Here is a 138606-nt window from a genome sequence, read left to right on the forward strand (position 1 = left end):
GAAGGTGGATGGGCCACACTGTGGTGTCTCAGTGTCCACTGAAGGTCCCTGAGATAAAAGGAGTCTTGGGGTGTCTGGATTCCTGTGTCTGTTTAGCCCCAACAGAAGTGAGAAGCAGACTCTACTAGGGAATGAGTCTGTCCATGGGATGTATGAGTTTCCTGGCACTTCCTTTCCCTCAAGTTCAGAAGTGTAAAAGCTCTTCTGGCTTCTGCCATTCATCTCTTTGGAAGAAGGATGCTCAAATGCTGTCTAACCCTTGATCTAACCAGGGACAGAGTGGATTCCTCTTCTGCCTTTAGAGGAAAATTCATACTTTGCCCTCTTTCAGGATCATCAGAAGCAGAGATACTTTGAGGAAACAGCTCTAAGGACTTTCCAGATCTTGGCTGTGGTTAATTCCCTTTCCTCTACAGTTTATTTCTCATTTCCTTTGAGCTGATGTCACACATTTCCTCTTCCCTAGTGACACTGCAGTCATGCTGCACTTGTTCTCATTCTGGTGTCTTGTTCTTCAGAGCTGCCTGTGTGGAGACCTACCAGTCCCAGGTCAGAGAAAATAACACTTGGAAGACAGGTGGAGCATCCTCAGTAAAACACCCATGACTGCTCTAGTGAAGCTGAAGATGGACACATCGTGCTGACTCCTTTTGACTGTGGTAAGCAGAAAAATTTTTATTTTATTGGTTTAGTTATTTTATTAGTTTATTGGTACTGGTCCTCTCGGGATGTACTTTTGCTGATGGCTTAGTTTTTGTTAGCATGGTCTGTGCACCCTGCAGCCATGAGACAGTAAATCATTGTTGGGAGAGCACGGCTGCGCATCTGGGCACGTCCACCTCTAGTTCTGCATAGAACAGAGTTAATAGTATAAACCCTTTGGGGTGATTGCCTGGGGTGCTGGTGGACAAGGCAGGGGCTTGGGCTGGAGCTGCCAGGATTTTGGCAATGCAGCACAGACTGTTGCAGCAGAGAACTGGACTCACCTGCCAACCACACCCTGGGCACTGCTCCTCTTCTCCTTTCCGCTGGCATGGAGAACAGGGACATGTTTTATACAAAGGGGAAGTGCTCCAACAGTGACTGAGTGAGATCCTCCAAAGCCTGGGACTTGGAGCACTCCACAAGTATCCCAGAGGCATGAGCTTGAGCTCCTCAGGCTGAAGAGGGAAGTGAGTATTGAGTACATTTAGTGGGCATTGGTGCCACGCTCTCTTCCAGCTGTGTTTTGTAGAGTATCTGGCTTGACAAGCAAGAAGGGAAAAGCAACTCTCTTGTGATTCCCTGGAGGTCCTTGACATGGGCACTGCTCAGCCTCCTACTGTAAGGACAGATAAGCTCTACCAAGCTGTTGGGGCCAGGAGATGTCATTGCCACCTCCTTCAGCCCAGCTTTGCCAGTGATTTCTAGCAAGCTTAACAAGGTAGAGCATGTCCTTGCATTCATCGCTCCAAGTCAGAGCACAGCCCCTTTGCTCAAACCCATCTTCTGGTCAGGGCTTTGCAGTGGAGAGGAACATGCAGGTTCACCCTCCCTTCCACCCCATCTGCTAAATCTGGCAGCTGGTGGGAACCCACCAGTAAAATTCACCAGAGCTCTTGGGCAAAGTTTGGAGGCTGCTGTGCCCATGCACAGCACTAGAAACAGAGAGGGAGGTGGACAAAGCCCCACGGCACAGCCTCAAGGGACTTTGTGAGTAACAGTTGCACCTCAGTGTTGGATGTGGACACTTCTCACTAAATCTGCTAGTGGGATGAACCAACTTTACCCCCCCAACTCTTGGTATATTCAGGCCTGGTGCTACTGTAATAGAGTAGCTTTCCTTGCAAAGATTCCAGCTCCAAGCACAGAACTATTTGCTGAAGTTGGCAGATGGTCAGAACAGTGGGTTTATGATGCAGATTTGGAAAAAACTGTAATGATCTTAGGTAATTAGGACTCTTTTTTTTTGTTTGTTTGGTTGGTTTTTTTCCCCTAGTCTAACATCAGAATAATGTCTGAAACACAAAGTTCCCCATCGGTTTCTCTTGCCCTTGCACAGCCTCACTGCTTCCCTCAATGTCTGCAGCTGGTAGGTGCCCTCCTGAGCTGAGAGCTGCAAACCCTTCCAACTGGTGTATGTTCCCACCAGAGGTGGTCCCCCCATGGGTCAGACAGCCAGGCTTAGACACAGGCATTTAAGGCCACATTGTGACAATTACTAGTTTTCCTCTGTAGATGAAGGTGTGGAAACAGATCCATGAGATGACCAGTAGGACTTGCTTTGGGTCCTGCATGAGTCAAAGGTAGAGCAGGGAACAGAGTGTGGGCCCCTGCCTGCTCTGGGACCTCTCTGCAGGGCAGCAGGGGGTGACATGTTACTCCTCGGGGATGTAACCAGATCCCGAGGTGTCACAGCCCATCCCCACCTCCTGGCTATCACCACCTGAACCAGCTCCTACCCCTGAGAGATCAGTGGGATCTCAGCAGGGTGGCAGAGGTCAAGGTGAAAGAGGACAGATACATGTGTCACCTGGCCAGCTACTAGTACTGTCACAGCTACTTGTTAGTTCACATGGAACATGGTTTAAAAACACTCAGCCTGCAGTGCTGCCCAGCATGCAGCAGCCTGTGAAGGTCCAAGGACAAGCTGTGGATATCTGTATTGTCATGTTCTTAGGGGACCTGTGAGGGGTGAGGAGGGACAGGCTCGAGAACATGGCTGTTGCCTTCCTCTCCAAACAACTGGAAAGAAGCACCAAGGGGTATGCAGAGTTTTCTGAAGAAAAGGAGTGTTTTCTTAACCTAGAGCTGAGTTCCCTATTTGCAGGGGAAAATCTCAAATGTGCAATTGTGTAAATGAGGAACCAGCACATGGGTACAAGGAGAAACTGAAGCCAGAGAGGGTGGGATGAGGGTTCATGCCACTGTCTGCTGTTGAGGAAGATCTGCCTTCTCAGGAGGCTGCAGGCTTTGAGGGAAAAGGCCTGTTGTGGGGGCTGGCAGAGCTGTGCAAGCACTTCACAGTGTGCAGCACCCAGTGTTCCCCTTGTAGCTCACACAAGAAGCTCAGGCTTCCACCATTCCCTGGTGGTACACTCTACTCGCTCTCAAGGGAAACCACCATGTTGTCTGCAAATTAGGTTAAAAAAGCAGCAAGTTTCCATCAGTGAGAAGCCCTGGTGTTCATGCTGGTGGCTCAAACTGCTTTACCTGCATTAGCCCATTATGTTCCCGTGAAGGAAGCAAGAGAGAAAAACAAGCAAATCTGCAGGGCTGTGTCATGAAGAGGTGGCTGCCCAGCATCAGGAGTTGGCACTGGAGCCAAGGACAGGCCTGTACATTCTCTGGATGGTGACGGCAGCAGGTTCAAGTATACAAGGGATTTGACTGTGTCCTTGTAAATCTGAGACAAGAACATGTACAGTATTGATGATGCAGAGATTTGATACGTCCAAACTGCAGGTAGGATTTGAAGAAATACAAACTGAGGTGGAGGCTGGTAATATTAAAAACCAGATAGTGTCTCTTCAGGGACAGTGTTTGGCAGCAGCCTCACCAGTGACACAGGAAAGCACAGAACTGCTGCTGCTGCTGACACTTGCATTTGATGCAGGTGTGGTAGGGGGGAAAAAAAGTGAGACAGATGGTTTAAAACCAACTTGAATTAAAAATGATGGCATGACAGAAAACAGCCAGGACTTTAAGAGAGATCAACTGTAGTTAAAAATCAACAGTGTTCCACAAAACATCACCCTTTAGGATTAGTGACTCAGCTATTACATTGTTCACTGAGAAAGAAGACTGAGAGCCCTGGTAGCCTAAGAAGTGAATGTGAGATCCTCTGGTGCCTTCAACCAAGAAAACAAATAGAATCCTTACAAGTCTAAGAAGGGAAATGTCAGAAAACAACAAATAGAGGGTGACTGGAAATGACACGTGTGAGACATTTTTACCAGCTATTGTTTCCTTTGTGGAATTTCTCAGTAAAGATAAATGTGGGCAAGTTAGAAAGCCTTAGGAAACAGAGGAGGGAAAAGAGACAGAAAATCTTTTCGCTTATAGGAAAAGATTAGGGGGACAGAGCAGGTGTCCATGGGTGGATCCCAGACATGGAGCAGCACTCCTGCGGTCACATTTCCCGTGGAAAAGGAAAGGTCAGGTGTGGCTTAGCAGTGTCACCCTTACCAACCAGCTCATCTCATGCTTCATGTTTTTAGGTAAGAAGAAAAGCGACGGCAGGAAATTCTCCTTCGTACGTGCCCGCTCAGCACCATGATGTCTGGAAAGGGTAAAGGTGGGGCTGATGGTGCTGGTGTTTCCAACATTTCATGCCACATAGACTCAGAGTTTCGCTACAACCTCTTCACCGTTTTCTACAGCATCATCTTCATTCTCGGCTTTGTTGCCAACTGCTACGTGCTCTGGATTTTCAGCCACATTTACCCCATGAAGAAACTCAATGAAATCAAGATATTCATGGTGAATCTGACAGTAGCTGACCTGCTCTTCTTGGTTACGATGCCAATGTGGATTGTTTACTATCACCACCATGGAGACTGGATCATGCCTGAGTTCCTCTGCAGCGTGGCTGGCTGTTTATTTTTCGTTAACACCTACTCCTCTGTTGCCTTCCTGATGGTCATCACCTACAATCGGTACCAAGCTGTGACTAACCCCATTAAAGCTGCTCAGTTTACTACCCAGAGAAGAGGTATCTACTTATCAGCAGCTATCTGGATCATAATAGTGGGCAGCTCTTTGTATTACCTTTTTGACAATAATACTAATCAAGAGGAAATCAATTCGAAGAATTTCACGCGGTGCTTTGAGCGCTATGACTCTTCTGAAGGTGTTTCAGCTGTTCTTGCAATTCATGTCATCATTTGTGTCCTCTTCTATATCATTTTCCTTTTTATACTAGGCTGGAACATCATCATTATCAGGACCCTGTTCTCCAAATCAGTGCAGCCAAGGAAGAATGCTCACGTGAAGCAAAGGGCGCTCTGGATGGTGTGCACAGTGCTGGCTGTGTTCAGCATAAGCTTCGTTCCTCACCACATCGTGGACCTGCCCTGGACCCTGACAGTTCTGGAGCAGTGGCAGAAGGAAAACTGTCAGTTGCGCCAACAACTCAACGATGCTCACCAGGTGACTTTGTGCCTCCTGAGTATGAACTGTGTGTTGGATCCAATCATCTACTGCTTCCTCACCAAGAAGTTTCAAAAGCATCTTTCAGAAAACCTGAAAAGCATGAAAGGGAGTCGCAAGTGCTCCAGGCAAACCACGGACACAGTGCTTGAGGGCACCATTCACCAAGAGGATGCCATCATGATCTAGGGTTCTGTTTGCAGGCTGAGAGGCATGAACTAGTCACTCAAGAAGAGGCACTGAGGGACACAGCAGAGGACCAGGATATTATGTTTCCTTTTTCCCATTAGGCAGAAGAATGGACGCTCGTTTCTTCTACCATGTGCAACTGGTAGAACTGGAACCTGTAATGATCTGGCAGAAAAGCACCTCCTGGATGGGCTGATGTTCTCACAGCTCAGACAATACACTTTTACATGAAAGAAGTGTGTCATTGAGTCTCTGCAGTGAGCAGCTAGGAGCTTAGTGCACTGAAATTATCCATTCTGTCAGCCCGGATAGCACTGTCCCTGGTCCTTTGCCTGCCCAGCTCCCAAGAAGCTCCCAGCAGCAGAGCTGCAAGAGTTTTCTGAAAAACCTGGAAGAAAAGACTGAGCTGCTAGCATCATCAGGTGACTTTTCTAAGAAGCTTGCATGGTTCTGTGAAGAGACTCTGAGCTGAAGAAGCTCTTGAGTGGCTAGAAGGCACGAAGTCTGAGGAGTTCCTCAAAGCCATCAAAGAAGAGATCTGCACCCCTGATCCCCTCTTACCTACTCACGTGTTCTGCTGGGGTCCATACTTGACAGATGTCTGGGAGCTGCCATTACAAACTTTTTGCCTTTGCTCTCAGCTCTTGAATCAGTCAAGTAACTAGTAAGCAAGACACAGAAGAGAACTTGGCAGAGCCTCAGTCCCCATCCCCAGACCAGCACTATATCCAAAGGGGACTGTTGTCTGCCCTGGCCTCTTGTATGAGAGTTGAACTGGAAAACCAGTGGTCTCTTGCACACAATTTAGTAATTTTTGGCTGAATCCATGTGTCTGTGGAGATCCAGTCTCACTTTGGAGGCTCCAGATAACAGAAGATTATTGTCAGCACAGACATTACAATAAGAAAAAGCTTAAAATGCTTCAGCATCTTATTTATTTAAATGTGGGTTGCAGCAAGCAACTGTACCTCATTCTGTACCCCAGCTTTTCTATTTCTGCTGTGAAGAGGTGAAGCTGACTAGTTCTTGAGATCCTACCAAAAGTGAAGCCATAGGTCAGGTCGTGGCTGCTTTCTGAGTGCACCAGTGATGCCAGACGTGTCACTCATGCACTTGGACAAGCCTGGAACCTCCTGACTCAGGGCTGGCTGCCTGCACTGGGGCCGAGGTCAACATGGCTTTTCAGGGCTGCTGAATTCTCTTACCAATCACGAGATACTTGAGGTTCCTTTTGTGCCCCAAATTGCTCAATCCAGCACAGGAAATTGGGTGGGGAAGGGAACTTACTTGTTTTCGTAACAGCTTTTAGTTCCCTAAGCAACACAGGAGAGTCTGGTTGGCAACAGAAGCCTGACCTGTGACATTATCAGTATGCAGGGCAGCAGCTCTCCCACACCCATCAGAGCATTACAAGGCAAACATGGAAGATCTCAAGTCTTTTCAAAGATAGGATGAATGTTTGTATCAGATTTTGCCTTTATTCCATGGAGATACAGGTCCAACATATCCTATGTATCTCCTGAAGATCCTCAGGGAGCTTTTCTGCTCATCTGTGCAAATGAGCAAAAGAACTAAGATGTTTCTTTCTCTGCTGCCACCTGCCAGGGCCACCCATGTGCTGTGTTCAGTGCCAGAGGAAAGAATCTGATCACAAAGTGACTTCATTTCCTTCCTGGTCCTATAAAGGCCACCCATAAAAAAACACCTGCTGGCACCTCTGAGCAGAGAAACTTCCTCCCTGACCAAGCCTCTCAGCTTTGCCCTTGAATCTGCAGTTATCCAAGCCCCAGCACACAGCCAGGAGGGCAATTTCTGTCATGGAAAAGCTGAAATCCCACTTGCTGGAGGAACCTGCCCCTGCCCTCCCCAGATGGCACGTTCTGAGGAGCTCCTGGAGCTGCAGGTGGTGTGGAGCTTTCCTCTCCTTCCCTTGCCACAGTGGAGCTCTCTTGCTTCACAGTCCACAGAGCACTGAACAGTGTGACAGCTCTTAGAGGAAATGGAACGGGACTTTACGGGCAGGTCTGTTAAACATGTGATCCTCTCCTACTGCTTCCTGGTAAGTTTGCAACAGAGTTGACAATTTAGGCTACTTACTGTGGGTAAATAAGATGCTTTACTCCCCAGAAAACAGCTGAAAGGCCAGATGGGCTCAGACAGCAAATGTGAACTTGCATCTAAGGAAGAGTAAGTGGAGGAAGAAGCCCTGAGGGCACTCGAGGAGGCTGTGTTGCAGTCATTAAGTCAGTAACAATGTGCCTCTAAAAACTAGTCTGAACTTTTGCTTCTGTTCCTGGAATTACTTTCTGGGTTTTACCACAATGCTGCATTACTCTGCTTTACTTTACAATAAAATGGATCCTCAAAAGTTCTTTTAAATAAAGCCTGTTTCCCAAATGATTTGCCCTTTAACTTCTCCCAGCTTCTCATCTTTCTGCATTTATACCCAAGGGAAAACCCTCAGTACCAGCTTGATTTTTTTGGTGCTGTTTCTTTTTAAGAAACACCAAGTGAGCCCTTGGGAGAGATGAAATTAAAGGCTGAGCAAACTTTTACGTGCGAGAAAGGGGAAAGAAACAACTTTAGAGGAAACAACTTCTGTAAAACCTGCTCTCCAGACGCCGCCGCAGCCGCAGCTCTGCCCGGCGCCGGCGGGAGCTGCTCCCGGGGCGGGCCCGGGGCCGCGGCGAGCAGGGACCGGATTCAAGCACTGAACGGGTAGGCGAGGTTATGGCAGGGGAGCCGGGTTAGGTTGGACCTGATGGTCCCATCGCCCAGAGGGACTCACAGACTCACCAAGGCTGGAAAAGACCTTTAAGGGCATCGAGTCCAGCCCGACCTGACACCCCCACATCTCCAGAGCGTGGCTCCAAGTGCCACCCCCAGCCTGTCCCTGGACACCCCCAGGGCTGGTGCCTCCCCCGCTGCCCCGGGCAGGGATCCCGTGACTCGGGGCTTCCAATGCCCGCAGTGAACAGCCCCGGCGGGGCGGCAGCCAACGGAACCGCGACGGAAACGGAAGGAGCCGCGGGGCCGGGCAGCGCCCCCTGACCCCCCCGGACCCCCCGGTCCCTCCTGCCCCCCCAGGCCCGTTCCCGGTTCCCGGTTCCGGGGCGGCCCCGCCGCGCGCCGCTGCCGTCACTTCCGTCGCTGCCCGCTCCGCTTCCGGGCGGCGCGGGCGGGGCAGGCCGGGCCGCTGCCATGTCCGCCGCGGGACGCGCTCCCGGGCCCGGCTGCGGAGCCGCCTCTCGGTAAGAGCCCGCCGAGGGAGGGCGGTGCGCGGCCCCCCCGCTGCCCCGGTGTCCCTGCCCCGGTGTCCCTGCCCCGGTGCCCCTGCCCCGGTGTCCCTGCCCGCCTCGGGCCGCGCCCGGCGGGGCCGAGCTCGGCGGCCGCGGGGGGAGGGGGCGACGCGTGTGTGGAGGGTCGGGTCCTGCCGGGGCGCGGGGCGCGGTCCCGGCCCCCCCGGCGCTGGGCCTGCCCTGCGGGGCTGGTGGGAAGCGCCGGGAGCTGCAGGGACCCGGGGGCAGCGCCCGGTGCCGGGAACCAGGAAGGGCCGACCCGGGGACCGGGGCTGCGACCGGGGCCGGCAGCAGCTTCGGCTCAGGGCAGAGTTACTGACCGATCAGACCGTACCTGTCACAGCTTGGGGTTCTTCATCACCTCGTGCTGTGATCCCGCTTGTGCGGTTCTGCAGTGCGGGGTTTGCCGTGCGGGCGGTGCCGTGCAGGGACATCTCACTGCTCTGCGGGGCAGCTGAGGTTAAGGTCCCACAAGCCATTACCTTACGAGCCGTTACATTAATTACTTCAGAGTATCTTTCTGCAGCTTTCATCTTCTCAGCTCTGCCATGCAACCTCAGCGGCAGTTATGACACCCTGGTCACAGTATTGCTGGGTTTTTGTGACACATTGGATTGAAAAGCTATCACTGCCCTGTATGAGATGGATGCAATAGCTGTCATAATTTCTGAGTAATCTGAGACTTTGGAAGGATTTACACCTTCTCGAAGCACTGCCCTGTAAATATCAGATGTTAAGTTTTGAATTTAATACACTGGAGTACATTTTTAAAAATTAATTTCCATGTGTTGTGTTGATGGGTTGGAGTACCTCTACAGCACAATAATGAATGATTTGCTAGCTTTTGTTTATCAAATACTAGTTATACTAGTTATATGACTAAACAGAAAACTGGATAAAATATATTGACATATTTTAATTCAATGAAAAGCCTAGAAAGTGGTGTGTGTTCCCGTGTGCAAGTCGTGTTACGCATCAAGATTCAAAGCTTGAAGCAGATCATGTGTCATTGTGGACATAAGTAACTCAGTGCTTGTATTCTTAGTTACCAGAAATAGGATTCTTTTTTTCTTTTTCCCTCCCTGCAAGTCTGTGCTGTTTTCTGTTCCCTGAAAGGTGCTCTTAGAAAATGAATGTTTGTTAAAACTGTGATCAAAAAAGGAGCTGTCAGGATGGAGATGTACAGAAAACTTTTGAGGCCTTAAATGGAATTGTGTCAGGGTTGAACAACTTGGTATTTTCTGGCTGAAACCAGCCATGTGTGCAGGCAGCTCAGCTCCAGGCAGGAGTGTCTCCTGCTGCAGCTCCTGGTGGCTTTATCACCTCAACCATGAGTAGTGGCACAGACTGGTCAGTTATAAGTTGAGGAAAGTCTTCAGCTTTTTCCTGCTTTGTATTATCATTAATTTATTATCTTCCTTTCATCCTAGTTTGTCTCAAAGTTTTTCCTTTCATGGGTTAAAGGGCAGCAAAAGGAGCATCTGTTCAGCAGTAGCTGCTCTGTAGCAGTGATCGGGGGATGGTTCATGTGGATGCTGTGGCTGGAGACACTTCAGTACTTGAGCAGGTAGCTTCAAATCCTTCCTTGCAGCCACCTCCTGAGCTCCAGTGAAGGTGCTGCCACAAGGGGTCAGATCTCCTACGGCGATACCCAAACCTGGTGTCTAGGAGTGTTGAGTGCAGAAAACAGTGCATGGCTTTGCAGGCTTTTCAGGGTGTGCTGTCATTTTGATCTACACCAGTCACTGCTCTCTTGTCTTTTCCAGGTTGTCACCAATCAGTCCCATAACTGGGCAGTACAAATAGAAAACAAGCTTTGTATTTAGAAAAATAATTTAGTAATATGATGAAGCTGATCTGGAACTTCTTCCATCTCTGAGATAAACTCTTGAAGTTAAAGGTGTGGCTAGTCTAATTTCAGAGTTGATGGAACAGTTCTTCAGCTCTGCAGAAGCTGAATTTCCTCTGAGGTAATACCAATCTACAGAGCTATTCTGACATTCCAAGAGCTTTCTTCTGAGGCTTGAAGTTTATGTTGTTTGAGTTCTGACAGTCCTGTTCTCAGAGTCACCAGCTGGAACATAACACAAGGTGTATGGCAGCTTTACCTTGGGTGGTTGTTCATATTTCCATAAATACCAAACTGTCACATGTAATTCCATTTTGAAGATCCTACAAATCAGTCTCATACTAATGTCTTTTCTGTGCCGATTTTTTTGTTCTGTTTAGAAAGCGTAAGAAGTTCTTCCTGAAATATGAGCATTTAAAGATGATTGGGGAGAAAAAAGCATATTCAGGACCAGGTTCATTAGAAAAAGTAGATGGCTAATTATTCTTTAGAGCAGAAAAGAAAGTGGCAGCTGTTTCCAAAACCATACGGAAATATTCTGAATTATGCTTGATCACTGGTTTCCTGTATAAATTTCCCCACGCTGCTTTTTTGCGAAAGGCATAGCTGTTCTACCGTTGGGGAGAATACTGTCCCAGAAGACAGCTCTGTTAGTTCAAGGGTTTGAAGTTTAACATAGAAGTCTGGTCCCATTTCACACACAGAATCCCACAATATTAGGGGTTGGAAGGGACCTCCAAAGATCATCGAGTCCAACCCCCTGCCAGAGCAGAACCCAAACTAGGGCAGGTCACTCAGAAAGGCATCCAGACAGGTCTGGAAAGTCTCCAGAGAAGGAGACTCCACAACCTCTCTGGGCAGCCTGTCCCAGGGCTCTGTCACCCTCACAGGAAAGAAGTTCTTGCTCAGGTTGAGGTAGAACTTCCTGGGCTCCAGTTTGAATCCATTGCCCCTCATCCTGTCCCAGGGCACAAGTGACAAGAGGTTGTCCCTGCCTTCATGATGCCCTCATGTATTTATAGACATTATTTAGATCCTCAGTCTTCTCTTCTCTAGACTGAACAGCCCCAGGTCTCTCAGGCTTTCCTCATCAGGCGGGTGTTCCAGTCTCTTAACCATCCTTGTAGCCTCCCTTGGACTCTCTCCAGTAGATCCCTGTCCCTCTTGAACTGGGGAGCCCAGAACTGAACACAACACTCCCAAGTGAGATCTCATCAGGGCCGAGTAGAGGGGGAGGAGAACCTCCCTAGACCTGCTGGGCACATACTTGCATTATATCTGGTGTTTTGTTCGATACCTTCATAAGAGCTCTTGAAATTTCAGAAGCCATTACCTTGGTTATTCTGTGTACTTTAAATCCCCATTTCTTATCCATCCAGAACTTTCAGGGTGCAGGGAGAGGAGCTGGCCTTTCTAGAAGATGAAGGGACTCAGAGATAACAGGGACTATTTTTTAATTCTTCATTATCTTGGTGGGTATTCTGGAGAGCTTTAGATACACACAGGGTTAAATTATTATTTTTTTTCTACTGTATTGTTTCTACTGTATTGTAGTCATTTCTCATGCCAACCCTGCTGCTATGAGCTCTCTGAGTATCAGGAAAAAGTAATCCTGGCTTAAAAAAAAAAGGCAGTTTTAAAATACCCACTCTTGCCTGATCTGAAGTAAGCCACAAAGTCCCCATGTCAGTGATACCACTTCTATTAGCAATTTAAAATAAGATGTCAAAAGTAGTATGACAATTGTCTGAATTATTAATCTGTGTAGTAGCTTTCCAGGATCTAAAGAATTTAACTTTATGCTGAAGAAATAAGAGCACCAAGTTGATGAGTAAGTTTCTCCAATCTGAGTGAAATGGCCTTTTTTGTGGATGCTATTACAAAACCTGTATATAATTGGCCTTTACTGAAAATGCTTGATCTTTTCAGAAAAAAACTTCTTTATTGTGAGCCCTGAGACAGGCTGCCCAGAGAGGTGGTGGAGTCTCCTGCTCTGGACACATTCAAACCGCATCTGGACATGTCCCTGTGTGATGTGCTCTGGCAGGGAGGCTGGACTGGATGATCTTTTGAGGTCCCTTCCAGCCTCTAAGATTCTGTAATTCTGTGATTTCCGAGCTACCAGAATCCAATATATGTCATGCAGCTTCTTTTTCCAAGGAGGGAAGTAAAAAGTAGACTAGTTCAAGAGAGTTTTTGGCATACTCCATTAACTGGAATAGTTAGAGTCAAAGATGAGGGCCCTGTGGGGAATGCTGGGATGTTGACAGATTTTGGAGCTAAAAGGCAGCAGCAAATACTGTACACTGTTGTTTCTCACAGGTCACCTGGTACCTATGGTAAGCAAGAAGATACTAATTTTTTGTACTTTTGTTTAGCCTGAAGGTGTGTGTGTCATCTTCTGGTTCTGCCACACTTCAGTCCTGTCACTGGCCCAGGCCCTCACTGCCCCAGGGTCATGGTCACTCACCTATCTGCATTCACTTTGTGTTCTAGATTTTCTGCAGTTATCATCAACCTCTGAACATACAGCACTATATTTGCTAGGATTTATCTTTCGTCTGGTTGGGGATTAATTCTCAGTTACAAGATCTGAGGAAAATGTATTTATACATTGGATGGATGAGTTTAAAAAAAAACAAAACAGACGCAAAAATAAACAAACAAAAAAACCACTGAAAAACAACCAAAATAAACCCCGCAAAATCCCTTGGTGGCCTTCAGTGCTCTCTGTTAACCCCTGTTAGCTGTTTTGGTGCTCTTTGTATGAAATACACACAAACCCACTATCACTCCCCCCCCATAAAGCTGATGTCACCACTGGGGCTGCAGGGCTGGCCCTGGGGAAGTCCCAGCCTGGGCTCCTGGAGTCAGTGGCAGATGGGAGCTGGGTGCAGGAACACACAGGTTGAGATAAAAGGCAGAGGAACGGAGTCCTTCCAGGACACCAGCCGTGGCTGAAGAGACCCTGATCCTTGTGATCCCTCAGATTTATCCTGAGTTTGAGGTGTATGGGATGAAATACTGTGTTTGGACAATCTTGGTCACCTGTCTGGTCCACTGCTCCCCAAAGGAGGGTCACAGCTCTGACCCCTTTACTGCCTTTTGTTTCCAGAGCATGAGCAGTTTAGCGGAACCAAGCCATGACCTTGGTTCTGCATGTCATTCTCCAGCAGGAACTATAAACATAGTGTTGTCAGTCCTAGAAGCAGATACTGACTGAAAAACACGCTGTTAATTTCATCAAGTGCAGCTACTTAAAAGAGACTTAACTGAAAAGTAAAATTACTAGAAAGAAAATCAGTTGTACCTTGGCTCAAACCAGGACACTATGTTTCCCCAAGTTTGGAGGAGAGGTTCACAATCAATGGGAAGCTGGTGAAAGCATAGATTTACAGAAAGATTTGGGCTGCAGAGGACTTAATGAGGTAGCCTGCTTCAGTCTCCTGCTCATAGCATGTAGGTTGTTCAGGGTCTAGTTCACTTTCATTTTGAAAATGTGCAAGACTGGACATTTCACCACTCACACAGTGAAGAAAATTTTCCAGTTGAACTGGAATTTTCCGTGTCGCAATTTGTGACTGTTTTCTCTTTCTGTAGGCATTCGAGATGAGTCTGGCTCTGTTTTTCCTGTATCTTTGTGGCCTAGCTTGAGAGAAGCCTTGCTCACTGCCAGGGCTCATGGGTGACTCATGTCGAACTTCTTCACCAGGATCTTCAGTTTCTTTCCTGCAGAACTGTGACCTCTCAGTTTGTTCCCAGCCTGCCCTGTTGTATGGGTTTGCTGCATCTGTAGGGCAGCATATAGCATGTGCCTTTGTTGAACTTCATGAGGTTCCTGCTAGCCTACTTTTCCAGCATGTCACAGTCCATCTGTATGGCAGTTCTGCTTTTCAGGCATGTGGACTGTACCCGCTGGTTTGGTCTTACCCCTAGACTTTTTTAAGAGCTGTTCTGTCCCATTCCACTGGTCATAATTAAGATATCCACTATCAGCTCTTGTAGGTGGCTTTTTGTTAGCCACCACTCATTAGTTTGTAGAACTGTAATCACAGTCCTTTGGATGTGGCAGCACAGAGTTGTTCATCCACCAGGTAGTCTGTCCATAATTTATACCTGCCCAGTGTGGCTGCAGGGATGCTGAAGGACTCCATGTTACTAAAATTGAGATGCAGAATAATTTACAGCTCTCTTCCTTCCACAGAGCCAAACATTTAATCAGAGAAGGCAGGTTGGCCAGGCACCATTTGCCTTTGATGGATCTGTGCTGGTTGTTCCCAGTCACTTTCTTGAACTTCAGGTGTGTGGGAATAGTCTCCAGATGGATTTGCTCCACAGTCCCCCAAGACACTGAGTCAAGTCTGACTGGCCTTTCCCTTATTGCCTGTTTCAAAAGTGATATTTGCCCTGTTGCAAATCAGTCACCTCTTCCTGTCATGGTCTGGGCCCAACAGGACAACAAAAAACCAGCCCCGTGGCCACTCACTTGACTCCCCTCCCCCACACACCCTGGGATGGGGAGGACAAACCCAACTAGAAGCTCATGGGTCAAGACAAAGGACAAGGAGGGTTCTTCCGACTGAGGTCCCGGGCAAAACAGACTCAACTTGGGGAAAAATAGTAATTTCACACTAATCAAACACACGCAGGACACAGATACACACAGAGCAGGGCTCAAGTATGTTACCCCTCCCTTCTTCCTGGGCCCAAATCCCTTTGTTCCCAGTTTCTCTCCCTCCTTCTCCCCAGCAGCACAGGGGGATGGGGTTTAGAGTCAGTTCACAGGCTGCTGGTTCCTGCTGCTCCTTCCTTCTCAGGAATGATTCCTCACAGTCCTGCCCTGCTTCCCCATGGGGTCCCTCCATGGCAGAGTCCTCCACCAACCTCTCCTCCATGAGTCCTTCCCACCAGGCCCGGAGATGCTCCAGCACTGCCCACAGAGTCATGGGGGCTTCGGGAACAGGGGCTGGGCTCCCCTGGCCCGGGGGCTTCCACAGCTGCATCATCTGAGTCCACTGACAGCACATCCACATTTGCCCCTCCTGGAGCTTTCAGGGAATGTTCCACCATGCTCCTCCATGAATGCAGGGGGAAAGTTGCCATCTTCCCATGGGCTGCAGGGGATCTTCTACTTGGGCAGTTTCTTCCCCCTCTTCTTCATCAGCCTCGGGATCTTCACCCCAGCACTGCTGTCACTTCTCCAGCTCAGCTCAGCTTTTCTCTGCTTCTCACTCTCTGCTCTCAGGTTTTATATCAGATCTTTTATATGTTAATCACAAAGCCATATCTATTATCTTTCAAAGATGTGGCCTTGGCCACCTGAGCTGGGGGAGCTTTTAGTACCTGCTTACAGGAGCCACCCCTGGGGCCTATCCCCACTACCAAAACTATGTCAGAACCAAACCAGCACACACTGATACGACCTTTCAAAGTGATAGAAAGCAGCTCCTTCACCATCCTGTTTGGTCTTACGGACTTTCATGTGCGCAGCTTCCTTAAGACAGTCTCAGTCTTCCTGTACCATATGGTGTCTGGGAGCAGCAGGGACATGCTAGTGTGGCAGCAAGCCAGACAGCAGTGGTGGCCTCACCAGCCAGGTACAGTGCCTCAGGAGCCATGGGGTAGGCAGGGTGAGTCAGACAATGGCAGGTAGCTGGGTTAAGGCCAGAGCCCGGTTTGGCAGATGCATCCATAGTGAAGCAGCTCTGAGGTGAAGGCAGGAAGTAAAGTATATAGCTTAGGTGAGAGATACAGCTTAAAAGCAGCTCCTGAAGCAGGGAGTGATGACCTTTGCTGAAGTCTTCCATAGACCTTTCTGGAAAAGCTGTCCCCAGCATCACCCAGTGTGCCATCTTGGCCCTGAACCTAGCTAACCAAGCCCCCAGGAAGAGGAATATCTGCTGGGGGCCCTGACAGGTGGCACGTTCTTCCTTTAAGCTCTGCCACATGGCACAAGGACTTGGGAGAGCTGAGAGCAGACCTTGATGATAAAGCTTGAAGCAAGGAGGACATTGCATACTGCAGCCTTTCCTACCGTATCACATTACCACTTAAAAAAGTTATCTCTGATACATTGAGAAATGACTTTTGTTCACCCCGCCATGTTGTCCTCGCAGCAGATACTGGAATGTGGTCTACGATCACTAGATTTCTTCAGCTGTTTAAGGACAGCTTAATTCACTTCTTGACAGAGGATCTGTAGTGGGCAGTCACCACCATAGTCCCGTTTTCTTTACTAACCTTCTTATTCCGACTGTGCAAGATTATTAGAGGTCTGTCCGTCATCCCATAACACAGCTGGTTTGTCTGAGTGTTTTTGTTACCCTTTCTTACATGTGCTGTCCCCTACTTTGTGGGTATCCCCTGACAAACCCAGTTTTGACTCTGACTCTGTTACTGAGCCCAGGGAGCAGAGGACAGAGTCAATTCACAGGTCACTTCAAAGGTGGTAGACAAGACAGCCCTGTAGTACCCTGATGTTCATGCTTAGAATGGTTTTGTCCAGCATTTTCACCAGTGATCTGGAGAAAGGGATGACCAGAAAAATCTCCAAGTTTACTCATGAACTTTGGAGTCATAAAAAGTCTTCTGCCAGAAAGGCAGAAGGATGTTGTCAAACTGAGTGAGGTGACGGAAGAGCTTCAGTGTAGATGAATTTACAAGAATTTAAGGTAATACAGTTAGCTTGCTTTCCCTAAATTAACGGTAATTCATGGAAGGAAAAGCAATCTAAGCCGTATCTACATAAGGCTGAATTCAGAACAGGCAGTTAGGGCTCCAGGAGGAGAACCTGAGGACAGTGGCAGTTCACTGAAATTATTACTGAGTATAAGTGGCAGCCAAACAAAACCAACATTGGCTGTCATTAGGAAGGGTGCTGGAAACAACAAAGATATGATTTTACTGCTCTGTAGTAAAGCTGTGGTTGCAGGCAGATCTTGTATACTAGGTGCAGCTCTGGTAGCTGTGTCTGAGGAGGGAGAAGAGAAGGGCAGAACAGTGATTGAAGGGGATGGAGCAGATGCCTTACAAAGAGAAACTGAAGGCTGGGCCTGATTTGGAGAGAGGATGTAATCAAGGTAGCAAAATCCTGAAGGCAGGGGACATGCTGGTAGCAGAGCTGCTCACCCAATCCTGCCCTACTAGGACTGCAGGCCCTTGGAAACCCATTGCAGAAGGTCTGTCTGTGGCAGGTCCTGAGCTGCCCTGGGCAGCTGCTGGAGCTGCTGCTTGCAGCCTGTTCGGAGAGGGACCAGGCAGTTCATGGGAGAGAGGTCTGTGGGGCTGGTGGAGGGTAAGGCAGGGATGTCCTCCCTGGTCCCATGCTGGTGGCTGCTGGAGGAACATGTTGGGGGCTGGGGGTGGCTAGGCTCACACACACCCACCAGCAGCAGCTGCTGGTGCTGCTCCTGGTGATGGTGCCCCGGGCTGGGCCAGAGGCACCACTTGTCTGACCCCATGGGGTGTTTCTGAGCTCACATCTCCCTCTGCCAGCAGGGCTGGTGCTCTGTGAAGCAAATGGTCTAATCTGCTTAATTAAAAACAGTGACTCTTATCAAATAGCTGAGTGTTGAACAGCAGCATTTAAACTGTTTCCTTCCCCAGTAAAAAATCTCAAATATCCAGTACTTTATTATTTCTGTTTTTCTTTTTTTGAGCAGGTTACTCTAGCAACTGGTGTTGCTAGGACAGATGTTCTCAGAACTGATTGCACCGTGCTAAATACCATGGCTTCCTCTAATGCAAAATAACAAATGAAATAAGTACTTTTACTGTAGTCACAACCTTTTTCATAAAATTGTGGTGAAAGTTGAGTACTGGAAGAGTTTCTCTAACAGAACTATAGACTAATTTCCTAGTGGCTTCTGGTGGTAGCTATATGACTTTTTAATGTATATTAGTAAAGTAATTTTTTGAAAATAAAGTTTACAGCTGCATAATGTAAATAATTCCTTTTTTGTGGTTAATATGATACAAATTTCCTGTCTGACTGATAGAGGATTAAAAAATTCAGTCTCTTATTCAGGAAATTTCCTAATCTATCTGAATGTGTCTGAAGTGGCTTCTAGAAATTAAAGGTAGGATGAAAGTTTGTTTTAAAAAGCTTTTAAGAGAAACAGCATTTTTTTTTTCCTCCAGAGCTACAGCTCTAGGGATTTGAAACTCATTTATCTGTTATCTAAAATGCAGAAACGTGTGCGAGCTGCAGGATACTGGGTATCCTATCATTTGTGGCCGTAAGAATTAAATCCATTAAGTCTTGGTGCACAGTGAATCCTCATGAACAGAGGAGGTAATAGACTTTTCCTGCCTTTACAGAAAGTACTGTGCTTTGTTTTGTAACTAAAAGGTTAATAGTTTTGTGCCACATGAGCTATGCACATCAGATCTGGCGAGCAGAAGTTGCCAACTTGTTTCTGGGCTCAGTGGGAGTTGTTTTTTTTGAGGATGAAGTTGTTATTTCCAAATTTTCATTCTGTGAAAACAGTTCTTTTCCCCATTAAAAAATATCCCTGCTGTGTTTCAAAATTAATTTAACAGGATTGCATAAGAAGTGGGAAAGCAAGCTGTGGGCATGTCACTGTTCAAGAGAAGTGAACTGCTGACAGCCTTAACGTTGATAAGCTTTCAAGGATTTAAAAATAATGTAAAAATTTATTTTAATGACATAGACATTGCTTAGGGTGAAACTATATTTCTATTGCCATAATTTCGGTAATTTTCTCAATAAATAGTGCACTTTTTTCTGTTTTAAGGATTTTTAATCAAGCCATGATTTTTCAGTCCTGTGAGACTGTGTTTACAGGCTTCTCATGGCCACTCGTACCTTCCAAAACAGGGCACAGGCCTATCCCACAACTATCACAATGATTCTGTCTGAGTCTTCCCTGTTAATAAAGAAGGGAAGAGAGAGTGCAGAGAGATCAGTAAACAATCTAGTGGATCTCATGGCAAAGATATATATTCTTTGGTGTTCTTCACAGTGTTTTGCAAACATCCGTGTGTGTATCTGGGTGTGTGGGGGTGTGCGTGGAGAGTGAGAAAAACAAAGAATAGCAGAGTACAAATCTTTGCTGTGAGACCCACTGGATTTTTTCAAGATACGGAATTAGCAGGCTGGTGTGTAGCACAGCTTTAATTCATTAACTCTTCTATTTGCTTTTTGTTTGTTTGTTTTTGTTTCAAAATGATTGCTCTTTCGGGCTGAAAAAGGAAAATATTAGAGAACTGTGCTGAAAAAGAGGTGGATTTGACAAAACAAAGTTTGAGATATGGTGCCTTGAAGATGGATTTTAAAGGCAATTTTTAAGAATTGTTTTAGAGTACCAAACTGTTTTCTGAAGAGTTGATTGGTCATAGTTGTGGGTATCACAATTTGAAGTTACAAACCCGAGTTCCATTTCCCATATTATTTCATTTGTGCTTTCAAACACTGGAGTAACGAACCTATTCTCATCTGCTTGGCAGTCATGGGATGACTGTCAGATACTGAGTGTGCAACCTTAATTACAATATTTATATATTAACTTGTGAGCACCACTGGAAGATCATTCCTTGTGTTCCTTGTAGGTCTATTTGTGAAAGCAAATGTATCAAGTATGTCATTCCTTGGTGGAGGAGGAAAGCTGGATGGGCCTCTCCTGCTCACCCCTGCCTTTCCCAACTTGTCGCTGAAGTTGCATTAGTGTCTTAAATACTGCAACTCCCTTTTCTTTAAAGTATTTTTTAAGTTTTTTGAGTTTGTATTCAGACTTGCCAAATAGAATGTTTTCCCCAGGCATCAAAAGCAGAGGGGAGATCCACCACATCCCACTGTGCCAAGTTCTGCTGTTCTCTGAAAGAAGCAGTTTCTCACGTGGTCAAAACATATTGCAAGGATGGCTTGGATCTCTTTGGCTGCACTTTCTGATCCCAAGTGGCTGTAGTGTAGCAGCATGGGAGAGATTGCTGTGAAATGCTTCACTGGAACATAAGAGAAGCTTAGATCCTTCTGCTACCATTTAATTCATTTTTTTGCTGCTCTTCATGGTAAAGTGCTGGGGCTGGAGGAAATACGGAGTGGGAATAACTGCATAGGTTACATTATTATGCATACAAACCATTTTATTTTAACTTTCTGTTTAATAGATAGAATTTTATTACCCTAACTAAAGTTTAGTTCTTAGAAATAATGGTTATTTTAAAGTAATATAAAACCATATTCAAACAGTTTTTGGTTTTGTTTTTTTTTCTAATCAGTATAATTACTGCCTGTAATTTATCACAATATCCCTGACTTTAACTATTTGCAGCTCAACAGAAGAACTGTTCCTCAGCAGAAATGTTATATTCAAAGCCAAGGCAGATGGGCTTGAAACAAACAGAATGAAAGTAAATAGCAGTCCAGCCTGATGCTCATAGTGGGCAGCTTTCAGAAATTATATCTGCTGTATCTAGTTTGAGAGAGTCTGACCAAGCCAGACTTTGCCTTTTAGGATATTTTAAACAGGATTTAGTGCAAGAAACTGTATGCAGCTTGCTGGGTCTTTTATTGGCATAGTGATCTTGTCCAGAACCGAAGGCAGGCAACTGCTCTGTGTGATTCTGCCATCCATTCCTCTGCTTTGATGCCTTCTGTTTCGAAGTTTAGATGAACGTGTCTACAAATTGAGCAAGCAAAATAAAACAATGTGCAAAACACCTGTTCTTGATATTCTATACTATTGGTGTTCTGTGTAGGTTGGAATTAATCTAGAATGGCTGTTCAAGCCTAGAGTAAATTTAAAATACTGTTTAATTGATATATTACAAATTAATTTCCATTAGGTAAATAATGAAAAACACCCCCCAAAGGGAAAAAAGTGTGGTATTTTGCTGGTTTCTGGCAAGTAACACTTGACTAATTTTTCTGAACTTTTCTTTCATTGCTGCAGCTCATTTGATGACTTGTTGCACACTGAGTTTGGTTTTGTGCTGGTTTTCTCATTCACAAGCTCAGTGGCCCACGGCAGTATTCTTACTGACAGAATCTACTTTCTGGAACTCCCTCTCACAAAAAAAAAAAAAAAGACAGAGGGAAAAAGTGACCAAACCCCAGCTGCCCCCAAACCTGTCACTGATATCTTCTCTGAGGTTAGCAATCATCAGTCCCCTTTAGGAAGCTGTGGCTGTGTGTGGGAAGGGAGCAGGGCTGATAGGGAGCAGGGCTGCCTGTGGTGGCTGTTCCCTGCCTGGCAGATGCCCTGGCACCCAGTCATGGTGCACTTCTGATGTGGTGCACCTGTAGGAATTCGGACTCTGGACCCAGAGATATCAAGGATATGCTTTGATCTCTTGTGATCACTTACAATAACATTCCATAATATAAACGGTGTGACAAGGTTATCTCAAACACAGTTGCATTGGTTTATATATAAGTTAAAAATATAGTTTGGAGATTTGCACATAGACCCCCCCCCAAACCATGTTATTTATCTCCAGTTTTTAAAAATCAGCTTTGCTCAAGAGGAGCAGCTTGCTACCTAAGATAATACACAAAATTGGCTGCAGCACAGCAGAGCCAGGGTGCAGGGTTTTTTTTGGAACCAAAGCCCTGGGCAGTGGGTGGGCCCATACCTCTCCTGCAGAGCAAGAAGGTGGCTCTCAGCACCCAGAGGTGCCCAGGGCTGGCAGGGTGCTGCCCTGGGCTGTGTGCCTGCCCGGGGGGATTAGCCATGTTGGAGGGTGCTGTGGGGGAAATGAGCACAGCCAGAGCAGCTCCCGGGATCCTCCTCCCCGGGGCTTCATCGCTGCAGCTCCCAGCAGCTTCACTCAGGCTCTCCCTGAAGGAAAGAGGGAGGCAGATCCTTCCCTGCCTTTGTGCTCCCAAAGGGGATGGCAGGGAGAGGGTTTGCCTTGCTCATGGCCCAAGTGCTTTCCGTGTCTGGCCACAAGAAGTCCTGTGGCAGTTGTGGGGCCCCCAACATGAGAAGGACGTGGAGCTGTTTGAACCAGTCTAGAGGAGGCCGCGAAGTTGATCAGGAGGCTGGAGCAGCTCTGCTCTGGTGACAGGCTGGGAGAGTTGGGGTGTTCACCTTGGGGAAAAGAAGGCTCCAGGGAGACCTTAGAGCACCTTCCAGTGCCTGAAGGGGCTCCAGGCAAGCTGGGGAGGGACTTGGGACAAGGGCAGGGAGGGTTGAGTTGAGGGGTAAGCTGAAAGAGGAGAGATTGAGATGAGATTAGGAAGAAATGATTAATTGTGAAGGTGGTGAGGCACTGGCCGAAGTTGCCCAGAGAAGCTGTGGCTGCCCCATCCCTGGCAGTGTTGAAGGGCAGGTTGGATGGGGCTTGGAGCAACCTGGGCTGGTGGGAGGTGTCCCTGCCCATGCAGGGGGTTGGAACTAGAGGATCATTAAGGTCCCTTCTAACCCAAACCATTTGATGACTCTGTAATTCAGGTTGAAAGGCTGTGGAGCTATGTGTGTATATATATATATATATATGTATATCTCACAGTGACTTATGTCCTCAGTTTTGCCAAAGTGAAACATAAATAAGATGGTAACATTCCAGTTTCATTTACTATGGCTGCCACTGAAAAGGGGCATCCTGCTGCCCCACTTGTGTGCTCTGCCTGTTCCCTGTCCTGCTGGCTCCCCTCAGCATGGGGCTGTGTGATACCACAGCTGGTCCCACTTAAAGCAGCTTAAAAAAAGGGTTTGCTTGGGTGTGCTGCTTTCTTTTTCCTTAGAAGAAGGTCTGATCCCAGACTGCTCTTCAGCCACATGAGCACTTTGGTGGCTTGAGTGGCTTGTTGAAGGAAGGGAGGAGTGGGATCTCTTCATTCAGCAGCGGCTTAAACTGTGGTGTAGGAGGCTTTTGCTGGAGAGAGACCTTGTCACTCAGGGCTGCTCGGGTTACCAGTTAAGTACATTCCTTTCACCCAGAAATGGATCCTGCTTCATGTTCTGCCTGCTTCTATGTAACAACAGCCATGAGCACTAGGTCTTTGCCAGATGTCTTCTGCCCTAGCTGCCATTTCTGGAGGTGTGGAGTGTTCCCTAGAAGAAAGTATGAAGCCACTTACTGCTCATTTGCTTTGTTTTGTTCACTTCCAGGTGCTACAAGACACCCTACTCGTTAGGGAAGAGAGTTTTCTTCGCTAGTGTAACTAAGTGATGTGACTGGGAATCTTTTTGCCTATCTAAGTATTTAGATCTTCCTCAAAAACAAAATTAAAGAACTGCATGGAAAAAAAAAAAGGCATGGAATGGGAAGTTATTGTGGTATGGATCAAAGTGAAATCTCTTTCCATACTGAAGAGTTTAGTTTGTGATTTTTCTAAGAAATTACACAAAGAAACAGTGTCAAAGAACAAAAATAAAGAACAAGAGGCTTGGACAGGACCTGTTAGTATCAATTATCCTTTCTGTTAGCCATTGTATTCTATGCTCCTATTCATAATCTGAGTGCCATAGTTTCTCTAAAGTATTGATTTTTCTCTATTACTCCTACAAAAAGTAAAAAGGAAGTAAGCTTCTCTGTTTAAAATAAAACCAATTAAAACTGACAGAGGAAAAACTGGAATGGTGACAGTAGTACTATTGTTTACTTTCTTGTCTGTGGTGTGAACAGGGTAATTTCAAAAAGAACCTGAAATACTGAAGAAACTTACTGTAAATTCAGTTGATCTGCAGTTAAGGCAGTAAGGTAGCTTTGATTAGGGGAGGCAGCCTTGGAAAATTCCCAAACCCTCCATGAAACTTTACCCTGGTGTTTGTGATACACCTGACATGTGTACAGCTTTACCTGACCTCAAGTAAGGGAGAAGAAATCCTTTGTGTTTTTGTGGTTAATAAGAAGTTATTGCAGGTCATGCCCATTGCTCGGCACGTGGTGCTCCCCTGCCACCTGGCTGCACGTGTTCTGAGTTTAAGTAGGTCTGGCAGGAGCCAGAAGGTGGAACAGCAGTTGTTTTTAGGATGCTGGGAAGTTGTTTCTGTTAGCTTGTTTAGTCACTGAGCATGGGGACGGTTCTGTGATGTGAAGGTGCCTGAGTGCTCCAGACAGGATGGGAGAACAGGAAAGCATAGAGAGAGGGAGCCAGGAAAGCAGCATCCACTGAGATTTACAGCAAAACTGTGGAGGCAGGAATAGGTTGTGTCTCAGCACAGAAATTGCTGTATTTAATTTAATTGTATTTAATAATTAAAGTGTTTTTCAGCATTTCTTCTAATTTTTTGTAATCCACTTAGATTCTACTCCATGTGCAGTAATGCACACATGTTGTCACCGTTTGACTCAGGTCTGACACATGTGTATGGAAGAGACAGCTCTGCTTGGATGGCAGAGAAAGCACCTACTTGCTTTTGGTGCAGTTGAGATGGATCTTGTCCCAAGAGATTAGGGCTTCTTTTTAGTACACCAGCTCTGAGATGAGAAGGTGAAAGAAGAGCAATCAAACATGTAGGTCAGAAGTTGTGAACAGGGGTCAAGGAGATGGGGAAGCCTTGGAGGACACATGCCTTATTTTTTGCCCAGTAAATTGCAAAAATGTGTCAGGTTGTGAAAATAGTCTCCAAAATTTCTTTTTCATTATTTTAAAACCCTGACAAATAGCATCTCTTTTTTATAGTATACAGGATATGTGTTCTATGCCACTAGGTAACTTAGCATTCAAAATAAAAAATATTTTATACATTTTCATCAAACTTCTTTTTTGGAAGATGCAGTTGAAATAATAAACTTGCTTTGTGAATTTGGCAATAAACAGTAATACATGTAGATACACTGAGGTGTGCAGTCTTGTCCTGATTTTTTGATGTTTGTTATATAAATGGTCTAAATTAAAACAGGTTAGATTGACTCACACTGTTTATTGACCTAGTAGACCAGACTTGATCGTTTAAAGTGTCTTTAAAATCATGATGCACGCCTGATTGATACATTAGCTTCTGTAGTCAATATGGTACAAGTAAATGGTACAGAAATGTGCCACGTGTGTAATAAAGTCTGTTTGTATCTTGAAGCTTAAAACTAAATCCTTGTTTATGAAATCTTTCCATATATGAATTTTGTTTTGTACTTGGAAGATGGCAACATGAGTTTAGAAAGCATGTGGGTGGAATATGTAATTAATGTTCTTTGATAGCCTAAATGATAAGCCCCCCCAAAAGTACATAAAGCTATGAACACCTTTTTTTGACAGGCTTTGAAGGCTGGTGAGCAACAGACAATTTGAATCATTGAAGCATTAGAATAGTAATACCCATGGAAGAGCCACAAGACTTACCCGAACAACCAGTAAGTACATTTTAAAAGGCTAGAAATGAACATATCAAACAAATTGGTGATCTCACAAATTCAGGGAAAAGTTTTTTTAATTAATAATGGAAAAAATAAAGCTTAGACTTAGTATATTTATCGAGAGATGTGCTGTTAGTACAATGCGGTGTTCATATAATTGACTGTAATCATACAGGCAACAGTAATAAAAGGAATAGTTATGTATGCTTAAACTAAAGCTTCTATGCAAAATTTGTGCCTAATAATTACTTGTTATGCTTCGAAACCCAGACCATTTCAAGCCTGTTCTGGAGAAGCTAAAATTGACTGTTTTAATGACAGAATCAGCATGCTGGTTATTCCAGTGTATCTTGTATTTCTTTCTTCTTGTGCTTAAGATCTTGAAAAGGTCCCATGATCCATGTGGGAAGCATTTAAAAAAATTCTTAATTTAACAGTATGTATAGTAGGGAAACGTCTTGAGTTAAAAATTGCTGTCCAGACATCTTAGATATTTTCAGTACTGTCTGTATTATCAGTAACTTACAATGTCACAGAAGTTTTGGGTATAGCTGTTATTAATACAGTATGATATGAAGTTAAATTTGTATAATTCAAACATAATAGCATAAGAATTCAGCAAAAAAGTTTGTATTAGTGTTACATTCCCATATTAAACCTGATGCAAACTTAATCAGAAATTGCCAAGTTACCTTGAAAGTAAAGCTTATTTTAATTTTGGAGACCTTTTCAAATGCAAATGAAGAAAGAGGAAAATGCTGAGGGCAACGTGGTGATGTCCCCATAGAAAAGATTTTGATATTTTTTTAAGGTGATAATTTTATGTTCTTCAGCTAACTACTTGGAAAACACTTTTTTTGGTCATTTATGGAATTTTATGACTCAAGAACAAAGTTAAATGAAATGGAAATGTAAATTTATAATTTTATCAAAACATTGCTTGACACAATGTGCAAATTATGTATACATAATAGGCACAAAAATTGAAAATAATCAGCAAAAACATAATTTGAACTCTAGATTTTGTAGGATTTAAAAATTAATTAAATGCAGATATTAAAAAAGGAAATAACTCTAACTACATCCTTATATAATGAAAACAGTCTTGAAATAGTTTTATTCTTCAGGGCATGAGAGGCAGGGTACAGCTAAGTTTCAGTACGTAAAAACGTTCTCTGCTTTTAGCAGGGAGAAGCTGTGGTATTAGAAAGGGTTCCAGAAAGACCCAGCATTGCCAAAAGGGTAGAGAAAAAACAACAATCACGTGCTTGGGCTGAAGATTCTTGTTAATTGAAACTGGCAAAGAATTTGCAACAAAATTCTGTGTTCTGCTCTGTGTGCAGCCCAGCAGCAGCCTGGCCACAGTCTTCAGCTCCAACATAGAGTCATAGAATCATAGAATCATCAAGGTTGGAAAAGACCTTCAAGGTCATCAAGTCCAACCATCCATCCTACAACCCCCAACCACTAAACCATCTCCCAAAACACCACATCTACCCTTTTTTTGAACACCTCCAGGGATTGTGCCTCCACCATCTCTCTGGGCAGCTGTTCCAAGGCCTCACCACTCGTTCTGGGAAGAAATTTTTCCTAATATCCAGCCTAAACCTCCCCTGGCACAACTTGACCCCATTTCCTCTTGTCCTATCACTGGTCACCAGGGAGAAGAGCCCAACACCCACCTCACCACAACCTCCTCTCAGGCAGTTGTAGAGGCCAATGATGTCTCTCCTCAGCCTCCTCCAGGCTGCTGGCTGGAACTGCCTGCAGGGGTTTCCCTAATTCTGCTTGGCCTCAGGGAAGGAGTCTGGGGCTGTTGGGCTGAGAGTTGGATTCAGATGCAGAGCAGCTGTTATGGAGACATTGGGAGGGAAACTTTGTTTCTGCCTTGATTTTGTTTTTGTAAATACAACCAAACGCCAGTGCTAGTAGATCTGGAGCAGAAACAGTTTCCCAGCACTGAAAATAATTTGGATTTTCAGTTGTAGAAATGTGTGATTTGGGAGCAAGAATCAGCTAGAATGTGTCACTTGACCTTTCTTTCTTTCTTTCTTTCTTTCTTTCTTTCTTTCTTTCTTTCTTTCTTTCTTTCTTTCTTTCTTTCTTTCTTTCTTTCTTTCTTTCTTTCTTTCTTTCTTTCTTTCTTTCTTTCTTTCTTTCTTTCTTCCTTCCTTCCTTCCTTCCTTCCTTCCTTCCTTCCTTCCTTCCTTCCTTCCTTCCTTCCTTCCTTCCTTCCTTCCTTCCTTCCTTCCTTCCTTCCTTCCTTCCTTCCTTCCTTCCTTCCTTCCTTCCTTCCTTCCTTCCTTCCTTCCTTCCTTCCTTCCTTCCTTCCTTCCTTCCTTCCTTCCTTCCTTCCTTCCTTCCTTCCTTCCTTCCTCCCTTCCTCCCTTCCTCCCTTCCTTCCTCCCTTCCTCCCTTCCTCCCTCCCTTCCTCCCTTTCCTTTCCTTTCCTTTCCTTTCCTTTCCTTTCCTTTCCTTTCCTTTCCTTTCCTTTCCTTTCCTTTCCTTTCCTTTCCTTTCCTTTCCTTTCCTTTCCTTTCCTTTCCTTTCCTTTCCTTTCCTTTCCTTTCCTTTCCTTTCCTTTCCTTTCCTTTCCTTTCCTTTCCTTTCCTTTCCTTTCCTTTCCTTTCCTTTCCTTTCCTTTCTCCCTCTCCAGATATTTACTGATTTTTTTATATTAAATTAGCTGGTGACTTAAAGGAAAACTCACACAAAAGACTGTTCTCTCTGCAATACTAAGGGCACATTTCTGGCAGAGAGGGAAGCTCTCCCATCAGAGGAAGAGGACAAGGCATGATGGCCTTGCAGTGCAGGGACTCATCAATGCAGAAGTTCTGGTCCAGGGACTGAAGTCAACAAAGCAGCAGAACAGTGGTTTGAGCTCAAGTCCTAACTGGTGAGAGGTGTTTTAGGAACAGCTGGTCCATTCTGGTTAGGATGAAAACATCAGTAAAACTTGTGTATTCTTGCAAAACTTCACTTTGGGAGGTTTTGGGGTTTAGGTTTGGTTGTTTGGGGGTTTCTGGGTTGTTGTTTTGTTTGGGGTTTTTTTGTAAGTGAGCCGATTTCTGCCTCCCATATTAAAAAAAACAAGTAGTGAATTGAAGAAGACAGATCTTACCAAGTCCCTGACTGGAAACAGCAGCATTCCTTCTGTGAAATTCAGGCTGGCAACTCTAATTTAATTTTTATTTTTATCCTCAGTGTAATTTTTGTCTGAAGCAGCTTGGTACCTTTTTTTCTAATGTGTTTTTTTTCTGTCTCCTTTCCTTAAGAGCCCTGTAGGCAGTTTGGCACCCTGAGCTGTCTGGTGTGGTACTGGTGACTGAGGTCCTTGCTCAGCAGCTGGTGGCAGGGTCTAAGGAAGAGCTGGAGCTGCTGCAGATCAGAGGGATGCCAGCAGGAGTCATGGGGCACCATGGATGGGCAGCAGCCATGCTCTGATAACTCAGTGCCCAAGGGAGCTGGGGGAACACTACTCTGTTTTTGCTTTCCATTAGTGTTGCAATTAACATCATCTTTAGGTGGGGAAGACTGTTGCAGCTCCTTTAGGCCCTACACCTCGTGGCAGTGGGGGCCAGAAATAGCACGTGTTCCCAGCCAGGCAGGCAAAGGGCTCTGGAGAAGTCTGAACCTTTGCGGCTGAAGAACCACAACAGGAGTTAATGTTACTAACTCTTCACTCAGGTTGAAGTGCCAGCAGATGTGAGGCTGTGGATGCCTAAGTCATTGTACTGCCGTGCTCTTGTCATTGCCTTTGGCTTTTCTGTCTGTGGGATGAGTGCCAATGAAGTTTGTAGTGTTCTGTTGTGCCAGAGGGAATAGCTGCTGGCAACACTAGTACAGAGATGAGAGATCTAAAATACTGGTAACTTCATCCAAGAGAGAAGATTGTCCTTTAAACTTTCTCCTTTCCATCCTTAATCTTTACTTACTCCTTTCCCCTTGCTGCTGCCTTCAGCCTTTCTCCTTTTTTGTACCTCTGTCTCCCATCTGCCCCTACCCAACAGGAACTTAACTGTGCTTTATTAATTTATTTTTTTAAAAGTTTAATTTGTCATGCTGAAATTGCATTTTCCTGGCATTTTAATTTGTACTCATAAGAGAAAAACTTGAGTAACATGGTGAGGTGTTTATGCCAGCAGCTTTCATGTGTGGCAGCAGTATTGCCCTGACTGCTGTACCCAAGCAGGGAACTGGGTCTGTGATCCCTGCAACCTGGTACCCACCACAAACCTTCCCAGGCCCTGTTCACAGAAGATGTGCTGAACAGCAGCTTGTGGGGACTGGGATCAACAGGGAGTGCAGCAAGTTTGGCATCAACGTGCTCCAGAAGCATGGAAGGCTGTAAAACTTCCTGGTAGAGGGAGTAAGTGGGGAAAGGAAGAGCCAGTCTATCATAGGAACATCTCGTTCAAGAGACAAACCTACAGAAACTTTCTGTTCAAGCCAGTGCTTTCTGTTGTGTGATACCTTGTACAGGAACTGCATCCAGCTGGCCACCTCCAGGAACAGAATAAATGCTGGATTGTTTGTACTCAGAAATTAAAATCAGAACTCCTAAAAAATATTCAAATTCCTGTCTTTATATAATATTTAAATGTAGGGACAAAGGACCTGGGTTTATAGCAGTTGTGCTGCATTTATGCAGAATAAGGTTTTCTTAAAATTTGTGGCTGAACTTACCAGACATTTGTAGCTGTATATCCCATCATCTGTTACTTACTTAAATAACGTTGCAATTTTGCTGATGCAATCAGCATTAGCACTTGTTTTCTAATAAGGAAAAAGCTTGTTTTGAGATGAAGAGCCCATGGTTACAGTGATTAGGGTTAGCTCTGGAGTTCAGTGCAAGGCTTTCTGTATTGAAACACTAATGTGAACTCTAGTAAGCAGTGGTGATCTGCTCATGGAGGTCTGTCTGTGCAGGTTCTGTCACAGACAGCTCTGGTTTCTGGTGTCTCTGAATGTTTTTGTCTTTACAGGTGAAAAAAGCCAAGATGCAGGAATCCAGAGAACAAAGCTTGAGGTATGTAATTTTGAATTTTATTTTACTGTGTAACAGTTATTAGTGGTCTTTTACTGTTGTAAGTTCCCTTTTTAGAAGCTTGCATATGATTTTTTAGATGGCAAATAGAAGTCACTTTTGCATTTTATATAATTTTTACATTAATAAAAATAATTTAACTGTCTTGTTGTTGTTAAGCTTTTAGAAAAGTGGCTGCAAAGAGTCTTAATTGCATCATCAAGCATCCTGGTTTCCACAGAATCTGATGAGACTCTCCTGTCCTGTACATAACATGCATTTATTCTCGTGAGACTCAGCATATATACTCCCATGCACCAGTATAGATTAGGGGTTGACCTGCTAGAAAACGGTCCCATGAAGAAGGACCTTGGGTTTCTGATGGACAACAAGTTACCCATGGGACAACAATGTGCCCTTGTGGCCAAGAGAGCCAATAGTATCTTGGGATGCATTAAGAACAGTGTGGCCAGCAGGTCAAGGGAGGTTCTCCTCCCCCTCTACTCTGCCCTTGTAAGACCCCATCTGGAGTGTTGTGTCCAGTTCTGGGCTCCCCAGTTCCAGAGGGACAGGGATTTACTAGAGAGAGTCCAACAGAGGCTACAAGGATGATGAAAGGACTGGAACATCTGTCATATGACGAAAGGCTGAGAGACCTGGTGCTGTTTAGTCTAGAGAAAAGAAGACTTAAGAGAGGACCTGATTAATGTTCATAAATATCTGCAGGGTGGGTGGCAAGAATGGGCCAGTCTCTGCTCAGTGGTGCCTGTGACAGGACGAGGGGAAATGGCACCAAGTGACAACCCAGGAAGTTCCACCTCAACATGAGCAGAAGCTTCTTTCCTGTGAAGGTCACAGAGCCCTGGGACAGGCTGCCAAAGAGGTTGTGGAGTCTCCTTCTCTGGAGACTTTCAAAACCCATCTGGACATGTTCCTGTGTGACCTGCCCTGGCTGTTCCTACTGCAGCAGGGGGGTTAGACTGGATGATCTTCAGAGGTCCCTTCCAACCCTTGTGAATCTATGATTCTGTGAAACCCTGAATTGGTTAGGAAGGTTGAACCCAGGGGTTATAATGCCCAAAGATGTTAATTTAAGAGTTCATAATGCTAATGGTTCGCTTTTGTTGTCCTGGCAGTCATGTGAGCAATGCAGAAGTCAGTGATCAGAAACCTGAATCTTCAAGCCTTGGTTCAAACCTTCCCATGTCCAGTGAGAGTAAGTACCTTCTGGAGTTCTATTCCCACTGTCTTTCCTCTTTTCTTTCACTAGTCTCTGCATTGCTTCATCATGCAAAAGCTTTGTCTCCTGATGATCCTTAAACTGTACTCACTGTCAGTCATAAAGAGAAGGTTTGCTGGGGTGCTTACAAAGCATTTAATACCTGATGGTAAGCAAATATCTCTTGTTACAAATATTTTCATCTCATTGCCTCACAATTTGCTGCTGGGTACTGCTGTGTCTTATCCACCTTACACATGGCTTTTCTTGAGGGAAGGGGTTGAGTTGATCAATAGTAATGCTTATTGTAGAATATGTTCTGTTATAAATTGTTATTTCTACACATCTGCTTGGTTCTTTTGTGATAATATGCCATACATCTGCTCTTAGACTCTGAGCTGTATTCAATGTCTACAGAAATTCCTTATTAAAGGTTGTGGAAGCCCCATCACCGGAAGTGTTCAAGGCCAGACTGGATGGGCCTTTGAGCAACCTGGTCTAGTGGGAGGTGTCCCTGCCCATGCAGGGGGTTGAAACTAGATGATCTTTAAGGTCCCTTCCAACCCAAACCAGTCTGTGATTCTGTGATTACAGTGAGAGGTTCATCTGAATTTGGACTCTGAGCCTTGTGAACCACAGCTCCTCCTGTTGTTGCTTAATTTGTGGGATTAAGTGTATTGAGCTGGGAGCTGCTCCTGTTTAAAGGAACAAGAGATTGCTGGAGCCATGTCTGTGTAGATCTGTAGGAGAGGGAAGAAAGGAGAAGGGGAAGGCTTGGCAAAACAAGCATCTGCTTTGGGACACAGAAAATAAATTTTAAGGTTGGTGCAAATGAAGACTTTTTGGCATATGCAGGGTTTTAGGCAGAGCTGAAATACGGGGTTTGTCTTGACAATTGCAAAAGATGACAGAACCAGCCAGTAAAGAGAAAGAGCCCTGTTACAAAGGGAGAAATGGTGCTGAGTGAGTCATCTGCCTGCTGTGACATGGCAAGAAAAAAACATTTTTGTGCTGTTTTAGTATTGCATGTTTTGAGAATTTGAAGCGGATAGTTAAGGCACTAAAAACCTTTTTAAATCCAATGTCTTAGATAAAATGTACTGTGCATGCTGTTATTTAATTGTCATTATCTTTTGGGTTTTGAAATCTCCTGTGTAATTATACAAACAATTTTTTTCCAGTTATGACATGCACTGATTATATCCCAAGGTCGTCAAATGATTATACCTCACAAATGTATTCTGCAAAGTAAGTCAAACAATTTTTACTAAATTCTATAACTTATGTCTTTCTGAATTTGTCATTTTGCATCTTCATGCATTTCTGTAATGCTGTAAATCACACTTCCATATCTTCTGGCAACTGATATTCATTGCTGTGGGTGCTGAAGCTCATAGAAGTCATCCTTTGGCTTCAGTGACTGCTGGCTTATGATCACAAGGATAAATAAGCCACTTCAAGTAACTAACAATACAATTTAATAATATCCATAATATTTAAGGAATAAACAAATGAGACATGAATTAATGTAAGGGGAATGTAGGACTTCCTGGTCATTTACTATGTTTGGGGATCTTAACAGTTTTTCCTGTTGCAGCACAGTAGGTCTTTATCCCCCTTGTTTGCTTTTGTGTTGTCTCTTGAAGTCTGGACACATACTGCTGTATTGTATTGGTGTTGTGAGGCATGATAAGTGGAACTCATTGCTCATGCCTGTTGGAATGGGGAGTTGGTTCTTCCCTTCTCACCCTGTCATCCCAGTCCTGGAATAAGCACTGGTGCTCTGGTGTCACAGAGGAGTTTTCCCAGGTGTTACTGCAAGGAACAGACAACATAGATAAAACGAAGAGCCTGTTGTACTGGGAAACACAAGCGGGTATGATATTAAGGGCATGTATCAGTGTGTGTTGTTTCTTCTTCCTAAAGCAATTTTTTTAATGTCTTCAGGTTTGGAGGCTGAAAGATGGAAAATGTAAATAGTTATTTTTTATTTCTGTTCTTTATTTTAAATAAGGCCATATGCACATATCCTGTCTGTACCTGTATCAGAAACAATGAGCCCTTACCCTGGTCAGACTCAGTACCAAGCGCTACAGCAGTCTCAGCCCTACACCATCTACCCCCAGACCACCCAAACCTATGGACTACCTCCTTTTGGTAAGAAATAACTTGTCAAAGCCTTCTCAGTGCCTACAATTATTGTCTTATGTCTCATTAAAAAGCCGATGTTAAGCTTAAACAGGTGTGTTCAAGAGAAGAGTTTGTAGGGAAGCACGTTCCTGACTTGAACTGTAGATCCGTATCTACAATACTGATGGGACTTCATATTATAAAATATTATTTCTTACAAAGCTGTTTTCCCAGCCATGAGTTTGGATGTCTCCCCATGAAGCTTGCCAGATGGTTCTTAGTTTGGGATCATAATTTTCTCCAGTTGTGGTATAGCTGTGTTTGTGTAATTTCCTAGTCAGTGAAATCACACAAGACCCCCTACTACAGCATCTCTGCTGAAGGCATTTTGCCTTTCTTTTTTGCTTACCAGAACTAAGACTTTTTTGTTATTTCATCTTTTACCAAATTTTATTTCATGCTAAAAGATCTAGAAGTTTACTAGATAAATAAGTTTGCTTAAGTTGCTCTAACATTTGAGCCCTCCATTAGCCATTCCAGTTTTTGGAAGTGCTTGAAGGTTAAGAGTCCTGTTTTAACTGAGCAGCTAAAGGTCCATGGCAGGGTTTGAGTTGATCACCTTGTGCTTCCTTTATAGTGCATGGAGGGACAGACACACCTCTGGAGTGTTGGTCTGTTTCAGAAGATAGTGACCATCTTTCTTCATAATGTATAAAGGGAGTTGAGAATGCATAGCGCAGACAGAAAAAAAAGTCTAATTTCCTGGTGAGTTAGCTAGTGAAAGGAGCTGCTTGGTCTTCCCTTCTACTCTGTGTATTAGTGATAGGCCCTGGGGAAACACACCACATGATTGATTGGCCGCTCTTATGTATGAAATTTTATAACTCATTATTAAAAATTAACGTTTAAACTTTTCATTTTTAATGTTGCCCTGCTTGGTTTTGTATCCAAACGTTGCGTATTGTTGCCAGTTCTCCAAAGCATATAATGATGGAGGCTGTTCTGCCCCTTGGCACCTCTGCAATGCCAAGTGAGAGGGAACCCTGGGGAGCACCATGGGTGCTGCCATTGAGCTTTGCAGTGAGAAAAGGCCTCAGCGTGTCTGTCTCAGGCTTCTTGTCATGCTGCATAATTAAATAAATGAGCAGAGCCTCCTGCAGATTTATCTGTACTGCTGAAATCTTACTATCATGAAGTGTAAAAGGGTTATTTTTTCCTTGGTTGAAGAACTAGATGTCTTTGATTAAAACCAGCAACAGTTGTGGCTTTTGTTAGCTGCTGGCAGAGGAAGGACTTTTGTATAAATTACAAAACAATTGATTTTTTTTGATATTTTTGAAAGATGGTGTAGAAGAGGTCGTACAGCTGACCTCGCTTTTATTAGACATAAATTACATTACTAATTCTGTTTAAAGTAATATGACACAACATATTATCTTTATGAGAAAGGTCAATATGTAAAACGAATCTACATACCTTTCTTTCTTTTTTTTCCTATGTATACACCAGGGATTCCTGAAATGGCATTTTCTTGTCATTGAGGGATCTTTAGAAGAAAATGATGGTTGTGCAGTAACTGGGACCAAACAGTATTTCCCACATCTCATTTGCCGTGTATTAATGCTGATACGTTGTCCTGACTCATCTTGAATACTATAAAGTGGGAACTTTGCAGGGTGTAAATGTTGGGCTGTTTTATTAGCAACCCAAGGCTCTTCAGGAGAATAGGGTCAGTTGTGTAGCTGTTGGTATTTGATGCTTCTGCATTTCTAGCTCAGCCCCTGCCTGCAAGATTCAAGTATAACTGCTATTTCAGAGATTTTTAAAAACAACCAGCCCTCCCCACCAGCTCATATGATGGTGGACTCAGGATTTCTAGTGGATGAGGACCTCGTTGACTCTGTTGTGCCCTGGGGAGCCAAAGGTAGTGCTTTCTGAGCTCCTTCCATTCCTTCAGGAGAGCTTTCCCCTGGAAAGCTGAACCAGTTGAGAAAAGCCTGATGCTGTGTCCATAGCCAAGTCTGCAGTTGCCAGTTTAATTTGTCTTCTATCTTTCTAAGCACTTTGCCCCTTGTCTTTTTGTCTGGTTGTAGTGTTGGGCATTGTCACAATGGTCTATTACCTACAAACCATGCCCAGCCCCATGTTGTGGTTGCTGGAACCTACTGCACTTTACTTTCAGTGTCCTGTTGGGTTTTGCTGTATCTGAACACTGGCTGGTTATTTCCTTTACTTCATTTATTTGAGTTTATTGATAGTTTGTTGTGGATGGTGCACTGAGGCTGCTTTGTATGTTCTTAGGTATTTTACTGTGTCACTTTTTATTTTTTTAAGGCAAATAGGTGTAAGTATGTGGAAGGGTCCTTTGAAGTGTTAGTCTGAGATGTTTAAAAAGGTTTTTTTGACTTCTAAAATTGTGGGGGAGCAGGAGGATGTAGGTGGGTTGTTTGTGTGTATAGTGTTTTGCTGGTGGTAGTGTTGGCGGTGGCTGGTTTTGGTGGGAGAGGTGTTTGGGTTTTTAATCCAAAGATTCTGGAATTCAGGAGTACTTAGCTGCTTCAACTATTATACCCCGAAAGTAACAGTAAAAATTCTTCTGAAGACCTAGGGAAGAGGTCAGCATTTTCTGTTGACTTCATGGGAACTTCTGTCTGTGAAACACCTTCTGAAATGTGATTAGTTGCTGAAAAGTCTTGGTATGGATTTTGAGGTCTATTTTTAAATAGCTGAATTTTTAGTCTGAATTGAAGTGTTAGCAGGTGAGGACTTGGCCAGCTTGGTCAGATGTTTTACTACCATCAAGGGGCCCATTCTAGAGGTTTGTATGTCTTTCCACTGTGTATTTGTGTATTTGCAAAAAAAAAAAAAAAAAAGGTCCATGGCATCATGGGTTATCTAGCTGGAACAAAGCAGATGTATTTTAAGTATGACATTCAAGCAAGCTCACAAACACAAGAGATCACTCAGGTCAGGGTGCTGCTTTCAGAGAAGAGGTGACCTACGCTCTTGCCAATTTGTTACCTCTCCTTGTGCTGTAATACTCTTTTGATGGTGTTTGGTCAATTGTTCTACATGCAACATTCTTGTAGCCTGGAGGGGTTTTATTAAAGAAGCATTAAAATAAGAGTAGTGATTTAAGGTCCCTTCCAACCCTAACCGTTCTATGATTCTATGATACACAGGCTGCATATGTGTGGCAGTAAGTTGGTGTCACAAATCCTGTGGATGTGATAGTTTACATTAACTCAAGTAGAAGCTACAAGTGATGGGCTGTCCTGTGTGGGGCCTTTCCACTTATGTACATGTGTTCTCTGACATTCTGCCTCAGCTGCGGAACTGCTGCTACTGGACATGGAGGGATCTCATTCCCCTCACCCAGCTTCCTCTCTGTCATCCTCAAGGCTGTGCTAGATTACAAATACTGTCTTGCAGAACAAGAGAGAAGGACATGTGCCACCAGGCCAGGAGTGTTCCTTGCTGTATGGAAAGTAGAACATGTCTGTTCTGTGAGATGACGAAAATGACATGGAAAGCAGGAGCTGAAAGATGCCCTAACACGAGTCAGCTCCTGCACTTGCATCCAACCATCCCTGAGAACACCTCTGACATGTCTCTGACCTGGTGTTACACTCTTCATGTGATAATAATCCTCCAGCATTCAGAGCTGGTTTGTGTTTCATTGTCACAGTTATTAGGCCCTTTTGTGTGTCCTGAGATTGTCTCATTATGTTCCTGTATGTTCCTTGTTCATCTGTCTTGCACTGGAAGGAATTGTTGGCTGCTGTCTCCTCTAAGAACTCCTCACCCATTTGAAGATCATGGCACTCCCTTTCCAGACTAAACAAATGCAGCTACTCCCACTCTCCTTAGCGGATCTGTTTCCCATATGTTTTATTCTGAAGTTTCTGCAATATATCTACAATCTTTCTTAAATCAGTCTTTCCCTTTTGTTTGCTAATGATCATGGTTCTCAAGGTTTGAAACAGTAATGAAGACATAACTTGAGAGCTGAAGAATCAAAACCCTGGTGTGGCTGCACAGATAGGTGCATGACTTAGTTTGATTCATAGGTGGCAGTTGAGAACAGGTATGTAAATAAATCAAAGAGCCATTGCAGAATTTAATTCCAACAAAGCTGCAGGATGGAGTGAGCTCTTGGAGTTACTGTTCCTGTCCAGCTCTATAGAGCCTCCCATGTCTCATGGGTAAGAGACCTGGAGCTTGTAGCCAATGGCTTGTCCTACTAGAGGAGGTGAAGGGCTGCCTTGATATTGTTTTAGGGGCTTAAGAAGGAGGGTGATCCTTTTGCTGGCCCTGAACTTTCTCTCTAGCTCCAAATGTTCCTTGTCCCTCTGCTTTGCACACTCCTGCTTGTTTTTAAACAGATCCTCTCAAGCAATTCCTTCTTTCTAACCAGGGAGAAATGCTTTTGACTTTGGCTGTAAGTCTGGGAACACTTAAACAAGAGCCTGAAGTGCCCTGAAGAACCAGGCCTGAGATGAGCTACTTCAGCTGGATTCTGTTTTCACTCCTTCAGACTAGACCTTCGTGCAGCACCTGAGCTGAAACCACACTGCTTATGCGTGGCTTGTGCAGATGAATTACAGCCACTTTGCTGTCTGTGCTTTGCCCAGTTTTGCTACGAATACTTTCCAGAATGGCAGGAAATCTAGAAGAAACATTTAGATTTTTTTACCTATTTTTTAACTCTATATTAATTGTTTTCAATCTATGAAAATGACTGGCTTGTGGCTCATTTTAAAATATGCAACCCAAAGCCCAGTGAAATAGTGGAAACGTTGACCATTGACCTTCACAGATAACAACTTCAGCCTCCCTGTGTAATAGCTGGGGTCATTTGCAGTGCTGTGCAACTCACCTCAAACATCAAAGGGATCAGTAGTTCATTGATACCCATGTGACAGTTATGTGACACTTTTTTAGATGAAAGCTTTGGAAATCAGTCTTGTTGGTGCCTTTAATTTTCTGTTTTTCAGCCAGTTTTGTCAGCTAAGTCAGCTAGTTTTGTCTAATCCATGCACAGCCTGACAGTCAGCACTTACTATTGCAAAAATTAAACGTTTTCCATGTGTAATTTATTACTTGCTTTTGTGACAAGCAAAAATCTTCATCTGAAGTAGCAGCATGTTTGTTTGTAACTGGTCCAATTTATCTGATTCAGGTGCACTGTGGCCAGGTATGAAACCTGAAAGTGGTTTAATTCAGACTCCATCTACAAGTCAGCACAGTGTTCTTACCTGCACTACAGGGTTAACCACAAGCCAGCCCAGCCCAGCACATTATTCTTATTCCATTGAAGGTAACTTGGCATGGTTTTTATCTGCATCTCTCTCTACCTAATTAAGTCCAGATACCACAAGTAGAGAGGCTTGCACGTTTGTTCTTGGTTTGTGCATGCTTCTTGATGCTTTCCCTCTTTCCTTTGTGTGTGTGTGTGTATGTGTTTGGTTTTGTATTTGCTACATACCTCTGTATGCCCCAGGCTGGCTTGTTGGTGCCATGCTGATGGACTCAACAGGGTGAAGAGCAAATGGGAAGGGGAGAGGAGACTAAGTGTTGGATTCTTGCACGCCTTTACTGGGAATGCTCTTGCAGCTTAAGCTCTCTGTTGGTGGCCTTTAGCTTGATGTCAGGAAATACACTGACACTGGGTCTACTCTTTATTTATTTCCTTCTGGAGGTAGATGACTCTTCTGTATTACACACAAACACACCCCACCTTGGTAGATCTGCTAGAAAGCAAATTTCTCAGTATAAAACTGCCCTGCAAATATTCTCACTGCTGGAAGTGCCACATCTAAGAAACCAGATGTGGAATTTCACCAGCTTCCAAAGAAAATTTCTAGGAGTAGATGTGCCAGTTAGCTGAATAATGTCATATCATTGTTTAGAGCAAATATGTGCAAATTGATACTTTTTTGCTAGGCAGGATTTTTGCCATTTGTGTTTGGGTGGTGAATTATGAAAATTGTAGTTGTTGAAAATAATTTGAGGAATTCTTAATCTATTTCTTGTGTGATATTTTCATAGAATAATTCAGGGACTTCAGGAGATCTTTAGTTCATCTTCCCACTCAGAGGAGAGCTGACACTGAATTCAGAACTAGGTTGCTCATGCATTTGATACACGCTGGTGTGAGAACATGTGATCTGAGGACAGTTTCTCTGCAGGCTGCTCTTTAAAACTGAAAAAGTCACCTAAGTTGTGTAAATGCTATTGTTTTTTTGAAATGCTTTGTGCGAACTGACAGGAATCTCTTCCTTGGTTGGATTCACTAGGTTTCCTTTCCATCAAATTAGCAAGCAACCCCCTGAGGGGTCAGGTCAGTACTTGGGCTGGTGCAAGGGAGGTGGTGGTGAGCAGGAGCTGTAAGGATGGGCACGTCCATGCCATACATTTTTGGATGTTTTTGGCGTATTCACAGGGGAAAGGATCTGACCCACAGTGCAGAAAGAATTGGTTAATCTGGGTAGTGGGAGCTGTTTGTAAAGATCTGACGTGTTACGCTGTATAGATACAGGGGAATTGAAAAAGAAATGGTGGAAGACCAGAGTTAAGATAAACAATGAAGTTCTTATGAGGGAATCTGTGTTTTTACTGGAATTCCAGAACTTGGAACCTTTTTTCTGTGATCTCTTAACGTCTGTTATCTATCTCAGTGGAGAAGCAGCCTTTTCAGATTTCTACAGATGATAATTGTTTTCTGTTTGTGATAATCTTGACAGAGGTGGTAGAATAATCTGTCTTCTAAATAGTTCATCTCTTCTGGCTTCATGGCAGGTTTCACAGAATCACACAGAACCTTAGGGGTTGGAAGGGACCTCGAAAGATCACCCAGTCCAATCCCCCTGCCAGAGCAGGATCACCCAGAGCACATCACACAGGAACATGTCCAGGCGGGTTTTGAATGTGTCCAGTGAAGGAGACTCCACAACCTCTCTGGGCAGCCTGTCCCAGGGATCTGTCACCCTCACAGGAAAGAAGTTTTTCCTCAGGTTTACATGGAACGTCCTATGTTCCAGCTTGCACCCCTTGCCCCTTGTCCTATCACTGGACATCACTGAACAAATCCTGGCTCTTCCTCCTGACACTGCCCTTAACGTATTTGTAAACATTGATGAGGTTGCCCCCCAGTCTCCTCCAAGCTAAAGAGACCCAGCTCCCTCAGCCTTTCCTCATCAGGGAGATGTTCCACTCCCTTCATCATTTTGTGGCTCTGCACTGGACTCTTTCAAGCAGTTCCCTGTCCTTCCTGAACTGAGGGGCCCAGAACTGGACACTGTATTCCAGATGTGGCCTCGCCAGGGCAGAGTAGAGGGAGAGGAGAACCTCTCTTGACCTACTAACCACACCCTTTCTGCATTATCAAGGTTTGTTCTGCATCATCAAGGATCTTTTCTGGAGGGCTGCTCTTTGTAGTGCCCCAGGAAGTCATATTTTCTTAAGGTAGTAACAGCCTTGATCATTTCCATACGTGTATAGTTGGAAGGAGTTTTATTTGGAAACTAACCACTGTTTTCTAGCTCATGAGGAATGTCTGTGATGGGTACCTTCCTCTCACAGCTGCCCTTCTAGTAGCTGCATAGCTACTGGAGGTACTTGAGTTTCTTCATTGTCATTATTGCTGTTCGGTTCAGCCTTTTATCCTGCTGCTAATTTTTCCCCCCAAAATCCTCTCCCATCTGTTTTTGAGCACTGCTGCTCCAATTTAGGAAGGTATTCCCAGGGACTAATTACTTACCTTTGTTTCTGCTTCTGCAGAGATGCTACCCTTCAGATTTCTCACCTCTAGTAAATACTGTGTGTTTCTGCACCTCTTCTAAGATACATTTATTTAGTTTTTCACCTTTTTTGAGGCATATTTTTGATCCATTCCTCTTGACAGGAGCTGTTCACCAAGTAGTATCTGTGCTTGCAACATACATTGGTTAAGAGTTCATGGTGGGGTCTCTGTCCCTGGGGCAGAAAAACTATAGCTTTCAGAAACCTGAGTTCTTAGGTCTTTGGGTGAATTCCATGTGAGTGTTATTTGCAAGAAGTGAGGGCTTTTCTCAGAATCTTGGTAAGGTAGGGAATACTGTGGATTTCTGCAATTCTTTCCATCAGCATTGTCTAAAAGTGTCTTTTAGGTTTGTTTGTAAGCAGAGACAGAAGGTTCAGCGAAAGAAAATACCCTTTGGTAGCTCCTGGTTTAGTACATCCTGCTTTTGTTCATGCTGATTTCATTATTAGTTTTCATGACACCTTGAGGGTCCCAAAACCCCACATGGAGTGATGTTCAATGAAGTGGCCCCGTGGCTGTAGAAACACAAAATCTGCTAAATGACTCATGTTCCCAGAAAGTGCTATAGCAGCCATGGTTTGGAAGAACTGAATGCAGTGGCATGAAGACTTAAACAGGTTAAAATTGTACCAACAACTACATGTCTCTAATAATTTGTCCTACAAGCTGTTGGCAAATAATTTCTGAAAGTCTCATTCAAAAACCAGTTGTAGTCTCACAGGGATACAGGGAGATATGTCCACTTTCTCCAGTAGGAAACACTCTTTTTATACTGTTTTAAATATTTTTACTGTTTCCTTATTCTTTTTTCTAATTAGACTAAATATGCTAACTACAATGCACAGAGAATTTTTTATCAGAGCCAATTTAAACACATTCAAATCCACTTTACTGATTTATTCTGATAAATTTTCAATTCCTACTAGTGGAACATCAGAATGTGATTGTTGTCTTCTCAAAACTTTTAGTAAAGATGTGAAACTGTTTAAATTATACTCCAGTTGCTTAGCAGTCATGGGATAAAAAGGCTTCTAAAACCTTTGGAAGTACTGTTTCTAAAGAGATGCTAGCTCTCCTGCCTTGTAAGCCCCACTGAAATGGAACTGGTTTCAAAATACACCCCAACTCTGTTTTGATGGTTACAAGCAGAGTGGTGCTGGAAGCACAAAGGCTTGCACATAACCCTAGTAAGTATGTATTTCACAGCTTGGATTGGCCTCATCTCTTGTGCTTTTCTAGAAGCATTTAATGCAGTAATTCTTGATTTTACAGCATCAACTACCAATGCCAGTCCAGTCTCTACATCCTCAACTGTTGTCAATATTTCCACATCATCAGTAGCCAGCATCTCACAGGTAAAGCTTCTTCCTTGTTCTATTTGTGTGCAGCATCTCCATCACCTTGGTTTAACACATTACTCAAAACTAACAAAGGAAGGCCAAATGTTTGCATCACTTCAAGTGGAGCACAGCAGGTACTAGAGTTAGAGGGCTCAGAATGCAACTCAAAGTCAGCAAAACAATTCTTGCTGTCTCTTTGACCAAGATGCTTTTCCTTTTGGCCTTCCCAACAAACTCACTTCATCTCTTCAAAGCTGTTTCCTTGTCTACAGATTGAGTAATGAGAGGTAGTGGAAGAGAAACAATAGAACTATTTTGAGAACAAGAATTACAAGCAGTATTATAGGTGGATGTTTTTGAATGCCTTTGTTCTCTCTCAGCAAGAAAAGGAAAACAGGTTGTACACAGAAAAACCCAAGCAAAAAAAACCAGAACCCAATGAAGTAGGAGATGCATTCTGATGGTGCTAGAATAAAACAAAGTCCAAAAGCCCTGCAGCTAGCACAGAGCCCTTCTCCCTGAATGTGACCTGCTGTGAGGTAACCTACAGTAACCCCTGGCAGTGCTTAACGGCCGCCCTGAGTATTTTGATATACAAAGGAACCCTTCAGTGTCACAACTTTGCAGAAAGAGAATATAGGAATGTGGAAGATACAGTGGATGCACAAAAATCCTTCTATGCTTAGGCTGTTGCTTTTTAAGTTTCTTTAACATAAACTTGCTTGGAGCTATAAGGGGAAAAAAAATATTTTCTTTCAGTGGTGCAGACCAAGGTACCTGGTTCACAAGTTCAGGTGGTTCTTTGGAGGAATTGGGAGTGCACAGTGTGACAGTGTGATGTGACATTGTGGGGGGCTGCTTTCTTCACTCTCAGTAGCAGAAATGAAGATCCTCAAGCACAGCTTCAGATGCTGAGTGATATCATCCTAAATGAGGAAATAGTCTTCATAAATGGATACCTTTCATCACAGCATGTGAAGCAGCTGCTTGTTGAAGTCAGGATATTGAGTAAAAGTAGTTTATCCTGTGGCTCTCATGGCTCGGATTGCATCCTCAGCCAGTGCCAAGACCACTTCCCATTGCTGTCAGTACATCTGGTATCAGAAAGTAAAACACAAGACGAAATCACAAATTCCAGAGCACAGACAGAGGAAACTGATGCCTTGGCATGCACTTGGTACTCCCCTGTTACTGTCACCTTGTTCATAATGCATTGTTTTTTAATTCTGCCCCCCTAACTGGAGGCAGAGGAGTGGCCCTATGGTGGCTGACCTCTGTCTGCAGAATCTGCCTGTCCCCAGGGGGCACTGGGAACTCAGATCTCTCAACCTTTTTGGGGATGTCTTACATACGTAGAAAGACCCAGCATGAAGTCAGGCTCTGCTCTTGCTGGGATTTCTCTTTGAGAGTCATAATCTAGCATAAAAATCATCTTAACATAGAGTGTTTTCTGAAGGAAGTGTGCTGTTGTAACTGATCCTTTCCTCTGACAGGAATACCCTACATACACCATCCTTGGCCAAAGCCAGTACCAGACGTGTTACCCAAGTCCTGGCTTTGGAGTCATCACTCCAGCAGAAAGCAACACAGAGACTTCTGCCTTAGCACCGACCACGTATCCAGCTGAAAAGCCAAACCCTGTGGTGCCTGCCCGGCCAGTGCCCAGACATTCCTCAGGTAATGGTGGGATCTCTTACAGCCTGGCTGCAAAATTCCTGTGGCAGCACAGTGTGCAGACAGGAGGAAAACTTCTTTCCAAAATAAAACTGCAGAACCTTTGCCTGCTTGTCTGGACAGGATATTTGCCTTCTGTTGTCAGACTGGCCTCTCTGGTGTGGGCACGTTATGGTGGGCCAGCCAAACTTAGATATTAGAATCCTAGAATCAGAACTATTCAGGTTGGAAAAGCCCCTTGGGATCACCCAGTCCAACCATCATCCCTACTCTACAAAGTTCTCCCCTAAACCATCTCCACAAACACCACATCCAAATGACCCGTAAACACCACCTCCCTGGTGCAGCCTGTTCCAGTCTCTAATCACTCTTCCTGTGAAAATTTTTTTCCTAATGTCCAGTCTAAACCTGCCCTGGTGCAGCTTGAAGCCATTCCCTCTTGTTCTATTGCTAATTACTTGTGAGAAGAGACCAGCACCAACCTCTCTACAATAGTTTCAGGTAGTTGTAGAGACTGATGAGGTCTCCCCTCAGCCTCCTCTTCCTCAGACTAAACATTCCCAGCTCCTTCAAGCCTTCTTCATCAGATTTATTCTCCAGGCCCTTCACCAGCTTCGTTGCCTTCCTCTGTCCTCGCTTCAGCACCTCAAGATCTCTCTTGAATTGAGGTGCCCAAAACTGGACACAACACTCCAGGTGTGGCCTCACCAGTGCTGAGCACAGGGGGACAATCACCACTCTGCTTCTGCTGGTCACACTATTACTAATACAAGCCAGGATGCCATGGGCTTTCTTGGCCACCTGGGCAAACCTGGAAGTCTTATGCTGCCTCAGTTCAGGAGACCCCTACCACATGCTCTGAATGCCCTAGGGGAGGGAATTCCAGGGGTAACCTGGAGAGTTGCCAACAGCAACTGCAGGGACCTTTGGTTCTGTCATATGTTTGGGCTGGGTTCACCTGTGCTACAGGACAGGTGATGATACCAGTCTCAGTAGCTCTTGCCAGCTCTGTCCCTCCCACAGCCAGGGATGCAGATGGCATGACAGCCACGACAGAGCTGCCAGTCCCAGCTGTGGGAGCCCTTTAGGACTGCTCCTGCATTTTCAAGAGCTGTAGTTTTGTTACCATTTTCAGATTGCTCCCTAAGCACAGACAAAGAGACTAGGTTCAGGAAGGAGACATTGTTATTTATTGCAGGGTTGTACAAAGGTGGGTGCTTGGTGCCTTCCCACAAACCAAGCACCCCAAGCAAGATTCTCCACAACATATTTGTACACAAAACCATAGAGTTAGTGAGATTCCAAGTCCATCCTCCTTTCAATGATTGGTTATCAATTTACATAGAGTTATAATATGGTTACATCACTATTTCTTCTACCACGCATGCTCAGGGGAAGGGTCTTCAGCTGGGCAGGGGTCTTTTTCACATGGGGGTGTTATTTTTAGTATTATAATGAGCCAAGTTCACCTAGAGGACACAATCTCTCAACTTCTACCACTCCAACTGCCCAAGACTGGTTCAGCCATCAATCTTCTTGATTCTGGTTCTTTATGGCCTCCTGCATTTCTTGGGTCCAATTATCAATATAGACCTCAAGTCTTCTCTGCCATGTTGGTGATTTAGATGAGACACTCTTTAAACCTCTTGACTGATTGCCTTGTTCAAGGCCTGGTTATTGCAGGGTGTCCTTGCTCAGTGCTGGCTGTGCTACTAATTTTATGCTTCTCTGACTGCTGTTTTAACTTGTATATATATACAGAGCACATCTTACACAAAATAACTACAGCATTCTAAATTTTTAAGTTATTTTTCAACAATTTGATGTTGAAAACCTAAGGAATTGACTTGTTATTTCAAGGCACTGTTTGGGAATGGTTCAGTTGTTAATGTTGTCAGTACCTTTTCTTAGCTCAGGAATTCTCCAAGTTTACCACTTTGCATGAATTTTCACAGGAATTGCAATGTCTCATCTTTAAGACCCAGACTGAATTCAAGTCCCTGTGTCCTCTGCCTTCCCACTACAGTTACAGTTCTATTTCTGAGCTAGTTAGCTGGACATCTAGTATGTTAACTCCTCTGCCTGAGCTGTTAAACGGTTCAGAGTATCTCCCATCATGGTTCCATCGTTCTGCACATCAAAGCATTGACTTGATGGTGTTCTGGCCAGTTCTTACCTGTAGCCGCATAGGTCCCATAATGTATCCCCACGGTGCTTGGCCAAGCCTGTGTCTCCAGGACCAAGATCATCCCTCTTATTCTTTACTCATTCTTGGGTAGGCCAGTGGAGCTGTGGTGTGAGGATTTCCCAGTCAGCACAGTGTGGATTTGTGCACGATTAACACTCGGGATAACTCTGTGCACCGACTGTTGTTTGACGGTTAGCAAAGGCTCCCAGCAGCACAGCAAGTGGTGTATGTGGAGATGGAACAGCAGGAGTTGTACTGGGCACAAAAGGCATGTGAGTAGTCCAGGAAATCTGTGAGGGAGAGACATGGTTAAACACTTTCCTTTGTCCACTCATTCTGAACTGTGGGTTTCTGGGGCTCTCTCAAGCCTTACGAAACAAAATAAAGCACTTTCAGGGTGACGAGACACTTGATGGAGGGTGCTCTGTCTTTGTGTTGGTACTACAGGCAGGGTGCAGTAGGCAGCTCAATCCTGGAAGACTGAACTGAGGAGACAGCTGTCCTGAAATGATAGGACAAAGAAGCTGTGTTCCATGTTCTAATAAGGGTTCAACTACTAGTGCATCAATAAAGCAAGATAACATCTTACCTTTTGCAAAGCAGGTTTGTGGCCAAATGCTATAAGCTTTATGTTGCTGTTTGTTTTGAGATATGACAGAACTCAAAAGGTCATGATGAATGGAGTAAAGTTGAGTTGGAGGCCTGTACCCAGTGGTGGGCTCCAGATGTCAATACTCAGTCTGGTCTTGTTCAACATATTCATCAATGACCTGGATGAGGGGACAGAGTGTGTCCTCAGCAAGTTTATTGATGATGCCAAACTGGGAGAGGTGGTGACACTCCAGAGGGCTGTGCTGCCATTCAGTGTGACCTGGACAGGCTGGAGAGCTGGGCACAGAAGAACCAAATGAGGTTCAACAAGGGCAAGTGTAGGCTCCTGCACCTGGGCAGGAAGAACCCCAGGCACCAGTATAGGTTATTGGTGGACCTGCTGAAAAGCACTTCTGAGAAGGATCTGGGAGTCCTGGTAGATAGTAAATGATCCATGAGCCAGCAAGGTGCCCTTGTGGCCAAGAGGGCCAATGAAATCCTGGGGTGCGTAAGGAAGAGTGTGGCCAGTAGGTCAAGGGGGGTTCATCCTGCCCCTCTGCTCTGCCCTGGTGAGGCCACATCTGGAGAACTGGGTCCAGTTCTGGGCTGCCCAGTTCAAGAGAGACAGGGAAGTGCTGGAGAGAGTCAGAGGAGGGCAACAAAGATCACTGGGGGATTGGAGCATCTCCCTGAGGAGTAAACGTTGGAACAGCTGGGACTGTTCAGCCTGGAGAAGAGAAGCCTGAGGGGAGACCTTATCAATGCCTGTAAGTATCTAAAGGGTGGGTGCAGGGAGGATGGAGCCAGACTCTGCTCAGTAGTTCCCAGGGACAGGACAAGGGGCAATGGGCACAAGCTGGAACATGGGAAGTGCCATTTAAATATGAGCAAAAACTTCTTTATAGTGAGGGTGACAGAGCCCTGGGACAGGCTGTCCAGGGGAGTTGTGGAGTCTCCATCTCAAGATACTCAGAAGCCCCTGGATGCAGTGGGATGTGCTTTAGCAAGGAGGTTGGACTGAATGATCTCTAGAGGTCCCTTCCAACTCTGACAATTCTATGATTCTGTAAAGGGGTGAGAGCTGTGTGATTTCTTTCTTCTAGGAGATGCATCCACAAGTCCTTCATTATCAAGAGCAACAGCAAGTAAAGAGTTAGATGAGCAGGCAAGAAAAAATGTCCCTGGAAAGAACAGGGGGAAGAGGAAAGCAGATAACTCCTCCTCACAGGACAGTGAACTGGAGGTAAGTAGTGATCTTGTTTTCCACAGGTAGCATTGCAGAATAGTGCAGTGGTAAAAGTCCTGCTCTCTTTCTTTCTTCCTATCTCTGTGGAAATGGGAGGGAATGATAGAATCATAGAATAATTTGGGTTGGAATGGACTTTTAAAAGGCATCTAGTCCAACCTCCCTAGTGACCAGAGACATCTTCAACCAGATCAGTGTGCTCTGAGCCCCATCCAGCCTGACCTTGAATGTCTCCAGGGATGGGGCATCTACCACCTCTCTGGGCAACCTGTGTCAGTGTTTCACCACCCTCATTGTAAAAAATTTCTGCCTTACATCTAGTCTGATTCTCTTCTCTTTCTGTTTGAAAACATCACACCTTGTCCAATCACTACAGGCCCTGCTAAAAAGTCTGTTTCTATCTTTCTTATAAGCCCCCTTTATATATTGAAAGGCACCTGTGGAGCCTTCTCTTCTCCAGGCTGAAACCCAATTTGCTCAGCCTTTCCTCAAGAGAGATGTTCCATCCCTCTGATCATTTTTGTGGCCTTCCTCTGGACCCACTCCAGCAGGACTGTGTCCTTCCTGTACTGAGAGAGAATTTGGGAAATTCCCATGACCCCTGTTTATCTGAGAACTGGCACAAATTAGTTCTTCATTGGTCCTTGACAAACATCACTTAAATACATGTTGGAATCATAGTGGTGTCAATAGAGGAGACATCTGGATGTCTCTAGTACAGCCTTTGCTCAGAGCAGGGCTGTCCCCAGCATCAGAACCATGGCTTTATCTAGCTGAGTCTTGAGAACTTCCAAGGTTGAAGATTCTGTACCAGTCTAGTCACCTGTCCCAGGACTACCGGGTCCACTGGGTGAGGTAGGTTTAGTTTATCCAGCTGGAATCTCCCAAGCTGCAATTTTCCCTTTCTTTTTCCATGGCAATTTTCCATCTGCCAGTACTGAGAAGATTTTGTCTCCATCATCTTTGCAGTTCCCTTCAATTAGTTTTGGTCAGCTGTGAGATCACCCTTAGCCTCCTTCATGCTGAAATAAACCATCACAGCTTCCCCAGCCTTTCCTGACTCACTCAGCAGCCTTTCGCTGGCCACTCTCTAGTTTCCTCACATACTTCTGGAACTGGGGATGCAACTTGGGTGATCTTCTGTGGGAAACTGTTCTTCCCACCTAAGTATAAACCTTCCCAGTGCCAAGTAGGGTGAGATTGCACCTTCCTTCTCTCAGCTGGGCACTGATAGACTTTGTGTTCTCCAGCACACTGTTCATCTGTCCCACAGAGAGGTGGTGTTGCTGGCTCATGCCGTGCCTGATATCCACTGTACCCTCGAGTTCCTACCAGCCTGGACCAATGCAAGGGGTTATTCTACTACATGTGCAGCATCTGCAGTTATCAAACTTCTTCTAATTCCTGTTGGCCTAGTTCTCAAGTTTATCAAAGTCCTTCTGTAGTGGAACTCTGCTGTTCCTCGTGGCAGCCAATCCCCCTTTTTTATCATAACAAAGCTGTCTCTGATAAACACCAAGGTCATGTACCTGGTGCTCTTCAGATCACAGACAGTAAAGCAGGACTCTAAAATTCAGTAACACTCTAAAGTTTTCACTTTTATAGCTATTTGTAACTACTAAATTGCTTTTGAAATAGTTTGACCAAAAGAGCTTTACTGTGAGCAATAGTTGCACTGTAGCCATTGATTTATATACTGTAGCGGTATATACACCCCACTGCCCTGAATTAGAACCATAATCATCAAGGTTGGAAAAGACCTTCAAGATCATCAAGTCCAGCCATCCACCCTACAACCCCCAACCACTAAACCATCTCCTGAAACACATCTACCCCTTCTTTGAACACCTCCAGGGATGGTGCCTCCACCACCTCCCTGGGCAGCCTGTTCCAAGGCCTCACCACTCCTGGGAAAAAATGTTTCCTAATATCCAATCTGAACCCCTCCTGGTGCAACTTGACCCCATTTCCTCTTGTCCTGTCGCTGGTCAGCAGGGACAAGAGCCCGACACCCACCTCAGCACAACCTCCTCTGAGGCAGTTGTAGAGAGCAATGAGGTCTCAGCCTCCTCTTCTCAAGGCTGAGCAGCCCCAGCTCCCTCAGTCTCTCCTCATAGGGCTGGTTCTCAAGACCCCTAATCAGCTTAATAATTTGTTCAACGTGTAAGATAAATACTCCAGTTCATGTCTGTTAAAAAGACACTGTAACTAGCCACAAAATTAACCCTAAAACTTGCTCTTTGTTTGTGGCTCAGTGCTTGGAATAGCTCAGCTCTAACCTGTTTTTACTCTCTACACAGCGAGTGTTTCTCTGGGACCTGGATGAGACCATCATAATCTTCCATTCACTCCTCACAGGGTCTTATGCTCAAAAATATGGCAAGGTAATACTGTCTTTTCTGTGGAAGAAAAACTGTATCTGTCATTCAGCATGAAATGTTCATCTTTGGAAAAGGAATTGAAAAAATATGCTTTGTTTTAAAGCTGTGAGGTGATAGTTCTACCTTGCTGGCAGTTTGGGGCATGAAAGAACACCAGATTTGTTTTTAGGCAGTGCTAGGATCTGGAAATCACAAACACTTCTAACAATACAAATCTTGCCATGTCAGACTGTTTTTATCATCACTGGCATTTATGGCAGTCCTAACCCCTCGTGGGAAGAGGTATTTGTTCTCCTTTGAGCTATATTGAAGATTTTTGAATATTTTGTTTGTGTTGCCTCTGAAAATGCCTCTGCCATGCAGAACTGAAGTGTTACAGTTTGGGTCAACATATATGGATTTTTAAATATTTTTTTTTAAGTTGAGTTGTTGAAAATATTAGGGAAATTGTAGTTTGCACCATTGGTTGCAGAGGGAATTAAATCAAGCTGGATATACAGAGGGACCTCTGTGCAATGTAACTGAAGAAAGGTTTATCACAATTTACTTCTGCCTGTAACCACATCTTCTTTTTATGTTTTGCCAGGATCCAACTCTCGTGATTGGCTCGGGTCTGTCAATGGAGGAGATGATTTTTGAAGTAGCTGATACTCACTTATTTTTCAATGACTTGGAGGTACATGACAGATGTTTTTGAAAGGCAAAACTCAGTGTTACTGGTTAGAATGACACTGTGCCCTTGGTGAGGGCTGTTGTTCTTCAGAGCCACTTAAAGCTGAAAGTCTGCCATAACTGAAGGGGTTCCAAGCACAGTCCAGTCTGAGCTGTGCTCTTTGCTCAGACAGGCCCTCTGCAGACTTCTGGTCTTAGCTCTCTGATGGATTTCTACTTGAACCTGTATAAACAAAAAGAGTGGTTTCTGCTTAGTCTTGTATTTATATTCTGGACTAGTGAGAACTTTGCTCTCACTGTTCCTGTTTTGAAATGAAGACCAGAGATGTAGGAATAAAGGTGACCTTGAGATTGTCTCTTCTGAGGAGTCTTCAACTAATCCAAGGACAGAACACAACTTGTACATCCTGGGGCTTATGCTGTGACTCCCTAGTGGTGGAACTGATCACTGTGTTGATGAACTGGGATATCAGGACTTGACCAGATAATGTAGTTTTTGGAGTATTTTTAGGTTTGTTTGTTTTCTTTTTATTCAATGTCAACAGGTCTTCAAATGAGAAGTGAGTTTTGAATCCAGCCTGTTTAGTGAGTGTTGAAGGTCCTTTTTTGCAGACAGCTCGAAATGTCATAGAAACATGCTGTTTTCAGACATTTCTGGTACTTCAAATTCCAGTCTTGGCAAGGACCTGTAGGTGCTGAGAAGTAAAAGCTAGTCCTGGAAGACAAAGCTAGTGGAAGCTGTGTATAGGTTTGTGGAGGCAGTGTGGCATGGCCTGGTGCTGTTGGGAAATGTGAGATTGTTTTATATCACACTTTCTTTCATCCGAAAATTTCAGTGTATTTCTGGATTACGACAGTGTGATTTTATTTTTTTCTTTAACAGGAATGTGACCAAGTACACATAGAAGATGTGGCATCTGATGACAATGGCCAAGATTTAAGGTGGTGTACTGCTGGATTCATCAAATGTATAGCTGATGTGATCTGGTTTTTGTGGAAACTTCACACCCAGATGGGGTTGAAGTCACACCCAGAGGGGGTTGAAGTCACACCCAGGTGGGGTTGACCTCCAGGTCAACATTGTGCAGGCGATGAATCTTGGCAAATGGTGTTTGTTTGCTGAGTGATACTTCTTTGAAGACCTACAAAACATTAATGTGATTAATTAACACATTAATTTACATTAGAATGTGAATTATATTGTCCACCATTTAATGTTGCCTGTGTGCCTGATGACATGTTATGAATGGAGAACCAGCACTCCAAGCTTCACAGTCTCAACCTTTGAAAGTCTCCCTCCATGAGCTGATGTTGTACACTGTCAGGTGGGGTGGGGGTAAGTTTTCTGCTGCATTAATAAGCTGAACTCATCCAAGGAAAGGTCTGAGAAGTGCTTGTCTGTCACAGGGAAAGAAATACAGGGCAAGTGGTCAAGCAGGACTGGTCAAGCAGCTCGTTGCCTTCTGGAGCTGCAGCTGTGATGTGAAGACACAGATGTTGTGTTTGGAAAATGCTGTGGTGGGTTTTATCAATGCAGGATGAAAAAGGGGTTAGTGGGAAGGATGCTGTGTACCAGAGAGGTGTGAGTAGTCAAGAGCAAAGGCAGGTCTGGTGGTAAAGGATGTGAAAGAAGAGTTTAGTCAGTACATTTCAGTACAGCAGCTCAGAACAGGCAGCAGATGTAGCTGGGTGTCAGAGTATGTGGCCTGTAGTGTCAGTCTCTGCTGCTGGTTGTGCAGAGTTCCTCTCTGAGGTGCTTTTCTAGCTGATGTTGGAGCTGGAGCCTGAACTCTGCCAGGAAAGCTGCAGTGCTGCTGTGGTACATGTAACAGGTCTGCTTTTCTGAAACAGCAACTACAATTTCTTCACGGATGGCTTCAGTGGCTCGGGCAGTAACACAAACCACAGCTCCTCAGTTGGTGTCCAGGGTGGAGTGGACTGGATGAGGAAACTGGCCTTTCGATACCGCCGAGTACGAGAGACCTACGACAAATACAAAACCAACGTTGGAGGTGAGTGTTCACCTGCACCAATATCTCAGCACTAGGCAGAGTCTGTGGTGCCAGACTGTCCTTCAGAGCTTTTGCTCTCCTAAATCTTTGGACATGAAAATGATCATTCTTCTAGTGCTAAATGGGATCAAATCTCCATGGAATCTACGAGGGTGTGTCTTCCAAAACTGCATGGCCACTCCTCCCTGTGAGTTAGCAGGTAGATAGGGGTGGTGAGTCAGTCTGACCAAACAGAAGGGTCAGTCAGGGTTATTCAGCCTGGAAGGTTATGGGTTGGGTACCCTTTGCCTACATTTAAAAAAAAAATATCTTGATAGAACATTTTCTTGGACATATTTTCTAAAAGCCACATTCAGAACTAACTTTCAGCCTGAAAAACATATCAGTGTAAGTGCCTTTCAGTGTGCTGCAATTACCTTATTTCTGATGGGCATCAAACCATTATTCCATGTTTTGCATGTGGGAAACCTGGATGCAAAGTTTTTCAGGAGCTGTCTAAAGTCACCTGGCAAAGCAGTTGGGTCCCTCTATGGCCTCATTGTCAGAGGGCTGGAGTGAGGTAGGGGTTTGTATGTCATGGCTGGAAACTCGGGGAGGAGTTTCAGACTTGGGTTTCTCCTTTCTTGTATTTACTGATGGGAGCAGATTTGAGTGTATGGACTCCATTTCTGTCTGCTTTTAATTCAAAACTGGGTGCTTTGAGAAAATGGTATCTAAAAGGGATAAAAAATATGGGGATTTAAAAAAAAAAGGGAGGGGGGGTTTAAAAAAAATGGGGATTAAAAAAAAAGGATTAAAAAAGCTCTCTGAAAGGCATTAAAGTGGAAAGGGTCCCTGGAGAGGGGGTGTGCAGGAGTTCTTTCCCCTGCTGTGTGTGGCTTTGGACAACATCTGCTGTGAGTGCCTTGTACAAGAGAAATGCATTTTGTTGCATATATCCTGAGAAACAGTTTGAAATAACTGGAGAAAAGTACCCCCCCAGTTTCCCATGGTGAGTCACAGAAGAGTGTCTGGGCTCCCCTGTGTCACTGGGAGCTGGTTTCTTCTGTTGCCCCAGGGCAATCTCAGCTTTCAGATATCTTCAGTACCATGTTACTGCAAAACAGGCAGCTGTTCATTGAGTGGTGGCTCTCTCTGGTTTTGCCAACTCAGCTGGTAAAACGTGTTCCTTGTCTTTCTAGGCCTTCTTAGCCCACAGAAGAGGGAAGAGCTGCAGAGGCTAAGGACTGATATAGAAGTGCTGACAGATTCCTGGCTGGAAACTGCATTGAAGTCCCTGCTACTCATACAGTCCAGGTATGGAATCTGGAAACTTGTGTACTGCTTTCTCTCACTTAGATTTGCATACAGTGCTGCCTCCTTGCAGCAGTGTCCATGTGTAATCCTACTGCTGTTTGTCACAGGTCCTGGGAGCAAAGTGAATGGGTGCAGGAACTCCACTCCTGAACACCTTTTGGGATGTTTCTGCTGCAACATCTGTTGTTAGGAAGTTCCCCACAATAAACTGTGCTCACAGAATTGTGTTTTCTGCGAGAGAATCTCTGTTGAAAACAACAAGCAAACAAACAAAAACCACAAATCAAAATCTTGCCCTAAAAAGCTTCTTTAAATTAGGCCAAGAAAGCACATGGCACTTGGGCAAGCTGAGCAAGCTGCCCAGAGTAGCCCTCAGCACCACTGGCTGTGGATCTGCTTTTACAAGTGTTGTTTTTCTTTCAGAAAAAACTGTGTGAACATCCTGATCACAACCACTCAACTGGTGCCCGCTCTTGCCAAAGTTCTCCTGTATGGACTGGGGGAGGTGTTTCCCATTGAAAATATTTATAGTGCTACAAAAATAGGTAAGAGTTTGTGCTGAGGACCTGCACTGAGGTGTCTGCTGTGGGTTAGCTGGGATTTTTACACTGGAAATAGCAGGATTGCAGCTGAGCAGCTGCTTTGGTCCAGCTGACCATGTAACAGGGGTGGTTTCTGGCCTCACAGGCTGAACTGGATATTATCTCCTTCCCAGTAAGACAAGAATACTTTGCTGTACTGGGAAGAAAGGGCCTGTTGAGCATTCCATTGCTCTCTGCCTAAGGTTCCCTAAAGCAGGGTTGTCTCTTGGCAGGTAAAGAGAGCTGCTTTGAGAGGATCGTGGCACGGTTTGGAAAGAAAGTCACTTACGTGGTGATTGGAGATGGGCGTGATGAAGAGGTTGCAGCTAAGCAGGTGGGTTCCTGACTCTGCAGAGCTGGGACTGGGTTGATACAAAGGCAGGTGGGCTGCAGTCTTCTTCTGCACAGACTCTTTCCAGGGCTGAACTCTTCAGGCCAGGGCTGCCAGGGGAAAACTTCACTTCGATGCAAGAGATCTTTCACTGTGGGGAGTGTTCTGGCTCTTGGGGGTTTAAAGTTTCTGTTTTACTGTTTAAGATTGTGTGTAACGTTGTCCCTGTAAAACAGTATCTTGATGTAGCATGCCCTGATCTTAGCATTCATTATGCAGTTTCTCAGAAGCACTGAGGGACTCGGGACTCAGTTGCCAGCAGACAGATCAATACACAGCATCTTCATTAGTCTGAATTACAAAGAAGGAGCAAAGAGTTTGATAGATTTAGACAGGCCTGAATAGCTCTTTCATGCTATTAAAGGCAGTGGAGTGCACAGATGACTGTCAGGACATCATCTCTGCAGGCTTCACGTTGTCTGCCACATGCCAGAGTTGTCACCTCCACAGGTTCCCTGGGAGCCCTAGAAAGGCTTTCCCAGCTGGAGCATCTTTGGGCAGCTGAGCACTTAGGTTTCTATGGTGAGTGAGCAAAGCAGTGGGTAGTCAGTGCTGGTGACCAGCAGAAACAGCTGTGCAGGTAAGACAGGCTTCAGCTCCAGCTGTGCACATGGCTGCGGTCCCTCCTGAACATGGGTTGCTCAGCAGTGCTGTCAGAGCTGCTGTGTTGCACAGCCCTGCAGGTACCTTGGCTGCTTCCACCCAGCTGTAAAATCACTCCAATAAACCTGACTTTGTCCTCTCTCTGTTCCAGCACAACATGCCTTTCTGGAGGATCACAAATCATGCAGACCTCGTGTCCCTTCACCAAGCTCTCGAGTTAGACTTCCTGTAAGAAGTTGGGGCAAAGGCAGCCTGGCTGCACATCCTGCAAACCCACTCCATTGGGGCTGCAGAGATTTCACACATTTGGGGACTCACTTCTCAGCTTGATGAAGAAAACATACCTAATGCAAACTGTCCAGTAGAACATGACACCAAGTCATTTCCTCAGGAGCACAGGCCCTGCCAAGTACAAAGGTGTCCTCTAAAGGAGCACTAGGCTCAGCAGAGCTAGAGCTTGTCTGAAGAAGAGACTTACAGAAGCCAGCTGAAGTCCTCTAGCAGGTAGTCTCCAGAGGGAGGGAGTGATACAACAGCAGAAGTATTTGTAAGAGCTTTCTCCTTTCTATTCAGCTTAGTTGTAGTACCCAAGTAAACACAAATCCTTATTTTTATAGAAAAATACTGATGGCAGAGCTGAACCTCCCTTGTTTTGCAAAGCCAAAAAAAGCTGTTTGATAGGGGTTTTTTTCATAGGAAATATTAATGAAAATGTCAAAAATACCTCTGTTGCTGTGAAATGTGTCCTCTCTCCTTCCCTGGGTATTCAAAGCAGTTAATTTATTATGATGTCCTGATGTTATTTCCTCAACGTGGTATTACTGGAAAATAGAAAGATAAGGGAATGTTTCTGGGATGTGTAGTTCCTTGTGGAGGAAAGTGTTGGTGTTCTGAGTTGATCACAGTGGCTTCTAGTCAATGTGTGCACAAGCCTTGTTAACAAGCTAGGATCACTGGATTCTAGCTATCCATGACCCAGACCTTAGATTCCACAGATTCTCCCTGTAAAAGAAAACAAAACTGCCTGTGAACATTAGATACAGCACAACACTATTACAGACTGCTCAAATGTGAGCAGGGTCCTTGTCTGGACTAGGAGTAATTTGAGAGAATTAAATGCTCATGAATGTTACGAAGAAGGGTATGGTTATTAACCTTCACCTCTGCTTTCCAGACTCCATTTGTGAGAGTAAGTTCCTTTTAGTAGAATCAGCTGAAATTTTCTTGTATTCTTCTTTGCATTAGCCTAACTGCATAGTTAGAACCAAAACCCTTGTTAAGAGGGACTTCATTTTCTAAGACACTGTGACTTGGCAGCCTGGAGCACACTGGCCTTGGGGGTGATGATGATGCTGTTATTTCGGCTGCCATCCCAGTAAAAAAGGCTGGGGTTGGTGACCTGCAGCACCACCAGCCAGAAACAGTTCCTGGGGGCTGGCATAGGAGCTGGTTTTGTGATCTGCCTCCTCCCTGTACCTGAGTGGCAGCAGATCAGCAGTTGCCTGTGGTTTGTGCCCAGAGGACAGCTGTCTGCTGTGCCTCGCTGCCCACTTCTGCTGAGCCAGACCCACAGCTACACCCCAACCCCTCCAGTGCTCTGGTCTCCAGCCCAGTGTCACCAGTCTGGGACCCACAGGGGACTGCTCTGAAAGTAGGTTGCTTCAGTGGAGGACCCACTCCAGGGCAGCAGATGGTGTGTTTGCTGCTTTCTTTTCATGGCATTAATTACCGAGGAGCAATTTCCGTCAGTGCTGGGGGAGTTGCTGGGCCAGCTCAGCACATGCTCTGAATGTGTCCTGGGAGTGTCTGTTCCTGGGCCAGCTCCAGTCACCACTGTGGAGGAGGTGCCTAGAGCAAGAGATTGGATCCCCAGAGCTAAGGAGCTGAGCAGAGGTCTCTGTCTCAAATGTTCCTAACTCCAGTTTTGGCTTTTTTTTAAAAAAAAAATAAAAAAAAAATCAGCAGAGTTTGTCCTTCTCCAAGGTGGTGACAAGAGTCAGGAGTGATCTGCTTCCCATCCAGACATACTCTCTGCTCCAGGAACATGTTGTCTGTGTAGAAGCAGCTGCCTGTGGGCAACATGGCCTTGCATCCCATTAGAAAAACCTTGAGGAGCCCATTTCTGCTGCAGATGTTCCTGAGCAGCCCCGGGGAGGGGATGTTTTCTGGCTGCACTAACAGCTGCTGGGCCAGCAGAGCCCCAGGTGCCGGCGGGGGATGTGGGGGGGCTCAGCAGAAGGGTTACAAGAGAAGCAGGAGCCCACAGGGGATGTTCCCCATCTGCTGGGTACACAAGGTGGAGACCTCAGGTGTGTTACCAGGAGTGACCCACAGCCAGGGCAGCCCATGAACTAGTGCCTCCCAGCAGCTGGGCAGAGCAGGCAGGGACACTGCAGGGCTCCAGCTCCACTGCTGCCAGGGCCACAAAGAGCCCAGTTTGTCCGGGGTGCCTGGGAAGTGTCACTTCTGCATCAGCTGGAGCAGATCTGGTAGGAAGTCAGCCATGCCAAGAAGCAGCCCCATTTCTCCCAGGGTCTCAAATGTTGCCAGAAGATCAGGACTTACTTGTAGTCACAGAAGAGTCTGTGCTGAATCCTGAAAATCTCTCTGTGGATCCCAGCCCATCTACAGGTCTCTCATGAGTGGGCTTGGGAGGTGTCCCAGCCTGTGAACCAGCCTGTGTGGAGCATGTTTCCTACTCTGGCTGGCTGAAATTTGGGATTAAAACCTGTGCCTTAACCTCCCACCATCCAGCGTGGCTCAGTGGCCCCTTTGCTTCACTAACATCAAGGCAATTGCAGGAGCCTCACACTGGCCTGCACGGGGAGCTGGGATGTGCAAGTGCCAGACCCAAGGTACCAGGTAGCCTGGCAGCTGGCTTTGTGTTTGTTTACTTTAAAATGTTTTAAGGAAATTTTAAGATGTCTGCAAAATTTTAGCTGAATGTGGAACTCTTGCAGCCAGTGACATTTCATACTGATATTTATATGATGTCTCCTTGAATGTATGTAAAGTACTTTTATAATAGGAGGTTGATGGTACATTTCTGTGTTTAATAAAGGTTGACCTGGCTATTTTATTTTTTCCTGTAATGGCTGAATTTAAGACTTTTCCTGTCTATTGTGTGGAAGGAACAGCATCTGTATCCAAGCATTGATTTGCTTCTGTCTTTGTGCTCTCCCATTACCCCTGACCTGGCTGTAGCCGAACTGGTGACAAACTGGAATGCCTGAGGAACAGCCAGAGAGCCCGGCCAGGGCACTGGGGCTGAGCCTGCCTGGGTGCTGCCATCCTCCCTTCCAGCTTTGCTGCAGTGGCTTTAAAACCCACCTGATCCACTCATGTTTGCTGCCTCCAGGATTGTCTGTGCTGGCATCCATGGGAAGCAGCAGGATCTCCAGAGCCCCCAGCAGCAGGATGAGCCCTGGAAGCTGCTGCTGCTTCAGAACCTTCACCTGTTTGTGGTCTGTGTAATGGGAACTGTCCTATGAACTGGAAAAATAAAAATGATTAAAAAAAAATAAATAAATGCTTTATTTTCTATAGTCACTGCTTCTGCCTGTTCTCTTGACACCCCTCAGTCAGTCCCTGTCCCCTGCAATGGCCCAGGCTGGGCTCAGTGGTACCAACAGTGTTCAGGGTGACAGAGCTACACAAGCAGCTGCCAGAGATCCCATTCCCCTGGAGTGTCCCGTGGGAACCAGCAGTGGCAGTACCAACTCCTTGGTGCTGCTGTGGTGCCCAGGACAGGCACAGGACACTTGGACAGTCCCACACAAACCCTGCCCTGGCCTCAGGTTTATCTTTTTACAGCCCAGCTGTGTTCTGAGCCTGTCAGCTCTGCAGCAGCTGCAGCCCCTCTCAGCCTCCAGCTGGAAGGGACAGGCCAGAAGGGTCCTGGCAAAGGTAGCAAAGGGCAGGACCAACGTTTCTGTCCATAAAGAATCCACAGTGGAATGTGCTTCTCCATTGCTGAGGGGGCAAAGCTCTGCCCCCCCCAAGCACCCAGCCCCTGCAGTGTCCCACAACACCCGCCCAGGGTGTGAGCACCCACTGCCCAGCCCACCCGGGGCAGCTGCTCTCCCAACACAGGACAGTCCCACCCCCTTCCCTGTCCCTCTCTGAACGTGGCAATAATAGGTGATCTTTGACCTGAACAGCAAAACAAGAGGAAAAGCCTGGCTGGAAGCAGAAGGATCAGACAAGCACTGCCAAGGAGCTCCCCCCCCTACCAGCAACGCCCTCCCCAAGCAGTAATGGTGGCAGCAGGCACAGGAGGGGCACAGACAGAGGAAAAAACACCTTGAGGGTGGATTTGTTTAATTGGTTTGGGTTTTGTTTTGTTAAAAAAAAAAATATTTATTTATTTTTAGTTGTTTTTTAAAAAGCTAATAATAAATAACAAAAGAAGCTGACAGGACAGTGCAGCCTCAATGTGCTGGACCCCCCATGAACACTGTGGCCACCCCTGGGGACACAGCAGTGGGAGCCACATGGGCACGTGCACATCACCCCTGGCTGCTGCCAGGTCCCTCCAGCTGCCCGAAACAGCCTCAAGGGGCAGAGCCTGGAGGACGACAGACAAATCCATCTCCCTGGCAAGTCCCTGTGGAGGAGCCAGCCTCAGACAGCAGACTCAGCAGCCACCCCGTTCAGGAGGTGCTGCCCCAGTGGCCAGGGGAGCTGGGCCTGGGCCAGGCACCGCAGCCGCCGGTTCACCGGGGGTGACACGGGGCGCGGGCGGAGCTGCCGCCCCTCGCTCCCCTGCCCGGCATCCACCTCGTCACACCCGCCCTCCTGCTGCCCCCGCACGTTGGGGTGCAGCCACTGGTAGTAGGTGACCCTCAGTGCCAGCCCCAGCAGGTAGCAGGGCAGGGCAGCAGAGACCACGGGCACAAGGTAGGAGTGCTCATCAGAGGGGAAGGGCCCGCAGAGCCAGGACAGGGCCAGCAGCGTGCTGTCCACCAGGATGAAGCTGTGATAGATGATGCTGCGGTGCAGGGTCCTCCCCTGTGCCACGTTGAACCAGCTGAAGTAGAGGATGACAGCCACCATGGCCCGGTAGAGCTGCTCGGGGCCAGGTGACTCCATGAAGTCCGTGCCCTGCAGGCTGACCCAGAGGAACATGGCCAGCCACACCAGTGGGAAGTGGACAGCCACGCCGTAGGGCCAGCGCAGGGCAAAGAGGGCAACAGCAAGGATCCGAGGGCAGATCAGGAAGAGGTTCCAGAGGAAGTAGACAATGGAGGAGCCCAGGCTCAGCACATACTTGTCCTGCAAGAAGGAGCGCAGGGACTGGTGATAGTCCAGCAGAGACCACGTCACACACAGGAACGCGGTGCAGATCCCCAGGCCTGCAAAGAAGTGGTGGAGATGCTGAAGGTGGAGCAAAGGAAGGCCCAGCCTGGCTCAAACCTCCCCCTGCTTGACATTGCTGAAATGAGCTTCCCACCAGCTCACAAAGTAGCTGCTGCAGATGGGCAGAGCCTCAGCACCTGCCTCTCCTCCCTGGCCTCCTGCCCTCTCTGGGCTGGTGCCCAGACTTGCCCAGCAGAGCTGAGGAAGGACTGACAGGACCAAACAGTTCTGCAAACCCATCTCCTGGCCAGGGAAGCCCACAGCTCACTAGGGCTGGAGTTGAGTGCTGGCTCCACTCAACCAGCACATGGTTGGGCTCCCTGTTTCACTGCAAGTAACACTTGCTTTGTACAGCAAGACAAAACACCTCCTTGGTGGCCTGTGCTCCACCCTCTGTGCACATTCACATCCACGTCTGCCCACTCCGCAGCAGGCTCCTGATTTCTCTCTTGACCTTCAGACTCCCCTGGGGCATGTGGGGGAATGACCACAGAGACCCACAAGCTTCAACCCTCCTACCCAAGCCCAGCATAGTCTATCAGGTATGTGAGCACACTGGGCCAATGGCAGGAGGTTCAACAAGGGCAAATGTCGGGTCCTGCACTTGGGCCACAACCCCCAGCAGTGCCACAGGCCTGGGGAGGAGTGGCTGGAAAAGCTGCCCAGCAGAGGGACCTGGGGGTGCTGGCTGACAGCAGCTGAATGTGAGCCAGTGTGTGCCCAGGTGGCCAAGAAGGCCAACACCATCCTGACCTGCATCAGGAAAAGCAGGACCAGGGAGGTGAACCTGCCCCTCTACTCAGCACCTTGAGCACTGGCTGCAGTTCTGGGCCCCATTGCTACAGAAAGGACATGGAGGGGCTGAAGCGTGTCCAGGGAAGGGCAAGGAAGCTGATGTCTGGAGCACAAGTCTGAGGAGGAGCGGCTGAGGGAGCTGGGGCTGTTCAGCCTGGAGAAGAGGAGGCTGAGAGACCTCATTGCCCTCTACCACTACCTGAAAGGAGGTGGGGATCAGTCAGTTCAAAGAAGTTACAAATGATAGGACATGAGGGAATGGCCTCAAGTTGTACAAGGGGATGTTTAGACAGGATGTTTGGAAGAATTTCTTCACTGAAAGGGTTACCAGGCATTGGAACAAGTTGCCCGGGCAGTGGTAGAGTCACCATCCCTACAAAGACTTAAGAGTTGTACAGACACAGTACTTAGGGATATGGGTTAGCTAAGGACTTGTCAGTGTTAGGTTAATGGTTGGACTCTAATCTTTAAGGTCTTTTCCAACCAAGGTGATTCTGTGACAGGGGCCCACCCTCCCGTGTGTCACATCAAGGGAAGGCGTGATGTGGGAGAACGGTCCTGCTGCCCCCAGACAGCCCATCTGGTCTGTCCCATCCAAGTCAGCTCTGACCCCAAGCCTGCAGCCCTCTCCCCTGGCCCCAGACCCCTCACCTTGGGAAGGATCTGCCTTGTTTGTCCGCAGGATGACGTAGAGGAGCAGGGTGAGCTGCGGGGTGTTCTCCAGGAAGGTCTCGAAGAGGCGCAGCATGCTGATGTCATGGGAGAGGAAGGCCATGCGGCTCCGCTCCTCCTCCTCCTCTGCCTTTGCCCAGCACACCTTCCAGCCCACCTTCAGAGCATAGAGGCACCTGCACGGGGACCCCGCCAGGGTGAGGGGCTGCGGGTCCCAGCGCAGCACAGCCCCTGCTCCTCACGCTGCCCTAGCAGCACGATTGACAATGGCCCAATCTAAGCTCAAACCGCTCCCTCCCGCTTCCCCAAACAAGCTCCACAGCAGCCGCCCCACACCTGGCCCTGCACGAAGCTCCAAGCGTCACCCTCCACAGAGCAGCCCGGCTACTTCCTTCCCCAAACATCCGCCAGAGCTGCCCGGGCTCCGCGGCGCCCGCAGGCGCTGCCGCCCGGCCCGGCGGCTCCGGCGCAGGGAGCAGAGAGTGCCCGGGAACGCTGCTGGGAAACTGCAGCGGGAGCTTCACCGGCCCGCGGGGGGCTCGGGCTGACGGATTTCCACTGGCTCCAACCCGGGGCTGGACCCAGCTGCCCTGCCCAGGGACCCTTCGGGCGCCCCGGCACCGGGGATGCAGCGGACAGAGGGTGCGCAGGTGTGAGGTGCTCACGGGGTGCCCTGGGCAGAGCAGCGCATCCAGGGGGTCAAACGCCGCCCCCCCGCGGGAGCAGGATGAGAGCGGAGGGAGCAGAACGGGGTGCAGCGGCGAGAAGCCGTCTGGGAGGCTTTAGGGGTGCAGCGGGAAGGCAGCAGGGGACACGGTACCTGAAGAGGAAGCCCAGCTGGAGGAGGTGGAGGGCGGCGAGCAGCCCCGGGGGCACGTCGGGGCGCAGGGCGGGCGGGTCGGAGCGGAGCCAGAGCCAACTGCAGGCCTGGGTGGCGACCGAGGCGGCGGCCAGCAGCGCCAGCACCAGCGCGGCCCAGCCGGGCTGCCCGCCCCGCGCGTACCCCGCGGCCACCCACCCGTCCGCGCACACGTCCAGCGCCGCCGCCGCCGTCCCCGCCGCCGCCAGAACCAGCTGCAGCGGCCCGAACCGCGGCGGGGCGGCCCGGGGGGCCATCGGCGGGGCCGAGCGGGGCCGGGAGCGGGGCCGGCACCACCCGCGGCGCGACGGACCCGCCCCGAGCACCGCCCCGCCCCGCCCCGGCCCCGCCAGCGCCCCCCGCCGGCCGCGCCGCCCCGGCCCCGCACCCCGGCCCCGCACCCCGGCCCCGCACCCCGGGCCCGCCCAGCCCCGCACCCCGGGCCCGCACCCCGGGCCCGCCCAGCCCCGCAACCCCCCCGGGACGAGGCTAAAGCACCGGAGCGCTCAGGGTCACAGCCAGCTGGAGGAAGAAAGCAAGCGGAGGCCAAGACAGCACCGAAGAACTGTTTATGTTCAGCTTCTTATCCTGGATGCTCTTCATGGGTACTGACACATGAAAGTCAAGGCTCAGACCTGCTGCAGTTCATACACTGCCAAAGGAAGAACTAGTCCCATCGGGCTTTGCTTGTAAGCCAAAGGCAAAGCTGGTGCTGCACAAGGCCACCAAATCAAAGACCTTCCAGGTCACCCACTGTACGGTCTTTCCAGAAGAGAAGCATGTGCCGACACAAGGAGCCCCCCTGGCAGCAGATTTCCTCAGGAACATGTGGCATCTCACAGCTCTCACCCATCATAAGCTGAAGTCCATGGGGAGCCCTGGTCTGCATCCAATTTGTGACACTATCTCAGAAGGGACAGCAGAAGGGACAGACTCCCCTGCTGCAAGTCAGTCTGGCACAAGATGACTGCAGCCCCTTCCTGATACATCAAGCTTTTCTAGATTTCAAATCAACATCACAGGGCTTTTAGTAAAAGCCATTGATTTTGTCTTGGTTTCTAAGTTCTCAGTGCCAAAAGCCCTCACACTGACCCGGGTGTCATGAACTTGTGTTCTCTTCATGTTCTTCATCACAGCACTTGCTGGGCACTGAGACATCCTAAGAGGAAGCAGAAAAATAGAAGCCCAACACTGGCGATGGCAGAGCCAGTGCTGCTGGTGCACTCTTTGTATTTTGTAAAATCAACTTCCCTGATGGCACAGACATGATCCAGCCGGCAGGGCCCCTCGCAGGGGCTGAGGTCGTAGCTGACCGAGTTGAACTGGTGGTAGAGCTGCAGGAGCCGACCCTGCCACAGCCCCTCCAGCACCGCCTGCATGGACCGCGCGGAGCCGTCCGGGACCTGGAAGGCTTCTGTCAGCCTGTACTCCTCCTCCCAAGCTGGGAACTCCTCCCACGTTGGGGCCATCATGTTGGCACGACTGAGGTTAAAGTAGTAAGTCACCATATCCTGAAGGGAGAGAAAAATAGAACAAGGACCAATCAGGGATGGATCAAGGCCTTGAATGAAGTGTTTGGCCAGGACGTGATGGGTCCGTTCTCCCAGACACTGGTGTCCACCCCCACAGTACAGCTCCCTGCCCAGCCAGGGGGGAGCTGCCTCCCAAGGTGTCCTCTCTCTACTGAGATGTGAACCTGGGGCCAGACACCTCCGGTGAGAGCCTCCAGACTCACCACAACTGTTCTGCAAGAGATGAAGGGATGGCTTTTCTGTTTGACTTTTGTCCACAAACACAAAGAAGTTACGGGCACTGACACATGAAAGTCACGGCCCAAACTTGCTGAAGCTCATACACTGTCAAAGGAAGAACTGAGCCTGGCCTGCTTCAGCATCACTCTTATTTACCATCAATACCATCCACTGGCAGAAGCAAGAATCAGTGTTATTTGCTGAGTGAAGTTATTTTCTCAACTGTGAAGAAACTAAGTTTTTCACAACTTCTGTTCTCAGTCTCTTGCTCTTTTTCTCTGCTTCACTAGCTCCCCAGCCTTGTATTTTAACATTGACTTTTCATGCTATAAATATGTAAACAGAGCATCTACAGAGCTGCTTTCCCCCTTGCAAAGAAAGGCACAAACACCCAGAGAAGTGACAGAGGAAACCAGCTGCCCCTACAGTTCCCCCAAATTCAGATCATTACAAATGAATCAATTTAGCAAGAAGGGAGGACCCAAATAATTCTCTAGATAGTTAGAAGGTTCTGGAGTGGGTCTGACAGATCTGTCAGTTCCCAAAGAGAAGTTCAGCAATCCATGTTACCTGGGCAGTAAAGCAAGAGTCAAAGGAGAGAAGCTAAAGACATGAAGAACACAACAAAGCCTGTCCTGGGAAACTCATCCCAGCGGGTGGCCTGGGCCAGCTGACCTGCAATTGCTTTGCCTTTACTCACTAATGCTCTTCCTCAATCTTTGTGCTACCCGTGAGGCTGAAATATCCTGACTGAGCTGCTCTCCTACACAGCCATTTGGCTCTTGTAGTCTTGCTGGTTAAAAGCACTCAGAGGAATTAAAATACTTTATCAGGACTGCAGTGTGAGGAACATGAGGATCCCCTACCAACACCTGAAGGGTGTCTGGATCATAGTCAACCACCCGAATCCCAGGGTTGTTGGCTCCATTGTTCACTCCAGGTAATGTTGTTTTCCAGGGAGTCACTCCAGGGGCCAAGAACATTACATTGATTGGAGAACCTTAACAGAAAGGCAAAACAACCCATGAATGGAAGACCTTGGCTTGTATCACACCCTGTGTTGCAGCGAGCACCCTAGGAACTGATGACACTGTCAAGAGCAGCTTTGTCACCAGCCCTAGTTACAACAGCACACACATGAAGTTCAGCACATTGAATAGCACCAGAGACTGAACACAGGGCTGCTGCAGCTGAGAACAGCCTTCCCACTGCTGTCAGACTCTTGCAGTGATGGTGTGCAAGAGCCACACTCAGCAAAGGACATGCAGGGCACCACCCGTAAGCCTGATGCAAAGATTCGTAACTGCTCCCTTACGCCTCAGCTGATGTTCAAACCCATCAACAGGGAGCAGGACTTTGAGAGGAAACGACAACATTTGAGGGTAAACAGGAAGGAGGGCTGGAGCTACAGGCTGGGTGGAGATCAAGCCCCCTGCTGTCTCTTGTTGACCAAAGCCTTTAACAAGCCTTTTCTGGCTTCTCAGCTGCATTCAGCAGCCACTGAAAACTGTCATTGACAAGGATTTCCTGGGGGCTGACAGAGCTACCATGCAAATGTCTTGGGTAGCCAGCACTGGTACCTGTATCACTGTAAAACATTCGAAAGCTGTCTGTGTGATGGTGCCCAAAGAACTGGGCAGCAATCACTCTGTGGTGCTTCCGCACGATCTCCAAGTATCGTTCATTCGCGCGGCTCCGGAACCAGGACTTGCCTCGTTTCTTCTCAAAGAAGCCAGGAGGGACGTGCCCCACGATGTAGACCTACAAAAGTTAAGAGTTGCACAGAATGCAAAGCCCACACATCCCACAGAGCACTGGTTTTCTGTGACTACAGAGAGGGGAGAGCAGGAGTGAGAAGAGCTTGCAGGCTGCGAGAAGTCCTTTACAAAGTTTGTTTATTCATTTATTTTAATACCATTTCATCTGCTCTAGAGGCATTGGTCAGTGTTTCTTCCAGCCACTGGAACTGCCCTCCAGGATCTTCCTCACCAGCTGTCTCATCATTCTGGTCATAGTACAGATTGGTATTGAGGACAACCATTCTCCCCCTTGCATTTGTGCCGGGCAGCTTCTCACTGTAGAAAGCTCCTGAAAAATGCAACCAGTATGGAAAGAGCTGGAGGACTGGTCACACTGGCTGCTGTGAGCCCATGGTTTCCATGTCTCTTGGCTCTCCCTGGTGACAGCTACAGCAGAGCCACTGTCTGGACAAGGTGCCAGCAGCACTCTGACCACTCCAAGATGGGATTTGGAGTGATTCTTCCCCATGTGTACCTCTTGTCCTGCTTATGCCTCTCCAGGTGAAGGGAGACCCTGCAGTGTACACGCACCAGGAGCTGGGCAGCTGTAGAGAGCTCACTGGAGCTCACCATCCTGCAGCCTCCATAGGGACACTTTCCATTAGCTCAAGGGAAGCAGGAGAGACTAAAGCATAAAGAAATTCCTTTTCTCACAGGCAGGAAAACTCAGTGCCAGAATCAGCATTAAATGGGACCCCTCCTCTGCATGTACTCTACAAATACTGTTGCTCTAAGCACAGAAGTAGGGAAAATTGTTTTTGGTATTCTAAGTACTCCCACCTCCCAAGTGCTGCCAACATGAGTCAGTGGTGCCACACCTGCTCTGAAAAGAGGAATGGAAGCATCACTCAGCCAGGGACGCCACAGCTCAGCTGTTCTGTTGTAGATCCTGTGCTTCCTCCCTGGAAACTGATTCTTGGGGTGGAAGTCATGGTTGCCCATTGCAGCGTAGACTTTAGTATCTAGAGAGAAAGAGGCACAGAAGAACACATACTTGCTTCAGAGTTCCTCAGCACCAAAGGTTCCTGAGGTACCTGCAGACTGGCAAAGAACTGCATGGCTTGAGGATTTCCCAGAAGTGAAACATCCCCAGCACAGCCCTGTGGCTGCAGTGACCAGGGGTACAACACTGCAAGGACCATTGCTCTGAGGACACGCCACCCCAGAGCTACAGCCTTACAGCTCAATCAGTCAGCCTTCACCATCAATAATGCCTCTTGCCCCACTTCTGACATGAATTAAGTGCGAGGAAATCTTGCAGTCTTTTCTGCCTTAATGACTAATTACAGAAACGTTTATTTTCCTCCGAGTTGGGCTGAAGCAACAAGCGCGCACCAGACGCCTCAGTTCAGACACACCTCACACCACACAGCAATTTGGAAGAGGACAAAGAAGTCCTGATGACCATTCTGTGCCTTTCCCCTTCCCAATTCTGCAATTTCTCCACCCTGGTAAGCTCCTCCCATGACACTCTGTGTTCCTCTCTCCTCATCCCCTCAAATCCTACCTGGAAATGTCTCCTTTATCAGAGAAGTCAGATTTTCTATTATGTGCAGAACTTTTTCCTCTCCAAGCTTCTCATCAGGGACATGAGGAGTATCATCCCTAGAAAAATAAAAGCAGTACACTCACTGTCTGTGACTAAATGGGCATATGCTTAAAACAGCAAGGAAAACAGAGAAACTTGCTTTGTGGCTCCTAGAAAATAAAGTTCAAGCTTTTGGGGCAGGAACAAGTGCTGTGTTGACTGGCCAAGGCATGGAAGGACTTTCAAATAATTTCTCTAAGTGAAAACAGGCTCCACTTTATTCTACCTTGAAAAACCCACACACACCCATAGGAAGTGGAAGCTCAGTCTCCCTCAGCGTGCTCAGACTGGCAGTATTGCAAGGAACAGCATTTTGCAACCTCAGGTCAACACCTGATCAGCAATAGAGAAGCAAAGCCATTTGCACAGCTGTTTGAGCAGCGAGATAACAGCTCATTAAAATGAAACAAAGGCCTGCAGTGAGGCAGTGATCCCTGCAGTCTGCCTTCAGCACCACACACACACACTTCCACGTTTTCAGTAACATTTAAGATCAAGATTATGTCAAGAAAAACAATCATCTGTAGAGACAGAAAGCAAAGATGTGGAGCCAGGCAACAGCAAAGTAGGTCTGGAGGTTACAGCAGGTTAAAGGTTGATCTTGCACTGTTAGGAGAAAAGCAAACATTAAAAGATGACATACACACAATAATAATGCAAAATAAAGGTTTTACTGTCTGTAAGAGCTGCTTCTGGAGACCAGACTAGGAGAAAACGTGCTCCATTCGGGGAGATCCTTTATACTTCTAAACAAAACAGCCTCTTTTGGAGACAATTCTCCCAGGTGCCTCTTTACAGTCTGCAGTGCTGCAAGTCTGTTCTGTAATGCTCTCCTCCCACTGTCTCTAACAGGCACCAACAAAACCAGCATGTCCCATTCCCTTCAGCGTTTCAGGTACTCAGTGTTTGCATGAAATCAGACAGGGCTGACCACTATTAAAAAGAAAAAAGGAAGGACAGTGACTTGTGATCCTTACCTTACTGCTTCTCGCTCCTGGGGCTTGTTAGGAGCCTCTTGCTCGAGTCAAGGTTACGTTCTCCCTCAAGCATTTACATTCTAAGACACATCCATATTTAACCTCTTCAAAACAGTTACCGAAGGGCGCTGGGGCTCCTACAAGCTCCTGAAGCCCCGGCCTTGCCCCCCTCAGACCCTGGCAACCCCCCGAGCAGGGAGAACCGCGGCCCAGCCCCGGAGCAGCCCCGGCCCCGCAGCCCCCCGCGCCGCCGGCCGTGCGGGGGCAGCGGACACGTCCTGCGCCCGCGGCTGCGGCGGGAGGGCGGAGAACCCGGCGGGTTCAGGGCTCGTCCAGCCCCTCTGCGGGTCCCCTCCCGAGGGGAGCCCAGCCCCGGCCCGTCCTCACCCGGTCCAGAGCACGAAGTCGGGCCGCGGCAGGAGGCCGCTCATGGCGCGGGCCGCCGCGAGCAGCAGGCGCCAGGGCGCGTCGCACAGGTAACTGCCCCAGGGCCCCGCGGGGGGCCCGGCCCGCGGCCCGCCCGACGGGCACGGCTGCCCGGCGCCCGCCGCCGCCTCGTAGTCGGGGTCCCAGTGGAGGTCGGTGACGTGCCAGAAGTGCCCTGCGCGGCGGGACCCGCCGGGACCCCCGCCCGGCCCCCCCGCACCTGACAGAGCCGCGGCCAGCGGGCACAGCAGCAGGAGCGCGACGGGCTGCATGGCGGCTGCCGGGCCGTGCCCAGCTGTGCGGAGCCGAGCCGAGCCGAGCCGAGCCGAGCCGGGCCCTGCCGTCCCGAGCCGAGCCGAGCCGATCCCGCAGCCCGGCCCGCCCCTCCTTGTCCCGCCTCCCCCCCCGCCTGCCCCGCCCACGCGCGGCCGGCCGGCGCCCGCACTCAAAATGGCGGCGGCCGCCTCGGCACGGCCCCCTGCCATTGGAGGGAGCCGGAAGGCGCAGGGCCGTGATTGGCTGCGGCCGGGAGCGGGGCCCGCGGGTTGGGCGGGAGGCGGCGCGGGCGGCGGGAGCAGGGGCGGGAGCAGGGGCGGGCGCGCGCGGGGCGGCGGGTGCCCCAGGATCGGCCGCCGCCATGTGGAGCGGGCACGGTGCGGGGCTGCGGGGCGCGGTGCGGGGCCGGGGGGGCACGGGGCGGGGCTGCGGGGCCGGGGCTGGGGCTGCGGGGCGGGGGGGCACGGGGCGGGGCCGGGGCTGCGGGGCGCTCGGGACCGCCGGGACTGGAGGCCCCACCGGGAACGCGGGGCCCGCGGCGGCCGCCGCACGCCGTGATGGGGGGGCCGGGGCGGAGGGCGCGTTCCCGCCTCACGGGCTCTCCCTCCCCCGTCAGGTGGCTTCGACAGCGGGTACGGCACCGTGGGCGCCTCGGGGCCCGCGGGCGGCTACACCCAGTCCCCGGGCGGCTTCGGCTCCCCCGCCGGCACCCAGGCCGAGAGGAAGCAGGTAGGCCGGGCCGGGCCGGGCCGGGCCGGGGGGCTGGGCCGGGGGGCTGGGCCGGGGGGCCGGGCCGGGCCGGGGGGCCGGGGGGCTGGGCCGGGCCGGGCGGCCTCTCCCGGCAGCGCTGACGGCCTCGCCGGCCTTTGCAGAGAATCCGCTCGCAGAACATCGTGCCCTGCACCGTGTCGCAGCTGCTGGCAGCCGAGCAGGTGGACGAGACCTTCCGGATCCGCGAGGTGGAAATCTCCCAGGTGGGAGCGGGAGGGCTGCGGGAAGAGCAGACGCGTTTCCCGGGGCGTTCCCGCGTCAAGTCTTGTCCTTTGCGGCGCAGGTCACCATCATGGGGATCATTCGGCACGCCGAGAAAGCACCAACCAACATCCTCTACAAAGTGGACGACATGACAGCAGCCCCGATGGATGTCAGGCAGTGGGTCGATACTGATGTAAGCACCTGATTCCTGATGCTTCTTTAAAAGCTTTTGGGAGAGGTGATGAAAGAGGTGTCTGTTCAGAAGTATGTTTTAGGAATAACATGTTTCTGAAAGCAGAGATCACTGGTGCTGTACATGACATGCAGTTCATGTGTGGTCCTACATAGAATCACTTTCAATAATTTTTTAGAGTTTAGGTGCTGAAGCTTCACTGTTACTTCACAGCTGAGCTGAGAGGTGTGTGCTGGGGTAGGAACAGAAGGAGAGTGAGTTACCAGAGATTTTTGTGCTCAGTGACTGAGGCAAAGATGTGTTCTGATGAGTGTTGTCTTGTTTTCTGATGCATGCCTCCTGGAGTGCTGAGAATTTCCACTGCTGGTACAGCTGGACTTTAAAGCTAGCCCACGTTCATGTAACATACATGTGAAGGCAAACAGATGATGTCAGTTAAAAAACTTTTGGAGAGTAACTAGGTAGACATTCAGTTGGCTTAACTGCAAGTTTAGCATAACTTCAAAAAAGATTCTGCTTCCATTGCCCCAGCCTAGTTACACAGTTGAACACCTGCTTTTTTACTACTTGAGGGCTGCTCCATTCTCATGTTGCTGTGAAAATCCCTCAGAAGTGGACAGCAACAGCAGAGCTGACAGCTGGCTTTGACTGCAGTCAGGTGTACACTGTCCAAAGGAGCAAATTTTTTTTTCTCTATTTTTTTTTTTAATTTACAGTTGTGTTTACCTAAGTGTTCCTACTGGATATAGGGATTCATGCTATTTGTGTGTGCTTGAGATAACCATCCTTTCCTAAGTAATTTACTGTGGTAACTGAGAAATGCAAATGTGAATCAGCAAAACTTTCCTCTCTTCTTTTTCCTGTCTGTCAGGAGGCAGGTGGTGAGAACGTTGTGGTACCTCCAGGAACTTATGTGAAGGTAGCTGGACACCTTCGGTCCTTCCAGGTAAGGCCACCTTGTCCCATCTGACTCCAGGTCACCAGGTTGGAGCAGTGGCCTGAGGGACCTGGCACAGTGTTAGTGGGCTCCCTGTGGAATATCCACTTAATCATGGGATTTGCTTATCCTTCCCTGTGGACAAATCCTGGAATGCTTTTGCCAGGGCTGTATCTAATAACACACTAAATGTGCCAAGTGCCACTTGGCATCAGTGAGTTGGCTCCAGCAGAGCACAGGACTGGCCACCAGGGCTTGGGTGTTTGTGGTATGGAGCTGAGACCAGGTTCTGGCCAACGGGAGTGCTCCTTGTAGCACATCATGTGGTGTTCCTGCCTCATAATTAAATATGTTAATAAATATTCAAATAATTTTGTGTGTGTTAAAGCAAAATGCAATTAATTGCCAGCTGGTTAGGTGTCCCTGCCCATGCAAGGGGAATTGGAATTGGTGATCTTTAAGGTCCATTCCAATTCCAACTGTTCTATGATTTTAAGAGATTGTCTTGCAAAATCACACATGAAGATATAAGTCAGAAAGATTTGAACTAGTTATCTAGTTAGGTACAAGCTCCTTCCCTGCCACTATCCCTGATCCAGAAGAGAATAGTGGGATTGGCAGTTAATTATTCCTCTAACTGTGATGCTAATTTTTTCTTTTTCTTTTTTTTTCTTTCCTCTCTTTCTGAAAGAATAAGAAAAGCTTGGTGGCATTTAAGATCATGCCTCTGGAAAATATGAATGAGTTCACCACACACATACTAGAGATTGTCAATGCACACATGATCCTAAGAAAAAATCTCATGGTACGTACCTGAAGATCCTGATTCCATCTTGGCCCTTACTGGGTTACTGGTTATGGCCCAAAGAGACACAGACTTCTTGGTCCGTTGCAGAAATTGTGTATGTGGGGGGCTGGAAAGCATGAAGCTGGTGGAGGCTACAGTGAAGTCCTGGTGTCCTTAGAGAGGGATTGTGTTGCAGTCCATTTCCAGTGGTTCCTTTTGGGAATCTGTTTTTGGTTACTGTTTCTCTGAAGTCACAGCAAGTCTGCAGTGCTGGGGCTGTGGCAGCCTGAGTGACACAGCAGTTTTACTCTCCTTGCAGTCAGCATCAAGAGGGCCTCAGTCGTTTGCTGGGACGGGTGACATGGGGGGCTATGGAGGAGGTGGCAGCTTGCCAGTGAATGGACTCACAGCACATCAGAGTCAGGTAGGTGCCAGCAGCTTTTCTGGCCTCATGTGGGACAGAGAAATGCAAGCTCAGGTACTTTTAGAAGATGGATAGTTCTTCCTCAGCCTTGCTGTCCATTGATGACAGAGCAGCTCAGCTCTCTGTAATGGTTGTTCTTTTTCAGGTGTTGAACTTGATTAAGAACTGCCCTGTCCCAGAAGGTATGAGTCTTCAAGAGTTGAAACTTCAGCTCCAAAATATGAGCATGTCAACAATCAAGTAAGTGTGTAGATACAAAGGGTGTTCTGGGATCTGATAAAAGGATACAGAGAGGAATACAGGGGGCAAGCCCTGCTCCTTACCTGTTAAACAGCACCAGGAATGTCAGATGTTCCCAGTAGGATGCAGTTGTGAGCCAGAGCTTTTGAACTTGGACTGAGCCAGTGTCAGTTGAAGGGGTGATGAAATGTTTCACTCCGTGTTTTCCAAACAAGCTGTTTAAGAGTTCAGAAGCAAAGTAACAGGTACCTGGGAGTACTGCAGTGCCTCAGCAGTATTTTTTCCTGCTCAAGGACCACCTTGTTCTCTGTGCAGATCAAAATGTGGGAACAGACTGTTTCTGTTCTCCTTTGGTGTCTCTTATATCTTCTTACTCATGAGACTCAGTGAAACTGTGAAGCCTAAAGACAGCCACTAACATCTGCTACCTGTATTCTGTCCCCTTTGAAGCAAAGTGTTAGGTTCTGCTGTTACCTGGGGGTGCTGAGGGTGGTGTCCTCCCCCAGGAGCTGCAGGGGGAGCCTAGTGCCATAGCTTTGGAGACTCTGCTTACTGGTGGAGCAGCACTGAAACTGTTCACAGCACAGAGCCACCAAGAGTTCCCCTAGGCAGAGGCCAGAGTAGAGATAGGCTCTGTAAGTGGGAAATCCCTGAGAGGGAGGTGTTGATTCAAACTAGTTAGCATTTGCTTTTCTTTTTTCCCCTCCAAAGGCAAGCTGTTGAGTTTCTCAGCAGTGAGGGACACATCTACTCCACTGTGGATGATGATCACTATAAGTCGACAGATGCTGAGTGAAGCTGCTTCCAGCTGGGTTTAGTTGGAAGCAAAAGCTTGTCCATGTACCAAGTTACCTTGGCGAGCTTTGTGATGTGGAAGGTAATCTTTGCTCTTTCTAGCCTGTGAAAGTCCCAGTTACTCTGCAGGTGCCTCCTTGGAATTCAAGGACAAGCAGAACATACAGGATTCTGCTAACTGGACTCGATTATGTGCTGTGACCATGTGAGTGAAAGGATAAACAGGCATGGGAAAACTGAACTCAAAGCTTCAGAGGCTTTGGTTTGGTTTTGTCTCCTTAGAGGATGCCTGTGTTAGAAAGAAAATCTTTTTAATCTTGTTCTGGGCAGATTGTCTTTTGTTTCTAGAGCTGTTTCTCCTAACTGAGCTTTCTTTCCATTTAATTCATAAAGTGGGTAGCCAAGAGTATTATTCCACTAATGTACAGTAATTATGAGTATATTTTTGACTGGTTAAGTTTATACATTTAAATATATTTGTACTATGAGGTCACCTTGTTAATAGAGCTTTTGGATGTTTCCAATAAAACTGTAACTTGGCTACTCTTGGCTGTACTTGAGAGGCTTTTCTTCTTCACTAAAGAAGAAAACCACCTGCATTGACAGAACCCAGCCATGTGGGTAAAAACACAGCACATCAGTTTCTTTCTTTAATTACAGTGATTTTTTTTTTTCCTTAGATTTGAAGTGAATTGCTTTAAAATGTCAAACTGAGGTAAATGTCTGGACAGTAGGAAATTAAATAACTGCACTATTGAAGAAAGGTACACATTGTCTCAGTATTCTAAGTAGAGCCAGGATTATTCCTGCCACCAAAAGTACTTTAGCTGAAGCTCAAATTAATTGCATCCCGTGGAACAAAGTTTTCTTCTTTAAAACTGTTTTTTAAAGCTTAACAAAAAACCCACCAAGTTAGGAAATAGCAGGGTTGATACTGGTGATACATCAGTGTGGAGATAACAGGTTTGCATGTTTCTCTACATGATCCTGCCTTGTTCAGGGCAGCAGTTTGCAAGGGCAGCTGCTCCAGTGTGTTTCTGTTCTCTTAGTTATTATATGCTTCCTGTTAACATAAAATGCAAACCTGAAAACTACCTTCTGGGAGTTGTTTTGCATTTGGTAATGGCAGCATTTCAGGAGTTCATGAATCTTCAGGAGCATTTTTCACCTCTACCCCACTAGGCATGTAGCTGTTCTCACAGGGAACCATGGCTGTTGTGAATGCCTTGCTGAACAGCAGGACCTGGGGTCTTTCAGGCTGAAGGGAGAGACACCAGAACACCCTCACTGCCTGCCAGGAGGGAGCCTGGTTTGTTGCACTGGCCTGTCCTTCCATTGCTGCCTGCTGAGTTCCCAGGGCTCTGCTGGAAAAACAGCATGTGCAGCCAGGGCTGACTTGTGGGGTCATGGGCTGGCTGAGCCTGGGTGCCCAGAGAGCTGCAAGTTACGGGGTTCATGTTACCTGAGACTGGTGAAGTGACCTGGCTTTGGAAGAGCTCTGTGGGGCTGGCTGCCCAACCCAGGGCATTGGCCCGTGGTGTTGTCCCAGCAGTGGGTCCATTGCCCACAGTGCAAGGAGCCAGTTCACACAGAGCCCAGAGATCTGCTGTAATACCCAGTTCTGCACAGAGCAGGGAGCAGGGGGTGTTCCACACAGCAAGCTCAGCTCCTGAAACACCAATGCTACTTTTATACCCGAAACATGAGAAGGAACTTGATCTCTAACATTGTTCTATCACTGCACACACGATGGGTCACTAACCCCTCGCTGCCATTCCAAGGGGCAATGCTCAGGAATGTCACTGTGCCTGCTCCAAGAGTGGGGGGTTGTTGTTAGCAGGGGTCCCTCCAGCCTGTGGGTGTGGATTTCAGGCTGCTAATGGCTCGTTAATAGATTCACAGGGTGATTTCAGTTACTCTGTGTGTTTTTCCCCAGAGCTCCAGGCTGTCCCCAGGCCAAGCTGTGGGCAGAGCTCCTGTCCACCCCTTCCATCTGTCCTGCAGGCCTGTCTCAAGGGCTGGTGACTACTGGGGGGTGTTTTTCTCTAGTTGGAATCTTGTTTTGTGTCATTCTCACTGCTTCACTGTTACCTAGGCCCTGCTTTTATTCTGTGTCTCCCTTATGTTCTCTTTTATGTAATTTTTTTCCCTAATGTGAGGTTTTTTTCCCCAAAATTTTACTTATTTCAATTAATAACTGCCAACACTGGCATTAGCACTGGGAGGAGCCCTGTGTGCTGCTCAGGTTCTGAGCCTGGCAGAGCTCAGAGCTGCAGCCCATGGTGCACTTCTGAGTTGTGTCATAGATGTGTAACAGGTGAACTTCCAGGCTATGAGTCCAGCAGCCCTAGAAGCCAAAGGTACTGTGTTGTTTCCTGTTTGCAAGAGGTGTGCAGGTTAGGAAGAAAATAATTTTTGGAAGATGATGGTATTGCTTGCAGTAAAGAGTTGTGTGACTGGACAAAACACTTGTGCCTGGAGAGGAAAAACTTGTTGGCTGAGGAGGGAATTTTAAGTGTCAATTTGCTGTTTGATCTTCAAAGCGTCCAGGAGCATCTGCTTTTGTCTGGCTAGTGGGATGATTTGGAATAGGTCTTAAGGGAGCATTGGCTGCTTCACAAAAAGTTTGCACTTAAAACTATCTATGAACTGACAATGAAACCTGAACTCAGAATGTCCCTGCTCATGGCAGGGAGTTTGGAATCTGATTATCTCTAAGGTCCCTTCCAACCTTAACCATTCTATCAATGCTTTTTGCTCAAACAAAGGAGACAAGAAAAAACACTCAGTAGTTCTGATTTTCTCTGCTCTGCTGTCCTCCCTGGAGCTCATCCACTTCCCAGCCATAGTCCAGTGATTAGTTTTTCCCCGAGAGAAGGAAAAGCAGGGTACTGGGGTGACCTAAACGTCTGTTGGCCCCTGCCATGTGTCTCTTGGTTGAAGTTTTATAGATTGTATGTAGCCATGAAGAAAGGCTGAGAGCTGGGATTGTTCAGCCTAGAGGAGTCTCCAGGGAGACCTTGTGGCCTTTTGATACTTACAGGGAGTAAGTATCCCTATATGGGAGATGGAGAGGGATGTTTTACCAGGGTCTGTAGTGACAGGACAAGAGGCAACAGTTTAAAACTGGAGACGGGTGGGCTTAGGCTGGACATGGGGAAGAAATTTCTTATGGTGATGGTGGTGAGACACGGGAACAGGTTGCCCAGGGAGGTCCCTGGAAGTGTTGGATGTCAGGTCAGACAAGGCTCTAAGCAGCGTAACAGTGGAATGAGTTGGATCTTTAAAGGTCTCTTCTAGCCCAAACCATCCTGTGATGCTGTGCCCCTATGATGTAGGTGCTGTGTATGAATGGCTAGTGCCTGTTTGCAGATGAGAGCTGCTTCTCCCTCCTTGGATGAGTGTTCAGTAACAGGACCTCAAGAGCAATAGTGTCTTTCCCACAGTGCTGATTTGAGGAGGAAGTGCCAATACCAAGAACAAATCCCAGGGCAGAGCCAAAGGAAACCAGCACAAACCCAAGCTAGGACTCCCAGTGAAAGAGATCCATCCTCTCTGCAGTTCTGGGACTCTGCCCTAGGCACTGAGGAAGGAATGATGGACTGAAAAACTGAACCCAAAGCTACTCTTCACAGGGAGAGAGGGGGAAAAAAACACACAATTTTATCTTAAATTATATTTAAAAATTAACTTTACTGCTCTTATTTGAAAGAAGAGGAGCACAGTTTGTGATGCAGGAGTGCAACACCTGCTTGCTCTCAGTGCGAAGCTCCCCTTGTCAGCTTTTTTCCCTAATGCACATCAGGACTGTGAGGTCTTTGTCTCTGCCAATTTCCCAGGGCTTTGCCAAACTTGCAGGAAGGAACAACTGAACTTTGGTGCATTTTGTTTTCAGGTAATGTTTTTTGCATCCAATGCCATCAGTGCAGCAGGGGCCTTTGTAGGTGCCAAAAAGCTGCAGGAGTGGAACAATCAGGAAGGAACTGTGCAGGTCTGTTGCTGCCCATTGCAAGTGCAGCTAAAAAAGGATGAGAAAGCCAAAGCCAGCAAAACCTGAAGCCACAGTGGTTTTACAATGTTTCTACAACGTTGGTGAGAAATTATTGCAGAGTGAGGAGTGGTTTTGGCTGTGCTTTAGAAAAATGCCTTGTGAAATTGGATTTCTGACATGCAATTGTAAAAATATGTCACTCGCTGGTTTGAGCCCCAGCTGGGTCATCACCTGCCCTGTGTGAGGTACCTTGTCATGTCAGCCTCATCCCACTCCACATGCCAAATACTGCCTGGACATGCTGGCCCCAAAGCATGTCCCATCTGAAAGCACTGGCAATCCCAACTCAGGTGCTGTAATGTGGTGGAGCACAGTGAGATCCATGTCCTCTGCATCTCAGTGACATCTTGGTGGCCACCCATCTGTGTGCTGGTCTGGTGCTGCTGGAGAGTCCCACGGGTGACAGCTGAGGGGACAGCCCACAGCACAACGGGGATTTATTCTGAGCCACGGGCATCCCAGAGGTGTGTGGGCTGCTTGCCCTTGAGGAGTGGTCACCCTTCTGCAAGATTGAAGCAGTTTATTTAGCCTTTGCAAGTAACTACCAATGTCATGCGGGGTCTCACAGTGTTTGGAGGCTGGGTGGCTTCCAGAAATGAGGACTAGAAAGGAAAAATCGTCTGCATTTTGTGAATTATCTTTTGCATGTTGCCATCGACGGTCTCGTAATCGTGTTCGGTGCCGTCGCTCTCTGTGCCTGGAAGGGAAGAGAGAGCAGAGCCTGCAGCGGGGCAGGGCAGGGGCCGCCCCGCGCTGCCCTCTCCCCACGGGGGGTGTGCGACGTGGCAGCGGCTCTGCCACGGCAGACACCGGCCTCGGGGCCCCTCCCGTGTGGGGGCAGGAGGGCTCTGCATTCGATAGTGATGGAGGCCAAGGGCGAACCGGGGCTGGTTCCTGCACCACCGCCCTGAGGTCCAGCCTGGCTGCCCCTCGTGCCGTGGTCCTGGCGTGGGACGAGGGGATGAGGAGGTCTCCCCATGGGTGCCCCCCCCGTGTGTGGTACAAGGGGACAGGGCAGACCCTGTGGGTATCCCCATCCTGTGGGGAACTCTTGGGTCCCCCCCCCGCATCTGGGAGGAGAGGATGGGGCGATGCAGCCCCCGTGGGACCCAGCTGGCTGGGCTGCAGGGGTCCGCAGCGGAGCAGGAGGGCAGCCCGGAGGTCGGCAGCCCCCCCGCCTTCAGCACCACCCCTGGGCCCCCCGTCCTCCCGCCAGGGCAGCGCATCTCTGGGAGGTGTCGGGGTCTCACCTGTGTCCTCGGGGGGTCCCCGCCGGCCGTCCTGGCCGTGGGGGCTGGGCCGGGGCGGGAGCGGCGGCAGGGGCGGGGGGGCCGCGGGCGGAGGGGCGCTCCCCGGGGCCGGTCCCCGCCTGGGCTGGCTTGGGGGGCCGGGGGGGCGGCGGGACGGAGCCCCCGGGCAGCTGGGCCAGCAGCTGGTAGTAGAAGGTCTCGGTCAGCTCCTCCACCCGGGAGCGGCGGGTGCAGGGGCCGGGGGGCTGCACGGGCCCCTCGCGCAGCACGACGGGGAAGTCGATCCAGCGCGGGGGGATCTCGAAGCCCTCCTGGGGCCGCTGGCAGAAGCTGCCCACCAGGAAGGGCTGCTCCAGGCGGGCCTCCAGGCGCAGGGCGGGCAGGGCCCCCAGCTCGTCCTGCTCCAGCTGCGGGTCCGGGGCCGCCACCCGCACCTCGCAGGGCAGCGGCTGCCGCGCCAGCAGCTCCGCCAGCCCGTACTTCTTGCTGCCGCTCGTCTCCTCCACGAAGCCGCCGCCCAGGTCCAGCGGCAGCAGCAGCTCCTCGCCCTCCTCCTCCTCCTCCTCGCCGAGGCGCCGGCAGAGCAGCCGGGTGCCGGGGCCGCTGCCCCGCAGCCCCCGCGCCTCCAGCCGGTCGCCCAGCCCGAGCGGGGCCCCGTGGCGGCCGCGGGCCTCGCAGTCCCGGGTCACCACCACGCGCAGCCCCTGCCCGGCCCGCAGCCCGCCCGCCAGCTCCCGCACCCCCGCGAACTGCCGCGGCCGCCGCCGGAACCGGCCCCCGTAGGCGCTGGAGAGGAGGAAGTGGCGGCGGCTGCCGGGGGCCGAGGCCAGGACCCGCCAGGCCCCGGAGCGGCCGTGGAGCTGCAGCAGCTGCCCCCGCCGCAGCCGCGACAGCCAGGGGCTCTGGAAGGCGGCGGGGCCGGGCGGAGCCTCCAGGACCTCGGCCTGGGTGGGCAGCAGCTCCTCCCTGCGCAGCAGGTCGCTCAGCAGCAGCGGCCGGGCGAAGCGGACGTGCTGGGCCTGCTCCGTGACATCCTCCACATCCACCTCCAGCGTGGAGGGGATCCTCACCGCGTCCCGCCGCACTGCGGGGCACAGGCGCCTTCACCCCTCTCCTCGACCCCGCGCGGGGCAGGACCCCACCTCATGGCCCCCCACGCCCCGAGCAACCCCCCACAGCAGCCCCTGACTCCGCAGCCTCATCCCCCAACCCCTCCTGCCCCAATCCCGCCTGCCCCGACCCCAGCGCCCTGCCCCGCATCCCCGCCCCGCCCGGACTCACGCTGCATGGCGGCCCGCACCTCGTAGACGGGCTGCAGGAGCAGGATGTGCGGGCCGATCGCGGGGCACAGCAGCGGCTGCGGCCGCCCGTCCCACTGCCCCAGCACCTGGCGCAGGGTCAGCCCCCGCTGGCTGCCGCCCTCTGGGAGCTGTTCCCGCGGTGCCCGGTGCGTTCCTGGGGCTGGCGCAGGCTGGAAAAGACCTGTGGGACCATGAGGCTGAGCCCACGGGGGCTGCAAAGGTCTCCCCCACAGGGCAGCACCCCTGGGGTTCGGGCCGGGACAGAGCAGCCCTGCTCACCCTGAAATGTCGATAGCAGCTCCGTTGTCTGCCCTGTCTCCGTGTCCTCACAGATGACCTTCTGCAGTTCTATGGCCGTGACTTGCAGCAGGTCACCTGTGGCCAAGCAGCACTCGTTGCCTGCGATCTCATACACGGACCCTGCAGGGTGAGGAGGGAGATTTCCTCAAAGAAAATTCCTCCACCAGCATTTCATAGACTCACAGAATGGTTTGGATTGAAAAGGACCTTAAAAATCATCTAGATCCAGTCTCCTGCCGTGAGCAGGGACACCTCCCACTAGACCAGGTTGAATCATAGACTCATAGAATCATAGAATATTATATATATATAATGCTATACATATATGTTATATATATGTTGGAAGGGACTCATCAGGACCATCAAGTCCAACTCCTGTTGGAGTCCCCTGTAGGGCACCCCAAGAATCACCCCATGTACCTGAGAGCATCATCCAAAGGCTTCCTGAACGCAGGCAGGTTGGTGCTGTGACCACTGCCCTGGGGAGTTTGTTTCAGTGCTCAACGACCCTCTGGCTGAAAAACCTTTTCCTGATATCCAACCTAAACCTCCTCTGATTCAGCTTCCTGCCATTTCCCCCAGGCCTGTCCCTGGTCACAGGAGTGAGGAGATCAGGACCTGCCCCATCTCCTCCCCTGGTGAGGAACCACAGACTGCAATGAGGTCACCCCTCAGCCTCCTCCAAGCTGAACAATCCAAGTGACCTCGGCTGCTCCTCATAACTTATCCCATCCAGACCCTTCCCCATCCTCATGACTCTCCTCTGGACACTCTCCAACAGCTTTGTGTCCTTTTTACATTGTGATGCCCAACCCTGCAGGCAGTGCTCCAGGTGAGGCTGCACCAGAGCAGAGCAGGACAATCCCCTCCCTGGACTGGCTGGCAACCCCTGCTCCATGCCCCCCCGGACAGGGCTGGCTCTTCTGGATGGTTTCTCCAAGCCCCATCCAACCTGCCCTTCAACACTTCCAGGAATGTGGCAGCCACAGCTTCTCTGGGCATCCTGGGCTGGTGTCTCACCACCCTCTCTAAGATGTCCCTTACTGCTTCTTCAGAATGCCTGCAGGATGTTGGTGCTCCTGTCCAACACTTCGGAGCTTCTGACTGAACTCAGCCGTGTGAAGGAGGTGCACGAGTGGTGGCAGCAGGGGCAGGAGGCCCAGGAGGAGCACAGAGACATGATCTAGCATGTAGGAATGGGGTTAGGAAAACCAAAGTGTGCCCAGACCTGAATCTGTTGAGGGATGGGAAGGGCAACAAGAAAGGCTTCTACTGGTACATCAACAGCAAAAGGAAGGCTGGTGAAAATGTGGGTTTGCTGCTGAATGGAGAAGAGGACCTGGTCATGAAGGACACAGCAAAGGTGATGTGCTCAAAGCCTTCTTGGCATCACTCTCAGTATGACCAACCTTCAGCAATTTCTGAGATCAGGAGGAAAGTCTGGAGCAAGGCAGACTTGCCCTTGGTGGAGGAGGACCAGGTGGAGGAACACGAACCTGTGTCTGTGGTGGGGCCATGGGGACCGTGGCCCCTGAAATTGCAGGAGGGACCATGGGTGGGGTGGAGGTGCTGGGAAAGGAATGTGGGTGCTCAGGGAAAGGCAGAGCTGGTCCATGGGCCCATTGGTGGGCAGAGGTGGGGCTGGCACAGGGTCACCCTGTGAGCAGGGCGAGCTGGTGCCTTTGGCCCCAGTGGGAACTTGTTTGTTTAGGGCTCAGGCACACAGAGCCACCCTGGTGTGTCCGGGCAGGGTGGAGAGAGCTGGGCACGCAGCTGGGGACGGGCTGGTGTCCCCGCTGGGCAGCGGCTCCTGAGGGCAGGGGCTGCTGGAGGCGCTGCCGCCCCGACCGGTGCCGGCTCCGGGTGGAGCTGGGGCTGGGACCGGCTGGGGGTGCCTGCCCTGGGAGGGACCTCGAGGTGGAAATAAAGGTGAAAAAATAAACTGCAGGAAGAGGTGGATGAAAGCTGGGAAGTTTCCGAAAGTATTGTATGTTGTGCAAGTCCCAGCCCCCTCCTCCAGCCCCCCAGGCCGCTCTGACAGCACCGAGGGCAGGGTCTGAAAAGGGAAAGACAGAGCCGGGCTGCCCCGAGCACGGAGCTGCCCCACAGCCCCGGGTTAACTCCACACGCTCCTGGCATGGATGGTCCCTTGTCTGGCAGCAGGAACAGACACCAGTGGCTGCGCTGCCCTCCAGCTCCAGCGCAGCACCGGAGCCACAGCGGATCTGCAGCTTCCAGCAGGGCCAGGAATGCAGAGGTGAGCAGTGTGTGGCTGGGGGGAGGAGCCCAAAGGGGCAGTGACCACCAGCAGCTGGTTTAACCTCTCGGGAACCTACCCAAATTTTTGTTAACAAAAGGCCAGAATGAATAAGATGATCAGCAATAGCGGGAAATCCAGAAGTGTTCAAGAAACATCATCAGGGCAGGACAGCCTGTCTGCGGGGTGCAACGTGGAATCACGGAATCACAGAATGGTTAGAGTTGGAAGGGACCTTTAAGATCATCGATTTCCAACCCCCCTGCACGGGCAGGGACACCTCCCGCTAGATCGGGTTGCTCAGAGCCCCGCCCAACCTGCCCTAGTGCCCTCTGATCTGTCTGCAAGGTCCAGCACCAGCACCCAAGGGAATACACAACCAGGAGGCTGGAAAAGGGTCTTTGTTTGTTTGTAAGGAACCAGGAATACCTGGAAGCTGTCGAGCCCGTGTCCCAGAAAACTCCCAGTGCTGGTAAGTGTGCAGGGGCGGTGACAGGGGAGAAGAGCAGTGCAGAAGAGCTCAACTGGAATGGCTGGAGACTGAACCCAGGTAACTCAGATCAGAAATGCAGCAGGAAAGTTTCAGCACCTGATCACACTGTGAATGGATGGGGCAGAGATGCTCTTGCTGGAGCAGGAGCTCCTCAGGCCATGCTACCACATCACAATACCCTCCAACACAAGCAATACCCACTTCTGCCCTTAAATCTCTGCATTCACTGAGCTGCAACCAAAGCTTCTGTGCAGCCCCAGGTGTCTCCCCTCCCTGAGATGAACTCAGGACAGACCCCTCACTGTGGGAAGCAGCAAGCAGGCTGCTGCTGCTGTTGGAGCAGGGGTCTTTTTATTAGTTTAGCAATGTTAAGATGTTGTTAAGTCTCTAACCATCCTAACTGAGAGGTCATGACAGTCTGGTGAGGTTCCTGCTGATTGGAAAAAAGGTCCCACGGCCCCTGTTTTTAAAAAGGACAAAAAGGCTCCAGGCTGGTCAGTCTCACCTCTGTGCCTGGCAAGGTCATGGAGCAGATCCTCCTGGGAAGTCTGCTAAGGCACATGGAAAATAAGGAGGTGATTGGTGACAGCCAACATGGCTTCACTAAGGGCAAGTCATGCCTGACCCATCTGGTGACCTTCTACACCAAGGCTACAGAGATGGTGGATGGTGGCAGAGCAGCTGATGTCATCTACCTGGAATGGTGCAAGGGGTTTGACACTGTCCCACATGACATCCTGGTCTGCAAACTGGCAAGGCATGGATTTGACAGATGGATCACTCAGTGGATAAGAGATTGGCTGGATGGCCCCACCCAGAGTTGTGGTCAGTGGCTCCATGTCCAAATGGAGGCAGGTGATGAGTGGTGTCCCTCAGGGGTCAGTACTGGGACCAGGGCTGTTCAACACCTTTGTTGGAGACATGGACAGTGGGACTGAGTGTGTCCTCAGCAGGTTTGCTGGTGACCCCAGGCTGTGCAGGGTGGCTGGCACCCTAGAGGGAAGGGATCCGTCCAGAGGGAGCTGGACAGGCTGGAGAGGTGGCCAATGCCAGGCTCCTGAGGTTCAACAAGGCCAAGTGCAGGGTCCTGCCCCTGGGTCAGCACAACCCCAGGCACAGATCCAGGCTGGGGGGAGAATGGCTGGAGAGCAGCCCTGAGGAGAAGGACGTGGGGTGGGAGGAGATGAGAAGCTGGACATGAGCCACCAGTGTGTGCTGGAGCCCAGAGGCCAATTGTGTCCTGGGCTGCATCCAAAGAAGTGTGGCCAGCAGGGCCAGGGGGGATCCTGCCCCTCTGCTCTGCTCTGGTCAGAGCCCACCTGGAGTAATTTGTCCAGCTCTGGAGCCCTCAGCACAGGAGAGACATGGAGCTGTTGGAGAGGGGCCAGAGAAGAGAAGATGATCCAAGGGCTGGAGCAGCTCTGCTCTGGAGACAGGCTGTGTTGGGGTGTTCAGCCTGGAGAAGAGAAGGCTCCAGGGAGACCTGAGAGCAGCTTCCAGTGCCTGAAGGGGCTCCAGGAAAGCTGGGGAGGGGCTTTTCACTGGAGAGGGCAGTGACAAGACAACGGGTAATGATTTTAAACTGAGAGAGGGGAGATTTAGGTTGGACATCAGGAAGAAATTCTTCACCCTGAGGGTAGAAGGGCACTGGAACAGGTTGCCCAGGGAGGTTGTTGATGCCCCCTCCCTGGAGGTGTTCAAGGGCAGGTTGGATGAGGCTTGTGCAGCCTGGTCTGGTGGGAGGGGTCCCTGCTCAGAGCAGGGAGGTTGGACCCTGATGATCTTTAAGGTCCCTTCCAACCTTCACCATTCCATGATTCTGTGTTATCAAGGCCACCAGAAGTCCTTGGGGGAGCTAAACATCCACTCTGAGCTACAGAGAAGCAGCACGAGATCACCCTGAGCACTTCACTTACTCTTTAAAAGTCAGTGTAACCCAAACAAATGCTACAAATCCTACAAGTCCTGATGACAATTGGCACATCAGTGTTGCCAGGATCCTGCTGTGTGTTCCCAGCTTCTTGGGAGCCCCAGAAATCCAGCAAATGCTCTTCATACAATCATAGAATCATAGAATCCTGGGGTTGGAAGGGACCTTGAAAGATCAATGCTGATTTCTAGCTCCATTTCACCACCACCATTGCCACCAGCTGAGGAAGCTATGTTGATCAAGATTTCTCATCAACCTAAGATGTCTCCAGGGATGCCACCCAGGAGAAAGCAGAGCTCAGACCAGGCTGCTCTCTGTGCCCTTGCTGGGGCCAGGGACAATGCCTGTCCCTCCAGGCACCAGGCATGTGGCTCCATCCCTGGCAAATCCACAGCCAGCAGGTGATTCACTGCCTGGGAGGAGAGCTGGGCATGAGGTGGAGGAGCAGCTTGGATGGTTCTTGGTGCCCCATCCCAGCAGCATGACTGAATGCACTAGGGCACTCAGCTGGGTGGGCCTTGGGTATAGAAGGGAAAGGGTTTGCAAGCAGCTGTGCCTTAGGCACCAGTGTCTGTTGGTGGCACCAGGACCTGTGCCTCTCCCTGGGCATGGGCACACTGGTGGCAGGGGACCAGCCATTTCAGGGGAGGAGTGAGGAGCCTGGGCTGCAGCAGCAGAGCTGGGGGAGGTGGCACAACTCTGGGGCACCCTTGGCAGGCAGCAGGTCTCCAGCACTCACCTTGGAAGTAGACACCAGAGCAAATCCTGAGGATGCGGGGCAGGGTGGTGGGGTCCAGGGAACAGATGTATTCCTGGAAGGAGAGGGGCTCCATGGCTGTGCTGCCCGGTGCTCGGGGGCACTCTGCAGAGTGGGAACTGTGGGAAACAGCTCTGGGTTCAGCTTTCACTTCTGTTTATCTTTCACTTCTGCTTCTAGCCATGGTAAGTTCCCTCCCTGGTGACAGGCCCACACTGTGGGCAGCTCTCCAGCCCACACAGACCGGCCAATGTGCTGCTGGGACCATCCTCTTCCTGACACCCATCACAGCCTGGAACTCCCCAGTCCTGTCCTGCTGTTGGATGGAGGGATGGAGCCCCAGCTTTTCCACCATGCAGTCCTGGCTGGGCTGAGGTTCCAGCCTGTCCTACTGACCTCCAGCTGACCACACTGAATGTGTCCCCTGTACCAGCCTGTCTTGTCACCCTGCAGCAGGGCCAGCCAGAGCCAGGGAGCAGAGGTCAGGTCTGGGTGGACCATGCCAGGGGAAGTGATGGGCTGTGTCCAGACAGCCATCACCAACACACACACCTCCATCCTGCTCATCTCTGGGCTTTCACACTCCACTTGCCTGCTCTGCACACCCCATGCATCACACCCTGGCTGCGTCCAGCCTGTGGAGGAGCAGAAGTCAGCAGGGCTGGACAGTGTGACCGGTGGCAGCACCAGCCATGGGAAAGGCAGAGCCAAATTCCTATGGCTCCAGGTCAGGCAGTGGCACCTGTGCCCCTCTCCTGCAGAAACTAGCCCTGTCCTTCCCCAGAGCAGCAGAGATGGGCCCTGCAGCTGCCAGCCCCACAGGCTGCTGAGCTTCAGTGTTGTTGTGGTTTCCCTTTAATTTGCACTGTGACCCAAATGGAAGCTGCAGGCGGGATGGGACTTCATGTAGAAATGAAACTTGAAGAATAGATGATGCTAGGAAAAAAAAAAGTCTTTCTGCTTTGATTCCAGCCGCAGAAGTCAGCTGCACTTCCTGTTTCCTGTTGCTGAGTGTAAGATGAAGCCATCTGAGGGGCAGGGAGTGCTGGCACATCAAGATTTCCCCTGTGCAGGGCAGCTCCAGGGGCCACGAGGGCTGCAGGGATGGCTAGAGGACTTCAGGCCAAACTGACACTTGGAGCTGGACTGTCCTTGGCACCAGAGCAAGTCTTGACAACCTACAAGGATGGAGCCCTTCCACCTCTCTGGGGACCTGCTGAAGGGCTGCACCACCCTCCCAGAGATGTTTTCCTAGTGCCCTCCCTGTCCTGTCTGCCATTGCAGGGAAGAACTTGGCTCTGTTATCAGCAGAACTGTCCTTCAAGCAGATGCACGGTGCTGTTGGATCACCCTTCTCCACCTCTTCACCAGACAAAGCCAGCCCAGCTCTCATGAACACTCCTTGGTTGTGTGCCCAGCCCCATGACCATCTTGGTTGCCCTTTGGTGGTCTGTCTCCCACATTCCTCTGGCTGGACTCAGGGTTCAACTTTGTGCCTGCTATTCCCAGTGCAGACAGGCAGGAGGAACAGCTTCCCTTGATCTGTCAGCCAGTCTGGCCTCAGTCCTGCCTGTGGTTTGTGCTGTTCACAGCAAGAGCACAGGCATGGTGTTAAACATTTAGGAGAGGATGAAGGGGGAAAGATCTGGGAGCTGCCACGTACGAGCCTGCTCTGTCCCCAGCAGGATGGGCTGTCTCAGGTGGGCTGAGCCAGGTGGGCTCAGCATCACTGCAGAAAGTGCCCAGATGCTGAGCCAGTGCTGATAGGACACGGCAAGATCTAGAGCTGGGCAGTGGTGCTGTCAATTATTAATTGAAATAAGTAAAATTTTTTTGAAAAAATCACATTAGGGAAAAAAATTACATAAAAGAGAACATAAGGGAGACACAGAATAAAAGCAGGGCCTAGGTAACAGTGAAGCAGTGAGAATGACACAAAACCAGATTCCAACTAGAGAAAAACACCCCCCAGTAGTCACCAGCCCTTGAGACAGGCCTGCAGGGCAGATGGAAGGGGTGGACAGGAGCTCTGCCCACAGCTTGGCCTGGGGACAGCCTGGAGCTCTGGGGAAAAACACACAGAGTAACTGAAATCACCCTGTGAATCTATTAACGAGCCATTAGCAGCCTGAAATCCACACCCACAGGCTGGAGGGACCCCTGCTAACAACAACCCCCCACTCTTGGAGCAGGCACAGTGACATTCCTGAGCATTTCCCCTTGGAATGGCAGCGAGGGGTTAGTGACCCATCGTGTGTGCAGTGAAAGAGCAATGTTAGAGATCAAGTTCCTTCTCATGTTTTGGGCATAAAAGTAGCATTTGTGTTTCAGGAGCTGAGCTTGCTGTGTGGAACACCCCCTGCTCCCTGCTCTGTGCAGAACTGGGTATTGCAGCAGATCTCTGGGCTCTGTGTGAATTGGCTCCTTGCACTGTGGGTGGCAGACCCACAGTTGGGACAGCAGTGGCACACAAGCCCAGGTGACCTGTGTGCCATCAGCTTTATCAGCATGAAGATGGAATGGGACACAGTGCCTGGCAAAGTATCCTCTGTACCAATAGCTGGGAAGAAAAGTGTATTTCACTGTATCAGTGTCAAAAATCCCAGAAAGGCAGGCCCAAACTAACTCTCAATATGGTCTAGAGAAGCCACCAAGTCTGCAGAGCTTGTCCCTCTGAGGGTGTTTTGCTCATCCAAGGCAGAGTTCAGGGAGATGAACAGATGTACTGCTCTAGAAACCACAGGTTAAGTGAAAGAGCCAACAGCAAAGGTCTCTGCACACCAAGTATCTAACCCTCCATTCCCAAACAGGCCCCAAGGAACCAGCCATGTACCTAGACAGTCCAAAACCCCAGTGGGTTTTTGCTGAGACCTTTGTTTGCAGCTGCAGGAAGAGAACAAGGGCTTCCCCTGCTGATGTCTAGTTCAAAACAGATGAGGCTGGGCACAGCCAGCCCTGCACACCTCTGTTCTGCTGCCAGTCTGGGGGGAAGGGGAGTGGGTCAGGGAACAGAAGGAATTAGTTTGAAAACCGGTCATAGAAAAAATATGTCTAAAAATAAAAGGTCACTTCAGGAACTGGAAACATAGAGTGGCCTAAACTGGACAGCTCAGCAACCACAGTTCAGCATGCAACAACTGGTTGTGGTTGGAGAAGGTACCAAAGACCATCTGCTCTTTGCTGAGGTTTCATCCCAGGTACAAGCAATAACTCAACACCCAGCAGAGCTGGCACTGAGGAAGGACCCAGTGCTAGAGCAGCTCCCTGGAGCTCTGCTCCTCAACATGCTGCTGGGCACTGCCAGTCCAGCAGCCCCTTATTCCCAGGGCAGGTGAGAGGTGCAGGGAAAGATGCTGATACCCCAGCTGCAGAGGGTGGCTGTGACAGGGCAGCTGAGGACCCAGTGTGCAAATCTCCCTGGGAAATTTAGAAAAATGAAAGCAGCCATGGAGGCATCAAACATTCTTGATACAGATACAATGAGCACAGCCACAGGCAGCAACCATGGTCAGCTCAAAAGCCTGAAGGCTCCTGCCTGAAATAGACTTCCAGGGGCAGGTCTCTGGGCTGCTGAGCTCCAGCAGCAGAGCCAAGGCTTGGCCATGGTGAGCCAGAGCCAAGGAGGAAGCAGCATCTCTTTGGGGATGGGGATGAGTTCCAAGGAAAAGGGAGTGAGGAGAGGCAAAGACATGTTCCAAACAGCTCACTATGGGTCACAGGGCTGAGCAGCTCTCCCAAGTGCTGGCTGCCCTTTCCTGGCAGCTTACTCTTAAGTCTGATTTCATCAGCAGATGGGTGAGGGAGGTTGTTGCTTTGCAGCTACCCAGAAGCTTGTGCAGTAGACTGTGAGGTTTGGGATGGCTCTGAGAACAGAACAGTTACAGGAAGAAAAGGCAGCAAACCCCTCAAGGCTCCATCAACCCAAACACAGCCGAAGTGATCCTGCCCAGCAGCTGCCCCCTTCAGAGGGGTCTTATGCAACAGCAGCACAGCACAAATGTGCTCCAACTCAGCAGCACGTGCAGCAGAGGAAATTGGAGCACCAAGTGATAAAACTGCTCATCCCAGAAGCAAGAGCTGACTCATTGCCAAGGCCAGCAGAGCTGTGCAGCAGGAAGGCCTAGAAAAAGGGAACATCATTAGCTGAGGGTCCTGATGGCATTGCAGGGTCACATCCAGCACCTTGATGATATTGTCCATGCTTGTCTGTTGGAGCTGACAGGTGCTTCCCTGCCATTCACTGCCCAGCTCTGTGCTCAGGCTAAACCAGCACCATCCCTCACTGCTCAAGTCAGAGCATTATTCTCTCTGAGGTCAGTGCCTGGTACAGGGCCCAGCCCAGGTTATCTATCTTTGCAAAGGTGTCCTCTCCTCCTCCTTCAAGCAACAATATTCCACCATGCAGCACAGCACAGGGTGATGGGTGAGCCAGGACTCAAGAGCTGGTTTGCTTCTCACCCTGCTGAGGCTCCAGCAAGGGTGAGGAGGATGGACAGAAGGAGCAGGGGACTTGGATCAGAAAGTTGCCACTTTCTGCCTCATGCAGTGAATCAAGAAACAATGCAATTGCTTTTTACACCTCCAGTTGTGCATTTGCTTGAGCAGAGCAGAACACACCCAATGTTAACATCATGGACAAACAAAAGAGAAAAATCTGTTGGAAATAGTTTGCAGAAAATTCAAATGCTGAACTAGGTGTGAGTGCCAGTACTGACTAGGATTCCATTCAGCAGCGGCACAGTCTGCATCTCAGCACAACTAGTTGTATTCTGCATATTGAGTAACTGAGATAAAGTTGTCAAGAGATAACAAGAAAAACCAGAATCTCTCTTAACAAATGGGCCCAGTAAAGAAAAACTGCTGGCTAGCAACTGCCACCGACAGAGGGTCATTATCAGTCTCTCACAGCTGCCTTCTGCAAAACCTGGGCTGGTGTCGCGAGCCGATGCCAGGGGGATGTGGGACATGAGGTGCTCTGCCTTCATGGACACCCCCTGCCAGCATGGGGCATCCTCCTGCCCTGCACACAGGGCTGTCAGCTGCCCTGCTACTCCCAAAGTTCCCAAAGGAGATGCTCAGGAAAACAGCACTAAGTTCTGTGGTGCTCCCACTGCTCAGGTGACAGCTGGTGGATAGAGCTACTGGGAAAACACACCACTGGCTTCCTATTCCCACCCACAGGGTACCATTCCAGACACACTACATCAGATATTTAATTACCATTTATTTCTAGCCTTCAGACTTCTCACCTGACATTTTGACACTCATTTTCTTACCCTGCCCATTTTAGCCATTACCTTGGCCTCTGGAGAGCCTCGTCAGGCTCTAACAGGTAAGATGTTCAGCTTTCAGCACCCTTCTTTGTGCCACTCCTTTTACCCATATGGTTTGCTCCCCATTTTCTTCATGTGGTGTGGCTGGCAAAAAGGGTAAAGGGATGCAGAGGCATTCAGGAACAGGCAGATGATGTCTGTGCTGTAGGACAAAGAAAAGCTCAGGAATAAGCCTTCAACAGGCCAACTTCAGGTCATGGGGACAAAAAAGCACACCAGTCATGAGCAGCTACAGGGAACAAAGTTGTCCACCTGCTCTTCTGCTGTCCAATCTTAACAGAGGAACCACTAACATCCCTAAAGGAATTGCCAGGCAACTGGCATTTCCACAGATTTTAGGCATTCTGCACTGCTTGTCAAAAGTCCTAAACTTTGCTGCTGTCTGGCTGCAGCTGGGGGCCTGATGTTACCATATACAGGAGCACTAGTTGTCCTCCTCAAACAGAAGCAGGAGCTGTGATCCCACCAGCAGGGCTCCAGTCAGATGAGCACAGAAGAGATGTGAACTCAGGAGATCACATTAGCTGCTTGGATCCTCATCTTAAAGGTTTGTAGCACTCCCTGGAGTGGAGCACAAACTTCCTCTAACCTGTCAACAAGAGTGATTAGAGAGTTGAAGCAGGTAGTGGAATCACTGCTTAAACAGCCCATTTCCAGGCTTTTCCTCATTCTTGCCCAACCCTGAAATTGCTATCAAGGTAGCTGAGCACTCTGGTAAGCCTACACAGGGAGGAGTGGTAGAGAACAAGTTCCCGGTAGCTCTTCAAGTCATAAAACCAGCACTATTAAAAAGACACTGGAGGAAATTGGTTACATCTGCTTTCAAAAAGGACTTGCCCTGGGTTGATATGAGCATAAATACACCATTGCTTTCCCACCAGCAGGAATGCTGCTTCCATTTCCTCCAGGCTCAAGCAAGGAAAGGCCTCTTTGACATTATCTAGAAGTAGGTGGTGAACCTCAGGCAGGAAACAATCCATTACAGCCAGTATGTCAGTTAGTCCAGTATTACTGGCCAGTTCCACAAAGGCCAGCATCTACACAGGCAGTTCCCCATCTGGGTGTCCTTGCAAGATGACAGTAAAGCCACCTGGGCCATCACAAGCTGACCAGATGACCAGAGCAGTACTTGGAGCACACCCAGCATTTAAGACATTCTCTTCTTCTACCATTCTGCAAATGCAATGGAAACCTTTCCCAGATGTGTGCCAGAATACATGACAAGGTAGAGAGGGTGGACAGCAAAGATTTTGGCTCTTTGGCTGCTTCTCCCTTAAAGCTTCTCTGAAGATGACATCGGTTCTGGGAAAAGCAAAAGACAACACTGAAGCAAACATCAATGCTTGTGGAGCAGGCAGGACCTCTGAAGGAGGCAGGGGAAGCATCATGATTCATCTCAGGCACTAACATGATGCCTCTTCCTGCTTTACAGGTCATGGGACCTTCAGAGAAGGCTAATTCAGAAGCCTGTGACCCAAAACACTCAGTTGTCTATCCTGAACCCACAACTATCCTACTTCATGCTCTCCACCTTGTGCTAGCAGTCCTGTTCCTTGCACCAGGCAGGTAGGTCCCAGTGACACCACATAACTTGCGTCACTGACGAAACTGTTTCTGGTGTTGAGCGAAAGTGAAAGCAGAAGCTTTTGTCTCCCCTTTTACTTGCCACTGCTAGATTATGACAGAGTTCTGAGATCAAAGAACCTACAAACTACCTGACTGTACTAGACTCCTTTTGAAAAAAAAACCCTCTTAATCAGCCTCTGAGCCCAGTAACAGGTATTGCACAGCCACAGTTCTTTGGCTTGTCCTAAGCCAGGTCTTCCAGTCCAGCCCTCTACCGTGGTCCCCCCCATGCCATTGAGTGTTTCAAAGCACTCTGTATAATTGCATGAGCACACAGTTCTGCTGGCACACTCACCTGTCCTGTGGTGGAAGCTATTCCTGCTCTCCTAAAAAGTCCCAGGGAGAAGTCACCTCCTCTCCAAGAAGTCATTCTTTCATTCTTTCACGTACATTGTCACAAGGTTAAACACTGGTCTCTCACTGCATGATAAAACAACTTCTGGCTCTGGGGATGCCTGCTGGGTGCTGCACTCTTGCATTTCAAATCCAAGAGAAAGGAGGGATTACAATGACAATCTGGTGAATGCTGCAAGGACAGATGTTCCTGGAGAACACTGCCAGTATTCTTTATCTCAATCATTTATTCAGCTGCAAACTCTTCTCCACTTCTTCGCTCTGCATTCCACACTGCAGAGTGCCTTAGATTATCATGCAAGTTGACTCCTTTTCAATACTTCCTGTAATACAGGAAATTAACTGCTGACCACACCAACACCACATGTCAGACCACAAAGTTAACCTGTACCAGCTATTTTACCTATGGCAGATCAGCAGCTTGCATGTGAAATGTGAAGGTTCTGCCTTCTGCTGCACACAATAATGAAATGTAACTGCCCTGGCTCCTTAGAGGATACCACTGGATTGAGAAGAAATACTAATCTATAGCCTAAATATCACTAAATTCAGCAAAGCTTGTGAATCCCTCTCAACCCTACAACTGCAGGCACCACAGTTATCCTTAACCAGGGCCCAGTTTACTGTTTTTCACTGCAGCTTTCCCCAGAGCCCAGGGCAAGTGGCACAGAGTGACAAAGGATGGAGCATTTAGACTGCCCAAGGCCACTGTACAGGCGAGAGGCAGCAAGCTGAGCAATGAGAAGAGACAAGTTGGGCTCTGAAGTGTAACTTCTGTGGAGAGAGGATTATGCCAGGACCAGATAAAACTTCACTCAGAAAACAAAAGCAACTGCTGTTCAAAATCCACTGTTAAGTGTCATTCTTACGTGCACAAGTTCAGTGCACTGCAGCACACAGCAGCAAAGCAGGCCACGAGCAAAGAAACTGGAGCAGCTCTAAGAGCTGCAGCCTGAGCCACGGGGTGACAGGTGAGTGGCAGAAATCCCTCAGAAAGCCACAAACCAACACAGTCTCAACTGCAGAACTGTAGACTGGGAACGAACACACTACACTCTCCAAACTGGCAAAATCTGCATTTAATTTACAACATAGTAAAGGTTACAGGTAAAAAGCTCAACAGAAAGTGTGAAAAGGCCTATTACATATTACACAAGTGTACAAACTTTGTACAAAGCCCCTGGATGTGACACTGTCCCCTCCTGTACCGGCCAGCTATGGTGCCTAAGCTCTAAAATAATGAGAGCTTTTTCAAACCCAGGGGGGAGAAGAGCTTTAAAAAACAATGAGCAGTAAAGCTTCCCTTTTCAAGAAAAATCTTGCAAAGAGCCACTTGCAAAAAACCAAAACAAACAGCCCCCCCAACCCCCCCCAAAAGAAAACCAAAATGGATAAAAAAGGAAAATCTGCCCAACTTTTACTTGCCCTACCTAGTTTTTACCCTAAAGAGTTGCCTTCATAAAGCAGACTGGCTGCAAACCCAAAATTCTATATACCAGAAAGAAGCAAAAGTAAAAATAAAGGGAAAAAGATTTTGAGTCAGCATGGAGTGTTTGGAAGCAGACTGAGGACTGAATCAAATTCAAGAGCAACCAAACACAGAGCAGCACAACCATACGATGGAGAAGGTGCTGTATTCATGTTTGAGCTAGACAGGATGGTGCAGAGGGGAAGAAACCAATTTCTAAAGCCACTGCTCTTGTGAATGGGGTAGCTACTAGCTCATTTTTACCTCCTAACATGATAGAAGCAACCACTCTACAGATGTGGCACTCACACTGATTTTGGAGCCCCTGTCCAAAGTCTAGTGCACAGGGTACCCTGTACATACTGTAACACAGCTCTGCTCCAGCAGCCACCAGGTTCTCACAGCCCTAGTTGGCAAGGTAGCTGGAGTACTGCACACACATACTACTGTTCCTTCAGTGCTCACTTCCTGGAGAAATCCACCAACCCACAAAGGAATGTGATTGTGTAGCTGAACTGCATTATAGAATGTAAAAAAATTCAGAGTAAACCTAAGAAAAGCAGAGCTCTGGTCTTACCTAGTACAAAGACACAGTGTCTGAATACATGTGAATCAGATTTTGGAATCTAAAACTGAGGATCTGAGGGGCTAGAGCAACAATCCAAATCAAGCTTATCATTTTATTCAGTGGGAAAAAGTGACAAAATAGTAAAAAATGTAATATTATGAAATCAACTTGTGCACTGCTTTATTCAAGGCGAGGCAGATTCTCTACTGATAATTCATATTCCAGCTTTAAGTAGCACTCAATTCTCACCCACTGTTAAAAGCAGCCAAAATAGTGTGCAGACTGTGGTTCTGGTCATTAAACACTCAAGTCCCCTGACACTGCTGACAGCTGCTCATCTATATGGTGTCTTCTTGCATTATCCCACAGATACTCTAAGCTCACAAGTTCCATTTTGCAAATAAAAATGGAACTATTTGAGTTCAAACGGCCACCAAGTTGAAAATAAACTGTTCTCCTCTGTGTTAACTCCACCTTAAGTTATCACAGGGAGAGAGACAACACTAGTGTGTTGTCTGCTGCTTGGAGAGTGCAGATAGTGGGTACCCACCAGCCAGAGGCTCCTTGACACCTCCAGGCCATTAGCACCAACACACGCTCAGACCCATCCACGTGTGGAGCCCTTTGCCCACCCACCCAGCACCCCACCCCACTGCCCTGGGGTGCAGCTAAGGAAGCCCACCTGTGTCTTGTCCACCTCAGCTCCTCATTCTCACGAGCTAGTGGGGATGCTGTAGTGTTTTAGGTGGAAATTAAAACAAGCTGTAGCCAAGAAAAACAACAACAACAACAAAAAAGATAATGCCCCACATTGGTGGGATTTTGAAAATGTAAAAAAATAAAAGCTGACCTACATTTTGATACTTTCAGAACTGAAAGGCTTGGCCCCACAAACACCTACTTCTGATACAGCTGACCTGCTATGAGCAAGTCCAGCAGGAACAATATTACTCATAGTAAGCACGACACCTAGATACACAAATTTGCAGGGTCATGCCATAAATTATAACTGTCTGATTCTGCCCCTTCAAGGTATTGATCAAAATTTAGAGGAAAGACCATTGGGGACAGTAATGGCTAAGAAAAGGCTGCCAGATATTTTGGTTTAAAAGGAGATGGGAGCTGTATTTTTACTTTTTTAACAGACATATAAAAACATTTGAAGACAGATCTTTAAAGGATACTTCACTTCTCCAGTCTTGGTATTATATCTGGTTAGGACACTGAAATTTTAAAAAGACAATACTGCACATGAACAGTTCTGAAGTTCTTAACTCCCATCCTCCTCCAACAAAACTCAGATCAGCAGGGAAGGGGTCGGCTTCTTGCCCGGCCACGCCTCCTTCGCGTATTTCTTCTTCTTGGGTTCATTCACAGCTTCAGGATTAAAGACAGCAGGGTTTGGAGCTGGGTTCATGTTAACTGTTGAGGGCACAACAGGAGCCAAGTCCACATCTGGGGCAAGATTGGGGTAGGGCATGGGCAGACCACCAATGAGCGCTGTCCCATGGACGCCGTGCGACTGGGAACCCGCCTCATTGTGCGTCGGGGGTAACCCACCATATAATCCCCCACTGTAGGGAAAGTTTTGCATACGTCGTGATGCAGAATCATCCGTGGTCAACGAGCCCGGGTTCTCCAACCGTTTTTTCTGTAGGCAGGAAGTATGTCAAGAATTATTCAAAACACATGAAACAAGGAAGCTATTTAAACTGGATGCCAATGTAATTTTCCCCAACAAGGCACCCAGAACAGTGGGATATGAAGGGGTTACAGACCATGCCCCAGTCGTTGCCTCAGAAGATTTCCTGAAAACCACTTAATAAATTCTTAAAGGTTCACAATGCAGGAAGTGACACAAGTTGAAGCTCAGGTTTAACTTAGATCAGGTCTGAGCACCTCTTTGCCTCCTGTATGTGCCTGCCAGTCTTGAGCTTGTCCTGAATGCAAGACTGAGTAGGTCTTTAGTCAGTAACATAGACCCTTGTTCCCCCAGAGTAAGAAACTGCAAATTCTAGATCACTTGGGTGATTTTGCCTAGCTCCTGATCATTTGAACCTTCTCCCGCAGTCTGGGGTTTCTGCAGAATTATCCTTTTCCACATACATTATTTAGTGTATAACAGCAACAACTTAAATTGCAATTACAGGGTTGCTTAGCTACTTAGTGTTGCAAATCTTTCCTACTCCTAGCATATGCTAATTAACTATAGCACTGGAAACACACTCATCTTGGAGCAAAGACTAGTTCTAGCAGACAACCTAGAGAATCTAGTAGACATCACTGTCTAGCAGACAATCTAGACTAGTTCCTGCTAGCTCTAGTAGACAACCTTAGGAAATCTTTAGGACTTAAGAGTATTTAAACAAGGAACCTCCCATTTTCACTTTTAGTTTCTACATTCCTATAATTTTAACTGATTACTAGAACTACCATCCTGAATTTCTGGGAAGTGTTTCTTTCTGAGAGAAAAAAAAAATTGCCCTTGATCCCATGTGTTATTAAAGAAAAGAGCTAAAGCTGGATTTGAAGGGAAACGGTCAATCTGCTAAAAAACCCCACAATTGTGAAACACAAACATGACTTAACAATAAAACACTTTCCACCATAGAACATTGTGTTTCTAAGGTGTAATCCATAGAGTGAGTTCATCAATGCAATGTATTAATTATAAAGTAGGGAATTACTCTGTACCTTAACAGGGACTACTGCTGTCTGTACCATGTTCCTGAACCGCCCAACAGAAGGGTCCACATCCTCTGCAAAGGCAAGAACAGCAAAGCTTGCAGTAAGAATACAGGAAAAGACAGAACATCTGCCAAGTACAGGAACCTACATGAAGAATTGATACATGGACCTTCTCTTCTCAAAGCCAGCAGCACCCTACTGGCTTTTGATAAGTACAAGCCTGCCCCAATAAAGAGAGGAGCTAAGGGGACACCTAGTGGCTTTGTTTCAAGGTGGGCTCATCAGACACCCCGGTCAGAAGGGCTTCCACCCACACAGAGAACAGGAGAGGTGCAGATGGATGGGCTGCCTGGAGTTCTGGGCTGTGGATGAGGCACCACAAGTGCCCAAAGGCACAACAGCTGCCTCAGGAGTTCTCGGGGGGGAGCCTTGAAGGAGGAGTCAAACGAATTCAATGTAGAGTCTCTAAAGTCTGAAAAAAACGTATTTTTTGTAATGCAAATGCTGCTGTTGACATAAGGATGTTCAGACCACTAAACTGTCTGACCTTATACATTAAAATGGTTATTCTAGGTAGTCAACACTGCCAATTGAAACTAGCTCCAGACTACATTTTAAAATGCACGGTCATTAATGAGTTACTCTTATTAATACAAATATTATCCATATAAAAATAATTAATTAATAGGAGTACTGTTAAAAAAAATGGCTAAGGGAGAAAAGTGACTAATTAGGACTAGGATACATCTTCAGAAGCATAATTCTGAATGAGGATGAATGGTTTCAGATATTCAGACAAGTAGCAAAAAACCTCTGAGCTGGAGACAGATATCCATTAGACATCATGCAAGGAAAGCACTAAGGGACAGATGAAAAACAACCTCAGTTCCCATTTAGATTCTAAAGAAGGCAAAAATTTAAAACGCTTTCTTCCTTTTGGATCAGTGAGACTTTCCCAACATCTAATAGAAACTCATACAACTAACCAGAGTGTGATATACCTGTCCTGCACAAACCATGCAGTTATCTTACAGGTAGAAGAGAAGAAATGGAGAGTGGTCCGAAGATTTAAGTGAGACATATGGCAGCTTCTCTGAAATAGCAGATCCCAAATACTGACTGCCATATTTCTGTACTTATCCATATGAAGCCATGAGGAATTCCTAGGAGAATACTGAGAAGAAGGTTTTAAAGCCAACTACTAACCTGGATTGATGATCTCATCATCATCACTGAATGTCACTCTGGAGTTCTTCCGTTTTCTTTTCGACCTCTGAATATCCAAGTTCCCTTCCTCAATGGTTAGTGTGGAAATTCTTTTGTTGTGGGCTGTATTAAACTCTGTCAGGTTCTAAAATTTGGAGATGAAATAGTTTAAGCAACTGGTGTATGAATTCTGATTTAATCATGTGATTGTGCATACCAAAAGACCACAGCACACTGTTTAGCTTAAACTTTGGACCCCTAGGAAGAAAGAGTGCTCCAGGGCTCGAACAGATTGTCCAGAGAGGTTGAGGACTCTGTCTGCCGAGATATTCAGAACCTGACTGAGCACCAGGCAACTGCTCTAGCTGACCCTGCATGAGCAGTGAGGCTGAACTAGATGATCCCATAAGGTCCCTTCCAACCTCAACAATCCTGTGAATACCACACACTTCTCCTTTCTCCTTCTTCACGAGCTAACTGTAGGAAACAAGGCAGCATTGACTGTTATCCAGCAAATGGGGAACAGTGCAGGAAACCACCCTTCACTTGAGATAACACTAGCTGGAGAGTGCATCCCTAGCAATTCTTTGTGAGAAGGCTATTGGAATGGTAGGATTATTAAGGTGACCGATTCTGGGAAGCAGGATGATCACAGGATTATCATGGCAGAACAAGTTGGTCTGTGTGTATCAGTCAGCTGCAGACAGCTCAGACTACCTTCAAGGCCAAGAAATTAAGAACCTGAACCTAAGCAAACAAGCGCTGAATGTTATCAATTTAGCTGGAAATGCCATCTAGGTACAATGTACTCACATCAAGTTCTGTCTCCTCCTCGGGTAGGCCTAGCAAGCCCTTGAGTTCCTCATCTTCACCACTCATTTTCTCATCCCCTTTCACTGCTGATGGCAGGGTCTGGGGCTTCTCCCGCAGAGTGTAAGCCCGTGTAGAAGCGCCAAATGAAACCGTGGAATCGATGGGTATCTGCTGGGGTTTGTGAGGTTCCAAACGGATATGACCCAAGAATGTGCCATGTGCTGAGAACATCAAAATGCAAATTAGCCTGTTAGTCATCAACTTAGGCTCAAAGTATTTGAGTTCAAGTCTTGAGAAGTTCAGAAACTATACATGGTTGCTTTGAGATACAAGCCACTGAGGTACTGCTGAAAACATTAGTTATGTACATTTTTCCTACCATCTCACAAACTAAGGCAACACCCATCAGAAATCCTCAGAAAGTCAAGGATATCAATGACAAACACAATTAACTTTCTGGATTCTTGCAGGTCACAATGTACCATGTTTGGAATCATTCCCTCAGTGGAAAAAACAGTATGTCAGGTTTTATAACTTGGGAAATCACCCTCAGAAGAGAAAGATCCATTAAAGTGGTGAAGTGAAGGCCAAGTCACTTTCCTCCTCTCCTTTAGCCTCCTAAGAGTCTAGAAATGTTGTTTTAAACACCAAACAAAGTAGAACTAAGCTGACTGGAGCTGACTTTGCTGCTTACCCTTGCCAATCTTTCACTAGGATGCTAATTCAGATTGCAGTTATCTATCCACACAGTGCAAACAACAACAAAGAAAAAAGGAAAAAGCGTCTCAAATTCAGAAATGTTGAAGAACCAAAATATCGTACTTTTCTCTGGTTAAATGTCACACTACTTACTGCTGTTTAGATCTATGAGGAAAACCCTCTTGAGGTGTTTGTGATAGACCAAGGCAGCATGGACCCGAGAGCAAGACTGGTGGTCGATGGTAAAATCGCACAGATCGGGATTTCTCCCAAAGAGATAGTATTTCTTCTCATCAATGATGAGTTTCTGAGGTGGAGAATCAAACAAAGAAGCAAATTAGACTTATATCATCTTTTGGACCCTCCTGAAAACATTCAGCAACATGAATAAACAGAACAAATTAAAAACAAAGCATCAACAGCTAATCAATATTTCAGTTTTGTCTGACACTTAAATACACACAAATCTGCTCTTTGTAAAATCAGAACAGCTGAACACAGGAGAGTCCCAGTTATCCCCTTCTTTAATAGCCAACACAAGACAGCCTGGGAAGGACAGTAACTCTTCAAAGTATGAGACTCTGCCTCACAAGAGGGTCTGTCTCACATTTGCTCCCAATGATTTCTATACACTCCTTGATGCAGATGACCCTGGGCCCTGCCTAAACCATGAAACTAGCTAAATGATCTCCAGTCTGACACAGAACATCAAAAATGTATTTCTATATAGTAACAGACATACAGGGGATTCCAGACCTTTATAATAAAGATGTAAAATTGTACTGAGTATATACTGTAATGTGAATCCATATAGTCTATTCCAGTAAATCACAAATTTTAGACATTTCTTCTTAATTCATCCTAGTTCTAACCTCTTCTTAATACTGTAATATCAGTTCCACAAATCATCTTTGAAAAGCAAAGGAATGTTGACACAGTCGTATGTGTATAAAGCATATCTTTATTAACAGACAATGTTGCTAAAAGGAACTCATTGTGCCAAAATGCTGAAGTACCTAAGCAGTGCAGCCTTCTTCTCACTGCGTGCCAGGATCTTAATTTAACTTAATCTTCTTGCTTCCAGCTGCACAAGTCAAAGGCTGGCAAAGCATGACAGGTTTGTTAACAGATGGCTTCTCCTGCTTTTTGAGACATTACCAAAGCCCACACCACGCTTCAGTAGCATGATCAAGGGAATGCTGATGATAGATCTTCCATCAGAAAAAATTATCTTAGTTCAGAAAAACATTGCTTTCAGGAGATGGACTGAGCTGAATGAACATTTCGCCTGCTGAAGGACAAGGGTTGCTTCCCTATCTTTCCTCATCCTGCCACACATCTGAGCCAAGTTTTCAGCTTGCAAAGCACTTTTTTTCCTGCATTAGTCTTCTACTGTTTGGGTGGACTGAATCAGCTTGCCTTCAGTCAGAGGTGTCTCCCAGCTGCCCCAGTGCAGCAACAGGTTATAGGCACCAGGCCAGTGTGAGGAGGAAGGGCCTCCCTCCCTGGCAGCAGCACTCAGGTCAGTTTTGGCTCCTTAGTTTTGCCAGCTCTAGAAACCATGTGCTCAGCCAGAGCCAACCTATCAGATTGGCTACAGGTAACTGGCTTGGGTTTTTGCTGAGTTACCAGAGAGACTGACACAATGAGTACCCAGTTACTTACTCCATGGCACTACCAAGTCATCTAGAAAATAAGGACACAGCTTGGAATAAAACATAGTATTTATATTCCTCTGCCTTATCTGCAAGCATAAAAATCACACAGACCTCATTTTCTACTACAAATTGCTGTGCAAAATTACATCTCTTTACCTGCCCACCAATTATGACCTCCCAGGCTTTTAGCATTGCTGCATTCAGATGCCACTTCCTCACTGATTGTTTGCAGATTTTTCACCCCAGATGTGTTCCGTATTTTCTAGGTTGGTTTCTCATTGTTCTGCTGAATGTTTGTCAGCCGCCATGCTGCAAGTTCTCATAATCTGATATTCACTAATATGCACTTCATTTATTTCTGCATGTTTATTCTCTCTTTTAGGTCACTAGGATAATTAGTTGAACAGCTCAACTCCATATTAGCATGTATCACGACAACTTATTAGTCCCTTAGGTAATAATCTGCTAATGTCTTACTCCCAACTAACTCAAGGTACATATTTTAAGCACAATTTAATGAGTGTAAATGTTTTGTGAAATCTACTGACTTATGATATTTTGGCCTGCTTTCTTAAAGTGATAAGATTGAGGTGATCAAGCTGTGTGCCTATCTATCAGCTGCTGACACCCACTACTAAACCAACTGGCCAGTTTCAGCCAGCACTACAAGATAGTAAATTTCAATAACTTCTGTGAAAACAAACAGCTAGATAGAATGACAATTTCACCAGTACCCTCAGTGTGACATAGGCTGGCAGAAAATCCACAAGAGGGCAAATATTTAGACCTCAACTACAAAAGAAAAATCTTCTTTGTGAATCTATGTCTCATTTGATAAGACAGGAATCACAGCTTAATCAGCAATTCACTTTTGAGTACATTATCTGGTGATGAATATGGTGCAAACTGCAAGTGATTTTCCTCCAGCTGGGACCTCCTCTGAATCTGTGTCTAGTGGGGAACAGCACATCTCAAAGCCTCAGTATAATTCAGATTAAAAAAATGAGAAATCTGATATACTGAATATACTGAAACAGTCTACTGCATTCTGCTCTTATTCGGCTACTTTATTACAACTTTCTGCCTCTTTACAAATGTCAGTTTTCACAAGATCCTCGCCTTAGAATTAACCAGATAAAGCCACTTATAAAGAGCTTAAACTGAGTACATTGCTCAGTTTGTTCTTGTTGAATATTTTTGCACTTTTTTTAAATTCCATCTGTAAATAGACCAATCTCTTCCCTGTACATTCCTCACACTAGTGTACTTTTGTTACACTCTTCCCTGCAAGCCTTAATCAACAGCAATCATTCCATTAGTCCCACAGATATCTTCCCTTAAGATTACATTGTTTCATCCAGCTGTTGATCTGTGAATACCATATTTGTTATAATACAACTTTTGAGAAATGCTGGTCAAGTTTTCTGGGGATTCAACTTCAAAGCAATAGATTTATATCCAATATTATGTAGAACCTTATTCATGCAGTTCAGCTCTCTGAATCTTCCCCAATTCAATATCTTTATTCCAATGTGTTCTGTGATTCCACCTTCTAAGAAAGATGAGCACTAACTTTTCCTTTTACTCTTGTGTACTTGGAAAAAAATCCTATGTTAACACAACTCTGATCCAGACAAGTGGATCTTCAGAAGCTGATTCATTACTCCACATGTCGGTGCTCAGCTCCATGAGCTGTTATTGCACCATTTCAAATACCATGAAAATTGGTTGAACAATTACCCTCCTTTTCCACAACTGAAACCAAAAACGGCCCCTAAGTTTTCATTTGCACCTGTTATGCACAAACCACCACCATTCTGACTTGACAACATTTCAAGAGGTTTTGTAAAGACACAAATTAATACATTGGAAATACTGCAACAAATCATAAACAGAGACAATAATTTTATGGCCTTTACTCCAAGATAATGTTTCCAAATTTTTCTGTGCCTCTGAGTTATAACCCAGTGTCATTCTTTATACACTGAGCTTAAACACTTCAGGGCTTCTTTTAATGTTGCACTTTACAGACCCAGCAATCACAAGGTGCACCTCAGACCTCTGCACGAGACCTGGGATACAGATGGCTCGGTTAGTATCAAGTGCTCAGTAACCCACAGGATCTCAGAATGATCCTTCGTGGTTATTGCTGTCTACCATAAAAGACAAAACTGGAAAATTATTGCCACACACAGGAAACAGGGCAACAGATGGATCACATTCAAACGCTGCTAATTTGTTGCACAGTTCCCATACAAACTCAGTCATTCCCTAAACACAGTACACAAGGCCCTGCAGCAGCCCCATCAGCAGGCATGCATGCTCCATGGGACAGTCTGTCAGAACTGCCACACTATGCCAGCTTTTCCAAGTCTTACTTCAGCAGATGGAAGCACGACAGCCAGCCAGGCCTCAGGGCCACACAGGCAGGTGCCTGTGCCTGGTCACCACTTGACACTGCATCAGTACGTGTCACGCTGAACGGCAGGCAAGCTGTACCTCACTGAACTTAGGGACACCGACAGCTAAAATCAGATATTCAGGAGGTAAACCAAACTCTACAGCTATTCTGTAACCTCTGTGTGATCACAGCACATTCCTGAGAAGGCCTTGGGGGTGTTGTCTGATGAGCTCAACATGAGCCAGCAATGTGTGCTGGAGCCCAGAAACCAACCGCGTCCCCAGCCGCACCCCCAGCAGCGTGGTCAGCAGGGCCAGGGGGTGGATTCTCCCCTGACACTCCCCTGCAGTGCTGGGTCCACTTCTGGAGTCCCCAAGATAAGGGCATGGAGCTGTTGGAGCGAGTCCAGAGGAGGCCACAGAGTTGATCCAAGGGCTGGAGCAGCTCTGCTCTGGAGCCAGGCTGGGAGAGTTGGGCTGTTCAGCCTGGACAAGAGAAGGCTCCAGGGAGACCTTAGAGCACCTTCCAGTGCCTGAAGGGGCTCCAGGAAAGCTGGGGAGGGGCTTGGGACAAGGGCAGGGAGGGAGAGGACAAGGGGTGATGGTTTTAAACTGAAAGATGGGAGACTGAGGTTGGACATCAGGAAGAAATTCTTCACCATGAGGGTAGAAGGGCACTGGAACAGGTTGCCCAGGAAGGTTGTTGATGGCCCCTCCCTGGAGGTGTTGAAGGGCAGGTTGGATGAGGCTTGTGCAGCCTGGGCTGGTGGGAGGTGTCCCTGCTCAGAGCAGGGAGGTCGGACCCTGATGATCTTTAAGGTCCCTTCCAATCCAAACAATTTGAAGATTCTAATGAATCTTGGAGTACTTGGATAGTGAACTAGCAATGGCTGTTGACAGTGCTCTGCATGGTAGCAAAGAGAATCTTTTTTAGGTTATCAAGAGAGATGATGATAGGAAGAGGGAATCAGGATATTTGTACCACCCACTTCCCCAGTGTAGACAGAGACCCCAGGATTATAAAACCAACTTGGGCCTCCTGAAGGTCCCAAAGCTTTGGGCAGCACTGCCTCAGAGTCTGACACCACCAGGTCAATATTCTTGCCTGTCAATTTATCAACAGCAAATTTGCTCATCCATTGCCAAAACCAGTGGTGCTTCTTCAGCCTCCATATGGCATTTTGCAGCTTCTTCTTCAGTCCTGGCTAGGACTCCCATGACAGACATTTGCCCAGCACCTGAGGAATAGTTCAGCAGAGAGCTCCATATGACCTCTTTCATCCTAAACCTCTTTCTCCACACTCAAAAATCCAAGAGAGATATGTCAAGAAAACTCTAATCTCATAGAAAAAGTCTCCCAGGTGGGAAGGCTGCATTATGTTTGGCCACCTACCACATGCCAAAAAACCCAGTCACTGTCATTTGGCTTTGCTCACTGCATCTTATTGGACTGAAATACTGAACACCCAGTGCCAAGTACAATCCTTACCCCAGATGCTGCTGCAAGGATAGCAGTGAGAAGGCTGAGCTGAGAAGCAGTCCTACTACATCCCTCTGATCTTTAAAGATGATTCTGAACATGTAACTACCATGAGAGGTAGAACACATGGCCCATGGTTTGAAGACAAATGGAATGCAAAGGGTTTGAAAAGCCAGAGTACCTACAAAGAGCCAGTGAAGGACAGATCCAACACAGTCTGAGTAGCTGATATGAACCAAGCCATCCATGCTTCCTATGAACTATTAAGCTATTTGAAGATGTAGTAAGTGTGTGATAGTATCTAATTCTTTTCAAATTAAGGCTGAGCAAAAATCTCTCTTAGGTCACAACTGGCTTTGCCAATTTTCTGTACAGAGTGCTCTTACTCTGCTAGGCACCAGAAGGAACACTTAATACTGTCTGATGCTCCTGTGGTAGCATACACTACAAATCAGCCAAGATTTTAAGCTAAGTCTTTCATGATCTGACTTCTTAATTTTTCAAGTTTCTGTTAAGAAAAGTTGGCTCAACTTTGCAAACTTTTGCTGTCCAGAAACATTTCTCTGGTTCAGTGACCTGCAAGTTTGGAGTCTCTCTGTGGCTAAGCCACATTTGCTGGCTTGGGTCCTCTCTGTCAACCACGTTAAAGAGCCTTTTTAAACTTATTATGTAGTTACTACTTTTTATTGGAAAATCTCCATTTGAAAAATCTGAATGTTGATCAGTACAACAATAAGATGACCTCTAATTATCAACAGTGAAAAAGTATAAGACAAAATACAAAATAGAAAATGAGGTGTTTATCAGACAAATTCCTTTGCTGCAATAAACATAACTCTTTGTATCTGTGCTAATCACAACCCTGTGCACAGATCCAGAATGTGGGATGAAAAAATCATACTGTACTTCATAGTGTAGGACAGGGCAACAATCCTGTAAGATACATGATCACCTTCCTGTAAATAAACAAATGCAAAACTGAACAAACAAGTATCTTGCTCAAGCAGTACAAGGGAAAGAGTTTTTACTCTTTTGTATTAGAGATTCTTTTGCTCATGTTATTCAAACTTTGGCTCTTCAAGTTGCTAAGACAAGGTGCTTTCTGGCTACAGTGTGACATGTCCCATGTAAGTATATTGTAGAAAACAAAATATCAACTTTGGTTCAAAACTAAGCATGGAAGAAATAAGACTCTGCAAAGTACTGAGTTTCCCTTACAAACATTTTTTTCCCCACTCTCTTACTAAGACAGGTTTAATGTTCAGGAACCAAAGTGTCACCGTTTGCTGGCTGAGCACTGCAGTGTTGTGTCCTTCAAACAGGGCACCTAATCAAAAGAGAACTGGTGAAAGCACTGCACAGTATGAGACAGCTTTAGAGCACAGGCAAGAGAAAATTCACTTCATTCTCAAGTTTCAGAGTAAAACAAACTGATTTGAAAAGAATTAATATGAGAGAGAAGGGAAACACATACAAGTTGAGTGTGGACAGTGCTGGGAAATGTTCTACTGCTGGTGCCTATGTATATGATATATGCTTACAAAACCTATTTTCATACCTCTATGAGTTTGTCTCCTTTGACTACATCCAGGTGTAAGCCAGGTGGTGGTTTTCCTGCCCTGGAAAATAAATAAAGGAAAATATAGTATCAAAATATCTAAGAAAAAGTTTTTTTAGTGTTAGAACCAATACTTTGTTAGAGCTACAGACCAAACCTACACAAATGTAAGCAGAATTATTTGGGGAAAAATATGAAAATCTCATAGTTTTCTTTTCCTCCCTGCATATTCCTTCTGACAACACACAAAACATGTTTTTTTTACAGTAAGAGTTAAGCTGTCAGGACATAAGGCGTTTCAAGCTTTACTTCTCCATGTGAAAACCAACTAATTTACAAAATGAACAGAGCAGCTCCTAGGAGAACATTCTGTGAGGCCAGGTAGAGGCTAACAAGTAGAGAAGGGAATGGCCTGGGGTCGTTTGCTTAAGGGCCTGCTCAAGGGCTCTGTTTTCTCCCGTTACCATCACAAGTAGATCTCTCCCTTTAGCTGCTGAGAGGAATGGAAACTTCTGCCATCCTTCCCCTCTAGGACTGGTAATGGCAAAAAACCTGAAAGGGCCTCCACATGCTTCTGTAGTATTATAAAAACATTGGCCAATAGCCAGTGCTCCTCCACACTCACCCTATAATCAAACTTTCTACCAACACAGGTAACATGGAAGAGAGTAGGGTATTAGACAGCAGAGGGATCCCCACCCTATGACAGCACAATCCTCCACCAAATTCTCAATCAGCTACCCCAGCCCTACAGCTCCATTCCTGCTGTCCTCCTGGACAGAGGATTCACCCATCAGCATTATTCCCACTTGGGCAAAGGGAGCACAGATACATGTGGGACTCAGCAACACACAGCAAAACACCATCAAAATGCAGAACCACAAGGATCAGCCATATCAAACACATCTTTGGTTTTCACAGTGCTCAAAACCAGGACACTAACTAGTGTGATATCAATGTGCTGCCCATCATTACATAAGAACTCTGGCTGCTGACAGCAGACAATCTTTTTTCTGCTCAGACCTCTCAAAATCTACACCTCTAGTACTTCTTCACTGCTGCTTGTCTCTATGGCTGGATGGACCTTCTAGGTGATGGCAGTGACCCAGTTCTCAGCTATACTGCTGCCCTTTTGAAGAACAAACACAGAAGGAATCATATTCCCATTTACTGCTTTGCTCACTGCACAGAGCAAGCCAAGAGAACAGTGACAACGACAGTGACATTCTCAGCATGGCTGGAGAAGAAAGAGAGGTCACTTGTAACTGAACTTGATTGAGGGGGTTAAATACAGATGTTCATGTTTCTGGGACATACCTTACAGTTTGAAAGTTTCTTCTGTGTCTCCAGATCAGCTAGTTACTATACACATGCTATCCTAGATAACTTCATAAAAGAACAATCCTCTATTATTTCTACTTCATTTCTTTCTCAAGTATTCCTCAAGTATTTTCCATTCTTCCTCCGAATCTATTATTCCCAGCCTGCCTAGATCTCTCTCTGGACCTTCCTCAATAAGCCAACTGGGGCTTTCACAAGTTTTCTTACCAAGCCCTTCTCTAAAACTGTGGATAGTTCCATCCTAACAAGTAAGATGGACAGGGACATTTATTCTTATTCTTTCAGATGAACAAACAGCAGCAGCAAAAGCAACTTTTGGTAATTTTCACAAAGCTGGCCTTACTTTGATCTAATAAAAGCTGCTTACTCCATCTTTTTTTTTTCTTTTTTTTTTTTTCCAAATTGGTAGACCTTTCAACAAATTAACTCTACTAGCAAGTCTACTTCCTTACTCAGTCTGGCCTTTCCTTCTCAGTGATCTCTTCCTGGACACTCACTAGTTTGCCTGTACTAAAAACATTTCAGCAACATCCTCAGTGTTCCTTTTAGGTCATGGGAAAGCTCCAAAGTCTTCTAGCACAAACACTTTACTCTTCTGTAAACTGAACTTGTCTGATGGTCATCTTTTGCCACATACAATCTCTGATTTTTCACTATCCTCTCCTCCACTTTTAGTTTCACCATTGCTGTTATTTTGACTATCTTTTTACCTTCAACTTGATTTTGAACACAGAAAAAAAGCCCAGCAGCAGCACAAGATATTGCCTTCAGCTAGGAATTAAGGTGCTTGAAAAATGTATTTAATCTCTGGTTTCTTTTGGAGTGAGAATCCTTTGCAGATTCTATTTCCTCTACCTACCTACCCATGCCTGCTAAACAGTGAACACAGTAAGGTTGTTAATACTGATTATGCTACCATCAAAACAAGCTATGAATAGAAACAGAAATCATGTCTGGTAAAAAAACCCTTTTGGAACAGATAGAATCAATGTCACAGCTTAGGCTGCTGAAGTTAGATTCTTGAAAAGCCTTTGAAAAAGGTAGAAAGATTTTCCAGTTTTATATTAAAAACTAATTAGGTCCAGAGTCACCAAAGATCCGAAGTAATGGCTGTATTTGCAAGCATCAACAACCCCTCACATATTCTGCCCTATCAGACCTCTCACCATCAAGGAAGTAAAACACTGAAAAGAAATCCCTTCCAAAAATATACTAGAAGAAAGTTTGTTAGAAAGTTGGCACCATGCTGTTCTTACAGGAGCACTTTTCCCCTCTCTCATTTCAAACATTAAAAAGTGAAAACTCCTCTCCCAGTAATTAATATGCTAAAATATCCACTAACCTAATTTTCCTTCATTGCTCTGAGGGATGGAGAATTACTTGAGGTCATAAAACCCTCCCCTCCACAGAACACACAGGGACAGACAGGCTTAGCCCTGCTCTAAGACAAATGGTCTCTCATCAGAACCTGGCACCAGCACAAGTCCTTGGTTTGAGAGAGAGAAACAGGAAGTTCTTCTGTTCCTTCCAGATGGTGTATCACAGTCACCACTGCCTGAATGTCTTCTGCTCTCTACAGGTCAGCATTCTGCTAGTGACCTTAAAATAACACCTGCAGATGGATTAATTGTTAATGATCACTAGTTCAGTAAGTTTAACTGACACAAAGCATGCTTGGACTACCTCCTGAACCACCAAAGAGAGGAGAAGAGAAGCTTTCTGGGGAGAAGAGAAGCTTTCCAGAGTACTAACAAGGCTGATTGGCACGCAAAACATGACCATTACAGTACCATTAAATGAATTCTCTGCATCAGAGAAGAAACGAGAGGACAACCCATATTAGACCTCTTCTTCACTCAGAATGAGTCCAGGGAACTCAAAGCAGTGACAGCAAGTTCATGAGAATTGACAAAAAGAAGTAACAAACTGCAAAACCCAGTTGATATTTAGCCAAGCATTCTACAAGATACCAAACACCAGTTTTCTAAACTTACCAACTTAGCAACCCCTTGCTTAAATTACCGTCAGTGCCAGAGAAACGGAGGTATCACCTGATGGTGCTAATCTTGAAGCATATTTCAGGAGTGATGTAGAAATTACATATAGTAAAGTCACAATCTGGGAAACTGTCAGAATAGAATAGACTATTCCATTTGGAAGGCACCTATAATGATCATCCAGTCCAACTGCCTGATCACTTCAGGGGGGGCCAACTTAAAGCATCTTATTAAGGGCACTGTCCAAATGCCTCTTAAACAGTGATGGGCTCGGGTCATCAACCACCTCTCTAGGAAGCCTGTTCCAGTGTTTAACCACCTTTCTGGTAAAGAAATGCTTGCAAATGTTAAGTTGGAACCTCTCCTGATGCAGCTTTGAACTATTCCCAAATGTTCTAACAGAGGATTCCAGGAAGAAGAGCTCAGCACCCCCCTCTCCACTTCCCCTCCTCTGGAAGCTGTAAGAGAGATGTAGAATATCACTGAGCAGAACTAGCAGAGAGGAACTGGTAATTTCATTTTGTAAACTCTTGTTCTTCTCCTCAAAAGGACAGCAAACACTTGTCTTCTACAGACTTGCTGTTCACTGTTCAAGACACCCAACGCATCTCTCAGCTGTTCCTTTTCCAGACCTAGGGTAACCACCTGTAGTTCAGCTTCCTGTGTCTTTGATTGAGGTAATACTTAAAATAATACTTGAAAGAAAGAATTCACATGGTCTTTGAGGAGGCAAATAGTATCACACCATCTACAAGAACAACTGGAGACAACCAACAGGATGTAAACAAGATCAGTAGAGCAGACCATCATTTATAAAGAAGCTTTTGAGAAAATTATCAAATGGTCTTATGCAAATTAAGGTGTGTCGGGGAAAAGAAATAGCAGGGTTCTGGAAGGGCCCTGTGATTTTCATATGTAGTCAGGAAAAAAGGAGCCAAGGAACAAATGAGAAAAATCACGTATGACACTGGTTATGCAGGGAACTCAAATCAGACTACAATGCTTCAAATTAATCTCATGATATTGAACTACTGCTTGAGAAAATGCCTTGGAGGGAGAAATAAAAAGATCAGCACTCCTGAACGCTAGTACAGGCTAGAGAAAGACCACCTCAACCACACACATAACCAGGAGCTCCAGAATCCCTGTGGCCACTCAGGAAAGATCTAGAGCCACCATGACTATGTTCAGAAAGAATCAGAGGAACACTCATCAACAGTTGACAAAGACATCATGAAGAACAATATAAAAAACAATGTTTTCACATCTTAAATGCTGCATTTGTTCTGGTTCTCTTGTTCAGAAGGGTACAAGGGTGACTGCCAGCAGAGATGGTTTCATGCAAGGGTAAAAACCCCCAAAACTAATGGAGAATTTATCTTCAGAAGCTTGGAAAAAAACAGGCAAGTATCCATATCCTTTGTCCTCTCAATGAATGCCACAGACCTAGTGGATTCATTATTTCTTGAAACACAAGCAGGGAGTCCTGGGTCTGAAAACAAGAAGTGCCTTTCCCAAGATTTGCATAATTTGTGGAAAGTGCTGTCACTTAGTGTTGTGGAATTAAACTGTAAATTAACAAAGGAAAAATAGAAAATCTGTGGAGATTAGGTCTGGTGTTGTTCAATACGACCACCCAGACAGAGTCTTCAGCTCACAGAAGCCCTTTGCTTCCAATGGCCAAAAGCCTGGACTCCATACAAGAGGATGAAATACTTCAGGCTCATGCGTAAGTTGTTGGTCACCACCATAATACGACAGGAAACCATCTGAGCTGTTATTTTCAATTTGTATGGCTGTTTTTATGCTCTCTTCTATAGAAAGAAAACAGAATAAAGAAAATTCTCCTTTTACCAAGATGTTGGTTAAAAGCAAAGTTGTTGCTGACCTGGTGCATCCATGATGGAAACCAATCTCATGCCATTCTGAAAGCACAGCATTCAAACCACAGAAACTGAGACCAAGCTAGCAGTGGGATTTGTTTAGGTCACTTAATTTAAACAACACAAAGGCCAAAATCTTTTGGGTAATTATTTTAGCTCATGCAGAATGGTTTCTTCCCACATGGAAGAAGAGGGCTGGATGAAGAGCTGATCCAATAATTCTGATCCAATCTTAATATGTCTGGAGAAAATATGACGGTTAGGGCATTTGAACTTCAAAAGGAAATCCAGGTTAAAGGAGGGCATGATGAGTTTCTCTACTCTTAGAAGCATTAAAATAATTCTCACCAAACTTCCAGCTGTAAGAAACAGTTTGAGAAGTTTGTGGTTCAAACCTGATGATTACAGACCTTTCCTGAAGACAACAAAAATGAACTGTGTTTTTATGGAAGATTTCTGATGAGAAACATGGCTGCCTCAACTGAACAAAGCCTTCCATTTGTATTAAAACATTTGCCCAACTTCATCTTGGCTCTGTGTATTTTCTTCTTACAATGCAGTCCCACACAGAACTAGATTTTGCAGGTTCACTCTGGTTCCCTTGGTTACTTAGTCAGGAACAAAGTCTCCACAGAATACAGTGAAATTTGGAAATTATATAAAAAAATTAATTTCTGAGAGCAGGCCATAAATATTCTATTAGAGAGAGCTACATATTATATGACATAAAAAATTAATTCCAATGGCACCAAATTAAATAGGAAAATTAATATTAATTAGTGATCAACAATGCAATCATTATTAGTTTAGATTATTCCTACATTTTCAAATTGAGAACAGGTATACTGCAAGTGTAATTTACCTGTAGAAATCTCAGGAAGACAGGACAGTAACCTTGATGCCTACCAGGAAGCTCTTCCGAAGCCCTTGTTATTCTGACAGTTTGATTTCCATCCTAAATTTCCCATCCTTTCATTTCCATCCTAATTTTTTGCTCTTTCCCTTCAGCTACTAAAAACCAATTCCTCTTAAAAAATATTTTATTTAGTGAAAACCAGTTGCTTTATTTTAAGAGACATCTAAAGCTCTGTTATGTCTCATAGAAAGATCTGTTTCCCCATCAACAAGGATTCCCACTGCATCTTTTTCAGCTTGATTTGAGATTTATTAACTACAGGTAAGTTAGACTATGCATTTTCTTCAGTGCCTTCTACAACAGCACTGACAGTCCCTCACCTTACAAATATATATTATTATACATCAGGTAAATTATCAGTCTTCTTTAATTGTATTTTTTACCAGTTATATATTACTAGTGATTGATGATCATTCTGTGATTAGCCTATGCATTTGGGTATATGTAATTTTATTTCTGAATACAAACTTGGGTTGCTTTACTTCCAAATAGGGTGTTTCTGGCTTTAAGAAGTTCTTATTTCCTGCATTTTGTCTTGGTTTTACTGATCTGGTCTTCGAATTATACAAAAAGGTCTGGGTCATTCTCTGGCCTCTATGTTGACCATGCTCGTGTCATTAAGAAGTACTGTGGTTACTTTTGTCAAGCTGTTAATTAAAAAACCCCAACGCTAGAAGGGTCAGCCCGCAGTCTCTATTCTACCTCTATTGCTCCCTGAAGTCAATTCCTTATACACTCACAGTTCTTGTATGAACCCCTTCATTGCTTCCTAAAAATGATGATTTCCTGTGTGTTCTGAAAGAAACGGTGTTGAAGAAAGGTGGTCCATTTGACAAAGTCAGCCTTCAGCAGCCACAGCACATCTGCTGAAGAATTAGTTCCTTCACAATGCAGTTGGGCAGCTGGACACGGTGAAGCTCAGGTTTTGCCACAGCAGTGACATGGATGGATTTGTCTGCCTTACAGAAGACACCAACTACTTAGAATTGTTAGTAATGAAATATTTAAGATGGATGTCACTGAACAAAAACAAGCTCCAGCATAGGTTTTTAAAAGATTAACAAACCTACAAGCAAAAAATTCTTTCTTCTGTATCAGAAACAGAAAAAGGTGTTCCTTCAGTTTCTTCACCTTGTGCTCTGGCCATTCCTCTGCTCTGTGTGTAACGTCAGGATGATTCTGTGAGGAATCTGTATAGATTATTTCTGCCATTGATGGCAAAACCTCTACGGCATAACTACAGAGAAATGGGAAATAGAAGGGACAGACAGCCAAGAAGAGGAAGAAAAGCCCAAGCTCCTGGAAGGAGCATACTGAATAACAAAAAAACCCCACATTTCATAAAAAGAGGACAAAGCCATTAGTATTCTGGGATGTGATGCTAGCTGGAAGTGCTGATTAACAGAACTGAAGCCTCACAAATTAGCTGACAGGATCTCTCTGACTAGGCTAAGATTCAATGTTGACACCCCAACTGGCTTATGACAGTGACATCCAGCTGCAGCCCAGCAGCCTCACTGAACTACATCCTACCTGGGCTAAAGAGAAATTTTGAGTTTCAGCTATTAAGGACAAAGGACAACTTTAATTCTGTTGTGTTAGTTTAAAATTAGGTCAATTATTTAAGTTTCTAAATGTGGACTCAAGACACCTAAATTTAGCCACTTCCTAAAAATCTTGGCATACGTGTCTACTGTATGCACCTTCTTGCCCAACTTCAAGGACAAGGCTGAATTTCCAGAACTCAAGAGCTCATCTTCTCCAGAAATTTTTGTACAACTATTGCCAGGAATAGCTTGTTCCGGGCTCAGAGAAACTGAAGAAAAATTTTTGTTGCCTTTAAAATATACTATTTCAAATTTATGTGCATTCCAGAACAAGCCTGACATCCCAACTAGTGGCATGTCAACATGGAGAGCAAGTAAAGAAAGATTCACAATCCCAAATGCAGGTTAAACCAGGACAAAAGAGGAGACAGGCAGTATCCATTAAACATCCGATGGTCACCTCTACACACCAGATGATTTGCACCTCATGGAAATTTCTCACTAAAACCACCTCAGAAAGTATGCACAGGTCCTAATAAAACTAGGATACGTAATTGTTAGCTAAAGACGTTTTCCAGTCTCATGGTATGGCTAAATTTTAATCCACAGAAAGTATCTGCAACATCTTTATTCCAATTTTAAATGCATTGCCTGTGTCTTTCATAACACGTGTGGAGGAATTACAGCACATGTATAAACAAGTCCTGGCATAAGCAAGTACTACTAAGACAGCATTTGTTATTTTTCAACTCTTTCAAGCTAGTTTAACTGTTCAAAACACAAGAAAATAAAGTATAAACATTTTATGTACTATGAAGAAGGAACCTATAACATCAAATAACTAAATCAAACCTAGAACTTAAAACCAATGAAAACCTTGAATTTCAGTAGAGAAGTCTTTTCTGGAAGCTGGATACCAAAACACAATCCACGCTATGAAAGAACAGGCAAACATCAAAAGCACAGGCACCAACCTAAAGAGAGAGAAAAAAAGAAGCTATTTCTGCTGATTATATTTATTTCTCATATGATTGGTGTTTGCAGATCCCAAGTTAGGTCTACTTAGAGGCAGAAAAATACATAGATAAAGGCAATTATTTTGATTTTAATATAGATGGATAGGATTGAGGATAATTCACTACAGAAGAAGCTGCTACTGATCAAAAAGACTCTGCAACTCCATATGCTTTCCTGTAAATATCTACACTGCTACCTCTACAGAAGGCTTTTCAGTGCTTGCACAAGACACCTAGGATCCTGCAGGACATGTTTACACTGACACTTTTTGGTCTAAACCTGCTATTGCAAACCATTTTCACTCTGGGAATCCTACCTGTGAAAGACCCACTCAATACCATAACTGTGTGCTCTTTGGTTTGCCCTGAAGGAAAGAAAGAAAACTGTGAGCTAGGATCTGTAATTCAGTAGAAGCCACTGGAACTAATGTAAAGCTTTCATAATGTGAAATATATTCTACTATTTTTGCAGACAAGAAAAACAAACTAGATGTAAGTCCACCTGGTAGGAGACCTCCTCTCTCCTGCTGGGTGAAGCAGGGAATACCACCAGGCACAACTAACCAGTATGTCCCATTTTTCATTGCCTGTTCAGCAGAACACTGTGACTGGGAGCTATCCACATGGACTTGATCTTAAAGGTCTTTTCCAACCAAAACCATTCTATGGTTCTATATTGGCTTCCTGCTAGAGGTTTTAAATTTATTTTTTTTTTACACTTATAAAACAACAGCTTACCTGTTTCAAAAGAAGCATTAAGGTAAAACATGAAGATTTTTCCATACAAGATCGAATCTTTCACTGATACCATTTGCCACATCTATGCATGACAGTTTGACTAAGATCAAACTGTATCAGGCATGCCTTTCACTACACTGGCATAAACATGCAGCTTGTACCAACTTGGTCTCTAAAATATTACAATGTGCATATGTACAAGAAAAGCACAAAGGAAAATAAAGAGCTTCCTCAGAACACACAAGGAGAGAGTCCATAAGCAAGCTTTGTTTAACCTGAAAAGATATTACCTGAAAAGATTTCAGATATTATAGTAAGAGGACATTCATGTTGCAAAAAGCAAATTACCAAAAATCTTAGAAATGTCAGAATGAAACAAGCCCTGGCACCCGAACATGACTTCCTTGCTCCTAGCTGTGAAACTCTGGCTTGGACCATCTCCCTTCCTCTCCTTCCACCTCATTTCTCTACCTCCAGCTCAACACATTGTGCTTCAAAACCAGACCAGCTCAGCACCAGCACAGGGAAGAAAGGTGTCTGTGAGACCCTGCCCTGTCTGCAGTGCAAGCCACAAGGTATGTACCTAAAGAGGCCCTCAGGGTTACAATTGTTACAGTCCCCTCCTCCCAGTGGAATTTATTTAAGAATTCTTCTGCAGTTGCATGCAAGTTACTGAAACTAAGCACTTCACAAGTCACACTTCTCCAGCTGTTCAATCTACAGCTTTCAAAGGCAGAAGCAATTCAGATTTAACACTGAACACAGTCCAAGTTGTGAACACTTTTGTATAAACACACTAAGAAAAAAAACCCCAAACATATGATATTTCAAATTTCAAGTTGAACATCCAGGAGGTGTTAACACCAAATACCTTTTGGTTTTATCTAGTCTACCATGTCATCATTTTATGGAGCACCGTGTTGTCTCGTACAGATGTTTGTTATTGTATATGTTCAGCGTAAATCAAATACTAAAATACACAAGCAATTATTTTCCATGAGAGAGTTAATGGTTTTACTAATTGAAGCAGGCACTTTTAAAACGGGTCAAAAATTAAAAAACACATTCACTAAGCACCCATGTACTGAGCACTATCACCACAGCACTGAAAGGTGGGGGACCTGTAGTAAAAACCAGAAGACCATGCAATTACAGACTGCTGCAACTCTGCATGCACATATATAGCCAGCTCATACCAAGGTACAAGTGCTTGACTCTTCACCTTTAACATTTGTCACTTTCTATGCGACTTAAAACATAACTACACACATCCCCTGAATAACCAATGCTCTGGCACCTAATAAAGAGAGTACAGCCAAGATCTATGCAGTAATGTATAAAAGTTTCAAAGCAAATTAAACGGGATCCCAGGTAACCTGACCTGAGGCCCTGCTTTAAGAGAAGGCTGGACTAGCTGATTCCCAGAGATGCTTTCTAACAAGGCTTCTGTCTCTCAACCCAGCCACATTCGTGGTCCTGATCCTGCTTCTCCAAAGCATCACTGTGCCCCGACTTCTTAAATCAACATCAGACAAAAATCCAGGCTAGCTTCCAGCTGCCAAATCATTACACTGGATACATAAGTTGAGCAGGAAATTGGATCTGCCCTGCTCTGCTGAAACCCCCGGAAGGGGACACGGCCCCTCCGGGCAGCCTGCGGGGCTGCGGCCGGGCTGGGGCCGGGGCGGCGGCTGCACCCCCGGGGCTGCACCCCCGGCAGCCCCAGCCCAGCCCCGGCCCCGCAGCCCCGGCCCCGCAGCCCCAGCCCAGCCCCGGCCCCGCAGCCCCGGCCCGGCCCCGCAGCCCCAGCCCCGCGGCCCCGCGGCCCGGCAGCCCCGCTCGCCCGGCCCCAGCGCCGCTCCGCCCCTCCGCCGGGCACCCGCGCTCCGCTGCACCCCGCAGGACACCCGCGACACGGCCCGAGCGGCCGGCAGGCCCGGGGGCGGGAGCAGCGCCCGCTCACCAGCTGGGGCACTCGAAGAGCGAGGGGCCCGCGCTCGCCGCCATCTTGGCTCTGCCCCATTCAGGCGGCCCGGCAGGCGGGGCGGTCCCGGCGTGCCCCGCGCGGGGCGTGAGCCACGTGACCCGAGTCACGGAACCGCCGGCCGGACCCGCGGTCCCGTCTGCGCCGGAGCCCGCGTCCGTGTCCCTGCCGAGCCCTGTCCCTGCCGAACCCTGTGCCTGCCGAACCCCCCGTCCCTGCCGAGCCCCGTCCCTGCCGAGCCCTGTGCCTGCCGAACCCCCCGTCCCTGCCGAGCCCTGTCCCTGCCGAGCCCCGTCCCTGCCGAACCCTGTCCCTGCCGAGCCCCGTCCCTGCCGAGCCCCGTCCCTGCCGAGCCCCGTCCCTGCCGAACCCTGTCCCTGCCGAGCCCCGTCCCTGCCGAGCCCCGTCCCTGCCGAGCCCCGTCCCTGCCGAGCCCTGTCCCTGCCGAGCCCCGTCCCTGCCGAACCCCCCGTCCCTGCCGAGCCCCGTCCCTGCCGAACCCCCCGTCCCTGCCGAGCCCCGTCCCTGCCGAGCCCCGTCCCTGCCGAACCCTGTCCCTGCCGAGCCCCGTCCCTGCCGAGCCCCGTCCCTGCCGAGCCCCGTCCCTGCCGAGCCCTGTCCCTGCCGAGCCCCGTCCCTGCCGAACCCCCCGTCCCTGCCGAGCCCCCGTCCCTGCCGAGCCCCGTCCCTGCCGAACCCCCCGTCCCTGCCGAGCCCCGTCCCTGCCGAACCCCCTGTCCCTGCCGAGCCCCGTCCCTGCCGAACCCTGTCCCTGCCGAGCCCCGTCCCTGCCGAACCCCCCGTCTCTGCCGAACCCTGTGCCTGCCGAACCCCCCGTCCCTGCCGAGCCCCCGTCCCTGCCGAACCCCCCGTCCCTGCCGAACCCCCTGTCCCGTCCGTCTCCCCGCCCCCTCGGGCCCCGCCGGCCGCCGCTGCGGGAGGGGGAAGCGGCCGGCGAGGAGGGTCGGTGAAATGAAGTGAAACGGCAGGGGAACGACCCGGGTCCGACCTCTGCCAACAGCCCCCAGTCTTAGCCAGTGTTTTAGCGCCTGAACATCTCAGAGAGCAGCAGCCCCAGGCAGGCAGCAGGTAACACGGCAAGGGCTTCGTTACAAGTGCAGCTGGTTGAGCTGCTACGAAGGAAAAGCACGTTTCTCCAGCGTCAGCCCAGCCGGGCGCAGCTCCCCCGGGAGCTCCCCGGGCGCTGCAGGAACAGGGAGCGAGAGGCGGCACAAGCAGAGGAATCCTGGCCCTGCCTGTCCCGCCAGCGCCAGGCTTCCCAGAACGTTTCCAGCATCTCCCAGAGTGGTAGGAAACACATCTAAGAGCCCGGAGCGCTTAGTGCCAGAATCCTGCAGCAACAGCGAGGAGCGTTTCCGATGGTGATTTTCACACTCGGGAACATCAGTCAGGACTGCTGTTAAAAACAGTTCCTGCTGCAGCTCCACCATGAAGTTCAACGATGTAAATAAAGATAGAGGAGGAAGGAGTCCAGCAACTACAGCAACCTCCAGTCCAGCCAGCTGGACTGGTGTTCTCAACTCCAGTTTTTAGAGGACTAAGACTAGAGTAAGGATGGATCCCACACATAATGTACCCAGGCTCACTGAAGCATGGGGATGAGGAAAGTGCTTTCATTTTCCTATGGAGAAGATACTGAAGCAGACAGTGCACACAGTTCCCTTCCCAGACTTTAGCATGCAGACTTGAAGTTCTATCAACAAATAGCTGATCAGAGTTGACCCTACACTGTCCTGGGGCATCAGATCCATTCTCCTGTGATGAGCTGTTCTCCAGGGCTCTGCACAGGAGTTTTGCCTATATCCATGTGAAAGTAATTCAGTGTTTTCAGCTAGTTCCATTCTTAAGAATCAGGGACCACAGAACTAAAGCTGGAAGAAGCACTGCCAATGCTGATATAAAGTCTTCTGTCCTGTTTACAGAAGGAACTGCAAACATTTCCTGTGCTAATGTCTAAACTGCAAAGAGAAAGAAGCTCTGACAGAGGCTTTTAAAAGTGTTTATTGAGGGTTGTTAGATGGAATGATGGCGCAATAGTGCAAACCACTGTGCAATTGGGAGAACACACTCCCTTCCCAGCTTTCACATTTACTTTTCTATAGAGGAGACATGGAATAAGGATTAAATACAAAATGGGTCAGTATGCTGCATTCACCACACTCTGTTTGGCTTTGGGCAGATTACTGTTCCCTCAGTGCATGCCAGTTCAGAGCTACATTGAAGCAGGGAGAGGCTGATACCTTCTGTCCAGCTCTACTAGCAAGACAGTTGGAACCAGTGATCTTTTTCATTTGCACACACATTCTGTGTTTGAAAAATCTAGCACTTCACTCGGTCAGTTTCTGCACTTTTTGCTTCATAAAAGAATGAAAATACCAGATGTTCACAAGCCACACATAATACTTACTAATACACTACAAGTGAGCTTCAAGAGTACTTCTTCAGAAGCAAGATTCCAGCTAGTATCTATCCTGCTAGCTTGTAAACTTAAGTGCCCTCCTTCCTCTTCTTTGTGTGATTTTCTCCCTGGAATCTTCTAAAAACAACTACGAGTGAGCAGCTAAACATTTATTTCTAGTGCTTGAGAGTCAGCATCAGAATAGATTTATTTGTCCAATAATGAACCACCAGCTAGTTTCTCCAAGGAAGGTGAATTGTTAGATTATAAGTCAAAACATCCTGTCCTCAAATGCTGCATTTTGGAAAAAAACAACCACAACCACGCTCAAAAATTTAAACAATGCAGTTACAAGCCTCAAGGCTGAACTGACCAGCACGCAGTGGTTCCAACTATGATCCATGCCTACTTCTTGCCATTCAAATCTGTAACATCTTTCTCTTCAAGAGAATCTAGAACCTCAGTCACTTGGAGACTAATAAAACCAGGAGGCAGATAGTGGAGACTTTAGAAACTACTGGATTAAGGTAATGTGAATCAGCCTTGTGCCCTCTTTGAATGTCGTTCTTATTCCAGTCCAACATAGTTACTTAGACATATAAAATGTTAAGTTGTGCCACTTGTCAAAAACAAGACATCTCCAATTATTGATCAGACTTCAGCATACAGTTGGGAGAAGGAATAATACATTACAGAAAGCAAAACCACAAGATTTTAGTTACATAAAACAATATCATTTGTATATAAACTCATAAATACTGTCTCCATGGTTCACTAATTTCAGTACTATTTATCTGCACATTAGATGCTAATATCTATTACTAGAAGTAGTTCCAGCTTGTGCTCTCTCACGGTGGTCAATTAATTTCCGAGACTAGTCAGCCAGTTTGCTCTGAGGGAAACAAAATCTCAGCAATAAAACTAGGTTCCATGTGAAGACTTCCAGATAAAGAGTCCTAGGATTATAGAAGCCACAGCGAGACCAATAATCAGGATACAGATCTTCTTACGGGATTTCTTCTAATAAAAGAAGAAAAAAAAAGCCACTGGCATCAGGAACAGATGACAAGAGGACAGAACAAGCCTATATTTGGCAAACTAGAGCACTTCATACCCATACTCATTCAAGAGAAGTAACCGGTGTAGTCTGAACATTTTTATATGTTCCTTATATGTAGTATCATGCAGCTTGCATGATACTACAGACAAACATTTGTAGTTTTAGGAGGACATTGGTCTAAGAGACGCAGTTATGTCAAAACGTGGAACATTTTGCTTCCCGTAAGGAAAACATAAGCTTTACTTCAACTTGACCACACCTACCAGATGCTTTTCATCCTAAAGGGACAACACCATGGCTTCAAACGAAAGCCCAACATTTCTAGCTATTTAGATTTTCCAGGTAAGACCAGTAAAACAGCCAAGCAGCTCTCCAATACAATCTCTCCTTGGCCACGACGATTTGGTGTAGAAATACTATTGCATTTCTGCAGTTTAAATGATTTAATATAGTTACTGTACTTTGATTTTACTGCTTTGATCACTTTATCCATCATAGGCAACTACAGTCTGTCCATATACAGCAAGTATTTTTAACTTAGTATCTCAGAATATGAGGACAGTTAAAGATAACCACTTCCTTCGCCATCCAGAAAACCAGATCCAATACATGTCCAATAGCTCCCAAACTCAGATTTATATAAAACCTCAAAACTTTATAAAGGTAGCCATGAGGAGAGAGAGAATACTATTAAATACTGTGAGATACTAAAAGATACTTTCCCTCCCCTGCACTGGAGTTTTATTGATTTCTAGTACCTCCCCACTTCACAGCTTGGAAGAATCCACTATTTTATCTTGTGCGGAAGCCAAAGTCCCAGCAGTGAATCTCTCTGTGGGACTGACTGAAGCAGAACCCTTGTTCCCTCACAGAACCTGAACCTACAGGGATAATGATGAAAGAACTTACAGAAAACATCCAGTATCATACATAAAGGAGACTAAAGCAGCAGAGATCTGAGGGCACAGGGAGGACAGACTTAGGGACAGAAATTCAGCAGTGAGAAAGAAGGGTGCTGCAAATCCCAGTCACCAGAAGTTTCCCAAGTTTGGGCAAGGATTTCCGCACGTCAGTGTCTTGGCTGATGTTTGTAAGATGGATACAACATAAAAATTTGTTCCCGTGTGACTGTTTTGCTAACTCCTGAGAAGGGCAGCTAAAGACAGCTCAACACTTAAGCTTGCTGAGCACACTGACATGAAGGAACAGGTTGACTATGTGTCCTCTGAAGTAGAAGGGTAATTTCAATACCATTTTTGACTCAAGTGCTTTATCTGTTCCTTGCAGCATAATTTTAACTGAGTGCCAATTTGCACAAGCAGTTTTTAATGGCTTCTTTGGTGTGTTGCAGTCCTCAGTATGTGTCTTGTTATGCCTGTTCCATTATTGCTCAATTGCACATTGACAATAATGCAAGGAAACTGAATTTACCTGATGATAGGCAGCTCTCTGTAACTGCTCACTGGCTCTTTCCACATGGACTTCTGCACTTTCCACATTTGCCTCTATGCTATCTATAGAAAAAGAAGAGAACTCATTGTAAAATATGTCACAGCTTCAGTGTTAAAAGAATGATCAGAAATACAATGCTTTTTTACACAAAACACTAGAAAATGTAATATTTGTAGGCCAAAAAAAAAAAAAAAAGGTAAATTAACTAAAAAGAAACTTCCTATTATCCAAACACACTTACCAATCATATCTCCTTGGTCATGAATCATCATTGCCAAATCCTTAAATATCTGATTGACATCCAAAATATCTGCCTGAAGACAACAGTTTGACACATTATAACAAATATTGGTTACAATTTTTCTAATCCTCATTCATAACACCTCTTCTGACCATTGCTCAAAGTGTCAGAAGAGATACCATCATCCCCTGACTGAGGTGCCCTGATGTCCCTGTTGATGGAACCTGGGATTAACACAAAAGCCTACAATATTCCTGCTACTCAAAACTGGTTTCATTATACTACCAATTAGCACAGTATGGAATTGAGATGAACACTGTGACAGGTGTTGCTCCTACCATCTCTGAAGAACTACCAGTCAACACCAAAGGAAAATATACCTAGTCTCCTTCAACTGAACAGAGACTGCTCTTGGCATCAATCCTATCTGCTAGGAACTCTCTTCCTTCACCTTCAGCCCATCCAAATAGTTAGCACCACACAACTTCTTTGATTTATCTCCCAGCATTTTTAACTCTGCAGGATTTACTGGTCACCTCTAATTGCCTGATTGCTGTTTCTCGTTCTTTAAGGAGCTGAAGGTCTTGTTCAGTTATTGCCATGTCATCCTCCTGAGCCTGCATCTGATTCCAATCTTCACCACTGGAAAGAGATGGAAAGAAAGTACAATTCTCTGAGTAGAGGCACTTCCACATTCCATTTATAGCCAAAAGCCAGTGAGTTAAAGTTGAAAAGTTTCCTACAGAAACAACACTCAAGTTCTTGGCTCTTCACTGATTTGTGACAACAGTTACAAATTGGAACAATTGAAAAAAGGGACAGATCAGGAAAAGTGAACAAACTAGGAAGCAGTTACATGCATAGCATAGTCTGTTCTAGGGTGTGAGTTATCAATAGATTACAGAAGAAACCTCCTTATTTCAGTTCTGCTTTTTTTTTTTTTAATAAATACCTGTACCCTCCTTCCCTCTCACCATCTCCCAAAAATAGAGAAATGAGGGTGAAAGTTTTGACAGAGCGCAGCCTGTAAGCACAACATTAACAGAAGAAAAGAACACCTGACATCTGGATTCAAAGATTCTCACTTGCTACCTGGCATTTGGAAATATTAATAAAATGTTTTAATATTTTAATCCATTAGTCTAGTATGAGCTTCAAACTCAATCACACACCAGAAGAGATGTTAAGAAACAATTAACTCCACATTCCAGTCTACCTCTCTCCTGATGAGCTTCGTAACTGCTGCACAAGTTACATCAATTCTAGTAAAGGCAGAGCCTACAACACAAAGCCATCTGCATTTTCAGCACGGGAAGTTCTGCCAGATGAACAGCCCCCCCTTCCCAACAAAGGGAAGTGTGCTGGAAAGTAACACACTAAGTAACAACACTAACTAGTAAGTTTTAAAGTCTCAAATTGCCAATTGAAATGAAGATAAACTACACGACTAGGTTAAAGACAGCTGATCATCCCAGCAGTTAAGTTCTGAGATTACAGTAGGGTATTTAAGGCAGAAGCTTCTGACACAAGAACAAATTAAAATGTGGAGCAGCTGCTGCTACACTCACCAAGCTAAGAGCCCCTGCACAAGCAGCTGCTTGTCTGGCTGCCCTTGCTTTAGTGAGCAAGGCCTTCAAACTCAATACAGCACCTGTATAACTGAACAACCCGGGGGTTTCATTCCTGACTCAGGGTGTGGAAACACATGGCTAAAGGGGATGTACACCACACAGCTGACCAGATGAAGGGCAGCTTGTAGAGGAAGAATGTATAAACGAGATGTGTAACCTAGGTCCTTTGCTTTAGAAAGTTAAAGGATTTATACAGATTGGGTCAGCAGATTTCCTCCCAGTTTTCTCAAACACAGAGAGTAGAATCCAACACAGTAATCACAGATGCTTCTGGAATTCTCTCTACTGGCACTGTAGAGTTGATATAACATTTTACATACCTACCTGCTATGCAGGCCCACTGTTACTGCAGGAACTGTCTGACAGGTGACAGTAATGCTGTCTTGTTTAGCATGTTCTGGGATTAGTTTGTCAGTGTCCAGGACTTCTCAATTTAAGGCAGCCTCATTCTCTACCCTGTAATAGCTCCAGTGGGGCTGCTAGAGAACACCTAAACCCATGAAATAAATTTACAGCTCTTTGTGGAAAGAGTCACAGTGAGGGAAAGCCTGTCTGGTTTGTGCTCACAGTCCAGAAAACCAGGAGCTTCATCTGCCATAGACCAGGGACTCTCCTGTTCCCCTCAGGGCAGTGATCACACAACCTATTTTAGGAGGATACTATACTGTCCTGTGCAGTTAATTTTTATATTGCATTTTACAAGAACTGTAATATTAGCATTTCAGATCTTTCTGCTTTGCATTCAGCTAGCAGACCCTAGCCCAAGTTACAGTAACATTCTTACCACAAAAACTTTAGTTACACATAGTCAAAACTATACATCAAGAGTACAAGAAGCTGTTACCTATCAAATGAAACAAGCTGTTCTTCTCTGAACCGCTCATCAGCCTGGAAGAGATAAATAAGTTATTAGTCTTGCAGACTAGCAGGACCACTTGCAAAATCAGCAGGAGTATCTTGAAAACAAAGGCATATATTGCCCAGAGTACTTTCAGGATGCCACTGTCACTTCAACTTTCTGATTTAGCTTAGGTTCGTGAAGATTAGATTTAGATTCATCTTTCTATTTAATTTTTAGATTCAGATTGTCTCTGCAAATCCGAGGCAACTGAGGGTTCAAAAGCAGATAGTGCATTTACTCAGATCAGCTGTCATTGTTACTTCCTTTCTCAACACGTAGCAAAAAATTTAGAGCACAATCCAACTGCAACCTTGTAGAAATTAAGAATGCAGACTTAACACAAAGCCTCAAGGCAAGGGGAGAAAAATACTTTCACTGGCCTTTTTATGAAGAATTCTTAGTAGCCACAGGGCTTAGTCAAAACATAACAGGGAGAAAGTTTGAACACATGTTGGAGATATCAGTAGGACAGAAGCTATAATAAAATAACAAAACCTAGTGTGAGATTCAAGATGTAATTTAAGGTGTGGTAAGCTTGCTGATGACCTCTTAAATTTTATGGTCTAGGGCTGATGAAAGGGAAAAGAACAGTCTGCAATACTTTGCTATTAACTATCATTTGACTCCCCATCCCATCCTCCACAACACTTGCAACTATCAGAATTCCTTCCCTCCTCTACTAACACTGACAAGCAGCACACGAAAACGAGTGTCTTCCAACAGCTGGAATTACAAAACCAGCTGAGGCCTCATCTGCACTCAGTAACGTGTCAGTAGACAGTTATGAATTTGATAGGCAAGTACAAGATCTGTCAAAGGACTTGTAGTTCACTGTATCAATAAACAATTCCTATAAATACTTACAGAGATACGGGAGCCAGCTCTCACCCTTGCTACAGTCTCTTTTTCCTTCTCTGACACCCGCCTCTGTACTGCCTGGAAGTTATTTAAGGCCGTGGAGAAGTCATTCATTAAACGTTCTTTCTGAAGCCTCTGCTGGCGCTGAAGAATTTAAACAAAAAACATGTTAAGTGTCCAGATATTTCCAATAACGTAACTGTCAGAGTCTCAAAGAAACCATCATGGTAACAGCAGCAATGAACACTGCATTCCAGTGATCTTTTCATACCAGCTTTCTGGGATACTGGAGAGAACAAAGAGCCCACCACACCTGAATTCATTAAACCAAATGCTCCATAACATACTCCCTGCAAAACAGCTTTGTGCAAGAAGGTTCTCTAATTTCAACCCAGTTTTAAGTCTGAAGCAGAGAGGTTTTCTACACCATTACTTTAATTCATATCACATTGCAGTGATCTACCACATTTAATTACAAACCTTCTGGATACCTACAATACCTTTACTCTCCATTCCTCTACTTAGCTAGCCTGGTAGTACTTAACTTTCTCTTGTCCTGACATGACAAGCCCTTTAACTTTCTTGCAAACATAGGAAGAGCCACATTTCCAGAACTAACAACTAAAATTGATTACCCAGCTTCATAAGCTGTCTCTCCCAGCCAGGCCACAATAGAGGCCTGCTGTTATTTGACCAGACAATATCCTTAGTCCTGATAACCATCTCAGTTTATCTTTTTTTCCAAATACATTAGTTGCATATTCCTTTCCATCCTCATTTTACAGTATCAACTTATTTAGCCTCGAGAGAATGTCTCCTTCGAGAGCTGAGACACCCCAGTCATAGGAAAGAAGACATTGTGAAAAAACTTGTGCCAAATACATTAATACTGTGGTCAATGCTAATGTTTTCCTTTAGAGAGACTGCCAACAGCTGTCTCAAACTGCAGGCTTTCCAGTACTGTAATCCTTCAAGGAGTTTGTATCAATCCAACAGCCATTTCAAGGGAAGAAAAGTCGAACTTTTAAAATGTTTTTTCCCTATGAGAAGCCACACCAGCAGCCTCACAATACACTGAAGCTTCCATGTGAGCCATCTGGAAGCTACAAGCCTTCTGCAAAAGATCTTCAGCATGTGGATGCCAGCTCCTGCAAATTTTGACTGGACAGCTCCAACAGGCCTCTCTAGGCTGCAAAAGTCACTGCTGCATTCAGCGAGGCACGTGACAAGATTTTGTTCACCAGAGGGAGATTAACTGAAAAATATTTGCTGAACAAACAGGCAAAAATGGAGCCATGCTTAAAAATTACACAGAAACCTTTAAATACAGAATTAGACTAAGACAACATCTGCTGACCCATATTCACAGACCATTCCACAATAGTATCACAAAAGCAGATATATATCAGTATTGTAGTAGTGATTTAAAGAAGAGCAAGAAAATGCCAACAGCAGAGGACTTTCCCATAGGGAGGGGGAAGGCAAAAGACTATTTGGCAAAATGATAAAGTCCCAATATCACTGTATTTTGCTTAATTCAAATATCAGCAAGGAGACTCAGCTTCTCCCTGACTCCTGGCCAATAAATCACATGCAAGGGAAAGCTTTTTGGCACAATCACATTTCATACTGATGTGCACTTTGCTATGAGTTCTGATCCTGAAACACTGCCTTGCATCACCAAGCACTTCATAAACAAGTCTGTTTTTCAGACATTTACTCAGAAAACCAGAACTGCTCTCCCGAAACACTCAGGGCTTCTCATTTTTCAGCGAGGAAGTTTTATACCTGTTTGCCCCTGGGAAACAGTGTTTTCCCAGTGTCATGTGTGCAGCCAGTTTAATGTGTTTCCCTACTCCACCAACATCCTTCATCGCAAAAGGCTGCTGCCTCTTCAGCTGTGGCAACCCCAGCTTTGTGAGGCTGTGATCTAAGCTAGTTTCAAGAAAGGAGTGATTTAAAAATAGGTTCAGACAAATTTTATGTGCCTACCTGTTCAGAAGCAGATAGAGGAAGTGGTAGAGACCCCAGCTCCTTTAAATACTCATTGGTCTCTTTGGCAAGGCGGTTTGCAGAATGTTGTAGCTGTTGTCTGAAATTAAAAGTTCAAAAGTAGTTACATCAACTCCTACCTAAAAAGCAGTCTCTGAGCATTTCAGCTTCCAAAATAATGACCAAGTAGGAGTTCTGAGATCACACATCTTTATGGTTTCTTTTTTTTTTCACCCTAACAGAACAGAGATGTACTTTTAGCTTTTACCATCAACTTTGATGGACTACATTTGAAAAAAAAAGGTTCAAAGTAGTTCTGTGCTCACTGCTAACTAGTATAATACAGTAGTTTTAAAAAGATATTCTCCATGTCATGAGAGAGAAATTCAAGGCAGAGACAGCTTTCTTCAATGAACATAATCACTCATGTAGGGTTAATTCCTTGTGGTACCAATTAGTAACTAACTGTTCACTTGAAAACCACCAACTCCACTGGTTAAGTGTACATTTGATAAAAGTACAGAGACTCAGAAATATTCAGCTCTTATATTTTTGTGAAAATTAACGGTCAGAGAGAGGAAGGATCCAGCTTCTACTTAGGGAAATGCCAGCTTTTCCCTTGAGCCTTTATGTTTTCCAACAACATTGCAATTCAAAGCTATAATTACGATGGATCTAGTGCAGCTGCACCTTCATTAGTACCACAAGAGAGAAAGACACCAGTTACACTGAACTTAAAGACATCACCTTGAACATCAAAAATGCAGTTTATCAGAATGAATGCTAGTGATTCACAGAGAATGGAACTGCAAGTTTATTTTGCAGCCATATGCACAAAAACTAATAGTGTAAATCAGGAAGATACAAACACTAAAACGAGAACCCATTTTCAATGGATGCAAGATGCTTAAGCACAAGAAGTACACACATCAAAGTATTCAGGCTGCATTACTGTGTGAGTTGACCTGCAATCCATGAGCTGAATAAACCACCCATGCATTTTTGTTTTAAATTTGTATGGCAGCTGACAATTTGTGGAGTGCAACCACTGGAACCTTCAAGAGGATGGTCATTTCTACAATGAAATTAAATGGAAAGACATTTGTTTGGTCACCAGCGATTAGTTCTTTAATCCACCAATGAAATACAGATCAAGTCAGCTGAGCAGCTCAGGCAAACAAATTCCTTTCTCTCCCAAAGGGGCTCTGATCTCATCCTTCACATGTAGTGAATGTAGCTGTCATCCCAAGATATGAACTTATAAAAAACCCAGCAATTATAAAAAGCAGGGATGGTGCATAATTAGCGGTTCAAGGTACAGTCACATGAAGCCATAAAGGAAGAGTTTACTTTCAAGTTTTCTTTTTTAACTCCAGAAATCTTTCTTCCCATAACTTGCTATGTATTCTTTAAAAGTTCGTAAAATATGCACAGATATACAGACACCCTGTGCAGTCTCTCTAGGACTCTGCTTGGACTATGCCTGTTTAAATGTCTTCTATACTGTCTCACTGGTATATTCTGCAATGACATGTAGCACATAACATTGCTAATCTTTCAAGTGCCTAAATCTATTTGTACTACAAGCTACTTTTTCATCAACTATGGGTCTTCCTTGCTATTTCTCCTTATTGCTCTCATGTAAGGATGAAGTGCTACATTAATTTCTTCTAAAATACAAGTGAAGCTACTACAGATACTCCTCAGAGTACAGTTAATGCACAGGTGATGTACTACTAACCTTTTTAAATAAACCACCCCTGTTCCTAAACATTCCTATCCCACAGTTTTGAATGGCTTCTCCAGGGTCCTGCAGAAACATCTTAATTTCTTCAAGCAAACTACTTTACACAGCCAACACACTGTTGGTCTTTAGGACTGTATTAAATGTATCTAGTAAAACATCTCACACCAAGTAACTCAGTCCCTTTAAGCACACAGACAGAAATGAAATAACCTACATAAACTTTAGCTCAATTACTCACAAGTTCTCCTGAAGCTTGCTGGAATCCTGCTTTGTTCCCAGCTGGCTCATCAAATTCTTTATTTGGGCAGCTGAAGATACAGAGATCACAAGATAGTCAGTAAGACAAGTTCTAGATTATTTTATTCCTTCTTGAATGTATTCTGCTAGCATTCCCCAAAGGAATGCTCAAAGTTTCACTTAAGCTGCAAGACGACACTTACATTCTTTGTTTTAAATGCAAGGTGTGTTTTAAACATCCCCATGTAGACATGATCCAGTCTAACAGACTAACTTTCAGGTAAAAAAGTGATAGTGAGGCCTATGTCTCTGAAGACAAGTCTGAAGAGCTAAAAGCTTGTGCACTCCTCTTCCTCAACCCTTCTGTTTGTTTCTACCAGCCTTGCTATTTCTGTATTTTAAGCTATTACTGCTGCAGGACAACTTTATGACACTGTGTTGCCACTTCTATGTATTGTAAAGTTACTTAAATTATTAGTGCTCTGTTGAAAAAAACAACAACCCAAACCTCCAAAAAACAGCAGAAAAGGAAAAACCAAGAGCTGCTGTCAGTTAAAAATCTGAATTTTTCTACTCATGGTAGCCCAAACCTTTTGCAACACTGGCAGGGTCCTTCAAGAACAGCAGATAGCAGTGGTGCACTTCATGGTGAGCTTGCTTCAATTTGAAATCATCTTGTAGCCAGGAGAGATATTCTGGACCTCTTTCTCCCCTATCTCCTACGCTTTTCCACTGTTTCCTTTGTGTAGGCACTAGTGATCATGTAACCACACAATGAATCATCAAACCATTACACTACCTGAAAAGCAAGGACCATCTTCTCTCTCCACTACCTTAGGTTTTTTTTGACAGATCAACAAGCTAATCCACCTGATTCTGCAGCTGCACAATTTTTAGCATTCCTAAAGATGCTGGGTGCACCACTTTCAACAGTAGGACAGTGTTTGATTTGCCCAAATTGATCATGAACTGGCACACTACCCCATCAAGTGCTGAAAGAGGCAAAACCAAGAGAGGATCAACTTAACACAATTCTACAGGTGGCTGAATTGAGCTGACAAGGCTGATGAGTTCAGTGGGAGCTACTCCCAATTCAGTGACATACTACTATTGGAATTTCCACTTCCAGCTTGGAGCAAGCCACTTCAGTTGATTAAATGTGTTGCTGAAGGAACATCAGGTTCCTATGATAGCCACTTCTTTTAAAGTGATGTCTGATGGCTTCAAACAACAGCAGCTCAGCAAAGGCTGGAATAGGATGTAATCAGTAATTAGGCAAGTCTTCCAGCTTTTGCATCCAGCCAGGGTATTCTCGCTGAGAATTCTAGACTCCTGTTAGCTCACAGCTGTCAGGAAGGTCAGAAACGTTCACAGTCAAGGTAAACTGACAAATGGCTCTACACCAATGGACTGTACTCTGTGTGTGGGCATCACCAACTCTGCAAATGGCGTTTGTACAAATATTTGTATATAACATCTAGATATTCTGTGATTTATTTTTTTTTCTCTCTGTTAGAGGAGATTGCTGCACAAGCCCCATTTCCACACCAGGTGATGTGCTTTTTGTCCTGGTCTGAGCCAGGTGCAGCACTTTGCTGTGCTGGGTGGCTGGCTGTGCTTAGCTTGTTTCAGCCCACAGCTGCACAGTCTGCACAGAACGAGAGCAAAGTGTCTGGGAGGCCAAAGGAAGGGGATGGAGCTCTCTAGCTTTATTCTTTGGATAGAGGGTACATGCATCAACACAGAGTGAGCTCCCTCTGCCAACAGCTTCCAAACCCTTTCAATTTTTGGCTATAAAGCCTGCCACATAATATTAACACTTAAGATAGCTTAAACCATTTCAGTCTCTGCTCTAAATGCTTATGTAAAGCAACAGTTTTGCCAGCTCAGGTCACCAGTTTTTAGTACATTTTATGTGAAATGCTAACTCTGTAGAGTTCCCAAAAGGACTGATTAATAGTCAGCTGCATCCACTGTTTGCTTGCTGTTTTCCCTGTAAGGAATGAAAGGAGAAATGAAGACAGGCTTAAGGCTCCAATATATCTCTTCTCCTTGAATGGAAAGTTTTTATAAAATTTGCAATAAAGTGAATTACCATAACATTAAGTCACAAGGTCTGTATGTTCCCACCCACCTTGATAAATAATGTAAGGCTATTTGTTTCACTTGAAGTGTGTCCTATGGGAAAGTGAAGCTGAACTGCTCAGAAGGGGAGGCTCCCAGGGAGACATCCCATGGAAGGGAGGGGAGTGTAAAAAAAGGCAAAACCCAGAAAACCCATGTTATTTGGTCAACTTAAAAGGAACTCAACTAGCAGCCATGCCTATACCAAAAGGAAATGAACGTGACTGAGCAAAAGCAAAGCACCTTCAGAAATATTAATGACTTTGTGTATCGGGCTTAGAGAAGTCACCAAGTTTCAGAGGAACCAACACGTTCAACTGGCCTTGCCTCTGAAAACTGCACGGGTGCTTGGGCACTGAACGCCTTTTTTAGCAGAGGCAGCATCTTTAGGAAGGCAACACACCAAAGACTGTCCAGAAGAGACTCCTTTAGTAAGCAGTATCTCAACAACCAACACCGGGATTTCCACGGTTAGCTTACAGTAACCTTCTCTAACGACCACGGACCCTGCATCGCCACCCACCGCCCCGCGCAGCGCCCCGCAGGCCCTGCCAGCGGCCTTCCAGGGCCTGTGCCAGAGGCCCGCGCCGGGGGGACCCCCGCGCTCCCCGGGGGCTGCCCAGCCGGGAGCCAGGCAAGAGCCCCTCGTGCCGGGGCGCAGAGGGGCCCAGCTCCGCCGGGAAGAGCACAGCCCGCTCACAGTGACGCCGATGCTGCGCCCAAGCAGCAGGAGCGCGCGGCCGGCCCCGCCAGCGGCACCGGGCGCCCAGGGCAGCGCACGGAGCCGGCTCCGCCAGCACCGGCCGCGCTCCCGCCGGGCCGGGCCGGGCCCCCCCGGGCCGCCCTGGCCGGCACCGCCGCCCGGCGCCGCTCCTGGAGGCTGGGCCGGAGCGGGGGGTCCCGCGGGATCCCGAGCACAGCTCCCCCCGCCCCGCCGGGCCCGCCCGGGCGCACTCACTGCACTGCGCGATGCGCTGCACGTTGGCGCTGCAGGTCTGGATGATGCCGCCGAAGTCCCGCGGCGGGGCCGCGGCCCGGGGGCCGCCGGGCTCCAGCGGCCCGTACATGGCGGGGACGGAGGGAGCGGAGCAGCGCGGGACGGGGCGGGCGCCTCAGGCCGCCGGGCGGACCCGCCGGGCCGACCCGCTGCGCGTGCGCGCGGCGCCGTCAGGGCCCCGCGCAGGGGCGGGAGGAGCGGGAGGAGCGGCCGGGAGCGGGTCTGGTGCGGGGCGTGCTGCGGGGCGTGCAGCGAGGTGTGCTGCGAGGTCTGGTGCGGGTCTGGTGCGGGGCGTGCTGCGGGGCGTGCAGCGGGGTGTGCAGGTGACCCCAGGCTGTGCGGGGTGGCTGGCACCCTAGAGGGAAGGGATCCGTCCAGAGGGAGCTGGACAGGCTGGAGAGGTGGGTCCATGCCAGGCTCCTGAGGTTCAACAAGGCCAAGTGCAGGGTCCTGCCCCTGGGTCAGCACAACCCCAGGCACAGATCCAGGCTGGGGGGAGAATGGCTGGAGAGCAGCCCTGAGGAGAAGGACGTGGGGTGGGAGGAGATGAGAAGCTGGACATGAGCCACCAGTGTGTGCTGGAGCCCAGAGGCCAATTGTGTCCTGGGCTGCATCCAAAGAAGTGTGGCCAGCAGGGCCAGGGGGGATCCTGCCCCTCTGCTCTGCTCTGGGCAGACCCCACCTGGAGTAATTTGTCCAGCTCTGGAGCCCTCAGCACAGGAGAGACATGGAGCTGTTGGAGAGGGGCCAGAGAAGAGAAGATGATTCAAGGGCTGGAGCAGCTCTGGAGCCAGGCTGGGAGAGTTGGGGTGTTCAGCCTGGAGAAGAGAAGGCTCCAGGGAGACCTTAGAGCAGCTTCCAGTGCCTGAAGGGGCTCCAGGAAAGCTGGAGAGGGACTTGGGACAAGGGCAGGGAGGGAGAGGACAAGGGGGATGGTTTTAAACTGAAAGAGGGGAGATTCAGGTTAGACAGTTCTTCACCCTGAGGGTAGAAGGGCACTGGAACATGTTGCCCAGGGAGGTTGTTGATGCCCCCTCCCTGGAGGTGTTCAAGGGCAGGTTGGATGAGGCTTGTGCAGCCTGGTCTGGTGGGAGGGGTCCCTGCTCAGAGCAGGGAGGTTGGACCCTGATGATCTTTAAGGTCCCTTCCAACCTTCATGATTCTATGACCACTCATTTGCTTGAAACAGCATGTGAGCAAATATTTGCAGGTCCTGAATTGTTACACCACTTGTTTACATTTAACAAGTCTTCGGTGAGCGCAGACATGACAAAGGCAGCAGGTCCTGGAGACGGGACCCAGGGGAGCACAGCCAGTTCCCAGAGGGACCCCATTTGTTGCAGAGGCTAATTTGAAACAGAATGCAGAGCCCTGAGACATGGGGGCAGAGGGTGAGGGTTGGAGGTGGCCAGGCCTGGGCTGAGGAGCAACAGATGGGGCCTGAGACTCCCTGGCTGCAAACACCTCCCCTGGACCAGCATCCGAGCTGCAGCCCGCTGCGGTCCCTCCAGTGCCCCCACAGGCTCTGGTGCCCCCACAGACCCCCCTCCCCGCACAGACTCTCCTTCCCCCGGTTCCCCTCTGCCCGCCTGCCGGGC

At 47.0% G+C, this 138606-nt stretch overlaps 8 protein-coding genes and 1 non-coding gene across 17 annotated transcripts; 3 read left to right on the plus strand and 6 right to left on the minus strand.

Annotated features, from left to right (window-relative positions):
• The first annotated feature begins 512 nt into the window (after positions 1-512).
• On the plus strand, positions 513-7707 carry PTAFR (platelet activating factor receptor). Its single transcript, XM_051637731.1, has 2 exons — positions 513-659; positions 4200-7707. Exon 2 carries the CDS (start codon positions 4255-4257, stop codon positions 5317-5319), a length of 1065 nt encoding a protein of 354 aa, XP_051493691.1. The 5' UTR covers positions 513-659; positions 4200-4254; the 3' UTR covers positions 5320-7707.
• Positions 7708-8484: 777 nt separating this feature from the next.
• On the plus strand, positions 8485-60430 carry EYA3 (EYA transcriptional coactivator and phosphatase 3). 3 transcript variants are annotated; one of them, XM_051637728.1, is made up of 18 exons: positions 8485-8570; positions 25634-25728; positions 30717-30760; positions 31894-31973; positions 33158-33224; positions 33991-34133; positions 39289-39426; positions 43183-43265; positions 44744-44927; positions 48807-48946; positions 51250-51333; positions 51917-52006; positions 52886-52944; positions 53854-54014; positions 55196-55310; positions 55734-55855; positions 56125-56225; positions 57037-60430. In XM_051637728.1, exons 2-18 carry the CDS (start codon positions 25696-25698, stop codon positions 57115-57117), a joined length of 1725 nt encoding a protein of 574 aa, XP_051493688.1. In that variant the 5' UTR covers positions 8485-8570; positions 25634-25695; the 3' UTR covers positions 57118-60430. The 3 variants fall into 3 exon arrangements, with proteins under 3 accessions (XP_051493688.1, XP_051493690.1, XP_051493689.1); XM_051637730.1 differs by lacking the exon at positions 39289-39426; XM_051637729.1 differs by lacking the exons at positions 8485-8570; positions 25634-25728; positions 31894-31973 and adding an exon at positions 32028-32145.
• Positions 60431-61200: 770 nt separating this feature from the next.
• On the minus strand, positions 61201-64854 carry XKR8 (XK related 8). Its single transcript, XM_051638102.1, has 3 exons — positions 64531-64854; positions 63690-63886; positions 61201-62239 (listed from the first exon to the last, which is right to left on the minus strand). Exons 1-3 carry the CDS (start codon positions 64824-64826, stop codon positions 61509-61511), a joined length of 1224 nt encoding a protein of 407 aa, XP_051494062.1. The 5' UTR covers positions 64827-64854; the 3' UTR covers positions 61201-61508.
• A 269-nt stretch (positions 64855-65123) lies between these two features.
• SMPDL3B (sphingomyelin phosphodiesterase acid like 3B) lies at positions 65124-71466 on the minus strand. Of its 5 annotated transcripts, none has more exons than XM_051638203.1 (8): positions 71331-71411; positions 70382-70640; positions 69627-69724; positions 68938-69081; positions 68236-68408; positions 67901-68081; positions 67187-67320; positions 65124-66080 (listed from the first exon to the last, which is right to left on the minus strand). In XM_051638203.1, exons 2-8 carry the CDS (start codon positions 70576-70578, stop codon positions 65700-65702), a joined length of 1308 nt encoding a protein of 435 aa, XP_051494163.1. In that variant the 5' UTR covers positions 70579-70640; positions 71331-71411; the 3' UTR covers positions 65124-65699. The 5 variants fall into 5 exon arrangements, with proteins under 5 accessions (XP_051494163.1, XP_051494164.1, XP_051494161.1 ...); XM_051638204.1 differs by lacking the exon at positions 71331-71411 and adding an exon at positions 71072-71148; XM_051638201.1 differs by lacking the exon at positions 70382-70640 and having other exon boundaries at positions 71072-71466.
• Positions 71467-71699: 233 nt separating this feature from the next.
• On the plus strand, positions 71700-76280 carry RPA2 (replication protein A2). The gene is made up of 9 exons (XM_051638229.1): positions 71700-71763; positions 72003-72115; positions 72259-72360; positions 72441-72554; positions 73426-73500; positions 74183-74296; positions 74598-74702; positions 74848-74942; positions 75654-76280. Exons 1-9 carry the CDS (start codon positions 71748-71750, stop codon positions 75736-75738), a joined length of 819 nt encoding a protein of 272 aa, XP_051494189.1. The 5' UTR covers positions 71700-71747; the 3' UTR covers positions 75739-76280.
• A 3130-nt stretch (positions 76281-79410) lies between these two features.
• THEMIS2 (thymocyte selection associated family member 2) lies at positions 79411-88169 on the minus strand. Of its 2 annotated transcripts, none has more exons than XM_051638252.1 (5): positions 88059-88169; positions 82619-82759; positions 82320-82520; positions 81039-82122; positions 79411-80485 (listed from the first exon to the last, which is right to left on the minus strand). In XM_051638252.1, the coding sequence occupies exons 1-5, from the start codon at positions 88150-88152 to the stop codon at positions 80125-80127; spliced, it is 1881 nt and encodes a 626-aa protein (XP_051494212.1). In that variant the 5' UTR covers positions 88153-88169; the 3' UTR covers positions 79411-80124. The 2 variants fall into 2 exon arrangements, with proteins under 2 accessions (XP_051494212.1, XP_051494213.1); XM_051638253.1 differs by having other exon boundaries at positions 80326-80485; positions 82320-82509.
• An 8284-nt stretch (positions 88170-96453) lies between these two features.
• On the minus strand, positions 96454-121389 carry PPP1R8 (protein phosphatase 1 regulatory subunit 8). Of its 2 annotated transcripts, XM_051638152.1 has the most exons (7): positions 121329-121389; positions 109928-109988; positions 102985-103138; positions 102133-102353; positions 101320-101464; positions 100120-100184; positions 96454-99076 (listed from the first exon to the last, which is right to left on the minus strand). In XM_051638152.1, the coding sequence occupies exons 1-7, from the start codon at positions 121370-121372 to the stop codon at positions 98723-98725; spliced, it is 1044 nt and encodes a 347-aa protein (XP_051494112.1). In that variant the 5' UTR covers positions 121373-121389; the 3' UTR covers positions 96454-98722. The 2 variants fall into 2 exon arrangements, with proteins under 2 accessions (XP_051494112.1, XP_051494113.1); XM_051638153.1 differs by lacking the exon at positions 109928-109988.
• LOC127393328 (small Cajal body-specific RNA 1) lies at positions 106432-106597 on the minus strand. The gene has a single exon (XR_007891440.1). It is a non-coding gene; the product is annotated as a small Cajal body-specific RNA 1 (non-coding RNA).
• Positions 121390-123353: 1964 nt separating the features above from the next.
• Positions 123354-137148, minus strand: STX12 (syntaxin 12). The gene is made up of 9 exons (XM_051638177.1): positions 136970-137148; positions 133889-133958; positions 131904-132003; positions 129918-130055; positions 128997-129040; positions 127058-127163; positions 126522-126594; positions 126260-126342; positions 123354-124788 (listed from the first exon to the last, which is right to left on the minus strand). The coding sequence occupies exons 1-9, from the start codon at positions 137076-137078 to the stop codon at positions 124690-124692; spliced, it is 822 nt and encodes a 273-aa protein (XP_051494137.1). The 5' UTR covers positions 137079-137148; the 3' UTR covers positions 123354-124689.
• Positions 137149-138606: the final 1458 nt, after the last annotated feature.

Source organism: Apus apus, chromosome 21, assembly GCF_020740795.1.
Source record: "Apus apus isolate bApuApu2 chromosome 21, bApuApu2.pri.cur, whole genome shotgun sequence".
In the NCBI taxonomy this organism is placed as follows: Eukaryota; Metazoa; Chordata; class Aves; order Apodiformes; family Apodidae; genus Apus; species Apus apus.

Coding starts and splice junctions, on each gene's coding strand:
- PTAFR (XM_051637731.1), top strand. CDS start 4,255: ATGATGTCTGGAAAGGGTAAAGGTGGGGCTGATGGTGCTGGTGTTTCC.
- EYA3 (XM_051637728.1), top strand. CDS start 25,696: ATGGAAGAGCCACAAGACTTACCCGAACAACCA. Junction 31,974..33,157: donor CCTTCCCATGTCCAGTGAGA/GTAAGTACCTTC, acceptor ATTTTTTTCCAG/TTATGACATGCACTGATTAT. Junction 56,226..57,036: donor AAGAGGTTGCAGCTAAGCAG/GTGGGTTCCTGA, acceptor TCTCTGTTCCAG/CACAACATGCCTTTCTGGAG.
- XKR8 (XM_051638102.1), bottom strand. CDS start 64,826: ATGGCCCCCCGGGCCGCCCCGCCGCGGTTCGGGCCGCTGCAGCTGGTT. Junction 63,887..64,530: donor CAGCTGGGCTTCCTCTTCAG/GTACCGTGTCCC, acceptor GTCCCCGTGCAG/GTGCCTCTATGCTCTGAAGG. Junction 62,240..63,689: donor CAAGGCAGATCCTTCCCAAG/GTGAGGGGTCTG, acceptor ACTTCTTTGCAG/GCCTGGGGATCTGCACCGCG.
- SMPDL3B (XM_051638201.1), bottom strand. CDS start 71,382: ATGCAGCCCGTCGCGCTCCTGCTGCTGTGCCCGCTGGCCGCGGCTCTG. Junction 68,409..68,937: donor CATTCCTCTTTTCAGAGCAG/GTGTGGCACCAC, acceptor TGCATTTTTCAG/GAGCTTTCTACAGTGAGAAG. Junction 67,321..67,900: donor AATGTTTTACAGTGATACAG/GTACCAGTGCTG, acceptor CTTTCTGTTAAG/GTTCTCCAATCAATGTAATG.
- RPA2 (XM_051638229.1), top strand. Junction 72,116..72,258: donor CCCAGGCCGAGAGGAAGCAG/GTAGGCCGGGCC, acceptor CGGCCTTTGCAG/AGAATCCGCTCGCAGAACAT. Junction 72,555..73,425: donor GGCAGTGGGTCGATACTGAT/GTAAGCACCTGA, acceptor CCTGTCTGTCAG/GAGGCAGGTGGTGAGAACGT.
- THEMIS2 (XM_051638252.1), bottom strand. CDS start 88,152: ATGGAGCCCCTCTCCTTCCAGGAATACATCTGTTCCCTGGACCCCACC. Junction 82,760..88,058: donor CTCTGGTGTCTACTTCCAAG/GTGAGTGCTGGA, acceptor CTCACCCTGCAG/GGTCCGTGTATGAGATCGCA. Junction 80,486..81,038: donor GGGACCCCCCGAGGACACAG/GTGAGACCCCGA, acceptor CTTCCCTTCCAG/GCACAGAGAGCGACGGCACC.
- PPP1R8 (XM_051638152.1), bottom strand. CDS start 121,372: ATGGCGGCGAGCGCGGGCCCCTCGCTCTTCGAGTGCCCCAGCTG. Junction 103,139..109,927: donor AAGGAGACAAACTCATAGAG/GTATGAAAATAG, acceptor TCTCCACCTCAG/AAACTCATCATTGATGAGAA. Junction 102,354..102,984: donor CCTCATAGATCTAAACAGCA/GTAAGTAGTGTG, acceptor TGATGTTCTCAG/CACATGGCACATTCTTGGGT.
- STX12 (XM_051638177.1), bottom strand. CDS start 137,078: ATGTACGGGCCGCTGGAGCCCGGCGGCCCCCGGGCCGCGGCCCCGCCG. Junction 127,164..128,996: donor CAGCTTGTTTCATTTGATAG/GTAACAGCTTCT, acceptor ATCTCTTTCCAG/TGGTGAAGATTGGAATCAGA. Junction 126,595..127,057: donor CAGCAATCAGGCAATTAGAG/GTGACCAGTAAA, acceptor TGTTGTCTTCAG/GCAGATATTTTGGATGTCAA.